This window comes from Salvia hispanica, chromosome 5 (assembly GCF_023119035.1).
Source record: "Salvia hispanica cultivar TCC Black 2014 chromosome 5, UniMelb_Shisp_WGS_1.0, whole genome shotgun sequence".
Classification (NCBI taxonomy): domain Eukaryota; kingdom Viridiplantae; phylum Streptophyta; class Magnoliopsida; order Lamiales; family Lamiaceae; genus Salvia; species Salvia hispanica.
In genome coordinates this window covers 16812811-16937283 of record NC_062969.1, presented here as the reverse complement: position 1 = coordinate 16937283, position 124473 = coordinate 16812811, and the positions used below count along the sequence as shown (strand labels likewise).

Below are 124473 nucleotides of genomic sequence, written 5' to 3'. Positions count from 1 at the left end.
CACTATATGCATAATATACTTCATTATATACCACAATGTACATCATTGCACGCTCAATATACTTCAATGATATGGAAAACAATTCACTATAATCAATATTTACTTCACTATAAAGCATATTTACTTTCCTATAGAGCATATTCAAATGTTTACCAAAATTTTTTTAAGGATCGTGTTTGTAACTATAAAGTAGTTTTACATCACTCTACATTAGAGTTACTACAATGTATAGTATTTCAACTTCACGGTAAGTATATATTCACTATAAATGAACCAAAACATGTAATAAGTGAACTAAAGACTTGTAAGCAGTGAAACAAACACATATATTGCTATGTTTATGATCCATGCTTATATTGCTCTGTTTTCATTTTAGAGAAGTAAAACATACTTAGAGTGAAGTATTTCATGGTTAGAGTGAAGTGTTTGTGATGCATGCTTATAGCGCTCTGTTTTTTCATTTTAGTGAAGTACAACGTGCTTAGAGTGAAGTATTTCATGATTAGAGTGAAGTGTTTGTGATGCATGCTTATAGTGCACTGTTTTTTCATCTCAGTGAAGTAAACACGTGCTTAGAGTAAAGTGTTTGTGATCCATGCTTATAGAGCACTGTTTTTTCATTTCAGTGAAGTAAAACGTGCATAGAGTGAAGTATTTCATGGTTAGAGTGAAGTTTTTGTGATGCATGCTTATAGTGCACTATTTTATAATTTCAGTGAAGTAAAATGTGTTTAGAGTAAAGTGTTACATGCTTAGAGTATACTTCACTCTAAGCATGCAAAATATACTTCACTACATGCACAATATACGTCACTGTACTCTCAATATACTTCACTGATATGGAAAACAGTACACTATAATCGATATTTACTTCACTATAAAGCATATCAATTATAATGTTGGGCTTGTAAGCAGTAAAATGAACACATATAAAGTGATGTATGTATATTGTGCTTATAGTGAAGTATATTATGCATGCTTTATAATGTATAATGAGTATATAGTGATATATGTTGTGCATATAGTGAAGTAAATTCTGCATGTCTTATAGTCTAATATTTTTTCATTTCTGTGAAGTATATATTGAGCATATAGTGATGCATATAATATTTATAGTGAAATGTTATATTGAATTAAATATGATGTTTGATATTTTAGTGAAGTACAGTGAACTATTTCTATCTTAAAGTGAACCATCTTCGATCATCTGATAATTCAATTCATGAGATGGTGAATTCAACTCTTGTGATGAAATATTGAATTAGTAGATCCTGAAATCGACAATTGACGATGGAGAAATTATCTTTTGAGATGATATACATATATAGTAGGTTGCGAAATCCACAAGTGCAATGAAGATTAATGAGCGTAAGCGTAAACGATGAAGATTGCAACAAATCAGCATGAGTCTTGCTACGTCTTGTTGACGCGATGGAATTTCTCGAGGAAGAGAGGAGTTCTACTGTTGTTACGACGCTGCTCCAGATCGACGGCGTCGGAGACCTCTTAGTGGCTGGCGGTGATGGATGAGAGGGATATGAAGTCGCAGGAGGCGGAAGAGGAGCAGGAGGAGGCGAAGGCACGGGCATGGAGGTCTGCCGGTGCTGCGAGCGGTGGCGGAGCGGAGAAGGGTGTCGCCAAGTTTGATTTTGCGTGAGCAATTCTGGGTGAGATTGAATGATTCCACCATAAAATTTGGTTTCCAATAATGCTCTTATTCTTTTTGTTAATTAAATATGAAAGGTTTGTTGCCTTTATTTTTAGCCTTTGGATTGGCATATTGTATGGTTGAGATTTATTCTCTAGTTATACACTTAAAATTAGTTAGACCTTGATCACTCCTCTATATATATATATTTATGTGCTTTATTTATTTGCCTAATGTTGAAAACAAACAACGATGACAATCTATCGTAAGTCGAATGTAATCACACAAAAAGTAATAAGCAAATATATATATATATATATATATATATATACAATTAGCTAATATTATTATTTCTAGTCGTACGTCTTAGCGGGTCGTTACAATTGTACCCCAATATATGGAAGTAGCCTAGTAGTAAGAGCATCATCTTTCCAAGCATTGACCTCGGATTGAATCCTCCAAAGTGAATTTTTTTGGCTATATTTCATTTCTGTCTATTTATACTTATATTTCTAATAATGTTTGATTAAATGTAATTATTTATTATTGTTTTCTTCTTTACTTCATACAGTACATAATAAAGCATATATGGTTGAATATAATATTTATTATTTATGATTTCTATTATGCTCATATTTTAGATTATATAGAAAATGTTATGCGTTTTATTTTTAGTTTAATTATTTTCAATTTTCTATAAACTAAAATAAATTCTTTATTGTATAAATATCTAAGAATTCCATTTAATAGTGAAATTTTTTAACACTAAAAATATATATTTTTTATTTAATGAAATGACTTAATAGAAAATTTGAGATAATAAAAGAAAAAATTCAATTGGATTATATATTTTCAAGTCAATATAATTATTTATCGCACCCCCAATATAAAATTTCTGGATCCGCCGCTGATGTTAGCGGACCACTGAAAACTCTCTGTCTCTCGGCATGAATCTTGGTGACTGCTGGCAGACTCTCGTCGGACCGTTAGGCGTGAGTCATCGGTTATGTGCATTTCGAAGCGGGCCGATGGGCGTCTTTGTCGACAGTTTTCTGGCTCAACGGTCATTGACTTTTGGTCAACAGATTGTTGGCCTGCTCCAGTGGGTCGGTTTCTAAATTTGACATTTTCCACCTTACTTTAAAATCATGTTTGTTTGACAGGAAAGTACAGTTTTTAAATTTGATTTCAAAGAATATGATTTCTAGGAATATGATAATTGGAATCATGATTTTTAGTAGTTATGATTTCTAGAATATGATTACCGGAAATATGAATACTAAGATTATGATTCTTGTGTTTGGAACATGAAACTGCAATTCCAACTAAAAGAATAATCATCTAATCTCCATACCTATCTCACATATCATAATAACTACTTCCAGCAACATAATACTGGATCTTCACATAAAAAAAATGTTCTTAGTTTTTTCTTTATAATTTTACAGCTTTTAGGTGGCACACTTACCACTTTTACAACTTCATAAAAATTCATATGAAAATATCCATTGATCTTCACAAAATGACACGAGATTTTAGCAGATGTTTTTTAGTGTGTTAGGTAGAAAGAGAAAATAGTATATTTATATTAATTAGAGGTAGCTTTTTCCAAAAAAAAGAAATGTGATATCTTTTATAGGACAAAATAAAAAGGAAAGTGTGACATCTATTATGGGACGCAAGAATAACATTGAGTCACCAACTAAGCATTGCACTCCTAGTTTCTCAAGTTTCGTAAAGGATAAATTCATATGAATTTTATGAGAAATCCTAGCCTGTTAGAGTTTAGTAAGCATCTTTCGAATGCTTGTATGTGTAATAACTCTTTTATCCATTTTTACCATTTAATAAGAAAGAATATTTTGTTATAATGTGTTTTTTGCATTTATGAGATGTTTTAGTTTAACATTTAAATACATAAGAAGCAAAATGAGTCTAAGTCTTCTGCATAGTAGACGAGTTGTGAGCGGCGTTCACAGTAGGTAACTTGTCGGTTCTTTCAGAAGGAAAATTGTTTCACAACCTAGATAGACTTTGACCACCTGTCGCGAAAGGTTGCGACGTCAGTCCCGAAATTTCCTTACCTAAGGAAATGAACGATGTCGGTGTGGTATAACACTGAAAGGATCAAACAGTGATATAAGTCTTTCTTGGCTATTTACTAAAAGACGGGGTCTCAGTGATTGTCATTTCTTAATCATTGTTGACATAACATTAAACATACGATATTAATTGAAACTACTTTAACTTATCAAATGGTGAGGGTATTTCGTTGCCCAAGAACCCTGATAGATTGGGTAATGATCATTAATGTCTAAGTGGTTCTAGTATTGTTATTGCAATGAATCGTGTGCAGGGAGAGACCAATATGATAATATCCTCAAGAGGTGTTTAGAAAAAAAGTTTTATTATTCAGAAAACTGACCAGTTGGAATTTATTCCATGAATAATAAATAATATTTCTAAACTAGACCACTCTTGGAAAAAGAAATTAATTAATAAAAGTGAGATAATAGACTTGATATTAATTAATGAATATTTAGGTCTGAAACACGAGAAATGATTTAATTAAAGAGGAAGTCCCGGAATACTCGTAATTTCGGTTTAGATATCTATAGTGGATGATAATAATATTTAAGTCTGGCTTGAATTAAATTAGTTTTAATTTAATTAGTGAAAGCCTGAACTATGGTCCAATCCAATCCTCTACAGATCCTCAGTCTGGCCCAAAATAATTAACTTAATAAAAAAGGGAGAAGAAGAGAAGACGGACGTAATTTTAATCAGAATTTTCAATCTCTGCATTTTGATAGAGAGAGAGAAAAATATCGACATATTCAAAATTAGGGTTCCATTTTTCTGTCTTCAATTCTTCTCCAGCTTTTGAGGATTTGACAAGCTACACAAAGGTCAATTCCGAGTTATATGGAACAGATCAGAAGATCCGTGATAGAGATCGATTGAAGAAGGAGTTCAAATTCAATTACTTGAATTCATACGATAAATCTTATTAATTTAATTGCATATATTCAAATTGATTTATGATTATATACTTGTTTGAACATGATCCCAAGTTTACAATATGAAAAACATGTTTAGATGCAAATCAATCAATCAAACTAAATAGATTTTTGTTTATTACGTTGCGAAAACCAACATAGCCTTCATCACTGTCATCCATATACCAGGCATGAATAACCTCCTTCGCCAAAAAATCTTGCTTGGAGAGCCCATTCTCTTTCTAGGAAAATTAATCGATTTCACTCTAGATCTAGGACAATTGTGACAATAACGGAGATGAAGATTGGATCTTTGGGAGAAATGTAAACTGAAAATTCAATAGTATACCTCGCCCCTCACAACCTTATTGTAGATAAAAAAATTTAAGATGAAAATAATTTGAAAGAGAAATGAGAATGACTTAGTAAAAATATTAATTTCTTTATTTTCTTAAAATTAAACCAAACACAAAAATTTAATAATTGGGAATCGTATTACTTTCTTGATTTCCTCCAAACACAGAAATTTAACAATTGATAATCAGATTACTTTCTCATAGCAAAATTTGTGTCAAACATTGGGGGCGTAGGTCTTTTTCTATCATTTCTAAAAAAACAAGTTAAATTATCAAAATATATAAAATAAGAAATTTAAGAACATGATTCACACGCATCACATTCAAAACAAGTCAAATTTAGGCTTAAAAACATACAAATCTCATGTTTAGCCAACATCTTTTAAAATAAGAGACAAATAAGACAATTTGAGAATGAAAAAAATGTCCAGGGTCTAGAAAGTAGATAAATTAAAAGTTAAAGGGGTTTATTCCAAGAGATAGTGTAAAGTCATCAAGTGACACTTGACGGGGTTCACACTACGTTACTTTGCTTCGTTTAAAATAGTATGTGGTCATCGATAATTGAAGTGCTTAACATGTTTGTGAAGATGATTCTAATCCGGTTAATAGAGGTGTATCAAAAACAACGATTATGAGGATTGAGGGTTATAATTTTGTTTTTATTTTACACTTGATAATAGAGTTGCTTGGGTCAACATTCTACAACCTAGGGATCAAAATATTGTTAAGCTATATCTTTGATTGATACAACCAAATGAGCTTTGTGAGATTTGAGAAAGAATAGGTGGAATCAATTCTCGGGACAAGTTGAAGAGTTTTGTTTGGCTAATGCTGTTGATGTCATCAATATGAATGATACCATCAAGTCTTGTGTGAGCATGGAGCGGGACGAACGTGTTATTAATTATTGTTATTACAAAGTGGAGATTTATAAATCACTAAAAATAATTAATTATCCATAGTAATTGTAATTAATGCAAACATAGACTATTTAGGGCATGCTTGGTATGATGAAATGGAATGGAGGTTGGAATGGAATGTCAATTTCCTTGGATTTCCTTTGTATTTTCATCCATTCACTCATTCATTACATCACACCAAGCAAATGAATAGAATGAAAGTAGGAATCACATTCCATTCCACCATTCTATTCCATCGTACCAAGAAGCCCCTTAATACTTTTTCACCACTCACGACTAAATGAAAATTAAATCAATCTAGTGTTTGGAATTCCCACCCTTCCAATGCCACATTTTCTATGAAAGTTACGGTAACAATAGATACCTTTATTCAATTCTTAATTAAGATGGAAAACCCAAAAAAAAAACTTTTCATTTTATGTATTAAAAATAAAAATTATTTACATGATTTAAAAATAATCACAATGGCATTTATGTAATTTCCCCCAAAACACCCATTTTTATATGTATAGATTTGTATTATGACATTTTTGTTATTTTTCCAAAATTCCCTTTTTATATGTATAACTTTTTGTTTATTCTTTCAAAAATATGCCAGACTATAAATTAGAAATAATAAAAATGTGTCCACATAGACTTATAAAAAGCTTATAGATTCCATATGTTTCCATATTTATGTCCCTACAAAAAAAAACAAAAAAGCAAATGCATCAGACCCGCGTATATCTTCAAACTTTATTTTCCATGTCGATAACAATTATATCCAACATGTGACATATCTGGCGTTTATTACTGCAAATTTGGCACCAATTAGAAAAAAGAAAAATAAAATAAAAGGTGGTGCATGTTATTTGCAAGTTAATTATTGACTCGCGTGGTCGACGCGTTTTGACTTGAAATTAAATTTCTTCTCACATGCAAAGTTCTTAGTGTATGAAATCTCTTTGCTGTATATTTAATAATCGATGACATACTTTGCTGTATATATAATGCTCCCATAATACTGTACGAAATTTTAAGAGATTTTATTTTGTGTTTTAAATGAAAAAGGAAAAATAATATATTTTAAATTAATGTGAGAGAGAACAATTTTTTTAGAAAAGAAAATATGACATTTTATCTAAAACAATCTAAAAGGAAAGTGTGATATCTATTTTAGAATAGAATGATCGGAAATTGCAAAACAATCAAGGTATAAGTATAATTATGAAAATAGGAATATGATCAAATGTAAATCTTAAATATTGTACAAACTCCAAACTATGATCTGGACCGTTAAAAAATGTTAACAGATGACAAAATAGTAGCAAAAGAAAATGTCAACACAGTGTCAACGGTTGATGCTGTGTTGATATTGTGTTGACATTTTCTGATGCTACTATTCTGTCATCTGTTAATATTTTTTAATGATCCAGATCATAATTTGGAGTTCGTATAATATATGATTTGACATTATATCATTGTCCTATTAAATAATTCAATTTTGTGACACGTTAATGGCAGGAGTGATTAAATACAAGTGCAAGTGGCCTTTAACAATTACTCTTGTTTTCCTATTGTTGGCAGCCGACGCTCAACTACGACTAATAAAACATGCAAGGAACATTATTTTATTCAATTAATGATACTATTAATTTGTGTTTCCAGATACTATCATGCACATTTTCATAATATTTTTTAATCTTTTATGTCTTACCTAAAATTAAGAAATAAATAAGTGCGTCCGAAAAAAAAAATGAAATATGAAGATGTAGCAGGCAGTTATGTGACTTATGTCCTCTAAGATCACTTTTCTTTATGCACTCAACCTTGACAAATATTTTTCAGAATTTTCCAACTCAAATAGTTAAATCTGCGTGTGCTTATAAGAAAGAAAAAAGAAAGAAGAAATGGCATCTTTATTTTGGAGGTTTAATTTAAAAAAAAAATTGATATCTTGATTTTTAAATTCAGTATGCTTTGCACCACAATGTGACCAGCCAAATAATGAAATTTTTGTAACTAATTAGAAAAATTAATAGTGATAGATAGTGCTCAAATTACACGTATGAGAAAATTGAGATATATAGTATCAGATTTGATAACTACCCTACATAATTAAATTAAAACGTGCAATTGAATAAGAATAGTGTTTCATTATGTATAAACACATTAGAACTTCTTGGTGTTCTAGTCTTTTGACATGTTTTTTTAGCTTGACGTTTTATGGCTTGAATGTTTGATATTTTCAAAAAAAAAAACATTAGAACGAATATAAATATATCGATATATTTATGTCATTGTACTGATATTTGTAAATTGTATTGTTATTTGAGTAATTTAGAAGGATAAATAACTAACTATTGTTTTAAAGGGTTATTTGCCCGTAAATACATGGACTTTTAACATTTTCTGCTATTTTCCCCTCATTTTTATTTTTTAATCTAAATACATAAACTTTTAGTTTTGCTTTTTTTTTTCAAAAAAATAATTTTTCTAAAATTTTGCTAAAATTTTATGTTAGGGAAAAATAAAAAAAAATTCAAAATTCATTTATATACATTTAAAAATATAAGTTTGGCAAAAAATCAGAAAATATTAAAAGTTCATGTATTTACATACAAATAAACTTTTTTAAACTATGATAACTACTAAAATTATTTTCAAAAATATGGTGACTAATTCTACACGAGATCCCTTAAAATATGAATATTTGGGTAGCAGATTTTTCAATACACGTGCAAACAAGAAATGTGTTACTTAGGCTGAGACAATGGAATATGACATAAGTAATAAACTTTGTATTTAAACTTTAGTTTGTATTTTCTAATATTCAATTTTTTTTTTTAGTTTTGCAGGGTTGTCTTGGCGAAAATATGTAAATTGAACATGAGCGATACATACGAAATCATAACTGAGCGTGCACAATATATGTTTAAATGCACCAATTCATAAAGATTATGATAATTGTACATGCTTTTAAAATTTCATACATAGAACGTTAATAGAATGAGTAGCAAAATTGATGACTCACTACACCTAAAATTAAATCAGAGCTATAAAATTTAAAAAGTTAAGACAAATTGAGATGAAACAACTTATAAATATACTATTCAAATAAGATACTCCCTCCGTCCCACATAATTTTATCCAGTATTTCATTTTAGTCTGTCCCACATAATTTTACCCATATATAGGTAAATGCCACACACTTGATAACGTAAATTAATTAAACGAGGAAATGTGAAGAAGTCAACTAAAGATAAAGGCTAAGTCAATATTCAATATATCAACTTTTTTCAAGTCAAAACGTAATAGCATTGGATCTTCCACTGTCCATCATTTAAAAAGTCTTTTGAATTCGGAATGAATTTTAAAAAATGTATTTAAAATAAAGAGAGAAAGTTAATTTATAAAATTATTGTATAAATCGTAAATAATAAAATGATAAAATAAAAAAAAAACTAGTTGAAAAAAATAAGATCCAAACTTGGAATCGTTACATTATTATATTCACAGTCATCATCTGCTGCCATTTCTTGTTGGAATCAACTTCTCCTGTGTAACAAACCTTTTCCCCCAAAATCGAGAAATTTTCATAGCTGAATGTGTGTTCACACCTGAAACTCTCTCTTTAATTCGGTAAATTGTGTTTGTTTTCACCACTGTGAAGATTTAAGTGATGATTTTAATGGCAATTGGTTTCTGATGGACTTTGATTGCAGTTGCGCTATTGCAGACTAGTGTATCCAGCTACAAGTGTTGGAATCCAACTTTTATCGGAGTTCTGCAGCAGATAGATTTCGATGGATTCCGTTGATTCATCGCCAAATTTTACCAAGGCCAGAAGCAGATTTGATCCAAACAAAGAAAATTCTCCGGTTAGTTTTAATTTAATTGAGGCAAATTCTAAGTTTGGATTTGTTTTAGATAGCAAATTCTATGTGCTGGAATGTTTTTCTAAGTTAGGAAATATGTGTGATGAGCAGGGAGGAAGTGAATCTGATGAAATCATGTCTGTTAGTTCTTCCAATTGTGGATCTTCAGTTACCCAATCTCATTCTCAAAAACTTTCCAATAATGGAATCAAGAACAGAGCCACCACCAGCAACAAAACCCCCAAAAATTATGCAACTGTTAGATCATTTAGGAGAAGGCCAAAGCCAAGACTCATCCAGTCACCTCTGCCGTTGTCTGATGATGATGAGGCGTCGCCTCATTATCTCAAGGCGACGACCTCTTCGCAGGGAAAGAAATCGCGCTCGTCTGAATCTACCCTCGATGGAAGTGATAGCAAGAACACTTCACATTCCTCATTCCTTTCAAGGAAATCCAGCTTTAGAAATGTGAGGGTTTTGATCAAGAGGGCTAGTTTCAAGCCCAAGAGGTCTTTGTTGAGAGATGTCGGTGTTGAAAGAGCTACGTATTCTTCCACTCTCAAGGATTCCAAGTTTCCTTCCCCCGCGGAGCTTCAACTTGATCACTGTAGGGAAGAAGAATCTGAAAAGAGTTCGGCACTGAAGGTTTGTCGGTACCATCATTGCTCATTGCATGGAGGTTGCCACACAAGTGGTGAACCGGCCCCTCCGTTGAAGCGTTTCTTGTACAAAAGGAAGCAGTCGTTGAGGAAGAAGAGGAGCATGATGCCTAAGGCTGAGACCACGCGTGGAGTGAAGCTCCCTAGTGATAGAAAGAAGAATCTCCACAAAAGAGTAATAGCTCGTGAAGTAGAACCTTTGGATCGAGAGAGATTCAGTGAGGACATAGCTGTTTCTGGTGTTGTAAATAGAAACAATCCTAATGAGGAAACTGAGCTATTTGGGAATGGATATAGCGATGTTCAAGAGGCGTATCTGGTTGAACTTGCCTTTGGTGAGATGTCGTTCCCTGAGAGAAGCTACCAGGATAGTCTGGAAATAGCAAGGAAGTATTCTTCCGAGGGGCAAGGTCTTGGAGGGGCATCTTTGAGGTGCTCGTGTCACAACAGAGAGGATTTCATGGCCACTCCTAAAAGGCTCGAGGCTACTGCAACGAGCATTGATTGGAAAAACGACAAAGACGCATCTGCTGAAGTTCTAGACACCTCCATTGATAATGTTGCAGTAAGCGGCAAAGATGGTCCAGACACTCCAGTCGTATCCGATGAAAAAACCAAGAAGAGAAATGCGTTCTTATCAGCTTCTTCAGGTAGCAATTCTTCCGAGGAAGATGCAGAGTTTACTACTGAATCTTCACCAGCTAAAGAAAACCAGATAGCTGATGATGCTGCACATGTTGGAGATTCTGAGATGACTGCCCCTACTCACAACAAGGGTGGGCTTCACTTCAGCAAACCGAGGCATATGAGCATGTGGAATCTGATACACCAACATATGTCGTCAAATGTCTCTGTTGAATCCACAGATAAGGACAGTGTAGGGGCAGCAGCTAGTGACTCGGAGGCTCAAGAGGTTGAAATCCGGAAGATGTTTGCTGTCAAGCTTGTACGAGAAGCAATTGAGAAGATCCTCCTTCCGGAGGTTCAAGACCAAGTATCTGATGATCAGTCGGTGACGAGTGAAACCACTCCACGACCGGAGCTCGAGGAGAAAGATAAAAGTAGAGCATTTATCCAAGAAAATGATATGGAATCTGCTAAGGGAAATGAGTCATCTGATCTGAAAGAGGAGACCGCTGTGGCTGGTGATGTGGAAGTTAGAAAATCTGAGAAGAAAGCTCCAAAGCATTGGAGCAATCTCAAGAAGTGGATACTGCTTCAGAAATTCATCAGAGAGCTGGAGAAAGTGAGGAGATTCAACCCCAAGAAGCCGCAGCATCTGCCATTGAATCCGGATCCTGAGACAGAGAAGGTCAGCCTCCGACCTCAGACGGTGGAGGAGAGGAAGAGCGCGGAGGAGTGGATGCTTGACCACGCACTTCGCCAGGCAGTGAGCCAGCTTGCCCCAACTCAGAAGAAAAAAGTGGCATTGCTTGTAAAAGCATTTGAGACTGTGGTTCCGCCTCAAGAAGATGACTCTCAGGCTCAATGTCGTATCCCAAGGCTCAAAAGCGTCTCAATATTCGACTCTGCAATTAACGGTCTAAGAAGAGCCGGTCTCTCTGGCGGTGATCTCTTGTCAAGTGATGAGAATGAGAAGCTCGAAGATCTTGTCCACGAAGAAAATGACGAGAATATTTTAAAATCACAGAGCTTGAACCTCGGTGGCGATGATGGTGATAGAATGCCAGTGCAGGTGATGTCAGACGAAACAAAGACAAAGACAGACGCCATGCAAGGCCCTCAACAGGATGCAATATCTGATAGGATAAAGCATATCAAAATGTGGCATATGATATATCAGCATGTGGTATCAGACATTGCTGAAAAAGTTGGAGGCCATCTTCTCGATGGAGGCGAGGACGAACAAGAAGAGGACCACGCTACATCAAGCAATCTGAGAGGAGGCCTAACCAAATCTGATGCTCTCAAACTCGTGAAACAAGCAGTTGATGAGATCCTTGTCCCAGAGGCACAAGACGAGGCCTCTGACACTCGATCAGTCTCGAGTGACTCTGTTGAAGCTGAGGTTGGTGGGGATGAGGAATTGAGAGTAGAATCAAAGGCCGAGGTACCGATATCAAGAAACTGGAGCAAGCTGAAGAAGCTCCTACTCTTGAAGAGATCCATCAAAGCACTGAGAGGTTTCAAACCATGGGCTCATCAGGCGCTGCCTCAGACAGGTGAGCCCGAGCCAGAGAAGGTGGACTTGAGGCAGCAGATGATGGACGAGAGGAAGAAGGCGGAGCAGTGGATGCTGGACTACGCGGTTCAGCATATTGTAACGACACTGACTCCGGCTCGTAAGAGACGGGTGGCTATGCTTGTCGAAGCGTTTGAAGCAGTTGTTCCGTTGCCAGAGGCATGAATGTGAAGGTGAATGAATGAATGGTTGTTTGCTTGTGGAATGAAGGTGAATGAATGAATGAATAAAATTTTGAGTTGGTTACTTATCGGTATTATATGTTGTGAGTCACCCCATAATTTTGCTTAGAGATTGGAGTTGTAGAGGTGTTTCCTTGTTTTCATTCTTTGTGGTGTTGATTATATTGTAAGTAAATCTTTGTGCTTGTATTTGTATATGTATCAGGTTTGATATATGCTGAATCTTTGGTTTGATGTAAATTCTCATACTAGTTTGGATTTTTTTTCCTAAATTACTTTTTTCTACTTTGTTGTAGAAATTACTTTTATTTTTGGATTATTGTAAAGTGAATGCTTTAGTTTATAAGGGTCTATAAAGATTAAAATAATACTTCCTCCATCTATAAAAAAATATAGCCTTATTAGTGTACGTCATGAGTTTTAATAACCTCATTGGCTACATCGAACATCGCCAGGGGATGTCTTTTTAAGAAGGTTCGAGCTTTTGAGGTTACCGTTTATCAAGAAGAAATTCCGTGGACATAAACAACTACTTTACATTTGTTAGTGCAAATTTAGTCAATTAGAGGATAAAAAAACAATTTGTTAGTGCAAATTTAGTCAATTAGAAGAGAAAAAAACAATTTGTTAGTGCAAAATTAGTCAACTAGAGGAGAAAAAAACAAAGGTAGTAAAAAATTGCTTAAAATATGTGTTGTGTTTATCATGGTTGTTTAATGACACGTCATATATACTGTGACAATAAAGATGCAATTTCTATATTAGTAATTTTCAATTCAACATGATCAAAATAAACATGCGGAGGTGGATATGCATTTCAAACATACCAAGGTGAGCTGCATAAGTTTTGCGGAAATGTCGAGCATGGGCCCGTGTTCAACTTTAGGGGGCTATGGATGGAAATAAAAGAAAATCTGGAATATGAGGTCTATTTACCATTTATTATAAAAAGGAAGTGTGATAATTATTGTAGGATGAATCAAAATAGAAAAGAAGGATAATTATTGTGGGATGGAGGGAGCGTTAGGACATTATAAGTATTAGTAGAATGCATTGATCTAATATGATTTTTTCACAATATTTTATGAATGACTTACCTAACATGTTCCACCTTTATAATTAGATCTATATTTTGAGTCTATATCAAAAACCAATATTATCATAATTATTGATATAAAATTATCTATATTTGTAGCTGAATGAACATATTTATTACACAAATAATAAAGAAAAAGAAAGGACGGACACATGATTACTTTATTTTTAAAATGCAACGTAGTTAACTAAAGAGTAAAGAGAATCAATACTTTTTTTCATGACATATTTTATTTAACAATCACCGCTTTTGTCAATTTGACAATGGCATCAAATTCTTTATTCATCAATTTGGCAAAGTCTGGTATATTCTATACTGTTTCATAGGCTTATTCATTATTTCACTAGCATAATTTGTGGACTAGATTCACCAAGCGATATAGTCCTTTAGTTCGGTTTTATAGAGTATGATATAAGTTTTCAGTCAATTAATATATGCTCCATTGGAATCTTAGCTAATCAATACCACCATAATTTTACTCATAGACTCATAGTATATTAGTATTACTTTCTTTAGTCTAAAATCCACATTGCATTTCATAATAATATGATCAATAGTATTACTTTCTTTAGTCTAAAATCCACATTGCATTTCATAATAATATGATCAAACGCAAACTCTAAATATTATACAAACTCCAAACTATAATTTGGATCGTTAGAAAGTATCAACAGATGATAAAATAATAATAATAGAAAATGTCAATACAATGTTAACTGTTGATTTCGTGTTAAAATTGTGTTGATATTATATTGACATTGTGTCATGGGCGGATCCAGCCTATTAAGAGGTCGGGCAAATGCCCCTCCTCAATTCTTCTTTGCCTTTATACATTTGTTATAAATTTTCCAATATACATAATAAATTACACTAAATGCCCCTGCTCAAATATATAAAAATTTCCTATACATAATTTTGCCCCTGCTACAATAAAATTCTGGATACGCCCATGCATTATGCTGACATCAAAATCTTGAAATTTTACACTATGTTACATTGTATTGACGTTGTGTTAAAAAGTTTGGAGTTTGTACAATATATGAGTTTGCATTTTGTCACTACCTGCATTTCACATCATTTCACATTCTAGTTTTTAGATGGTTTCCACACATTATTATGTGTATTTTTTATACAAATTGCCCAAACATATGAATTTTAGTTATATACAAACTGACCAAACAATTATAAATTTTAGTTAAATTCTAGCCCATTTCTCAATCTTGAAAATCAAACCTTAAAAATTATACTAAAATTTAACATTTCTCTTAGTTTTCCCATATTTTAGTTAAACTTTATCCAAAAATTCAACGAGGAAATAGTGAAATTTATCAATTTATCCATCACACTTAAGCAAATAACTCAACCTCATTAATTTGAACACGTGTGACAAATCAACATAGTACAAATAGCAAATAGGAATATTTATTATGAGAAATTTGATTAAAATGTTAAAATTTATAGTTTTTGAAGCTGATTTTCAAATTTGCAGTACTTATCAGAATTTGACCATAATTCTTATTTTTTAACAAATTGAACTTGGATTAGAAAATAAACCATGATTTTCAAATTTGCAGTACTTATCAGAATTTGACCATAATTCTTATTATTTGAACAAATTACTACATTTTTCAATCAATGATTTAGGCGTTGAACTTGGATTAGAAAATAAACCATCATCTTGAAATAGAAGATTCCCTATAATTGCGCATACAAAAGGTTCAATTTTTAAATACTCAATAAATTCCAATTTTCAACTTTAATTTTTTTTATCAAATTATTGATAACTAAAAATTAAAATAGCCGTCCATGCTTGAACTGCAGCCTTCATGCTTTAATTAAGATTTATGACTAATAATGCATAGTATTTCAAGTCACATATTGGACTTTTCTTTTTCTTTCTTTGATTAAGAACCATTGTTAATTGCCATGAAAAACTCTATGACAGATACCAGTGCCTGAACTAGTTGCATTTTTGTGGTGATTACGTATTGTATTAGGCACTATGGCCTAAAACATTATATTCAAAATTACGACAAAACATCCAATTAACTAAAAGGAAAATCTCTAAAATAAGAGACTAATTAAGAAATTATTTGTAGACTTGATACATAAAGTATATGATGTTCTAACTTCTAACAGCGCTAAAATCAAGTCGTGTGAAGTGTCATCATCATGATATCACAGTTCATGCTCGAATCAATTGCTCAACTCAATTATTACACTGAAATTGATTGATTTATTTCTTGTGAACTAAAAGTTGCATGAACCATGAAATACAATTATTGGTTTTTTTTTCACCGATGTCAGCTATATATCTCCCAGGGAGAAGGGGCGTCCTCAAAAACATTATTTTTTAAAAAAATTCTTTAATAATTTTTAGAAATTTATCTAAGTTCAATGTAAAATATTGTGCGAAAGCCCTTACAAATTTTCTAAATCACCAAAAAATATAGAAATATAGTTTAAAATAAAATTTAGAAATCACAACCTCTATCCATCTTTTTACTGCATCCGTCCCTATATATTTTATGGTCACATTATTATTTTCCTCAATTCCTGCTACATACCACAACTCCCACAATTCTATACCTCCCCAACACATTCCTTTGAACATACCTCTCACGTTAATTTGCACTATTATAAAACAATCAAAATTACATATCCTAAAAATTTAACGTCTTAAAAATATAAACTGACTACTTCCTCGACCTTATGCACACGTGGAGTGCGACATGATCGATCATGTCGGTGTGCATCTTCTCACGGGCCATCTTCGACATTGACGACGTATCCTCATTCATTAGTTTGCCCAACTGTTTTGACCTGCATAACGATTCATCCGAACTGTACGTCTGTACCTCTTCGGCCCATCCCTAGTCTCTGGCTTCTAGGCCTTGTCACTCTCCCGACTTGGGCTTGCTTTAATCTCATTAACCTCATAGTCATTAGTATTCACTACCCCCGATTGGAAATGATTATTATTAGAAATGAGCCACTCACCCCTTAAAAGGCCTCATAAGGGGGGGAGGGTTATCCACACTTATATAGAGAAGCTAGGATCATCACCAAGGCGATGTGGGATAAGGATTTGGAGAATTTAACACGCCCCCTCACGTGTGGGCCGAAAATGACATCGGACTTCCATCACATGGGTAGGCAAGAGAAGAGATAAAGAGATAAACCATCATCGACTTGGGCCCTGCTCTGATACCATATTAGAAATGAGCCACTCACCCCTTAAAAGGCCTCATAAGGGGGAGGGTTATCCACACTTATATAGAGAAGCTAGGATCATCACCAAGCCGATCTGGGACAAGGATTTGACAATTATCGTTACCCGGTCAATGGATAAGGGGATACGACATTTGTGTTGACTTCCCTGTCCACTGGATTATAAGGTTTCAGTCCCTGTAATGAACAAAATTGTCCATCTTTTCTAGCTAGAAGTAGAAACTATAGTTCAGATCTCTCTCTCTCTTCGGAATGAAAAGAAAGTCAACTTTGAATAAATTGAAAGTGAAATGTGGTTGTATTTATAGAATTTCAAATTCAGAATAAAAAATAAATAGACCCCACGCACCCCTAGCGGCTTGGTGCGGCGCATGGAACCGGTAGTCAGTAGCTCCCGCCCCGCCCCCAACCTTGGGCTACACCCCGCCACTTCCCCTCAATGGATGCTGCCACCCACCAAGCCGCAGAGGACCACATTCGTTGCGGATGCTCTAAGTCTACACTCATATGTTACAAGTTAATATATGGCCCATTTTTTCCTGCAAATACATTCCATTCTAAAGATAAAAAAACAACTGCAATATTTTATAGCAATAAACTATTGGATGTAGTTTAATTAGCGTGAAAAATATGAATGTGATAAATATTTGCGAGTAATAATACAATGATCGGACTCATCTTAAAAAAAACACATTCTAACCTGTTAATTAATTGAGACAGACAAGCAAAATGTAAAATTAAAATCTAACCACGTGAAAATTGCATCGCATATGAGGTTAGGTTTATTTAGCATGCTAATAATCAGTCTACACGAAGATTAATAATTACAATAAGAAAAGTCAAATTTAACATGGTAGAATAGTCCAAGCACATAATAATATTAAAACTTAATGAGAAGAGAGATTAAATCATGGACTCTGGAGAGTTGAGCTTGGTTCTATTATTGTAAATCTGCCCCTTCGGAACAACTGTACTGCCCTTGCGGGACCATTGAGTTTGGTTCTATAAAAACATGAAAGGCTGTACCACTTATTCAAGTTCAACAAACAAAAAAATAGGCCTTCTCTCTTATCATTTTCTCTCTCCAACTATCTGATGGCTGGTCTACAATACAACTTCTTCCCAACAGATTTGTTGTACCCTCTCAAGCCACCAGCGGCGGCCGCCACTGCCACCGACGGCCCCATCCAGCAGGTTTCTATGGTGAAGACATGGAATTCCGAGAAATCGGAGGATTTGAAGAATAAGAGTAAAGGCAAGATTGTGAAAGTAGTTTCTTCTTCATTAGTTGCCTTTTCTCCAATCACTCATAAGCAAACGTAAATTTTTACGACTGCTTTTGTTATAGTCATTAATTAGATTGTTGGATGTTATAGACTTGATATATATATGTCGATCTTTCGACATAGTAGTTTGTAACATTAGTAGAGAGGCCTAAGGAATTTGCAAAGGCTTCTCAAGCGAGTTAATTAAATGATGAATTTACTATTGTGCAATTTCAGATGTTATGGATCAGCCATGGTCTTGATTAATTAGTATTTTGATTAAACGAAAACAGAAGTTTAGTTCTCACCCGATTTGAAGAAAAGTTAATCAAATTCAATTTATATGTAGTGTAACAATAAAATACCAATTCAAACGACGGAAGTTATTTTCTTTAATTAGAGAGAACGAACTTGTTTTGCATTCTCTGTTTCTGTGAAGTATGGGAATTGGAATATAATTATCAACACATATAAATATAATTAATTAAACTAAAGTAATTAGCACGAGTTTGATACTATTCGAGATTCCTAACAGTCGTATGCTGACGGTTTGTTGGATAATTTAGGGTTAGGTAAATTAGGATACTCTTAATTAAATGCAATTAATTGGTCTGACTCATAGTACTTAATTTCTTCTCATCATGTTAATAGGCCTATTTAAATTGCAAACTAATTGAGCTTAATTTTTATTTGGTTATAAAAATCAAAGTGAACCATTACACAAAGCAGCGTTGATTAGTGTACAAATCAGAATGAATCAGTGTACACATGAATTTGATATCAGTAAATAGGAGTGCACTATTGTCGATAAGTGAAATCGTGTCAAAATCAAAACAAATCTCAGCCCTTGAATCCTTAGATTGGATGGTTGTGATAATAATATCCGAGCTACATTATTACACTAAAAGCGTTACATTATTAGCCGAGCTATATTATTAGAATACATAATCTACATTATTAGACTAAAACGCGTTACTACATTATTAGCCGAGCTACATTATTAGACTACACTATCTACATTATTAGATGACACGATGCATTAATCTAACGGTTATATACATTACAAGATCTAATGACTGTGATTTGCTTTGATTTTTGACATTATTTCAGTTATGAATAACACTCACCTCAGTACATATATGGATCGTTATACACATTAACGCTTACAAATCAGCATGAATCAATTTACAAATTAGCGTGGAATAATGCATTGATTCTAGCTAAAATGCAAAAGTGAATCTTAGCTATTTGCAAGATTTTGAATTTGTGTAGCCCAGATTTTAAACGCTGTTACGTTGATATTAGGGTGTAGATTGAGGGTAATAGAGGTGTCCACGATTCCGGAATCGGAGGTTATGGTTCGGAACTGCCGGTTCTGGTTTGGAAATTGCTGAACTGGAACTGAACCGCGAGGGTGTTTTGCAGTTTTGGTTCCGGTTTCGGTTTCAAACCGGCGGTTACGATTTCGGTTTTATCCGTTGGTTCAATAAGCCTTGGGCATGTCTAACGACCCTACATCCCTGTATACTTACTTTGTCTCATTAAAAAGAGTGAACTACAAAAATAGTCTCTGGATTATGTGTTTATCTCGCCAATGAACCCTGGACTTTAAAAATATCCCCAAACAACCTTGGACTAAGCGTTTATCTCGAAAATGGTTCTTTTTCACTGTTTCGTGATGAAAATACCCTTTTGGGTGGTTTTGGAGGGTTTGGGCAATTTGGTCTTTTTACATTTTAAATCTGATATTATTTCGGTGATGTACTAAATCAAATATTATTTCAAAATTATCATTCTTCTTCCCTTTTTCCATCCTTCACTTTGTTTCTTTATTTCAATATTAGATTTAATTTTATAAAATTAAATTTTAAATTTTGATTTTTAAATATCAATAAATTTTTTTAATTATTAAAATTACTATTAAATAACAAATTAATAGTTTTAATCAATATTTGATTGTGTCTAATATTTAATCAATGAGGTACGACAGACGCCTTGGTTTTAATCAATATTTAATAGTTTTAATTATAAATAGATCATATAACACGAAATAATAAGAGGTCTTATTAACTCATTTCACTATCATATAATTTAAAACTAATTATATAAAACAAAACTCATATTCCATTGACTTTCTATCATCCATTTTTCTTAACATTTCTAAAAAAATCTATGTTATAAAAAATGAGACCTCTATTCGCGGACGATTGGAAAGAGTAGCAAGTCAATGGATTGAAGAAAATTGTAAATCAAGTCAAAAAAGGAAAACACCTTAAAAAGTGAAGAAGAGGGTGCGCATAAGTCATAACCCTATAACGAAGGGTAGAACCGTCATGTTTCGATAATGCGGCGCCAACTATAAAATTCGCCGACGACAGATAATCTCTCTCTCATGAATCCGTGTAACAATGCCAACCCCAAGTAAGTTTTACTGTATAGCTATACCATATCTAACTAAGTATCTTCATTTCTGTAACTTGCCTTTTTTACTTGCTAGTATCGATTTATCTCAGTTTTTACACTGCTTTTTCAGCTTTCAAGTAAGATGAATTTGATTTTCAGATGTTATTTTCGAATAGAGCTTTGAATCTGGCAAACTTATGTTGAATTAGATAGCTGAATGCTACTGCCTTGTGTTGAATTTGAAGTAGCACTTACACTGTCATTTATTGGATGCAATCGCAATCTTCCTGGCTTTATTTCAATGACATTTAATTAGAATCACCGATAGTTTTATTGATTTATTTGTTTCAAATGATTAAGAGAATTGTTTTCTTAGTAATCTGAGTTATAGGTGAAAATTGTCATTTTCTTTAACTCATAATATCAATATCGTTATTGTTTGAATTTGAATGATGCTGCTTTCGAATGATTCATTGACAAGTCCTTTTTTTTCTCATTAAATTCGAATTAATGCTTCTTCATCTTAGGATTTGGTTGATCTATGCTCAACTATAAGAATACTTTTCTGAGGCCGGGGTTGATTGACAATTCAAGCTTCCGTAAAAAAGAGCTCATCGTTCCCTCTAGACTGGCATGGGCAACTTCGTGCTTCCCTGCTTGCCTGGCTGTGGTTGATATAGTAGGAAGCAAAAAGTTCCATTCTCAACAAATAAGTCTCAAGGGTATACTTATGTGCTTACTTGCTCTAAACTGTTGTGCATAGAATTAGATATCTTGTTCATACTTTGCTGAGGACTTTAGTATTCCAACATTCCAGGTTTTGGAGTGAGGGAGGTCTCATCACTGGCTCAGGAACAGATGGAGACGAACACGGTCGTCGTAGAAAATGCAGACCACTTACATCCTACATATGAAACAACTATGGAGGCTCTTTCCTCTCTCATTACTACCAAACGACGAGGGGATGTGCAAACAATCAGTAATAAGTATAGCAAATTAGAGAGGATGGAAATGTATGTTAAGGTAACACTTTTAACAGGAAATTATAATTTTGTTTATTTTTTCAAATTTGGTTATTGTAATAATGTGAAACTTACAAAAGCATCTTTTGGTGGATTGATTTGTATGATAGCCTTATGCATGATGATTATTGTTGATTTTAGAAGTTGCCAAAACTAAAGTTACAATATGCTCTTTTTTTTCCTGCAGATTTTGGGTTTGGAAGAACCTATAGGCCGACTTAAAATCATCCATGTTGCTGGGACTAAAGGGAAGGTACTAATGTAGTAATATGATAATTTTATTTTCATTATACATGTAAGTTGTTTCTGTGTTATGACTTATGAGCAAAAGAAATATATATTTGAATAAAATAATGAACTCGGTTTTGAGTTTTTTTTTTTGCAAGTTTCTCATCCTCTTGTCTCTTTTGTTTCTACTCGCCTTTCATACTCAGGGTTCGACATGTTCATTTTGTGAGGCAATTCTAAGAGAGAGTGGATTCAGAACTGGATTGTTTACCTCACCACACTTAATTGATGTGAGAGAAAGATTTCGTCTGGATGGGTTAGCATTTTTTAATGCTTATACATAATTTATATTTTCCTTTTTTAAGTAAAGGTTGTTTTAGAACATGCCAGCAATTTTGGTAAAAAAGTTTAGAACATGCCAGCAACTTGGGTAAAAAAGTTTAGAACATGCCAGCAACTTGGGTAAAAAAGGAGGGCAGGGGTGGGGATACAGAGAAAGGGTTTCAAATTCTCCATAAGCCCTTCAACTCTTTTGACATTGGAATTGAAATGATGGATGATATGTCATATTTCTTGTAATAGCTGGATCTAGAAATCACTACTACTTTTTTGTAAACTCATTCTCTACTCTCTGGCTCATAGGCAGGATATATCTGAAGAAAAGTTTCTCCACTACTTTTGGGAATGCTGGAACCAACTGAAGGTATTCTTTCTCGAATTCATTGATTTTGATCTCTTTGCTAGAGCTCCCTAGCTGTATATTCTGAAAAGATGCAGATTCATGTGTTGTCATGATTGTCTAATTCTCCCCTGCCAAGCCACTGTCGTTCAGCAGGGAGCTATAGACTTCACCTTATAGGTGTTAGGGTGGATATAGAATTCATTGATTTTTATCTTTTTGTTTGTTGGCATATATAAATTTCAAATTTTGGACTGACCAGATGATGGAAATTTTTGTAAACAGCAGAATATCACAGATGACTTGCCTATGCCTCCACTTTTCCAGTTTCTTACTGTATTGGCCTTCAAAATTTTTGCTTGTGAAAAGGTACCAAATCAGTATCCAATTTACACTTTCTTCTCCCTCCCTCTCTCCTTTGTGAACATGCTCAAAGATGAGACACACACACACACACACACGGCTACTCTATAGCTATAGTTTTAAAACTGAAGATTTTTATAGTATTCAATGTATTCGAGCATATATATGCGTACTTTTTATCTTTAAATTAATTATTAAATATGTGCATGTTCTTGTAGGTAGATGTTGCTATCATTGAAGTTGGCCTTGGGGGTACCAGGGACTCAACAAATGTGGTAATTGTTCTATTTTAATTGGTTTTTATACTGTAATAGTCAATGTGGTCATTGCTCTATTTTAAATGGTTTTTATACTGTCATAGTCAACCTTGTAAAACTTAACTGTACACTCTTGTGTATATATATATAGTAAATTAGTTTTGTGTTTAGTTACTTTGTTTAGTTGATATCCTTTGGTAATAAATTTTGCAGATCAAGAATCCTGTTGTCTGTGGTGTAAGTCCACTGGGCATGGATCATATGGAAACGCTCGGTTCGGCCTTATACATTTCATGTTCATTGTCCATCTGTTTGTTCACACATAGCTATCAACTTATGTGTGTTAACAATGACTTGCAGGAGATACGCTGGAGCAAATTGCTTCTCACAAAGCTGGAATCTTAAAGGTACAAATTCTTCCATTCTGAAAACCAAAATGATTGAGGTTTCTACTTTGTGAGAGATTATCTAAGTACTTCCAATTTTCAAGTTTTTTCTGAAACGGGTTGATGGATTCTCTGCTCCTTAAGCCTCACGTGCCTGCATTCACGGTAGCACAACCATCTGAAGCAATGGGTGTTCTTCAACAAAAGGCGAGGGATTTGATGGTATTTTAAACCTTTTCTCAATCTTGATTTATATGTTTATGGTATTCCCTAATCTTTTTATATGACATGTCATGTATTTCTTGCTATAATTCCCTTGAGATTTATTTCCTTTTCCACTGTGCCAGTTGTAGCAAATAGATAATGATGCATATCTGTAAAATTTCTTCTTGGGAAAAATCACACGAGCAATTTTCCAGCACTTAGCTTTGTGCATTTGTGCTTAAATATTTTAATCCATCACTTCAGGAAATGTATTGTATGAACAGATCTTTTCTAAGGCTATCTGGCTTGCTACAGGTCCCATTGGAAGTCGTTGCTCCTCTTGATCGTAGTAATTTAAAAGGGACAGAACTAAGCTTGTCTGGCGATCACCAATTCACGAATGCTGGTCTTGCCAGTGCACTTTGCAAAAGCTGGCTCCAGAGTACAGGGAATTGGGAGAAAATACTCCAGCATGTCAGTGATAATCTATCACAGTTCAATTAGGACTAATTATCTTTGCAGACCCATTTGATTAAACTAGTAACAATTTTTTACCTTGATCAGCCTGGCGAGGAAGACAACATACCCGATGCATTTCTTAGGGGTCTTCAAACAGCGCGTCTCTCTGGAAGGGCTGAGATTGTTCGTGACTCTGCAGTATCATCTTGTGCAACGGCTAGCGAGGCTGAAAATACTTCAGGGGATCTCGTTTTTTACTTGGACGGTGCTCACAGTCCCGAAAGCATAGAGGCTTGTGCTAGGTGGTTTTCAAGTGCTGTCAAAGAGAAAACATCAAAAGAAGTTTGGGGCAATGGTAATGTTAATGGAAAAACATCCAAAAAGGTCAGATTTTCTGGCTCTGTTCATGAGGATCTTCCCCTTCTATTAATATCATGGAGTTTCTCATTTGCAGTATTTCGAATTGCAGATTCTTCTGTTCAACTGTATGGATGTCAGAGATCCCCAAAGCCTTCTCCCAATACTTGTTGATACCTGTGCATCGTCGGGTACAATCTGATCTTCCATTTGATCAGTATATCTATGTGACTATATGTATGTATATATGAACCTTTTGAAATAAGAGTAACCATGACTTGTATTCAGGCACACATTTTGCGAAAGCCATTTTCGTTCCTGGCATCTCGTCTTACACGAAGGTGACTTCTGCCTCCTCCGTTCCTTCAGGGCTACCTCCCAAGGATTTATCTTGGCAGTGCAACCTTCAAAGAGTTTGGGAAAACATCATTCATGGAAAAGGTAATTATCATCTCTACTTTCTGAATTATTGGACTTTTCATTAAATTCTGTTCCTTCCCCTAAGCAGATGCTGTTAACAAGAATCTTGAGGCGAGAATCCCAGATAGTGTTCCACCTCGCAGGTTCCTTGACAATGATGCAGCCGGTTGCAGCGCAGTGGTCTCTTCCCTGCCAATGACAATCAATTGGCTAAGGGACTGCGTGAAGAAAAACCCGTCACTCAGAATTCAGGTAATCATTCTTAGACAGAACTGAAAAATAAAACTACAGCATGAACCACTGTGCTGCAATAGTTGGTTTTTTGCTTAGTTGCTTTGACTGCTGCTTTTTAATTATGGGAAATTATCAGGTTCTTGTCACGGGGTCGTTGCACCTGGTTGGGGATGTGTTGAAGCTACTTCGGAGATGATTTAGGAAGAAACTCTTGAGCTAAATTAAGAGTCGTGTGACACTCTTCTACTCCAACCCCGGTACCACACATGCGAAGCTTGTATGCAGGTACATGAGATGTGATATGATCTTCAACAAGTTCGTTAGATCTTAAAATTATGGGTAATTTTTTACACGACATATTTTGTTTCTTCATTTATGTGATGATCTTTATTCTTATAACAAGTGTCTTGTTATACAATCTGCATTAAATTGGTTCTTAGTACTTAAATTTGAAGTTTCCATTTTATTTCTATAAATAATTTTTTTTAAAAAATTTACATTAGTTATGATGTCATTCTACACATTGCAGTGTGATGAAATAACAGCCGAGACATGCAAAACTTCTCTGCTATGTGTAATGAATGTATATCAGTTCCAAAACAATGCCCCCAATAGTGAAAGCAAAAACAGAGAGAACAGAATTAGAGCTTATATGGTATCCTTTGGCGTTGGGGTTGCTTATTTGTTGTGTTGCTTACACTACTTAATAATTTTCTTGCTCACCATGGACCACTTCTATGGGTAACAATTAACATGCACTCGGGCGTAGACGGATTCTCGACTGTGATTAGGGATGTCAATCTAGCCCGAAACCCACGGGTCGACCCGAATTACCCGATAAAATCATAGGGTTAGGGCCGAAAAATCGCAATCCATATTCAGAAGCGGGCTACACGGGCTAACCCGTTCTATAAGGGAAATTGGTCTCTAAAATCATGAACTTTGCCTAAAATTTGGTATTTCCCATGAACTTTGAAATTGGTATATAATATCACGAACTTTGCATTTTGTTTGGTATTTCCCAAACTCACTCAAATAAGATATTTTCATCAAAATCTTATTTAATATAGGCAACCTTGATATGTTTTATAATATTTGAAACCACTTTTTAAGTTCATAACATGTAGCATAAAAAGTCACGTTGAAAACTACGTTGATTTAATTGTGTCAAGTATGATAAAAAAGCCTCGTAAGTTAGTCAAATATAGCAATAAACATGCCGTGGGAAATACCAAACAAAATGCAAAGTTCGTGATATTATATACCAATTTCAAAGTTCATGGGAAATACCAAATTTTAAGCAAAGTTCATGGTTTTAGAGACCAATTTCCCTATTTATAATGTAGAGTTCCAATATTATAGTTCCTAGGTATATTTATATCTAGAGTCCTATAAATACCTATGTACTATGTATCAACAATAACAATTCAAATCAATCATAATGTAGTATTTAAGAGTTCTTTAGTTTTATTTTCCGCATTTACGGGCCTTATTTGTAACCAAGTTTCTTTTCCCATGACGAGAGTAGACAATAAATTAGTAGGTAGTGATATTGTGATAGGGTTGTGATCAATTGCGAACTACTTCCTCTGTTCACGAATAGGAATTCCATTTTCTCATTTTTGTCCGTCAACGAATAGCAGTCCCGGTTCATTATTTCTATAAATGGTAAAAGGTCTACATTCCACCAAATCATTCCACTCACATATCATTTAAAAGTAATATATGCAAGTGACCATATTTCACTAACTTTTTTCCACTTAGTTTTCATAACATTTTTTAAAACCCGTGCCAGAAAGAAACGAGACTCTATTTGCGGAACGAGAGAGTAATTAGCAATCTCAAACTAAGACTTATTCTTAGCCATTAGAATTGGACATCTAGTGCTTGAAATAATGCCAAGTAGATTATATTTTAAATTTTAAAAATTATTGAATAAAATTAAAGGGTATTAATATTAATTCTTATATATGTTAATTAAAACTAACCACTTTCTCTCTCTTAAAATTATTTTAACACTTTAAATTTACATACTCTCTCGTTTTAAATTATTTTTTCATAAAAATATCAATGAATCGATCTTTACTTCCCTTTACTAATTAATTATATTGTGGGTTAAGGTTTTGAAAGCCCTGAGTTCCTCCATTTGCGCACACAACTACGGGAGATAAATTAGACAACAAACAACAAACGTAGAGCTTTCAGTATTTTATATCAATAAATGCATCAAAAAGTTTCAATACAATGCATGTACAATATCAATAAAATTGTGTTGAAGTTTTCGTGTACGTATCTCGAAACATCTATATCATTGTGTTGATATTTTTAAAACACCATGTTATTAGAAAAACCACAAAAATTATCATATTACTCCCTTCGTCCCACTTTAGGAGTCCCGTTTTACCATTTTTGAATGTCCCACTTTAGGAGTCCCGATTGAAATATTTCATAAATGGTAATATGTCCCACATTCCACTAACCTTTTTCCACTCACATTTTATTATAAAACTAATATATAAAAGTAGGATCCACATTCCACTATTTTTTTTCACCAAATTTTCCTTTACATTTCTTAAAACCCGTGTTGAACTCAAATGGAACTTCTAAAGTGGAACAGATGGAGTATAACAGATTGACGATTTTATCTTTTATTGACATTTTATCTTCTAATTATTCAAATATGTGGGTTTTAATCTCATCTACTAATTATTGACGATTTTACCCTCTTATTTACATTTTATCTACTAAACCCATAATTGATCTTTTTCAATATTTTATATTGAAAATCAGTTTATAAATATGTATTAGTTTAAATTAAATTACATGTTAATCATTCCATAACAATTTAAAAAAAATATTAAAAGTTTAAATTAAATAAAAAAAACTTTAAAAAAGTACTCCCTTCGTCGCTAATAATTTGTCACCTTTAGACCAGGCACGGGTTTTAATAAATATTATATCCCCCCATCCCAAGTTAATTGATTCATATTCCTTTTTTGTTTGTCCTAAGATAGTTGAATCATTTCTTTTATTGGTAAAAACTTTATTCCCTCTCTTACTTTACTATCTCTTCATTTCTATTACTTTCCTCTCTCCACTATAATCTTTATTAAATCAATTTCTTAAATCTCGTGCCCAAGAGAAATGCCTCAACTACCTTGAGACGGAGGGAGTAGAAAGTGAGTTGAAAAAGTTAGAGGAATGCGGTCTTACTTTTATATACTCATTTGTTTTAGAATAAAATGTGAGTGTAAATGAATTAGTGGAACGTGGGTCTACTACCAAAGATAGTAAAAGTGGAAGGTAACAAATTTTTGGGGAAAAAAAAAATTACATAAGCGATAATTTTTCAGGGACGAAAAAAATTGCATAAGTGCCCCCCCCCCCGTCCCATAATATGAAAAAATAATCAGTGATTCATCCATACTAAAGTGGCAAAATGAGGTAGTGTGACTAACTAATGAATCGTTGACAAATAGAAATATAAAGGGGTCCACCTCCACTAGACATGCACACTTGTAAAGTTATTTTTAGAAGATATTCATAGACTATTTTAACTAAAAACTAGTACTTAATCTTTAAATATGGAAAATCAATATTTTTTTTTACCTCTTATTACTATATACATACTTTTAAATAAAAATTTCATTTCAGTATTAAGCTACTGACTACATGTATAATCAAGAAGATGGAAAAATGAAATTATTGTCATGCTTTCATTTGTGCTCAATTTTCAATTATATATGTACTTATCCCCATAAATTTTATAAATAATAGTATATCAAATTATTTTATTATACGATTTTTTGTGTAGAGTTTTCAATTATATATATAATTATCGCCATAAAATTTTAAACAATACTAACAAAGTGTATGGTTAAAATTTTCATTGCGGCAAAACAAAGATGAGTATTATTATTATTATTATTTTAAGGCCATCTCCAACTATTTACGCCAAACTCAAACCCGTTTTTGAGTATACGTCACACCAAAAAGTAGTTTTACTCCAACCATTTACACCATCATTAAGTTTACACCATTTTTGAGTATTTATCTAACAAAATTTTGGAGTAAACACCATATTTGGTGTTATTCCATTGAAAACTCCAATAATGGGTTTGGGTTTGGTGTACAGTTGGAGAAATTATCTACACCAAAAATGAGTTTTGGTGTACGATTGGAGATGGTCTAAGTATGCAATATATAGTATACAGCAGGGGACTAACATTTTAATGCTATAATATTTTTTTTCTTATGTACTTATGCATATCAATTTATATATAATTGAAAAATCGTACAAAAATAAAAAAGTGTAGCGCCATTATATTAGTGTACTAATGCATGTAAACTCTTATATAAACTTAACTTAATATGAAAATAAGCATTATATTATGCCTAGTATGGACATATATTATATATAAGAGGCAAAAAATATAGTGGTAATATCTATTTAATGATCATGCAATTTCCATAAAATTAGTTTAATGAATATCTCCTAAAAATAACTGCATTAAATTTTATGTCTAGTTGGATGTGATTCTCTATTTGTTAAATATTTATTGGTTGGACACACCACATATTAATCCACTTTGGTATAGATGGATCATTAAATATTTTCTCAACATAATACACGCTTCCTTTTTTAGTTTGTTCCACAAAAGATGTCACATTTCTATTTTTGGAAAAAGTTTTTTCTTACATGAATATAAAAATTATATTTTTTCTCTCCATTTAACACACAAAACAAACCTCCTAAAATTCTGTATCATTTCACACATATGACATCTTTTATGGAAGAAAGAATAGTTATTATAAAAGTTATTTACAAGACAACTAATAGTATTAAACAAGATATGTAAAATATTGAAAGTGATAAAGAAATAGTACAAGAAACGGCAAGTAAATCTAAATTCCTTAGAGCATTACTGCGTCACCATGTTTACAGTATTGCTCAAGGTGTGTGAGCAGTCACCAACAAGTGTTACTCCATCGGTCTCAATATGTTGAGTTGTATTTTTACCTTTTCGACTTTCTTATTATCGTTGACTCATTTCATTTTATACTAAAAAAAACACATTTAATCTTTTTTATTTTACTCTCTTTTCAATTGACATTTATTTTATTATCTCTAGTATTTTATTCTCTTTTTTATTTATCGAATACTCTCTCCGTCCCAAGATAAGTGACCTACTTCTTTTGGGCACGGGATTTAAAGAATGGTATTTAAATAAGTTAAAGTGGAGAGAGTAAAGTATGAGAGAGGGAAAAGTAGAGGAGAGAGAGAGAGAATAAAGTAGTTGGAGAATAAAGTAAAAGAGATGACTTTTTGCTAAAAATGGAAATAGGTTACTTATAGTGGGACACCCCAAAAAGGAATACAAGTCACTTATCTTGGGACGGAGTGGAAAGATTATTCTTTCTCATACTCCCTCCGTTCCGGATTAGGAGTCACTTATTGTTATGACTCGGATTTTAAGAAAGAATTGCAAAGTGTGTAATAAATGAAGTGAGATGGTGGAAGGTGGGTCCCTTTTGACTTTTTGGATTTAAAAGATGTTTATTGGTTTATTTTAATGTAGATAATAGCATTTTGATGTAATTTTGATGGATAATGGGATAAAATTATATGATCAAATATGAAAAATTCTAAATGTGACTCTTAAACTAGGATGACTTTTATGGCAAAAAATGACTCTTAATCTGGGACGGAGGGAGAAGGAGTAATACTTTATTTTCACTCCACCCAACTAACCAAACACTCTTTTCTGAATCTTGAAAAGAAGCGAACTTAACTACGTACCGTGCGAAGAAGGGAGTAATATTTGATTTCTGTTTAATAAATTTTGGTTGCGGCCTCAGTATGTTTACAAAATAAAAGATGAAACATTATAATGTAATAAAAAAGTTTATATAGAGTTAAAATGAGTGATTTAGTTATACAAGATTGTCCTACATAGATAAATAAAAAAAGAGGAAAATTGAAAAGCAGAAGAAGGCCGTGGAAGGGCGGAAGGCGCGTCCAGAGTTTTTGGGCATAAAGTTGACTTGTTGGCCTTTGACAACCTCGACGGGGAAGACGCAGGCGTCTGTTGAGGGATCGTTGACAACGACGTGGCCCAAGCCCTCGAAATCACACGACTTCTCATCCTGGAATTGGAACTGGAAATACATGTTGAAGGCATAGGTAATGTTCTGTTCGAAGGTGAGGGAGCTGCACGAGGCCCCGGGGTAGGTGCTGGTGCAATCGCTGCCGATGCACGCCCGCTCGAGCTGGGCCCTGACCTTGCCTATGTCACGACGCTCCCCATTGAAGGCACACCACCGGTTGGGCATGTGCATAATGCCCCGGACGGTGGTGGGGTACATGTCCCGACCCTGCCCGGAGAGATCGATCTTATACTTGGGCTGCCCATTGGAGCGGTAGATGCCCCAGTGCCGCGCGAACGGGTAGGATAACAACATTTTGTGCTCGTCGGTGAGACTGTGCACATTAACGTTGATTGGGTGGCCGGGGCGCTTTGGAGTGCCCTTGTCGCTACTCACCCAAGGCAGGAGGTGCTTGTAAAAGTACTCTGCGCTGGAGAAGTTGGCTCCAGTGTACCTGTTGGCAATTGAAACTAAATATATTAATATATATAGTGGAGCACTAGCATGTATCCTTAGTTAGAGTCACAACATACATCCAATCTTGTGTTGCCACGTGGCACGTAACATGCAACATTATAAACACAAATGTGCAATATACATTTATGTAATCTGCAGATTGCATTTTAGTTATAGGCAGATTGCATTTGATATTGTTGAGTTTTGCATTATAAACATAAATTGTCTCCAAAAATGCAAAATAAACTATATATAAGGTCTCTCCTTCTATCAACAATTGGTTTTAGGAAGGCATTACCCGTCGGTGGGCCACCCTAGCATGCTGTAGTCTACACGGATGTCGGAGAAGTTGAGCTTTTCAAGGGCCCACACGTAGGAGTCGTATTGCCACTCCACGATGTTGGTGTAGACAGCGCCGTTGGTGTCCTTGATGACTTGGGTGGAAGCGTTGCCCGGGAAGGCGAAGCTGGGGTCGAAGTTATTCAAAGCGGCGTTGATGATTGGGATGCTCTCGACTTGAAATGGAGCATTGTTTTCCCTGAGGAATTGCAGATGTTGGATCATGTGTGGCTTGATGATGTCGTAGAAGTCGCTTTCAGATGGCTTTGTGACGTTGGAGACCAATTCCATATCAATGTGCGGGAAGTTCACCTTTATGTGGCCGAACCCACGCTCATTCAGAACGTCTTGCAGCAGACGTTGTGACTCCAATGCCTTGATCAATGGCCCCAAACCGCCCTTCATCCCATTCAAAAACACATACCCGAAAAGAAAGATGGACCTGCATCAACATCAACATCAACACCAACACCAACATCATCATTAAATTTATTTATAGCTGCCTAATACCAACCAACCTACTTTATGTTGCAACGATTGAAATAGAATTCCTTTGCCTTGATCCACGCCGTTGCCGATTCCCTACTTTTTATTGCTGAAGGATTGTTTATGGTTATGGTCAAATTAATGCCACTTCCTTCGAATGCAGCCACAATATCTGTTTGAGCGGAATATAATCTTGCTCGTCCAATTCCATTTTGCAACAACAAATCCACAACTTGTGATGGGACCAATCTTTGGGCACTCTCCCTTCCCCAATTGATGCCTATCGATGCTTCTGCCCCACACAAGAACATCACCATCACCATCACCAATGCAATCTTCATCATCTTGTTGTTGGCCCCAATCAAGCACCTGGATTTCTTTCTTGTTGGGATGGGAATTGGACGAACATGTTAGGCTTGATTGCGTTTCCCCACTCTAAATTCTAGGGAATGCAATCTCAAACTATTAAATATTCTAAAATTCATCTAACTCATTGTGCACCCTTATTGTGCGGTGCACAGATACCACTATGATAGGCACTAAATCAAGAAATAGTACGATAATAAATGACAATCACAACAATACACATTCATCTATCATTATTTGTGCTCCAAAAAAATCTTTGTTATTATTATGTTACTAGCTACTACACCACGTCCCCAAAAATTTATCACATTTAATTTTCTGCACTCATTTTAAAAAAATGATAATAAAAAAATGATAATGAATAGTTAAAATGGAAAGGGAGGGTAAAGCAAGAGAGTAGATAAGGTACATAAGAGTCTCCTCTATATTATTTTCTCTCTTACTTTACACTCTCTCCACTTTAACTATTTATTATCATTTTTTCAAAACGAGTGTAGAAAATGAAATGTGACAAATTTTCAAGGTCGGAGAGATTATTTATTATTATCACTATAATAATTCAGGTCAAAGTTATTTTAACCTATTCAAATCTGACCCAAATCCATTCCATGATGCAAATTCATGACCCAAGACATAGTCTCTCTATGGAGGACCGATCATAATTTTCATTTCCTCTTTTGTGTTAATATGACTTCAAAAATAATGAGACTATACTTTCATTTCTCCCTATGCTTTAAGTAAAAAACTCTAGGTAGAAAATTCAATGAACTTACAATTTTAGCGCTTCTCATATATTAGTCACCGCTATTCAAGATGTCAGGATTATTAGACTTGTTTGCTTTTTACACATTTAAATGTTTGAGAAACATCTTATAAATGTATAAGTAAACACAATGCGATAATATTACTCCTTCTTGTCTTTGGTAAAAGTTACACATTTAAATGTTTGAGAAACATCTTAGAAATGTATAAGTAAACACAATGCGATAATATTACTCCTTCTCGTCTTGGGTAAAAGTGGACTGTAGAGTTCATTGTAATTAAGCAATTCTAACCGTGCAACAAGCTCGAAACATGTTTTTTAGTAATAAATTCTTTTGTTGTGTGTACAAGACGTCGATCAATCAAAAAGGTCATGGCCAAAAGAAAGAAAAAAAAAGGTGATGGAATAATGTTCGAATTTTAAATTTGTGTTTGTAATGTCTCAAATTTCGGGGAATATGATTTTGGTTGTAAAGATTAAAGATGTGATACTGTTGTTGGTGATGTTATAGGAAAAAAGAATTTGTACTCGAACTTGGTAGCTTCTAGCTTATTGTCCAAATCTATTCCACCTTGTATTTAGCAACATTACAACCCAGAATTTAATTTCTTGTTATGTGATAAATTGCAGTTGATGTTAGTAGAGAAATATCATTTGAAATCCATGAGCTCACTAGATTGCTGTTACTTTGGTTTGATGCAATGGGAGTTGACGTGATAAGTTGAGTCATGTGGAAGTCTTGATTTTTGCATGAATTCTGTGTGAATCGAATATGTTATCATTTCCCCTTGAATTCATACAATTTAGAGTGTATTTCTGGTGCATAGGTCAAGAGTTAAAGATGAAAACGGAGTTCGGAGAGTCGGAAGAGAAGAATAAGTACGCAACCAGAAGTTTGTTCCGAGAGTGTTAAGAGGCTAGCTAGTAGCCTATGCGCCAAAGTGGCACCCAGTCTAGTGAGATTTTTAAGGGGAGAATGTTCACATCCACTTAGTACTTCATTTGATAATTAATTCCCATTACATCTTGTAAACATCTATACCGCCGTATGATTAATTGCTAACTTTTTTAAGTTACTAACTCTGCTAACTCATCAATCCAGTGCATTAAAAATGTCAACATATAATTTTGTTGACATTTCAATATATTTTGTTGATATTATGGGTTGATATTTTAATGTCATCATGTTTACATTTTAAATACACTGCATTGATGAGTTAACAACTTAAAAAGTTAGCAATATAACGCACCTCCATCTATACAATATATAAAATTGAAGTTTTGGTAAAATTAATATTATAAATATTTTAATAAAGTTTGTAATGAAAAATGTTTATTTTTATTTTTATAATAAATGAGAGAAATGGAAGTGAAAAGGTTTAAATTGAATATCCACTTCACATATTTATTGAGGGAATTGAAAAGATTTCGAAAGAGGAGAAGTAAATGATAACTTCATATTTTAATGATCGAGGGAATTGCAATTTATTTTTCAATGGTAATGCGGGTTGCCGGGTACGTGTACTATTCGAAAACGTAGATTATGTAAAGTGAAAATTGCTCTTCTGATATTTATTAAGTATTATAAAATTATTTGTTAGACAAGTAAATATTGAATTACAAGATATATAAGATATTGAAAGTGGTAAAGAAATACACGAGACAAGAGGTGAATCTCAATACCCTAAAATGCAACTTAGAAATTACTAATAAGATATATGGTGTTGCAACATGTAAAAGCAACATGGTACCACTAACCCTAACCATCTACCTACAGCAGAAAAGCTGAAAAATAACAAGGACTAAATGCATAAAGTATATTTATGGTCGCAGGTTAAATTTGGACATTTTCTTCTTTACCAAGCTAAACTTAGTAAGATCGAACAACTTCCATGGCTTAATCTCAAAGCTCAAAAACATAAAAATACAGGATCTAAATCGGAAATACAACGGAACCAGATTCACCTAGATTTAAACAAACTGACCAACATGAAAGGGTTTACTAAACAGAACTGCTAGGAATCATGCAACTACACCGAGGAAAACATGTTGACATGTAAGAAAATAGTATATCTACTTGGATACAAACAGGGGCGGACGCAGAAATAAATAACGATAAGGGCTATGATTACTAAATTTTGAGTGTTTTAAATTATTTATAAGAGCTTTTACACAATAATTTGCCTTAAACTTGGATAAATTATAAGAATTTATGAAAGAAAAAAACTCAAAATACAATTTTATTAAGGGCTTTAGCCCTACCCATTTTATACATGGGTCCGCCCCTGAATACAAATCAAACCAAACAACTAAATAACTAGAATTAGATCTACTTGAATACAAACCAAACCAAACAACTAAATAAGTAGAATTAGAAAAAGATTGTAAAGCTAGGCGTAAGCGAAACAAACAACTAGATCTAAGCTAAGATTAACGCAATATAAACCCAACAAAGCTTCATAACTCAAATCGAACAAGATTCACGATTGCAAAGACAAGAAAACACGGAATAAGATCAACTTCAAGTCTTAGCTACGAGAACTGGAAAGCTAAACTAAAACGAGAAAATTAAACTAGAAATGGAAAACAAAAACTAATAAACGAAGGAGTTCTTCTTCTAAGCAATGGAACTGATGTTTGGCTGGCTATGTTGGTTGGAACGGAAATGGCATGGCTGGATTTTTCCTTCGGTTGGTCACTGAAGGTTGTGAACTGGAGTGAAGATAGTAAAATGGTGGGGTGCCAGCTCTCTTTTCTTCATGATGATTCTTCTATTTGTAGGGCGGTATGACACAATTGTTTGTTTCTGGATTACAAGAGATAAAAGTCGGGCGCAATACAACCCAAAAGAAGGAATACAAATGGAAAACTGAAACGAAATTACAACTTGAAAAATCGAAATAAATAAACCGTGAAATGTTAGCCAAGTCGAGGAGTCCTCTTTCCGCAAGACGAGATACGCCCCTGTAGTGCTCTTCGGTTTGGCGTTTCGTCCCCTAAGATAAAACGACTACGTCTCTGATGAAGACGCACCTCTATCAACAGAGCTCCGGCGAACTGGATGGAGGAGATGGCAGAGTAAGCGAGACGTGTTTGAAATTAAATCTCCCGATCCAGAGAATCTACTAGACACCGGGTCTAGGAACTCAAAGAATCCTTGGGTAGCTTGTCGTTGGGCACACAATCACTTCCTTCGCCCTTCAAAACCCTCAACCCGCTATAGCTAAAAAGATTAGTACAGGGAAGCAGGGATCGAATCCACAGAGACGGATGTGTAAGAAAACATGTTCAAAGACCTGGAAGCTATTTTTGGCTGCTGCCACGCAATTTTTGGGGTTGAGCTTTAATTCCTAGACTGGGTAAATGAAATATTCTACTCTAACAGCTAGATCTAGGCAGGGACATGCATAATGACTAAAAGTATTCTGCAAAACTCACAGTTTCTAGGGTAAATTCCGGTTAGGGTTTGAAGAAATTTGGGGAAAAATTTTGAGAGAGAGAATTGTGAGAGAAGAGAGTGAAAAGATCGATTAGTTTCTGATTTGAAAAGAAGACCCTTGGCTTTTCACAGTGGCAGGGGAACGGTTGCGTGATGATGTAAGCAACCGTACGTCCCCTCGAAAAGCGGAATTCGAAATTCTAAAAGCAATCGTCTTCCCTCCAAATTACGAAGACTCTTCCTCCCCCTAGCAACTCACAATTCCTAAAACAAATGAAATGAAACACCAAATTCTCGGGTCGGAGATCATGAGTGACGAAACAATTTCCCCAGAGAGTTTGGTGCTTCGAAAAATATTTTTGGAAGATTAATTTTTTTTTTAATTTGTTTGGATTTTCTTATATTAGAAAGCAACTAAACTATTTACATAGCAAATGAGTATCCTCAAGATTTCCTAGGTCAGTGTACAAATAAACTTTCGTTCCCCATTTTACCTGACCTAGGAATTCATTGAGAATATCCACTTGCCTGACCAATTAAGAAATAATAACAGATGCATGTGGTGGCATCTCTTCCACGACATGCAGATCTGCATTATCTCTATATACCTTCGCCCTGTGTCCATTGACTAGGAAAGGAACTGAATTTGGGGCGCTTCCTCGAATCTCTACTGCTCCATTTGCTCGAAGGCCAACGATCGTGTATGACCCTATCCACTTGGATTTCAACTTCCCAGGCATTAGCTTCAGCCGAGATTGAAAAAGAAGTACTTTCCGCCCTACTTGAAGTTCCTTGATCCGGAGACTCTTATCGTGCCAGAACTTTGTTCTTTCTTTATACCACATGGCTGAGTCAAATGCCTCCAGCCTTAGCTCCTCCAATTCTTGTAGCTGCAGCTTCCGTTCTTCTTCACAGGCCGACGCCTTCATATTCATCTCTTTATTGGCCCAGTAAGCTTTATGTTCCACTTCCACGGGCAAATAACACATTTTCCCGAACACCAATCTATAAGGTGACATCCCGATCGGTGTTTTGTAAGCAGTCCTGTACACCCAGGGAGCATCTTCGAGGCGCTTACTCCAATCTTTCCTCGTGGTGTTCACCGTTTTTTCCAAAATACTTTTGATTTCCCTGTTCGAGACCTCAGCTTGACCATTTGACTGGGGGTGATATGGTGTAGACAGCCGATGATGTACCCCATATTTCCTCATAAAGGCCTCTATTGTACGGTTGCAGAAATGCGTTCCCTGGTCTGAGATGATGGCTCTTGGTACCCCATACCTATTGAAAATATTGGTCTTCAGAAATTTAGCTACTTCCTTTGACTCATAGGTGGGTGTAGCCTTTGCTTCTAACCATTTGGATACATAATCAACTGCAACCAAGATGTACGTGTTCCCATGAGAAGATGGGAAGGGGCCCATAAAGTCCATGCCCCAAACATCGAAAATTTCACAAAATATTATTGGGTTCTGCGACATTTCATCTCTCCTAGAAATCCCTCCGGTCAGTTGGCATCTCTCACATACTTGACAAAATTCGAAAGCATCCTTGTTCAGGGTTGGCCAATAGAATCCACTATCCAAAACTTTTCTAGCAGTTTTCCTGGGTCCGAAATGACCTCCACACGCTAGGGCATGACAATGGTTGAGCACATCCCTTTGTTCCCATTCCGGTATGCATCGTCGAATCACTTGGTTTGAGCACATCTTCCAGAAGTAGGGATCATCCCAAAAGTAGTATTTGGCTTCACTCTTCAGCTTCATTCTCTGGGCCCGGGAAATTTCTTGGGATCTTGGCATTTCTCCTGTGACTAAGTAATTAGCCAGGTCAGTGAACCATGGCTCTGCATTTAAAGGATGCTTCCCTCTATCTGATGTTCCTGGACCTGTTACTGCCAACACTGTTTCCCAGTTAATAGGTCTAGCAGACTTCCATATATAATAAAGATGTTCCTCGGGGAAGGGATCAGGTATAGCTTCGTTCGTATCCCCTTAGAATATTCGGCTTAAATGATTTGCCACTTTGTTCTCCGTCCCCTTTTTATCCTTTAATTCCCAGTCAAATTTTTGCAATAATAGCACCCACCTAATCAACCTTGGTTTAGACTCTCGCTTGGCCAGGAGATACTTGATGGCTGCGTGATCAGTGTAAACTATCACCTTCGACCCTAACAAGTATGGTCGAAACTTCTCGAACGAGTATACCACTGCTAACATCTCCTTTTCTGTGGTATCATAGTTCTTCTGAGCCTGGTTGAGGGTCTTCGAGGCATAGAAAATGACATAGCTTTTCCCATCGATCTTTTGGCCTAGGACCGCTCTTACCGCAAAATCACTTGCATCGCACATCACCTCAAAAGGGTAGTTCCAATCTGGTGCTCTGATTATTGGGGCAGAGACAAGTCTATCCTTCAACAATTGGAAAGCCTTCTTGCAGCCTTCATCAAAATCAAACTCCACATCATTGTGCAAGAGATGCGTAAGTGGCTGGGCAATCTTTGCGAAGTCCTTGATGAATCTTCTATAAAATCCTGCATGACCCAGGAAGCCTCTGACCTCCTTCTGATTCGTGGGATAGGGCAGTTTCGAGATTACATCCACCTTGGCTTTATCCACTTGAATCCCTCTTTCAGAAACCACATGACCTAGGACTATTCCTTCTGGCACCATGAAATGGCATTTCTCAAAGTTTAGGACTAAATTCTTCTCCTGACACCTTCTCAATACCAGATCCAAATTGGCCAAGCACGCATCAAAGGAATTCCCATACACCGTGAAATCATCCATGAAGATTTCAATACACACCTCCAACAAATCTGAGAAGATGCTCATCATACAATGCTGGAATGTGCCCGGTGCATTGCATAATCCAAACGGCATTCTTCTATACGCATAAGTGCCAAACGGACAGGTAAAGGTTGTCTTCTCCTGGTCTTCAGGATCCACATATATCTGAAAGTATCCACTGTATCCGTTTAGGAAGCAAAAGTATTGCTTTACAGCCAATCTCTCCAACATTTGATCAATGAAGGGTAAAGGAAAATGGTCCTTCTTGGTGGCTTCATTAAGCTTCCGGTAATCAATGCACATCCTCCATCCAGTCACCAATCGAGTAGGTACCAACTCATTCTTATTGTTTTCTACCACTTGTATTCCTGACTTCTTTGGCACCATGTGAACTGGGCTGACCCATTCGCTGTCTGGAATGGAGTAAATAATACCCAAGGACAACAACTTCAGAACTTCCTTCAAAACTTCTTCCCTCATGTTTGGATTCAGCTTACGCTGCGGGTCTCTCCTAGCCTTTGCCCCTTCTTCCAGTCGGATGTGATGCATACAAAGGTCGGGGCTGATTCCCACCAGGTCGGAGAGAGTCCATCCTATGGCTTTCTTGTTTCTCCGGATTACTTCCAGTAGATCGCTCCCCTGCTCTGCCGTCAAGTGGCTGTTGATTATTACTGGGAATGTTTCATCTTTCCCAAGGTAGGCATACTTTAAGGTCTCGGGCAGCTTCTTCAACTCCTTCTTTGGTGTAATGGCTTCCTGTGGCAGTGGATTTTTCTCCAGGCCTCTGGTTGTCATTTCACCCAAGTCAGTTCCCTCGTATGGGCTTCTTACTTTAACAGATCCTGTGGATTTGAATGACAATGGTTGGTGGCAGAATGTCATGATCGCTTCATTGATATGTTCGTCTGTCATGTTCCGAGTTAATAGGGTTTCACACCATCCTGCTACCTCTTTGTCAACAGATTGACTCAGCTCCGAAATGTTGAACTGTTCATGCATTAATTCAGTCTCAAGGTACTCCTGGACCGAGGGGTTAATAACATCAACAGCATGCAAATTTTCCACATCCAATGATTTCTTCATGGCTTCATCAATGCTAAAGGTGTATTTCTCCCCATGGTAGTCTAGGCATATAGTACCGTCAAACACATCAATAATAGTCTTAGCGGTGCGTAGGAATGGTCTTCCTAAAAGCACTCCGCTAGACTCAGCAGATTCGTTATCACTCATTTTTATTACATGGAAATCAGCTGGGTACAGGAAATCATGCACTTTTACTATCACATTCTCCAGCACACCTTCGGGTGAAATGCATGTTCTATCAGCCAACTGAATTACCACTTTTGTGTCAACCAAGCTTACTCTCAGCTTCTTATATATTGAAAGTGGTAACACATTTATTGATGCTCCTAGATCACACATGGCATGCTCAATTTTTATATCACCTAAAGAGATGGGTAAAGTGAGCATACTTGAGTCTGTGCATTTGGAAGACATCCTCCTCTTCTGTATTACTGCCGACACATTTTCTCCAATAACAATCTTCCCATCAGGTTTGGTTTTTCCAGCAATGAACTCCTTGATTAACTTGCTAAAGGTTGGCAACTTCAGAGCTTGTAAGAACGGCAGATTGATCTCCAATTTGCCAAAAATTTCCATGAAGTCTTCTGTGTCATCCTTCTTCTTCTTAGCTTCCCTTCGGTGAGGAAATGGCTTTGTGCGCTTCAAGGTTCCTACTGATCCCCCAGTTGAGGATTCTCCAGTCTCCTTACTTTTCTCTTCATTTTCCAATTCAGGCTCTGGGTCTAGGAAAAATGGATCGGCCATACGAGGTAGTGGTTTCTCCAGATCACCCTTTTGAAGGCCATCTTCTACCCTGGTGTTCCTTATCTCAATCTTCCCTTGATCGGTGGTCAGTTTCCCGTCTCCCTGGCTTGTCATAGGAGGTGTACTCTCATCCTCTCTCATTACTAGACCCTCATAGCCCCGTCCTGATCTTAGAGTGATCTGACTGATATTTGCCCAGTAAGGTGGTTTCACTGAAGCTGGTATCCTTCCCTCGTGTCCCCTCATCTCATTCAACGAAGTGGCCAATTGCGACATTTGCTTGGCTAACATATCCATAGCAGACTTATGCTCTTGTTGTGCATGTTGAATTTTGTGTACCAAATCATTGTTTGCCTGCATATAGTTCTGCATGTGTTGTTGAGAGCTGACTAGGTCATGTACCATATCATCCAGATTCCTCGGAGGTTTATAGTTCGATTGATTTGAACTTGACCCCTGATTGTGGCTCGGTCCACTCCCCTGATTTGAGCGATAATTCCCTTGACCTCCTTGATTGTTGCCGAACTGGCTCCCTGACCCTTGATTTCCCTGGTGTATATCCTGGAAATTCTTATTGTTTCCAATGGCGTTCCTCTGGTATGGTGGCACATAAGAACTCCATTGATTACTCTGGTTCTGTTGTTCTAATTGGACTGATCCCCTTGATTGCGATAACCCCAGTTGTTTGGCCCTTCCTGATTTTTCCCTGACCAGTTCGAATTATGCTGTGGTCCGTCCTGACTGCGGTTAGGCCAATTCTGCTGGACCTCTGCTGGACCTGGGTACTGGACCTGGAGCTGTTGGTTTCCATCTGCCCACCTGAAATAGGGGTTGTCTCTCCATGGTGCCTCCTTAATCTTCCACTGATTCCAGCTTGTATTCTGATTATTTTGATTCCAATTCCCCACTGAATTCACCTAGGCTTGGAACTCTCCATCGGGCGGTGGACCATAATAGAGTTGGAGTTGATTTTCCTCTGGACCTGGCGATTTCTCTTTCTCCTGCGAGGTAGGGGAATTCTTTTTCTCAATTGCACTCAGAAGTGCCTTTTCCAACCGATCTATCCTATCTCCGACTCCTTCTCCTTCTTGTTCCTTAATTGCATTAGCTGAACCTCTCCTCATGATACGTGGGTGGTCGTATGCCTTCTTTGCATCAATCGTAGTCCTGCTTGCATTCCTGAATCTCCTTCTTTAGGGCATCGTAGTCACTGTGGATGTTGATTCCTTGACCTGCCACCTGACTTGAGTGTCCCTCGACCCAGATGGGCTACTCTAGTTTCCAAATCGTGAGCCCTTGCTCATAAACTGTCAGAAAAAAAAAACAAATAAAAGAAATTAAAACTATGTACACCAAATCTTTAAACACGTAAACAAACTACGCCATCCATCCCCGGCAACGGCGCCATTTGAAGAGTGGTCGAAGAGTAAGCAAGATGTGTTTGAAATTAAATCTCTCGATCCAGAGAATCCACTAGACACCGGGTCTAGGAACTCAAAGAATCCTTGGGTAGCTTGTCGTTGGGCATACAATCACTTCCTTCGCCCTTCAAAACCCTCAATCCGCTATAGCTAAAAAGATTAGTACAGGGAAGCAGTGATCGAATCCACAGAGACGGATGTGTAAGAAAACATATTCAAAGACCCGGAAGCTATTTTTGGCTGCTGCCACGCAATTTTTGGGGTTGAGCTTTAATTCCTAGACTGGGTAAATGAAATATTCTACTCTAACAGCTAGATCTAGGCAGGGACATGCATAATGACTAAAAGTATTTGAAAAGATTACTTGACTGGGCAAACGACTTCCTGAGCTAGTCTAGACAAAATTAAATCGATTGACTCAAAGAACGACTAAAACTAACACAGATCCACGACTACTAGACGAGGCAAGCAAGTAAATAGAATTCAAAACATCATGACCATGCAAATGGATTTCTCTACACACCTGGCTTATAAAACCTTGTTAGACCCAGGAAATCACAAAATTTATCCCTATAACCAATGCATGAAATTAGCCTTATCACAGAGCTTCGACAAAAAGACAATGCAGAGAAAGGAATACGGAGCTGAGAGGATGAATCTAGACGCGTCTCGGGCTCGAGCTCGGCACGGGCTCGGGGCGGGACGGGCGGCGGCGGCGCGCGTGTGGGCTCTAAGCCCATCTTAGTCCACTACATTTATTACATGTAATAATCCTTCTTATTAAATACTTGTTTAATAAGGTTGTAACCTTCAATGTGGGATAATTAACTCGCTTAATTAATCCCTTAGCTTCTCTCATAGCTCTATTAATAGTTTGCAATTTTGCACAACTTTAATCCATTATTTCTCACTCACCCGAAATCGGATTGAGAAAATGAATATACCATGGTCATCTACTCCGAACGTAGATCGAAGCTATATCATTTAATTTCACAAAATTAAATGTCTCGTTGAAATTATAATTGGTCAAAGTCCATTAACTGGGCATAGATTCCAACAACAAATCCCTAGGGTTGTTCCTTCTTTGACTTGACAATTCTGCTGTTAGGATATGCATCATCCCTTCATTTATTCTGCCTCCGATTGGCTTTGCATTATGCTCACGTTGCAGCGAACTCGATTATGTTCTACTTGATCAGTTCGGGGGATTTTAGCTGCATTTTTGCTCCAGATTGCTTCTTTTTCATCCACTCGGTCAAGTTGCACCCAGTAACTGATTTAGTGGTAATCCTACACATTTAAGCTCAAAATTTGTGCATTCTCTCTCCCAAAAATAGGTAAAATAGTCAAAAGCCAATGCATAAAATGAGTCTTATCAGTTCTGAATGTACCTAATGGTCTGCACTACTCTCGAATGTTAGAGTTGGAATTCTAAAAAATCATGTTTCAAGCCGAATGGTTTCTTGTAACGATAAAGTTCAAACTGACTTTTACATGTTATGAAAAGAAGAAATTTTATCATTTGATGTTTTCTAATCATTTAATATATCACTTAGCAATCTTTAAAAGTAAACGAGTGTAAGTCTTCTACATTTTAAAATGGATGGTGGAATAAGTCATTATAGTAGGTGATTCACTCAGTACCTTGTAGAAGTAAAACAATATTTTACAATCTACAGTTGATTTGGCTATCTGTTGGTAAAGGTTGCAGCGTCAGTGTAAAAGTTTCCTTGCCTTAGGAAACTAACAACACTAGTGTAGTACTCTCTCTGTCTCAAGATAAGCGAGACGTTTCTTTTTCGCACTCATTTTTGGGAAAATAATATAAAATAGTTAAAGTAGAGAAAAGTGAAGTAAGAAAGAGAATAATGTATAGAATAGTCTTCTTTACATTATTCTCTCTCATACTTTAATTTTTCTCCATTCTAATTATTTTAGATTATTTTTTCAAAGCAAGTGTGAAAAAGAAGCGTCTCGCTTATCTTGGGACGGAGGGGTGTAACATTGAATAGATCTAACAGTGAAATAAGTATTTATTGCTATTCACTTAAAGGCAAAGTGTACAATCATTGCAGCCAGGTCCGAGAAGCAAGTGAATCCGAGTTCGTTGAAGACACTTTGAAAGCTAACGACATGATCAATGACAAGGAAGAAGCTCGAGAGCCTATTCGAACTCAGCTGGAAGCTTCTTGTCGAGGGAGAGATAAGAACAAGATTCGGGGAAGGAGTCCTAGGGGCCACCCGGTCCGGGTGGCTCAATCCCATGGCCGCTCGATACGGTTCAATTTGTTGTTGCGGGTAGGGCCGAGTCCTGACAGTTCGAGTAGACCGGGTGGCTTCACTCCATACCCATTATGAAACTTTGTCTGTTTTTTTTAAAAGGAGGTAGAAATATTTAGTGAGTTAAGTAGAGTTGAAATGAAAAACTCCCCTCAACCCATAAAAATATCACATTTCCATTTATAGAAAGTTCTCACAAACACATTACTCATACACATTAATTTATTTACAACTTATAACACAAGGGTCCACCATTAAACGCTAATAAAAAAGTGGGTCTCACTATCCACTAACACTAATTTAACTACCATTCTTTTTATCTCTCTTACTTTACTAACTACTCTCTCCATCCGCGAATAGGAGTCCTGTTTTGCCATTTTAGTCCGTTCGCTAATAGGAGTCCTGGTCCACTTTTACCATAAATGGTACTCCCTCCGTCCCAAGGTAGATGTCACACTTGAGAGATGGCACGGGATTTTAGGAAACGTTATTTTGTGTGTTAAGTGGTGAGAGAAAATATAGTTTTATAATTGATGTGAGAGGGAACTTTTTCTAAAAGAAGAAATGTGACATCTTTTGTGGGACAAACTAAAAAGGAAAGTGTGACATCTACCTTGGGACGGAGGGAGTAATAGGATCTTAATTTCCACTAACTCATTCTACTCACATTTCATTTAAAACTAATATATACAAGTGTGACTTCTATTTCACTAACTCTTTTCCACCCACTTTTCTTAACATTTCTTAAAGCTCGTGCCGCTAAGAAATGAGACTCATAATGGCAGAAGGAGGGAGTATATGCATTAATTCTCATGTTATCCTAAATGTTCTTATTCTTTTGGGACAGAGGGAGTATGAGAGATCAAAGTAGATAAGTTATATGAAAATAAAATACGAGAGAATAAAGTTGGGTATGTAAAGTAAGAAAAGTTATGTGCGTTGAATTTTGCCAAAAATGAAAACGACTCAATTATTAATGAACGATCCAAAAATGAATACAACTCAACATAAAAAAAAAAAAAAAAAAAAAAGAGAGTAATATCAGATGACATAGTTGCTCTTAACAGTGACCCTTTGGTTATCACATCATTTTTCACATTAACATGGGAGTTTGAATTTTAACTTCATGGGAAATTTTAGAAAACTGAAATTTTATAATTTATCCTTCATTTGAAAGATGACGAAACAGAATTGTCTCCAATATCATTCGTTTAGAGACAGTTATCCCTTTTATAAAAATAGCGATATATGTTAAAAATTTGTACAAAGTTGGAACAAAAACTATAATAATCTAAAAATAAAAAGTTAACAGAGACAAAGGTAAATATTAAGTACTACCTAACAGTAAAAAATGTATGTCAAAATTTACTGGTTTTTTAAAATAAATTAGTGTGTCGAATGGAGTAGTATGTAATGTAGTAATAAAATTCCCATGTTCTTCGGATTATGCGAGTATATGCCTCATCTTTTTTTTATGCTCATAATGCCCAAATCACAACTTTTTTTTTTGTTGGAGTAACTTCTTTTATAATTTGTTATAAAAATGGAAATTAACATATGAAGTTATCGACACACAATACAACAACTACTACCTCAATTTATTAATTAGGTTGAGAATGTTCAACTATTAAACAACTTTACAGTACTATCGTCGATGAACGAAATTATGATGTTTCGGTTACATATATTACACAAGCTTTTACAAAAATCATATAATTGCTACGTCTTATGATCACATGTGATTAAAAGTTATAGTAATAGACAACTGAATTAGGTTAATTTCAAAACTGATATCTATATTAAATTTGTTTGTAAACTTTAAAATATACTACGTATTGGAATAGGGAGTAATAAAGTTTATGCTTACTCCCTATGTTCCTTGTTAATAGAGACATTTCTTTTCGGCACGGAGTTTAAGAATCGTGTGTTAAATGAATTTCATTGAGGCGTTTATTCGACTTATCAAACGAATGTCACATTCGCTTTGGTGTCAATAATTTCATCTCACGACTTGTCAGACGTTTCATTAATCCTCATTGTGACATCATTCATCCACAGCATCAGAACTACATAAAATATTGTGTCAAATTAAAATTGATCAATTTATAACCGGACGAAAGGAGTATTATTTTAAAACAAATTAAAGCTTAATAACTTTGGTAATGCAAGTTTCATAATAAGTATTTATAAAATCAACATAAAGTGGAGTATGTTATTTTCATCATTATAAGTAGATTAGATAATTTTGAAAAGGGTAAAATGGTCATTCGACGAAACAAAGTAGTAACAGACAAGTGATTACAGTTGATAGGGAAAAAAAACAAACAAAAAGAGAAGCGTAAAAACCAAAACATTCCTCAAAATCATCTCCGAAATCACAAAACAATTCTCAAAAATTGGCAGTAAAGGCAATGCGGAGGCATATGATTTTCTCCTATCTCTGGCTGATCATCGCTGCTGCGGCGACGCGGGAGGGAAATCTCCGGATGCGGGAGGGCGCACCGTTTAAGATAGTGCTGTTCGCGGACCTTCACTTCGGCGAGGACGCGTGGACGGAGTGGGGCCCCATCCAGGACTTGAATTCTGTGGGGGTTATGTCTGCTGTACTAGATAATGAACACCCAGGTTTACTCTTTAATATAGTGTTTTCAAGGGTCACAATTAGATTAATTAAAAAACTAGTTTCGCTGACTATCTTAAATTACTAATGCTTAACTATGTCAATAAATCTATGTTATACTCCTCTTGTTCCGTAGTGAATGCGTTTCTTTCAACACGAGATTTAAGAAAAATAGTCATAACTAAAGGAATGATAAAATCAAAATGAAAAAGGCAGAGAGATGAAAAGAGAATAAATTAAGAGAAAGTAAAATAAGTGAAAAGAAATATGTTGACTTTCATTAAAACTCTACCACTATGGAACGTATCAAAATGGCAAAATGAATCCACTACTATGGAAAGGAGGTAGTAGTAGTTAGTAGATGTCAACGCAAAAATAATGTTAACTAAATTTTGTTGACATCTTGAGTAGATATATTTAGCAGCTAGCAATTAACAAATAGTTACAATTGATCATAACCCTACATTCCAATTCATATATATGGCTATGTTATTGTTATTCATAAAATCAATTCTTGATTTTATTGGTAAATATGGTGGCTGAAATTGGATGCTATGTTAAAAAAAGGTCCAAAGTTTAGAATTTCGCAATCTTTTTTAGTATAGCCGCAATGTCAATCTTTTCTAGTATTGTGTGACAGATATTAGTTACATTGGAATTTTTTGTAGTCTGTTTCCGTCAAGTTTTTCAGTTTATTACAATGATTCATTTCTTGTAATGAAAATTGATGGTGTGTGCAATTTTATGGTATGACAGATTTTGTGGTCTATCTTGGAGATGTGATCACAGCCAACAATATAATGGTTGCAAACGCGAGCTTGTATTGGGATCAAGCTCTCTCAGCAACGAGGACGAGGGGGATCCCGTGGTCTACTATCTTTGGCAACCACGACGATGCCCCCTTTCAGTGGCCCTTGGACTGGTTTTCACAAGCCGGGATTCCTCAACTCTTGTGTGCTCGTCTGACTTCTATGTTTGATGCAATGCTGATTGTTTTAGTAATTGTGACATCCAAATAAATCATTTAGTGTTTCAAGAAATGGTTTAATTGATCATCTTTTTATTTCAGGTGGTACGGAATGTAGTTTCAGAGGCACGACGCGTCTGGAGTTGATGAGGAATGAGATCGAGCGAAACTCACTGTCCTTCTCCAACGACGGGCCAAGGAATCTATGGCCTAGCGTCTCAAACTATGTCCTCAAGCTCTATTCCACTAGTAATGCTCAGGACCCGGTGGCCTTTATGTACTTCTTCGACTCAGGGGGTGGCTCGTATCCAGAGATCATATCCCACGCGCAAGTCAAGTGGATTCAGGAGATGTCTCAGGAGATCAACCCTCACTCTAGGTAGCTTAACATACTTATTTTCTTATCCTAGAACGCGCTCTGGTTCTGAAGTTTCGTGCAGGGTTCCTGAGATCATATTCTGGCACATCCCGAGCAAGGCGTACGAGAAGGTAGCGATAGGCGTGCAGTGTGTGGGCTCGATGTTCTGGGAGAGTGTTGCTGCTCAAGAAGGGGAGATGGGGATGATGAAGGCTCTTGAGAAGAGGGACTCTGTCAAGGTAGGAAGGAAGGCGCGGGCTTGTTGGTTCGAGTAGTGAGTAATGTTGGTTGATGTTTTGGCAGGCAGTGTTTGTAGGGCACAACCATGGGCTGGACTGGTGCTGCCCTCATAAGAAGATGTGGCTGTGCTTCGCTCGACACACGGGCTACGGGGGGTATGGGAACTGGGCGAGAGGCGCGAGGGTTGTCGAGATAGAGCAGCAGCCATTCTCTCTCAAGTCATGGATCAGGATGGAGGATGGGAGCACCCACAGTGAGGTCATCCTCAGCTCCTGATGCAAATAAGGCAGCCATTCTCTCTCAACTCACCATGCAAATAAGGCCACCAGTATTAAATTAAACTTCTCTCTCTCTCGATTATAGTAGTAAAATATCAGCCAGTATATGATGGTTAGTCAAATAAACCTAAATATATAAGCACAATTAAAATATAGCCAAAGCATAAAAAGAAGAGATCAATTAAATATAAAAATAATTTTATCTCACCCGTAGACGGTAAACGGAAGATTTAGTTAAACATTAATGGAAGAAAACATAATACAACTAAACTAACTAAAGCCTTTGATCAAAGGAATCACGATTTGAAGCTCCATCTACACTCTGGGTCTCTCTATCTCACATATGAGTGTATGTTAAGGAATTATGTGATAATCGTTCTCCAAAATATGAGTAGGATTTGAAAATTCTGAAAATAAGCCAAACTTTGACTTTTCCTCACCTTTCACCTGGCCCGGGTAGGTCTATGGATGACCCTACCCTGCCCCGGTATAGGTTGTGGAGGGGGATAGCATTTTCACCCTGCCCGGGAGGTAGGTTTTGGCTTGAGCTCGGCCCGTGTAGGCTCTCTGGATAGCGAGCAATTTTCGTAAAACGGGCCTAACTGTTTATACACTACTCCGATTGAAGCGTACAAGATACCCATGCGAAGCTATTTCGAAGAAAAATAGATTGATATCCTTTACGTGCTAAATAGAAGTGAGAATTGTATCCCTTTTTCCCTTTAAAACTCAAAAAACTTATCAAAACAACCAATTGTTGTATAATTAAAAAATGCAAAATTCAAATTATGAAACTCAAAGTAAATCTACTAAGCAAAAACAACAAATTAACAAGTTTATCACGAATGCATCTGTCCTCCATCTCATTGCCAAACACATCAGCCTAAAACGCCCCAACTGCCCATGCATCTACCCTCTGTCTTATTCCTAGACTGATGTGGAGCGAAAGGCAGGAAGAAAATAAATTTGAATAAGAATCGGAATGGATATAAATTGACTTGAAACAATGAAACAAAATCCTCCAAAGAGGCCAAAGCATCCTCTCACAAAGGCCTACGATTTACACAGATAATAATTGATCTTTTCTATGCATTCCTCAAAACCTCCTTAGTATATATGAGTTTACAATATAAAAATTCAACCAAACCATCTTATTCTAATCAATTCTTATTTATTTATATCAAATCTAATTTATTCAAATCCCTCCAAATCCTACTTACTTTAAAATAGGGCATAATCATTTTTCATAGTCAACTCTTATGGCTATTTTGTTCCAAATTATTTGCTGCTGAATTTATTCCATGCATGTATCTACTGAAGTTATTCCAAATCATTTTTCATAGTCAACCGTTTAGCCAACCTCAAGGTTTAGACTCCTATTTCAGCAGCAACAGTGCATGTGGTGATTTCTCAACCAAAATAATTCGGGTTAAACTTTTTTAGAATTTTGCATTTTAAATTTAAGCGTAATCAATAATTCAATTTTTCGGAACAAGCATCATGAAGTTAAAATGATTCAAACTACGTATGTAATTAAATTGGATATTTGATCAATGCAGTAGCTCTAAACCAAAATGAAATTCAGGTTCAATGAATATTCCAATGTAAGTGCGCCATCTAACTCAATTTAATTTTATCTTTTTCAACAAAAAAACAAATACAGTATTACTACAAGATATAGAACGGCATCCTCAGTTAATCCAGAATTTGCAACAACAAAAACCAACTCATCATTCAAAAACAAGATGTGCGCACAATATCTATCGTGCCGTCTGCGGAGGAGCATTTTCCAGAAGCTGGTGAACTATTTTATAGGTACGGTTCGAAAGAGCTGTAGTGTGGTTAATGAGCTGCTCATACCTGAGGAGCAGAAAAGATGACTCAATACATATACAGAGACAAAGCTATACAGGAAACGCAGAAGTGTACTGAACTTACACACTCGTATCATTGGGTTCCATTATAATGGTTCCCAACTTTGAATCAATCCTAGCTTCAAGCTTTGAGGTCCTTATTAGATTAACTATCCATCTTTCAGCCTCCTCGTAATTCAAATTCAGCTTCTCAGCGAGCACTCTGTCAGTACCACCAAAAAGAGATGAGTGGTGCTGGTACTTGAGAATATCAATTCTCAGTTTAGCAAATATTCCAATATATATAAGAATAAACTTACTACATATGCCTAGAATTTTTATTGATGGTGGCTATTACTCTATTAGAAGCGATGTCAAGCAAATACACATGATTTTAATACTATCTCAGTAGTGACTGACCCAAAGATGCGGAATATGAGCATTCATAAGTATTAACTGAGTTACATCAAGATGGAAAGTTAAAAAGTGAAGTTAGTGTGGCTATTCATTTGAAGAACAGGAAGAAAAAATAGTAATAGTTAGAGAACAATTTCAGGTACATACCCCATATCGATGCGCTGATGAATGCGGCAGTAGGTCTCAAAGATGAAGAGGCGAGCATTTTCAAGAAATTCATCTCTCAGAGGTACAGTTGTGAAATTTCCCTCTTCGATTCTTTTTCCAAGAAATGGGTCGTTCAATATAGCCTGCACAATCATACAGTTTTAAAAATTACTAATATATATTCAAAGGATCACACCATAGACATGAATGAGGAGCTTTTGGAGTTGAGAAAATTTACTTCTTCACACTCTTTCATTTTCTTCTGAGCTCCATCAAAGTCATAGTTGACGTAGATGCAAGCCAGAAACTCTATAATGGGATCATCATGAGAGTACTGCTCTTGCTGGATAACCTTTATGAATTCCTTAAACTGTGGCCTTCTCCTTTTGTTCACAATGAAGGCAGTAGCCAGGTACCGTAAAAGGTGGGGTGCATTTGTTTGAATGGCATTCAGATACCTACAAGTAAGTAGGTAGTTGATTACAATTTAGTGTTCCCCTTCTTCAACTTCATTGGGAAAGATGAAAGTTTTTCGAAAACAGAAATGAAGTATCATCAAATGGCAGACTGCACACAGAAACATCTAAAAGAACAAAAAGTTAAGAAACATACTTGTCTTGATTAAACAAGTCAATAATCTGAGTTCTTCCATTATCATGGTTGAAGAAGATGAATAGACTCCAGTGCATTAACCATATTCTATTTTGGACTTGATTCAGGGGGGAAGAGAAATTCTGCAAAGACATACTGATTAGATTTTTAAAAACACAAATAAACAACCATAAAGTCACAATATGTGCACCAAACAACCTTGGAGTCAATGATTTCCTTCAAATGGTTAAGCTCCTCCAGTGCAATATCCCAATTTTGCATCAGGACCTCTGCTGCCAACTTTCCCCATAATGCACTCAAACTTTTGTCATTGTTGGTACACAAGGCTCTGTACTGATACAGATAATCCGCAGCACCAGAGTAGTTACCACATTCAAATTGAAATTTGGCATAATCGTACAATGCATCAATCTGCTCAGGGCCAATCTGGGATACAACCAAAAAACATAGATTTATCAATAAATGTAACAGGCAATGAAGAAGTCTCCACAAGCCTATCAAATACAACTTGCAAGTAAACCGCATCTACAAGTATGAAAAATCACATATCACTCTTCTGAAAAGAGAGATGATCATGAAGTTTCTAAAATGAAGGAGACTCAACCTGATAGCGCTCGTTAAGCATCTGTAAATTGTACTGTTTGTCAGCCCTTAATTCCTGCACTGCTTGAGGATTCTGCAGAAATCCAATCAAAGGAGCAGCCCCGTCTTCCAACGCCTTCAGCCTACCGACCACCTCGGCTCTCCTATCGATCATGTCTAAAGTAAACCAACAGCAAGAAATACAAAGATTTTAACACAAGTGGAAGAATGAGCGCACATAAACATATCAACATTCACACGATCAACACTAGCAAATCTAAATCCACACATAACACAACACTGGATTTCACCAATGGAAATGAGCAATTGGAAAACCTGGAAAGCCAAAACCCTAAAATAACTGGAATTACATCCCTAACATACGACAATTTGGTACCGAAATGATCAAATCGAAATCCTTCATTGCACCAACCAATCAAATGCACACCACAGACGTATTCCCAACAACACCTTAGAATCCAAATTTTCAGGAAAAACAGAAGAAAAAAAAAATACACACCCTGGGGAACATCTTCCGAGCGGTAGAGAGATTTGTGAATATCCATGGCGTAATCTACCATATTAGTGTGGTTGAGAAGCTCAATCTTCGCCTTTAAGATATCTTCCTCAGGATACAATCCTCTCTCTTGCAAGAACTCGAGCAGCGGGAAAACCAGATGCCTATCCAGATTGGGCGCTATCCGCGGCGTCAGGTCGAACTTCGACGCCATTGTTTCCGATTAACTGACTGTGAGAGGCGCTGGGATGCCGGAATTCTTTCTGGTTTAGGAACTAGGTTTTTAAGAATTAAAATAATTAATTAATTGGATTTGTATTTTTCGTAACGAAGTGAATTGGGCTTCGGTCTGGGCCTGGGTTCTTGATCATTGCGTTTTCGTATTGATGTAATCTAATTAATCTTACTCATTTATTTTGTAATGCATAAAGTAAGTTTTCTTCTTTCTTTTTTTCCTTTTTTTATGATTGACGATAAATTATTTTATTCATGATAATTCAGATTTTTGACATTTATATGAATGAATGAATCATATGATTTAATACGTACATTCTTTTTTTCATGTTTTACATGGACGTCCTATATTTAATTTTTATGAGCAAAATCTGTTACGATAAAGCGTATGTATTCTTAGAAAAAGTGATTTACTAAATCCCCTATCGTTATGCTATTTAGTTTAAAATGCTGAAGGTAAGTCTTGATTTACGATAATCCATAAGGTAAATTATCTTTTTTTTTCCTTGATTTATCGTGACATATGTGCATCATAACAACAATTTGCAATCCCCTATTGTTATGATATTGTAGTATTTTATTTCATTCGCAACAATATTGCATCATAACAAATTGTAATGCATTACGTATAGTCGTTTGGCATGCAAGATATTTTCGTTTCTCTCTAACTCTAAATTATACTCTCTTCATTCTACGTTAATTGAGACATTTTTTTCGGCAAGAAATTTAAGAATAGTGTGTTAAGTAGATAGTGAATAAAGTAAGAAATGAAAAATGAATGAAGTAAGAGGAAGGATTACTTTTTGCTAAAAGTAGAAATGATTCAATTATATTGAACTTTTCAATATAAAATAATGACTATGTTAACATATAATGGGAGGAGTAATTTTTTGCTAGTAATCATATAAACACATGGTTAGTATCAATTCTTCATAAGTTTCGGTAGATATGAGGAGTATTATTTTCTTAATAAATAGTATTATTATAGCATTATCTTATTTCGCTCACCACAATATTTGCATTACAACAGACTATATTTTGCACTACACATATGTTCGGTTTGCATTTATTTTTTTTTTTGCTAATTTATGAAAGCTAAAGCATAAATGAAATGTTGGAATGTACTTGGCAAGTTCAATATCGGAGATGTTATCGCTCAACTTGAAGGGAGAAATTTCGTTATAAGGGGTTAATTATGCTGATCTTTCGAAATTAGGGATTAATTTCGCTGACCTTTCAGAATATGAGATCGAGGCGTGCGTATTTTTCAGAACAAAGGATTTTTTATTTTTTTATCCTTTTTCTATTTTTTTTTTCCTATTATTTATTTCCCATCATTTATAAGTGGACTAAACTACCCTCTTTATATTTTCATCTAAATTTTAATAAATCAACATAATCACCTTTCATATTTTTTCCGTGTATTCTAATAAATCAAACAGAATCACGTTTCAGTTGAGAGACGCCTAACTCTCATCTCTTTACTCTAGAAAACCAGACTTGCCTCCACCTATTTCTTCTATCGTGCCTCCACTCTCCATCCTTTGCTGCTTCTTTTCCTTACTCCAGACCCGTCTCCACCCTCCTCGACGGGCGCCTCCGCCGTTCGCCGCCTCCATCTCCACCCTTCACTTCCCGCCGTCTCTTCAATCCAAAATAATTGTGATTCTGTAAGAAACCTATAAATACATGTATTCATATTTTCTGTGTTCGATGCATATGCAATATACGTATATGAATATTTATTGTGTTTGTCCACATATACAGTGTACATATATCATTTTTTTGTTCAATATATATTCCATATACACATATAAACTGCCTCAAAAAGTGAAGAATACATGTGTATATACATACGTTAAAATAGTGTTATAGCTAATAAGTTTAAATTTATTTGCATTTTAAAATCACTTACTTGCTTACGCAATTGAAAAATTTAACATACATTTATATGAGATTTTGTGCTAGAGCATAATACATCTATATATAAATGCGTTTGTTTGTGCAAGAGTAGAATACATACATATATACATTTGTTTGTACATATATATTTGTTTGGAATTTTGTATAATTAAAAATTTGGATATATAATTCTTTTATTATTCGGTAGGATGGATCACATGGATGAAATTGATATTATTAACTGGGACAGTATAGAAATTACTCCACTTGAAAAATCACATATCGGTGCTCCTGAGAGCTTGATGGATGAAGAAACAATGTTTGCATTTGTTGGTCTAACCTTAGAGAAACCTAGTGATACAGCAGTAGATGGAATGAATTATGGTCTAATTGTTGATGAGGTAACGGACATACCAGTTGATGACCGTATTCCTAATGAAGAGAATGTATTTTATGATATGGATGACCCTCCGATGGATGTTGGAACCATATACACAAATATGAATGATGTTAGGAAAGCAGTGAAGCAACATGCTATAAAGACTCAGTTTGAACTAGGAACAGAGAAATCCAACCCAAATTTGTTCAGGGGCTTTTGCAAAGTTGAGAGTTGTCCATGATCAATTGTTGCTAGGTGGATGAAAAATGAAAAGCATGTCAAGATATAATATGCTAACTTGTTAATAATATGTACTATTGATGTAACTAATATATTTGATCATTTTAATAATATGTGCATTTTGTAACTAATATTTTGTGTCCCTGGGACATGTTTGTTTGAATAAAGGTGAGCTTTTTCATTCATCCACTGGCAGAGTAAGGACCAAGATGGCATCATATCATTGGGTTGGAGAAAAGGCAATCCCTTTTTTAAAGAAAGATCCAAACATGGGAGCAATAAAGTTGCAAAATGAGTTGCAGGAGAAGTATGTCACCACAATTCATTATTCTACTATATATGCCGGTATGCAAATTGCATGTGAAAATTTGTATGGAACATGGGAGGACAGTTTTGGGAATTTGTTTAACTTTAAGGCAATGGTTGAGCTTAAATGCCACGGAGTGTGGTTGAGATAGGGAAAGAGACCGAAGACGGGGTGTATTTTCAAAGATTTTTTTGTTGCTTCAAACCTAGTATTAATGGCTTCCTAAATGGGTGTAGGCCATATTTAAGTGTAGATGCAACAGCTCTTAATGGTAGATGGAATGGACAACTAGCTTCAGCTACTGCATTAGATAGGCACAACTGGATATTTCCACTTGCTTTTGGGTTGTTTGAAAGTGAGACCAATGAAGAATGGATTTGGTTTATGGAGCAGCTAAAGAGGGCAATTGGAAGTCCACCTCATTTAGCTATTTGCTCAGATGCATGCAAGGGGTTGGAGAATGCTGTGAAGGCGGTGTTTCCATGGGCAGAGCATAGAGAGTGTTTTATCCACTTGATGAAAAAATTTTCTAAGAGGTTTCAAGGTCCAATTTTTGGACACATGTATCCTGCAGCTAGGACATTTTGTCCAATTTATCATGAAAAGCTAATGCACAAGATGTACGAAGCAAATGATAGGGTGCAACCATTCTTAGAGACATATCACAACCTATTTTGGATAAGGAGCAAATTTTCCGAAGACATAAAATGTGACTATATTACAAACAATATTGCAGAAGTATGGAACAACTGGGTAAAGGACCTTAAGGACCTTCCAATAGCCGAGCTAGTTGACAGTCTGAGATCAAAGTTCATGGAGCTCTATGCAAGGAGGAGAGATATAGGTGAAAGATTGGAAGGCCACACCATGCTTCCAATTGTTGTTCACCATCTCAATGTTCTTAGTAGACAATTGGGCAACTTGAAGGTCAAAGTAGGTGGTATGGGTGAGGCAGAGGTAACTGAGATCACAGATAGACACAAGGTACTTAGACATGTTGTGAATCTTGCACAACACACTTGCTCATGCAAGGAGTGACAAGTCTCAGGGAAACCATGCCCACATGCATTAGAGTGATAACTTCACGTAGAAATCCTAAAATAAAAATCCTTACTTTCCAGTGAGTCTCTTTAAGCTAGCATATACATGGGTAATTAGCCCATTTCCCGACAAGCCTCAGTGGCCTAGCATAAGCCTTGGATTCAAGGTGTTACCTCCTTTGAAAAAAAGAGCTCCCGGTAGACAGATGAAACAGTGGGTATCTGGATGCTTGGAAGGCAAAGGAAACAAATATAGAACAAAAGGAATGTGGCAGGTCTAATGTAAGCAATGCAAAGAGTTTGGTTATACTTCATAGGGAGTCATTAGCTAAATGTGTCTTTAATGGAGCAAAGAAAAGGTAATTATTTGGATTGCATCTCCTCTTCATTTTATTATCTCAATCTTATTTTTGTTTTGCTTACTTGAGTTGCAGGAAGAGCCGTGCAAAGGGACGACCTTTAGGTGGGATGCATGCTAGTACATGTCAAAGGCAGGGGGTGGTTGATGAACCGATGAGGTATAAAGAATTAAATATGTATAATTGTTACATTGAGCCAACTTTTTTTTTTATAAATTGACATTAATATCAAATATTTTCAGCCAAGTGAATTGTAGCATGGAGGTGGAGGAAAGCCTAAACCTAGAAGACGTACCAATAAAAAGACGTACGAAGAAGAAACTCACTTCTAGGAAGTTAATTTAGTGATAATGTATTTTGAGGAACTAAGCTTTTGAAGAACATGTTCTTGGATGACCTATGCTTTTGTGGAAGTATTTTGTGGATGATCTATGTTTTTGTGGAAGTATTTTGTGAAACTATGATTTTGTGAATCCATACTTTTGTGGAAGTAGTTGTGGAAGAGGAGTTTTGATGGTTGCTTTAATATATAAACATGTTTTTTTTGGATTTTTAAAAAAGAAATACTCATTAGCAAAGTAAATGATTCAGGATGGTGTACGATTAAATATTGTCTACTTTTTCACATAGCTTATTAGTAAATAGGAGTAATGATGATAAATTATTTAGTGAACAAAATTGTTATTTAGAATAGTTCACGCACAAAGGCAATATGGAAAAGAGAAGATATTCAAATCAATATTTTATTATTTTTATATCATTGTATAAGGAAAATATTAAAAGAGAAGATATATATTCCAAAGATTGACAAATCTCGGAAATGATCGGCTGATTTATTAGAGTTTATGTGAAAATATGAGAAGGGTAGTTTAGTCCACTTATAAATAATAGGAAAAAAGAATAGAAAAAAAAATAAAAAAAAATCAGAAATCCCTTTTTCTAAAAAATACGCACGCTTCGATCTCATATTCTGAAAGGTCAGCGAAATTAACCCCTAATTTCGAAAGGTCAGTGTAATTAACCCCTAATAAGCGAAACAAATGTTAGTATTAGGAAAGAATAATATTCTCAATATGCAAATTATAGCTACAAGAAAATATATTGATATCCTTCACAATTTAGTTAGGGCAAATCCTCTATATTAGAGTATGGTTAACGTTAAGAGTAAATAGGCAAAATAAATAGTATGAAGTATGGTAAAATTCTGGTCTATCCCGCAATTTTTAAAAATGGCCAATTATGTCCCATAGTATATGATTTTGGGAGAATTGTGTATGCTTTTGGCAAGCGAAAAATATCATGCAAACAAAACATTTGACTATTTAATCGACGTCACTTAATACATTTATTCAATTGTGTTTTTAATTTTTACATATGTATGTATGTTGATAAATTAGAAATAGTAACATAATGAAATATTTTGCTATAAGACAATTGAGAAAAATATCAAAATAATGATATAATCATTTTTTAAAGTTATGGAATAGACCAGAATTTGACCAAATTTCATGAATTGTTTGGCCATTTACCGTAAAGTTAATGAATACAAAGAAAATAATACTCCTATTCGTCAACACAATGTATTATGCATTTGCTTCAGTCAGTGATCAACTCCTCCAACCGACTCCAACAAACTTGCAGCTGAGAGTTCAAGTTAGTTTGCCAGCTAATATAACAGTTAGAGAGTTATACACTATAGTCGCATGCATGCATTACTCTGCTATTCTCATTCAGTCATTTGTATATATACAAATGCTGTCTGAACTAATAAAGAACATCCATCAATAATAAAATTATATTTATATTTAATGTAGCTTTCTCATTTTATGTGTCTCTCCGCATCTTTACAAAGTTTTACATCTTCAACAATTAATATGGAGTTATAACATCGATGCTTCTACAAAGTAAACAGAATGTTTGCTGACGTTAATGCCTGGACTTGGTTACTACACAGTCAATTACTACTAATACAGTTCACCAAGTAAGAAAACTACTAGTACTATTTACAGTTGCTTTTTAAAGTTGATGGTTTTGGCCACCTAACACATTGACTTACTATTAATTAATTCCTAACTCCTACCTTGGGTTTTTTCTTGCGACTACATTGGCACAGGTAGTGACAAAATACCAACTCACATGATGATAAATTATTGACTGAAATTTGAAAGCTTCTAATCAAACACTTGAAGCACGTGATTCATAAATTTTCACAAACAGCAGAAAATTACACTGTTTTAAAACTAGATAATAGACATATTACAACGCAAATAACAGCTATGTAACGCTACGGCCGTTTATGAAAGTAAAAAACATCAACACAAAAGATTTAGATTCCAAATTCGACGAAGATAGCAGAAACGACATAAGCTGCATTCTCCTAAGCAATAAGGAAAGGTAAAACAGTTAACATGAAGGATTCGTAGGTGAAAGTTGCTGAACCAGAGAATGAGGTATCCTTCTCCTTGAATTTCTCAGTCAGTCCCTGCACAAAACACATTCAACGTTAGCACCGCTTTACCAAACCGCCTTGGAGCGAATCGAGCCAAACATTTAACACTAAATTGCTCACCTTCACAGTGAGACAGCACCTGGTTTAGAGGGAGGGAGAGAGAAAAGGTAAGAAAATCAGTAAAGTGAAAACAGTAGAATTGTTAATGAAATGAAAGCAAAGGGACCAACATACTCGATGAAATTGTCGTATTCAATGGCCTTGTTCTTGCCACCACTTTTGTCAAACTTGGAGACCAGCAACTCCAGAACCACCGGTGACACTGAGAATCCGAGACTGAGGAGGGCCTCCCTCAGCTCGTTTGTGTCAATCTTGCCGCTTCTGTCCCTGTCGAATCTCTCAAATATTGCCTGCGCGAGTGAAAATTTGACTGGATCAGATGCAAACAGAGACATCTAAATGGTAGTGTAAGAGTAGTGAGATCGGATTAAAGACTGACCCTCCAGCTCTGAAGACTGTAAAAGACTTGAGTGAATTCTTTCGGACCTATTTCAAGAAATAACAACACATTAATACACGAAGCAACTGAAATGATAATGTAGTTCAGCCTTCTCAATCATCCCATCAACGAGAACCCGAAGGGACCACAGAATCTCAACATTTTAACACCTTTACACATCATAGCATCAACAAGCACATGTCTCATCATTTTATCATAACAGAACAGAACATGATACTATAAAATGAAGCATACAGCATAGCATCTTAATCGTGCTTGCAGAGAGAATCAGTTCCCCACAAGTCGTCCATTGGTCTAATTGCTAGTGCACTCAATTATCGAGGTATAAGAAAATGCAGAAAAAATGCACATTGTAGGGCCAAGGAATTATAAGCCTGCAGACAAAATTGCATGATTTCCTTGTAACTGAGCTGATTCAAATTCAACACCTAAAACCTCACAGTGCCCTAATTTTTTATGCATAATAAGTTTCCAGCAAATAACAACAACTGCGTGATTCAAATTCAAATTCCTAATAACAACTGCGTGATTCAAAATTGCATGATTTCCTTGTAAATGAGCTGATTAAAATTCAATACCTAAAATCTCACAGTGCCCTAATTTTTTATGCATAATAAGTTTGCAGCGCAAATAACAACAACTGCGTGATTCGCGACTAGGTTACTCCTTTTCTCCTCCTAATCAAATCCCTAGCTGGCGAGCAAATACGAATAAACGAAGCGAAAACAGTAAATTCCCAATTTGATGAGTGAAAAAAAATCAGACGCAAATACCTATTTTCCTGGTGTTAGTGTTGGTAAAGAGATACATAAGCAGATGCACGGTCCTCAAACTGAAGCTCTGGTTATACGAGGAGAGCGCGCGCTGAAGCTCCTTATCATCGATGAATCCACTCCCGTCCTGATCGGCCATCTGAAAGCAGGAGATCACGCTCGGATCAGTGCCGGGAGGGAAAGCCGAGGGAGTGAGCGCGGCGAAGGGGCTTCCGTACGCTGCCGGCGGGTAGCCGCCGTAGGACTGATTGGGCGCGCCAGGGGGAGCGGAGGGGGCGCCGTAGGGGGAGGCGACGGGGGCGTAGGGGGAGGCTTGGCCGGGAGGCGGAGGAGCACCGTAGGGAGCGGATGGGTAGGATTGCGAGGAGGGAGGCGGTGCGCCGTAGGGGTAGCCGGCGCCGGAGGGATTTTGGTGAGGGTAATTCGACATGATCAGAAATGGATAGAATAGATAAGCTGGAATTGATCGAAATGGGAGTTGAGTGCTTATTTATACCAATTTTGGGTATCAGATCTCTGAGGGGTGGGGACCATTACTCGTTTCAATTTGTAATCATATTTTTTATATTCTATATATCATTATTATTGTCTATAAAATATTTTCCAAATTATTATAATATATTATTGTAATGAAATTTACTAGACTCATTTTGATTTTTTTTCATCTATATACTTAAATTAATTTGTATCAGTTAATTATAACAAATAAAAGTGAAGTATATTTTGCATTGTGTGTTCTTCTATAGTTTCAAACTGATAATAATGATTTACTAGGTTTTGTTAACGTTTCAAAACTAGAGACAGTGAAAAAAGCGTTATCTGGGATTGGTTATCGAGGGTTCAAATGTTGATTGTGATATTCTACGAGTAATGTTCTTTATACGGAAGTTTTTTTAATATTTATGATGTATTAGTACGATCAAATTTAATTAATTTTGTTCTTTATGTTTTATACTTATGAATAATGAAATATGGGATTGATTTTTACCAATAAATTCAATCACACTTGCGCACTATGCACTACCCAAGTATTGTTCTTATTAATTTATAGTGTATAATTTTTTTCCAAAACTTATGATCTTGATACATTGAAATTTAAGTCTAATTCAATTCCAAATCTTTTGTTTGGTAAAATTAAGAAAATGAAATTGAATTGTGTGAGCAGTGTGTGTAGTGTTTATTTTATGTTTAGTGTATATGTGTTGTGTGTGTGTGTGTGTGCAGTGTGATTATGTTGTGTATAGTGTGTGTGTGTGTTGTGAGTAATGTGTAATGTGTGTATGTGTGTGTGCATGTTGTGTGTAGGATGTATTATGGATATATGCAATAAAAATATCTCCAACTTAAATTATTTGGATTCAAATGATCTATTTTAAAATATGGAATTCAAATTATAGAATTAAGATATTTAGAATTGTAATTCAATTCAAAATCCAAATATTGTTATGATACCAAATATTTAATTTGGAATTGAAGGTTCCAATTCCAATTAACACCTCCAATTATTTTGTAATAATAATTTATGTATACTTTTTATTTTATTATATCTTTTATGTTACATAAACTCATATTATGTATATTTATTATGTTAAATTAATTTTAGAAAATTAATTGAACAGTATATTGCATGTTAGTGAATAGCAATCTATACATATATAAAGGGAGAGTTTTGGGAGTATTTATGGAAATAGCATTTTAGTTGATAATTTATAATTTAATTAAAACAGTTTTTTTTAATAAATCTATACTAACATTGCCGGCATTTTTATCATTATGAATTTGGTCTCTTTAATTAACACATTTAATATGATTATACTAAATAATTTTGTGATAATGCATAGTACTACATAGAAAACGTATACGCCATTTGAATGTTACAAAATCATGCAATAAGTGGGAAAGTCAAATAATTTTGTGCTTATTATGATGAATAAATGGGGGGATGAAAAGGTTTTGAAAAAAAATTGATTTAGTTACAAAATCATGCAATGCAATAAGTGGAGAAGTCAAACAGTTTTTTGCTTATTATGAGGAATAAATGGGGGAATGAAAAGGTTTTGAAAAAAAATTGATGTAATGCTGAATAAACGAAGGAGTGAAAATATTTTGGACTATAAATATAGCATACGAGGGAAACATATGAATCGAAGATGGCCAATACAAGATATGGGCCTAATTTATTTTCGTGCTTAAATCAACTGATTTTTTTTCAGGATTACATATTTTCTAAAAAAAGTATGAAAATTAGCAGAGGAAAGGTCCTACGACCTGATTGAGCTGATGTACTATGGTGAGAATATTATTGTCTGTGTGCTGCTAATCCCGTTTGAATCTCATGTTTTGAAGGTGTGTCATGTTTCTGAACGTTGAACAACAATGGTGATGAGTTGATGTGATCCTCCATATATTTCTCCAATTCAAGGCTCTAAACATTCATCTTCTTCCAAATTTTTTTTCAGTTTATGAAAGCGTATTCATCCTACATTATAAAGTTTGATTTGATTGCAAAAGTTCTTTAAAATTATTAGAGTTATGGTTGTATTTTAATTCAATGCAAATTGACTTCATGAATTAAATTAAGTTGAAAACATCAAACAAACATCAAACAAATGATGTTTAAAGAAATGATAATACGTACAATTTTTCACTAATGATGTTTTTCTTATTGGATTTGATTTTGCATAATAATTGCTTGGCTACATGGTAGTAAGTTTTACATATTGAGACTCTTTACATTCAGCAACAATTGATTTTATAGATTAATTTTATAAATATTTCCAGAACTCCTCTTTTATAGTGAAAAATATTCACCATTGTTCCTTTTACAATATGAGTGTTTCAAATTTATTAAATTAATTATTCTTAAGTTCATATTGTAACTAAATTACGTTTCTGAGTTTATAATTTGATTATTGATATTATTCTCATTTAAAAAATGTGAATTCATATTTTGAATTAATTTTTATCAAACATTTAATCTGGTCGTGCATCGCTCGCACGTGGGTGATATAGTGTGTTATAAACTATGAATACTAAATGAGTAATAGACAAACGCGCGCAATGTTATCAATGCAATGTGTCATAAGTTATGCGACTTCAAGATACAGTTACACAATTTGAAAAAAAAAACTGAATTCATGGAATCTGGATAACATTGATGACGTGTCATCGTTGGATGTAAATTTTGAGAAATGAACTACACGTACACTTATTGTTATTATTATATACCAATATAATTTTTTAAAACAACAAATGTGATTGTTATGAAGAAGTAGATGCATAATGATAATATAATGAATCTTTTGAAGTTATGATATTAAGACAAAACCAACGGGGTAAAAACATTTTTTTATCACGATTTCATTGGTCAAACACCATTGATGCCATATATATTTGGATTTACACTCTTAATTTGCAATTAGGAGTTTCAATTTATCATTTCGATCCATCTATAATTTGAAATTTCAATTATTTTTTTATCTTAGCATTTTATAATTTTTAAAACATTGACTGAACTTATTAGAAATGGACCACTCACCCCTTAAAAAGCCTTATAAAGGAGAGAGTTATTCACACCTATATAGGTGAGCTAGGATCGTTACCAAGCCGATGTGAGACAAGATATTAAGAATTTTAACACGCCCCCTCACGTGTGGACCGGAATGACACATCGGACTTTCATCACTTTGGTAGACAAGAGAAGAGATAAAAAGATAAATCCATCATCGGCTTGGGCCCGCTCTGATACCATATTAGAAATAAGTCACTCACGTCTTAAAAGGCCTTATAAGGGGGAGAGTTATCCACACTTATATAGGTGATTTAAGATCGTTACCAAGTTCATGTGGGACAAAATATTAAGAATTTTAACCGAACTTAACCGAAATTTCAAATTGCGGACAGAAGCAATATGCATTTTATGCTGATTTACTGATATGTTTAATCAATTCGTATTAATCGATCATCAAGATAAGGACAAACATATCGAAAAGATTATGATACTACTAGTATAATTTAATTTTTCAATAATTCCATAACTACCAAAACCATATCAACAATAAAGTTGGATGGTTTTTGAGATGGACACACGTTGAGGTTGTTAACATTTTGTGGGAGGCTAGTTGGTAAGTATTATAAACAACAAATTAATGGCGACGCGTACAAATGAACGCGTAGTGATTTAAACGTGCAGCCCCCACGTGGCCCACCTGCATTGTTGTACAAGTCAACGTTTTAATATACATTGACTTCTTTTTATTATACGGTACAGAGTATAGTATTCCCAATTTGGCCACTATATCAGTCTGATTAATATTGACCAAGACTATTATTAATTTTAATATTACTACTCCTATTATTTTCTTTCTGAGAAAAAGATTCTTAAAATGCTGTTTTTAAACTATATCAAACTCATAGACTCATGCTCCATCCATCATATCATAAATTATTCATATTGTTTTACACATCTCAGTCATTTTCTATTTTAGCAAAAATTAATATACTTGGTATTTATTTTCTCTTATTTTATTTTTTTTCTATCCTTTTTTTTTATTATCTCTCCAAATAACTTTATAAATATTAGTACTTTCTTAAATATTATGCCCAAAAGATACTTATTTTACATGGACAGAAGAAGTACTCCATATTAACTTATTTTACATGGACAGAAGAAGTACTCCATTTAATATGGTTTGAAATGCATGTAAATTTATCAAACATCACATTCAAACGCAACTATTGACAAGTCTTTTATCAACTTTTAATCATACAAGAATATCTCTGTGCATGAAGGTAAGTAGAAAACACGGAGGAAAATGCAGATGAAATACAGTAACCAACTCCAACTCTTTTGCCTTCCTTAGTAACATGCTATTCTGGGTTCAATTCAGACGCCATGGTATTACAACTTAGTGCTTATTTGGTTGTGTCTAGATAAGACCAAATATATGAGTTATATGGATTATTTGGTTGTTTGGTAGATAAAATAAGGTCATGTTAGGCCATCACAGCCCATCTCGACTCGCTGAGGTCCGGAACGAATTAGTTCAAAATAATGAATTATTTAACAACCCAAAAAAGCCCATCTTAATTAATTATCTTGTGCTAATTCAACATTCAAGTGCTTGGGCATGGTAGCGCATGCGATCGTTGATGAACGAGGCAATTAATGAAATACTTTGTAGCTAGGAATGATCATAACCTGATTGCATTCGGAGCAGCTTGGATTTTCATCAAACTTTTGTGGCAGGAGCTTTTCGCTCTAAAACTTATCTACTTTTGTGCCTCCCTCCGATGCCAATAATCGCCATATATCGGCCTTGCCAAGAATTCTACGAAGCTCATCTAGCTTCTCCTCTTGAAACTTCAATGTTTGAATATCTTTTACAAATAGAAGCATATCAAATTTCAACAAGAATTACACTTTGCTCAAATCCCACAATTTGGAGTTGTATATAGATGATCTTTCACTACAATCACCAACTACTCCAACAGCAATAAATATGAAGCCAAAACTAATCAAGAAACTTGTCATATTAAGAATTAAACTACTACTAGTTTTCATGTGCAAAGGGAAAATCCCACAAATTTGCCAAGTGTTTCAGCAAAAAAAGTACTATGAAGGATTAAAAACTAATTTCCAACACAAAAATGATGGAGATACTAATCAATCTAACTCAAGAACCTATATATGGTGTTGCCTGATAATCAAGATGACTAGAGGCAAAGCAGAATCTTTACTAGTGAAAAGTTCGTCTAAATCGGAACTAAATTTTATGATCTGATCTAATTCCAATTCTTTAATTTTCAATTCATATCCAACCCTCCTATTCTTTAATTTTCGTTAATCCTAATCAAACAGACAATGCACAATCAGATAAGACCTAATTTCAGAGGTTAATAGTTGGAGCTGTGAATATTCATTTACTAATACAGACAAATTTTCCTACTTAACCGTTTCGAAAAGATTATAAAGTTACTCCTACTAAATTAGACAGACCCACCAAGTCAAAAATTCTAAATTAACGGGACCCATTTTTCAGTTGAAATTAAAAATTTATATTAATAAATTTGTATTTGAATTGATCAATAACCACAATAATACACCAACCAATTTTTATTTAAAAATGATGAAATATCCCATAGGCTCCTCCTATCCGCCGATGCAATGAAAATGATACTACTCCGCATATTTAGATCTCATCGTTTCAATAATATTGATTTTAATTCAAAAATAAAAATAAAAAAGCAATATCAATAAAACAGTAGTTAATGTTTATGTCTAGTAAAGAAATAATTTAATAGACATAGAAACTTCTATTTCTTTTGCTTTAATAAAGTGAGACTCATTTTTCACTACCATACTTTTCTTTCTATCTCTTTTACTTTATCAATTTTGTATTAAAACCAGTGCCATTTCTTTTAAATATTCATATTTTTATAGGACGGATGTAATATTGTTTTTCTCGAGCAACTATTTGAGTTCCTAGTAGTCGACTCAATTCTTTCAAATTGTTCTCATTATTAAGAAAGGGTAACAAAGATAAAATATGAGCATGTTTTATAGCAATAGTAATTAATCGTTGTTGTTTCAAGATCAATCTATTCAGGAGTTGTTGTTTCAAGGGTCAATCTAATCACTCGTCTAGATAACATTTTCCCCTGATCACTAATAAATCGACTAATTAAACTCGCTGCATGTGTTAGGAGTGAAAAATGGCAGTGGAATCAGCTTAAGTTGGTTGCCTCGCAGCTTGCTGAAAGAGAGAAGGGTGTTCGTTGCTGGAGTGGTGAACCGGAAAAATGGAAACTAATGTTCGACCTTCTTTTGTCAAATGATCAATTTATACTACTACTAGTATTTTAAGAAATTTGACTCTCTATGCTATCTACAGATGATGATCTGGAAACCTCAGTTTTCCAAAAATTTTATGGGCTTAACAGTGATCCGGTAAGCTAATGGATTGCCAATTATTAAACGTAGAGTACTTCGTTCCATCGCATAGTACTGTAATGAAACCTTAGTGTAAAGAAACCAAAATGCATGTTTTGCTTTCAGATTAAGCATTGCAGCCAATTAGTAAAACCTATATAGAAAATGCAATTCCTGAGCTATATTGCATGTATTGAAGTCAATCCTGAGCTCAACTATAAATTTTGCAGTAATGGACTTAACATGTATTGAATTACTATCTATCAGTTGCTTCTCCGCATTGTTGTCGTATCCACAGTCGAAGAAAAAACACACACCTTTTTCTGTCTTGTATGAGTCAGGATCAGGGCTTAGATTGTATTTACATATGAAGTCCTGCAAAAGAGATGAATAAGAATGCTAAATGTGTAAAGACAAATTAGATCAAAAATGACAAAAGGAGAGAAATGCACGAGTTACCACAATAACAATCAGTCGAAGCCAAGAAATTTTCGCAGCTCTTCCTTCTTAAGTCTAGAGTAGCCGCGTATCTTTCGACTCTTTGCAATGGCCCTGAGATTGCTAAGTGATAATTTCTCCATAGTCTTGATGCATGAAGCCGGCGGATTATGGGGCACGTTCTTCGCCCCATCTGTGGCTTCCTCAGCCATGCTATTTGAGGCATCACACTTCGTCTTAGCATGTTTCATCAGAGAGATTTGTGAACTCAGAGGCTCTTGTGACAACAAATTTGATGCTGCAGTGCCTTCTGATGGGCCAGCTACATCGTTTTTACTCAGCTGCTGCTCAGTTTCTTTTTTTGAAACTCCATCTTTTTTCGGCACCATCACGTGTACTTCATGTACTACTGGCTGTGGGTTTTGAAGAATTTGTTGCCATTCCTTGCTTTCCTTCTGTTGCACTTGAATTTGACACTCCTCTGATTCCATTCTATCACTGTTCACTTGCTTGGTTCTGTCATTCAATGAGCAGGGGCTGCGTATCTTTCGACTCTTTGCAATGGCCTTGAGATTGCTAAGTGATAATTTCTCAGTAGTCTTGATGCATGAAGATGGCAGATAATGAGGCACGTTCTTCGGCCCATCTGTGGCTTCCTCAGCCGTGCTATTTGAGGCATCACACTTGGTCTTAGCATGTTTCATCAGAGAGATTTTGAGACCTCCTTTCTGGCTTGTGGTTTGTGAACTCAGAGGCTCTTGTGGAAACAAACTTGATGCTGCAGTGCCTTCTGATGGGCCAGCTACATCGTTTTTACTCACATGCTGCTCAGTTTCTTTTTTTGAAACTCTATCTTTTTTTGCCACCATCACGTGTACTTCATGTACTACTGGCTGTGGGTTTTGAACAATTTGTTGCCATTCCTTGCTTGCCTTCTGTTGCACTTGAATTTGACACTCCTCCGATTCCATTCTTGCACTGTTCACTTGCTTGGTTCTGTCATTCAATGAGGGGTTCTTCATTTCTGTTGCAAGATCCTTCACTGCTTCTTGTATTTGTAAAATTTTTGTATTTCTTCCTTTTGTTTTCACTGTTTTCACTGAAGTGCTTCTTGTAGAACGCTCGTATGACACCCTTGCTTTCCCTGCCTTACTCAAAGGTTCAGTTCTGGCTTTCATGTAATCCGCCTAATATCCAAGATTTCTTAATCAGCAGGAATTGGAGCATTCAAGGCCAAGTTTATAACCATTTCAGATCTTGAATCTCTCTTGGGGCATGATTAAGGTGTATCAAATTGGCATTATATTAGCTAGATATAGACAACTGATGTACTATGAAACAATCATATTATATCAAACTGTCACCTTGATTTTATGTCGAATCTTGCCTCGAATGACTTTTGCCTCTGAGCTAGCCTTGTCGTAGTTATTTTTCTTCTCTTCAACTTCCCTTGAAGTAGCTTTCTCTACAGACATGCTTGCACTTAATTCCTTCACCATGGGATCTGGTAGCTGAAAGGCATAGTGAGTCATCAAATGACTGTTATCTAAACTGCACTCGAAGAAGACACAATTTCATTACCTCTAACTGCGTGTGGAGCGAATTTAGCATTCTCCTTCGTTCTAGTGTGCTTGGCTTATTTACAACCTTTACAGCGACCTCGTCGTTTGTACACTTGTCAGCACTTGCATCAAAGTTTCTGATAACTGCATCTTTCTTCTGTGTACACGCAGACCTTTGAGGTGAAACCCTTTTTTTTAAACAATGTTCAATCACGCATGAAAAACAAAAAGATTCATTCAACAGAATGTATGCAACTTGGAATTTTCCCATTTCAACCACGATAATTGCCAAAGAGACTACAGGTACTTCAAACAGACTATTCATTGCTTAAGCATAGTATCAAACTTCGAGCATTTGCATTGAGATTTGGACAGTAAATTATGTGTAAATATACTACAAATATGAAGAATGAAAGAAAACTAGATAACACTGGGATTACTGGGAATTTGGCAAATATATTGCCTAAAAAAACAGAGACAAGTAAAAAAAGAAGTTTAGAAACACTTTTGCCTCAAATGAGATCAGATGTAACTCCCATATCGATATACACGACCAGTATTGGAGTATATAAAGAGAACAAAGTTGATGATTTGAAGTTACTTGTTGGGGAAGGTATATTTTCCTATCTTCAAGCTCTGTAGACTTGCCCTTTCTCTCATAGGTTTTGAGCATGATGGTGGATGCATTTTCTTCTGTTTTCTTGTTATGTTCAGCATCCGGTGGAACAGGCATCTGTGGCATACTGGTTTCTGCCTGTTCATCATTTACATAAAATGAGGCTGCTAAAACAACTGTGGAAAATTCGACTAGTAATGGTGATAAACTTAGATAATGATGGCGCATTTCAATCATGATCAATTCAAATAATATTTGCAACATAGTGATTAAATGCTTATGACTATTACTTGCTCACTCTTTGCTATGTAACTTTCCATCAAAGGCTTCAGAAGATCATGTAATCTTGGTGGAAGTTCCTCAGTTTCTGATTGGAGGTTGTTTCCATTATTGTCCTTCTTCAAGCGTTGTATCAAAATATCAAGATGATCAGTCTTTTCTCTCAAAGCAACAGTGCATTGTTTAGACCACTTCTCATCATCCCAAGCCAGTTGGCACTGAAGCATCAATATATCTTCTTCAAGTTTTACAATATCTTCATCTGCTTTGTCAATCCATATCTTCAGCACTTGCATACAAGATTTCTCATTCAAAGCATCTTCCTCCAGCATATCTTCAGCAACAAAATAGAAGCAAACGAATATACTAGTTCAGAGGGAAGAGTAGTAACCAGAGCTTTTAAACAGTGACTTACCACACCCATGAAAAGGCGAAAAGTCGCTCATCAAATCATCTAGAGTATGGTATCCGGTCTTGGATGCAACTACAGAGAAAATTTTCATCAAATAAATGACAATCATAGCATCCAAAACAAAGCTCACACCAAATCAAAGGCGAAAACAAAGCAGATAACAACTTCAAATCTTCAATAGTTAATTTTAGATCACTATATCCAACAAACAGCTTCGATCTGTAGTGTCACTGAGGATACTTACAGGATGTTACATCGTCTAATAAGTCTGGAAGAGATAAATCCATGGCTGTTAAACCTTGAATCTGAATGAAAACAAACGAGTCACTACTGATCTGTACGATAGATTAGCATATGAATCAGAGATCCAATTGAAGAGTCACGCATTTCACCACCAGAATGCGTAGCAATCATCCTATACATATACTCCACACATAATCACCAGTGCTGAGAAAATGAACAAATTCCTATATCATCAAAATTTCAACGATTCTAAGGAATTTTTCCACACTCATAAACTGAAAAGGGCACACAATCATCACGCGAACAAACTCTAGTGAAAATCGCTCATGCAAGGAGAAAGAGGCAGTAAAATCACGAAATCGAAGGCAGAATGCAAAATTTACACAAGCAACAAAATGCTACTGAAAAATTACTAGCTATTATCTCCATACAATCAAAATGCATCGCAGCAGCAACTTACAGTCGGTGGTGCACATGAAGATGAAGCCTCCAATGGAAGAGAGAGAGAGAGAGGTGATGTTGTCAATGTCACTACTTGCAGTAGCTTTACAACTTTGAACTGCAAATTTGCAGTTTGAAAACAGAAATTTCAGTAAAATTTTCCCCAATTCTTTATTTTACCACTTTACTCCATTCTTCATTTCCAACATTATTACGTCACTATATAGGGCAATACCTCTATTTACAGTTTTTTATTGTCAGTATTTTTATGAGGCTAACTTATTATTCCCTTCTACCATTATTTCAGTCGCATTACCATACCATATTATAGGAATAATTCCATTTATGATACCATAAATAATTTAATTTGTATTTTTCTTTTATCTCTTCTATGAATAAATGGGCACAGGTCTATCCTTTTCAAGAGATAATTATCATTTGGTAATTTTGGTGTGATACGTGATTTGATATGTAATACTTCGTAAATTGTTTAATCTTTCAATTTTTCATAATTGAGACATCCTTTTACTAAGAGCATGTTTAAAAATATCTATAAAAAATAAGAAAAGCCCTTTTAATATTTGATTATATTTTAACATCATTTGCATAATTAATATATTAAGGTGGTGTTGGATTTGCTAGATAAAATAATACCAACATATAATCTAGGATTAAGTCGTGAGATTATTTTAGTTGTTGGGGGTTCGCTATGACTAATTATCTCATGATTATCCATCTAGGATTGAGTTGTGAGATTGAATCTCATGAACCAAACACACTACATATTTCATTTCGGATACAATCTTGCAAATCGAACATCCAATGATAGGATATTATAGATGATTATATTAATCACGAGGGATTGATATAATTCTATATATTTATGTAGATGTATAATATAAAAATGAAACTAATAAAATTGATTTGCCAAGTATAATATTGATGTACCTTATACACTATAAATCAAAACTTGGAGCTAATTGGAAAGCATCTGGACATGTAGAAATATTGATAAGCTAAATACCAACTGCTATTGTTTAATTTTAAATTAGCTAGAAGATAAAATTCACATTAAATATATCATTATACTAGTAATTAGCCAGTAAAGCTTAACGAATTGGTTTAGTGGTGTATGCAGGGATGTCAATTCAATCCGAAACCCGTGGGCCGGCCCGAACAACCCGGTAAAATGAGCGGGTTAGGGTTGTAATTTTATTACCCGAATACAAAACGGGCTAAACGGGTTGGCCCGAATGGGTTGGCAGGTTAAACGTGTTGGCCCGAACGGGTTGCGGGTCGGCCCGATGGGTTGCAACTTTTAATTAAAATTTATTAAGTTTTAAGGGTTTTTTTTATAATATTTTTGAATCCTCAATCTTTCTACCTAATCATTAGTCTTATTCAATTTTCATTCTATAATTTTCCACTCGATCCCACAATATCCGCTTTCAAGTTCCACCACAACTCATTATTCCACTGTCTCATCATCTGCCTCTAGTGTCTTACCACCACCAAAGTCAATCAAGACAAAATTAAGAAATAATTCATCAAAATCTTAATATATTTATCATTTTAATAATGATTCATGTAAGATATGATTTTTAATTTTCACAAAGAATTAGTTACGAACAATAACAAAATAATGACACGAACACAAGTTTTAATTTATGTAGTAGTTGATCGAGATGAAATGCTTCTCTCCATGTATTATTGTAGAATACTATGAAAATATGAAGATTTTATATGATTCTAACTAAAAAGAAAAAAAGTATCTAAAATTTAAAATCATTTTATAGAAGAAAAATTCGATACAAGAAATTATTTTCGAAAGCTTTTGGGCCCGAATAGCCCGATGGATTAGCCCAAAACCCGGCGGTTTAGGGTTAGGGTTGAAATTTTATAACCCGAAAAATCCATAACCCGAATAGCCCGCACCCAAATAGCCCAGCAACCCGAATGGGTTGCCCGAACCCGAACGGGTTAGCCCGATTGACATTCTTAGGTGTATGGTATTTTGGGGCGTCTGAATTTTTTTTTGAAAAAGTATAAAAGCATTTTAAACCAGCAAAATGTAAAGCATAGAAACCATAAAAAATATTTTAAAATAAAATTTATAAATGTGTATCTCTAAAGTATAGTTATAAAATGTAGTTCACACTTAATTATATATTACAATAGGTGATAATTTAAATTTTAAACACATAATTGAATACATGGCTGCTCCACATCTCTTCCCAAAAAAAAAACATGAAAGTGCATGTATCCAATGTAATTATGTAAAGTAATGATTGTGTAGCATACACGTGTATTCACTTTTTAATCATTATATTCAATAATTAAGAAATGAAAATTTTCTCATACGATTTCATTAGTAGATAGCATTAACTCGTTTCAATATTAGATCTTATTCACTATCTACCACACTAGTGTTATTAGTTTACGTTTCGTAAGAAAAATTTTGAACTAACAACATGCAATCTTATTGGTTGGGAAAAAAAAGAAATGAAAAAACATAAAGTAGTCAAACCATGAATAGTTAAATAGGTAAATGATGGAAAATGAGCACTATTTCTTAAATAAGAAATAAGGTAAAAATGATATAGAACCCATAAACTTTAAGAGATGAGTAGTGGATAACCTAACCTTACTTTCAATGTATTCAACATTTCTTCTTTTGTGAATAAAAGTGACAAAGAACAGTAAATAATTCATTTTATTCTTTTTGAACCCTTGTTGTCTTGCTCACATCATAGGCAATATTTCAAAAATCGAATTTAATACAAAATTTGAACCCCACAATGAGGTTGGTCGATCTTTTATGATTTAGCAATAAGCAAAATTATTGAGCTCCCATCATCAATTTCATTGATGATCTTAGGCTACTTTTGCCATTATTTGTTTCAAATTTTTATTGGACTGGTCTCAAAAAGAAAGATACAGTTGTTGGGCCTTTCACGGCCCAGTAAAGGGAAATTGGGCCTTTCTGTATATTAAAATTCCAACCAAAATAAAATTCGATTTTGAATTATCTAGTGTTCATTCAAATTCTTCGAAACGGGAAAGTGAATCCCGCTAGAAACCTCTACCTTTGCAGATCTAAGCTTGTTGGTGCGTGTGTGGATCGCCAAAGCAGGTTTTCATTCCATCAAAGGTGTGTGACTAAATTTCACGCCGTTTTCCAGATTGTAGTTTGATTTTTGCTATCGAAAAATTTGGTTGTGAGGATTTAAATTTTCAATTTTCTTGTGAATTTGTTACATAAGATGCATTTTTATGTTAATTCTGTCATCTTCCAGCTCGCTATTTTGCACAAGTGATGAATTGGACTTGGACTTGCAAAATTGTGTTGATAGGGTTTGATTTTTTTTTTGTTTTTGTTTTTTCTGGTGTGGATTTCAGATGGAAGCACTTTACTCGAAGCTATACGATAAATACACCAAATTGAAGGTCTTTCTGATGTCTGTTCGTTTAATTAAAAAAATATGTATATCTGTACTGAAATTAATGTTCTGATGCAGAAGGAAAAAGAGTACCAGTTTGACGAACTGAATTATGAACAAGAAGTGAAATTCTTGAAGTATGAAGCTGGTATGGGAAAATATATGCATCTCCCCCTTGTTTCGAGCTTATGTGCCAGTTAGCGTTATTTACTCGTATCTTGTTAGTTAGTTCCCAGTGTTTTCTTGCCACTTGCAACAAAGAACTCTTGAACATTGCAATTTGTAGTTTATAAGTAATTAAGTTGGTTGGATTGACTTTTGCTGTAAAAGAATGATGAGTACCAGTTTTAACTGCTGCTGTTATGAGATTATTATTTTGTATACTGCTATTTGCATTAGTGAAGCATGTTTAACCAATTGACTTAAATTCTCGATATATCTGTCAATGCAGCTGCAGATGAAATGATCCAGTACTTGAAAAGTGAGAATGAAAAGCTCCATGAACAAAATATTCACTTCCAAAAGTTGTTAGCGGAAGAGAACCAAAAGAGTGAGCAAAGAATTCCTTCACCTACTTTAGATATCACATTTTTACTAGTATTATCTACTTGCACTTCATAATTGCCCAACATGGAAAAATGAAGGGGAATGTCTTCACAGGAAGTCCACTGGCCATTCTGTGTGGTTATCATTTCGCTTACCATAGTAAGTTTCCTTTTAATTGCTGGCACAAGAAGTGAAAGTTCTCCATTTGGAGCCAAAAACTATGTATACAAGGTTCGTTTTGTTTTGATTTAGTCCGACGTGGTCTAGTATATGCACACAAATTACTGAGGAGTGTATCATGTTTCTTGAACTCTAACCCGACTTCTTTAATGAATTAACCTGCACGACTTTAATGATTGAGGGTTGGATTATCATTTCTGAATTATGCTTCCTGCTTTCCACAGGAATTCTCTAGTTATAGCTCTCCCTTTGCACATAATTTTTAACACTGAGTGTTCAATAGTCTGTAATTTCAAACATTGAGTGTTCAAAGTCCTCTAATATTTCTAACTACTTACTATATTTCCTAATCATTTTTAGATAAGGAACTCAGTGAAGAAATTTCAAGGCTCCAAGACAAAGAATGTTCAAGCTATACTATGCCCAAGGAAAGTGGACATGAAAATTTACACAATACCCCTGGGGAACAATCGCAAGGAACATCTCCTGCAAAATCATCAAAAAAACGTAAATCTATTCATATTAGTGAGCATGCAGCTACTCCATATGTTGATGTTGAAGTCGACGATCCGTCAGGTCAACTTGTTCCTAGGGACAAAAGCAGCGGTGCCCCAAGCATCATCCAGCAGGTACCTAAATTATACCCATTCAGGTTAAAATGTAGTATTCTTCACTTTTGCCTAACATTTGATAATTTATGATTCAGCCTGCCTGCTGTCTAAGAACGACCAACAGTTCAGGTATTTCCTTAAAAGGAATCAAATCACTTCATTTTGCTACAGGCCATGAGCTTAACACTCTGACATGCTACTGGTAGGTGGTGATGCTGCAGATACAAGCTCATTCAACTGCATGTTTCAATATCTTGTTGAGTATGTAGTTGGCTTCAAAGTTTCCCCTGTCACTAAAAGCAACGAAGTGTCCATTTTGGCGCGTCATCAGTCAAGTGGTAATATTATTTTCTTTCTGAAACTTGGTTGAGTCGTTTGGCTTTATGATATGTTCCTTTTCTCCGTATCTGCTTAATGGCCTTTGATGTTTCTTAGTTCACTTTTATTAGTTTTTAATCATTTAATCTGATATCTGTCATGAGTTGTAAATGTGGATTTTTCCATTGATGGTGTTGCTCGAAGAGTGTATGTTGTCTTATCAGGAATGAACTACTGTTGATTTTGTATAATCGTAGTGAATGTAGATATGGATATTGTTTATTGCAGGCTACTCATTCAGCTTGACATGGATAGCAAAGCCAGATGGAGAAGTCGAGCTTCTATACCGCGTTTTATCCCTGGGGACTTTCGAGAGGGTTGCCCCAGAATGGATGAAGGAAACGCTCATGTTCAGCTCCAGCATGTGCAGTCTCTTTTTTCAGAGGGTTTCTCGTGTTATCAATACTTAACACCTTTACCTCTTCTACCTTGCTTCTTGTTCAAATTGCTGCAACTTATATAGATCAACATTAACAATGTATTCATTTCAATGCTTTGGAGGAGTGAATCGCAAAAGAATGCAACTTTAATGAAACATCAACTCCAAAATCTCATTTCTTCATAAATCATACTACTACTTGAAGTTATGTCTAAATTGTTGGGAAAGGACACGTACAATACAACAATACAATCAAGAAAAAATCAATAAAGAATGCGAGAAAATTGTTTAGCAAGTTTGTTATGATATGTCAAGCTAAGAATTTTGATTGTGGTTTTTGAAGATTGCTCAAACTTATACAAAGCCTCTGATGACCATTGTGCTTTGCAACATGACAATCAGGTTGAGGATGAAAAGCAGATTTCATACTAATTCAATAAAATCGTATCATCCGTTTCATGTTAATAGAGTCATTTTTCTATTTTATGAAGTTCTAAGTTAATTGAGTCATTTCTATTTTTACTTTATTCTCTCTCATCTCTCTTACTTTACTCTCTCTTACTTTTTTCATTATTAATTTAACACACTATTTTTAAAACTTCGTGCTGAAAAGATATGGCTCTATTAACAAGGAACGGAGGGAGTATATCTGATTTGAGCAAGAAAGAAAAGCTGCGGCATCTACATGAATTAAGAAATACTAGTAGAGTGAAAAACAAATTAGACATTTAGTAGATATACGAGACACATTTATTTACTAGTACAATTTTTTTTTTGATAATGAATCACACTGATCCAATTTCAATCATATTTCATTTCAACATTAACTAGTTTTGTAGACTCACATTTTTTAAACTTGTATTCTTGAAAATATCACCTAATTCTTTTCCTAATACATTTTCTACCTCACTCCTCACAGATATAAAATATGATGGTGGGGTCCATTACCATGCATGTAAGAGCAAAACCAAATCACACACACGAGTCTCAATCTGAATATAATCAATCCCGCAATTGCATAACACGAAAATCTCTGAAATCAATCACCAGAAAACATCGAATGCGAAATGAGAATCCAAATCAAAATCGAAATAAACAATGTGATCTAAGAAGGACTGCGTGTACATGGCGTCCTCCTCCTCTCCACTTATGGCTTCTCCTTCCCAATCTTCCTCAGCCAGTGGGGTATGTACCTTGATCTCATGAAGATTTTAATTGAATTTCCTATTTGTTTTATGGATGGAAACATCTGCATTTTCATTTGTCCTTATTCATAGTAACACCAATTGATTCTTCCTCACTTCTTCACTTTGTTGCTAATTTTGACTCTTCACACCATATCTCTGGTCTTGTTACTTTCAGTGTTGATGGTTTATTAGTGATAGTATAATGTTAGATGTTTGTTTACCTTATTGCTTCTAATGTAGTACTCCCTCCGTCCCTGAAAATTTGTCACTTATTTCCTTTTTCGTTCGTCCCTAAAAATTTGACATATTTTACTTTTACCATTTTTGGTAGTGGACCCTACATTCCACTAACTCATTCCCACTCACATTTTATTTTAAAACTAATACTCCCTCCGTCCCGTTTTAGCAGTCTCATTGACTTTTCTGCACTCGTTTTGTAAAAATGATAATAAATAGTTAAAGTGGAAAAATAATAAAGTAAAAAGAATAATATAGAGAAGAGTCTTATCTACATTATTCTCTTTTTTACTTTATTATTTCTCCACTTTAACTATTTATTATCATTTTTACAAAACGAGTGCAGAAAAGTCAATGAGACTGCTAATGCGAGACGGAGGGAGTATATAATAGTAGGACTCACATGTCACTAACTCTTTCAATCCACTTTTTATTACATTTCTTTAAACCCTGTGCCAGGTCAAATGGTGACGAATTTTGGGGGACAGAGGGAGTAACTAGTTTATCAAAAAAATTAGGTCTAGATTGCCGTCACTTGTGTGGTACTCCCTCCCTCCGCCTTAATAGAGGCGTTTCATTTTCTACACTTGTTTTGGAAAAAATAATACTGCCTCCGTCCAAAAAAAATAGACAAAGTTATAATGGCACAAGTTTTAATGCATAATTGGTAAAGTAAGAGAAAGAAAGAAATGAGGGTAGAAGTAGTATTAGTAAATTGTGGGTACACATTTAGAATGATGTATAGGGTTAATATTTGTTTAAAACTTTCCTTATTTAGAATGGATCTAATTTTAATTTTGGTGGACACCCCCAAAATGATAAAATTAGTCCATTTTTATTGGGACGAAGGCAGTTATAAATAGTTAAAGTAGAGAAAGAGTAAACTAAGAGAGAATAATGGAGAGAGAGAGGGTCTTCTCGTGCAGAAAATGAAACGCCTCTATTAACATGGAACGGATGGAGTATCTTTTGCTAGAATGATACTCGTTTTGGGAGTCACGGTTGTGTTAATGTGATAGTGGAATGTGATCTGATAATAAAATATGAATGACATGAGTTAGTGGAATGTTTAGCCTACTTACCATTTATAGTAAAAGTAAACTGAGACTCTAATTGCGGATGGACCGAAATGGCAAACCGGGATTTGACCTCTGTTGCACACAACATTCACAAATTCATTATGCAGTTCTCTCTACTTTGTGTAAATTTGCAGAAGTTGGCAACGTGGTTAAGGTACTAGTACTTTTATTTTGGTCCGGTGATCATGGCTGTTCTAGAGTGGTTTGATTTGTGGCTTCTGAAATCGCATTAGTTTGTGGTCTCTTGTAGGGTGAGCCCAGCTTCCATCTGTACGGATTTATTATGTGTAAAGTGCAACCGCCGCTAGAGCCTTCAAGTCAGTGCTTCAGTACCTAATCAAATAAACTTTCTTGACTATTATCAACAGATAGAATGTCAAGGAGAATCAATTATGAGTTCTTAGTTTTAGGTCATCTTCTCTGCTCAACTCGATGAATTTGATGCTTTATATCGCACCGGTTGCTGTTGTAGTTTTGCTCCCTGATGGAGCCAGACGTGTTTGACGTAGTTGTCGCACTTGGGAAGGAACATAAATTCATGTGGATTCTTCTTTTCATCAATTCAACAATGGCTAATGGAGCAAACTTGTGCAATTTCCTGGTGACTAAGCATAAGTGCCTTAACACTCCAGGTACTTCTCCCACGACCAGATTGTGTTGAACGTATTTCGTTTAAGAGCATTTGCTTTTCCATGTTGTGTGTGTACTTGAAAGATAAGCCGAGCAATGTGACAAACTTGGCTTAGTTTAACATATGGAACGCACATCGCTCTGTCTCATATTTTTCCTCATTCCGATCAGGTTTTAGGCAATGCTAAAGGAGCTGTGGCTGTTGTCATCTCAATTCTCATCTTCCAAAATCCAGTCACCTTCATTGGTATTGTTGGTTACACCATGACAGATTGACAGTCATGGGGGTCATTGCCTATGGAGAGTCGAAGAGGAGACGAAAATGAGCCCTCGTCGTGCTATCCTACGTTCAGTAGGAATACAGAGGCTATTGTTGTAACTGCAGCTACAACGACTTAAGAGTTGTCCAGCAAAATCAGCTTTCGATATTTAGAAATAGAGTTGATTTTATTGCAGTGCCACTTTGTATTATGTATTTTGTTGCCCAGAAATGTAAGCTTATTTTCAGTAGAATTTTTTTTGGAATTATAACAAAACACATTAACATCAAATGCAAAGCAGAAACTTGAATAATAAAAGTAATAAATAGTTCGATTTCAACGTTAAGATTCAACAGCAGATCCTAAATACTGGGATTTCGATGTGCTGTTGCTGCCTGCAAGTTCGTTGGCAGTCGGCACCATCCCAATTGAAACCAAAGGCGATGGACGATATCACGCTTCAACACTCTCTTCGATTTAAGCATGACGAGCAAAACTCGGAAAATTTGCACTCATAAAATACCCAAGGTTTCAACTTCACAAATGTATTGTTTGATAATATGTAAAAATCCTTTTTCGTTCTTACCTAATTAAACCATTCAAGTCTGAGCTGGAAAAATATGGTGTTTAAGCGCGTTCTGGGCCGGTTGGGAGCGCATCGTAGCCGTCGTGGTGTGTAGCAGGCGCATCGTTCTTGACAGGAATGCACTTCAAGACTACAGCAATAGGCATGCCCACGGCACCCAGTGCAATGCTGAGTACCCACAGCTGCCAGTTCAATGGTACGGTGCTGGCAAACGTGCCCAGGAACTCGACTATGATGACTTGGAAGACTACTGTGGCCATGATGATTCCTATGAATATCCAGTTTCCAATCAGCCCACGGAAGATGTTCATCTTCTCGATGTCGCGACTGTTAATTTCATTGAACACCTGGATGCATCCAAGAAGATCAAATTCTTAATTCTGCATTGTTTAACAATGTGAGGAAATGGATAAATAATTACCTGACAGAAGACGAAGGTATTGAAGATGAAGGTATTCAGCACTTCCGTTGCATTAGAGCCTGTGAGCCCCAATAATTGCTTCCCAATGAAATTGAGGACAAGCAGAATAGCCAACTGATAGATGCTCTGTCCGAAGATATTTCTCCACATGGTCCTCGTTATGAAGCTTTCGTTTCTTCGTACGGGAGGCCTCTGCATCAGGCCAGCGTGTGGTGGCTCAGTGGCCAGTGCAAGTGCACCTAGAGTGTCCATTATTAGGTTCACCCACAGCAGCTGCACAGCCGTGAGGGGAGCTGATCCTGATGGAACGACAAAAGAAAAGCAGTGTTGTGTTTCGGTTTCATGGAAAGCAAATGCTCGAATTGAAATGTGGATGCAGAATGAGAAATGTTACCTGATGCACAAGCAGATATGAAGTTGATCATGAGAGCAACAATGTTGACGGTCAGCTGGAATTGAACGAATTTCTGAATATTTATGTACACTGAGCGTCCCCATTTCGCAACATTCACAATTGTTGAGAAATTGTCATCTAGCACAATCACATCAGCACTTTCTTTCGCAACCTGGTTAATTTGTTTGATGGGTGATTAGATGTTACATCAATGAGCTTAAGCAATTAAAATGGTTTTGCAATCGTTCAGCATAAAATATCAAGAAAGTTCGCACGCTATTTACCATAAGAAAGATTTGCATGCCTTTTTTAGTGTTCTAGGGTATGAGCTTGAAAACAAATGCCTCAAAAATAGTGATGCATTTTTTAAAGAAAAATTATTGGAAACATGAATGCGTTGGACCGTATTCTGAGATAATATATAGGAAAAGGATTCTTTTAGCAAACATAGTATGATCAGACCTCTGTTCCTGCGATGCCCATAGCAAGTCCAATGTCTGCCTCATGCATAGCTGGAGCATCATTTGTCCCATCGCCAGTAACTGCAACAACCTCACCGAGTTCATTTCTTGATGTCTTCACTAGAAGATGCTTATCTGTTGGTGAGGACCGCGCCATTACCTAACCACAAGATATCGGCACTTTAGATTATGATTTAGAAGATACTGTGTATATATATATATGGAATTAGTGGTAATGCAGAAAGATGGGATACAATTGGAGTATTTGTTATCCACCTTTAGTTTTGGTATTAGTTCCTTCATCTGGTAGATACTCAGAGAGCGAAACTCTGGACCTTCTATAGCAAGATCATCATCTTTAAGAATTCCACACTCTCTAGCAATAGCTTTAGCTGTATTAATATTATCCCCAGTAACCATGCGTACAGCAATGCCAGCATCTAAACAGATTTTAACTGCTTCCCTCACACCAGGGCGAACTGGATCCTTGATTCCCACAATTGCAATCAGCGTATAGCCACTATCGGGGATACTATCCTCCGGAGAACCATCGTCAATATCCTTATAAGCTAAGCAGAGAGTACGTAAAGCTTCATTGGCAAACCCATTGATGATATCCGAGATAGAACTTACTTGCTCTTCTGACAACTCGACAACCTCCCCATCCGCATTAATTACCCTGCTGCACGTTTTTAATATAATCTCTGAAGCACCTTTGCAGAAAGCTCGGGTCTTGGCATCTGGAAGTGACACAAGAACAGACATCTTTTTCTTTTCAGAATTAAAAGGTTCAACCTTCTTTATCCTACAGACTTTGCGTTGCTCCTCAAAATCACCCAGAAGCAATCCATATTCTAGAATCGCCGACTCTGTTGGTGTACCCAGAATTGTCCTCTTTCCATCTTTATCATTGACAACCTCAGATCCTGTATTGTTAAATATTCCTTGCAAGAGGACGGATAATACTTTTTCTGATATATAGCTACATAATGCATCCTTGTGTCCACTGGCATCAACCTCCTTTGATTTTCCAGAAAGCCATATTTTACTGACTACCATATGGTTAGTGGTTAATGTACCTGTTTTATCAGTACAAATGCACGTAGCAGAACCCATCGTTTCACAGGCTGACAAATGTCTCACTAGTGCCTTTTCCTTCATTAATTGCTTCATCGCAAAGGCAAGACTAAGTGTAACTGCAAGGGGCAATCCCTCAGGAACCGCAACAACTATAATGGTGACTGCTGTAGCGAAGTAGTTTAAAAGCAGCAGAGCGTCACTAGAACCCCATTGGGTAATTTCGTTGCGAAGCCCCTTCTCAATCAAAAACCTTACCGTCAAGACTAGGAAAGTCAGAACAGCAAAGCAAAGTCCAATTTTACCAATAATAGTAGCAACACCATTCAGCTTGACCTGCAGAGGGGTCTCATCATCACCACACTCACTTAGAGTTTCCATCAACTTTCCCCATTCTGTTCTCATTCCAACTGTAGTCACCAACATTTTACCAGACCCGTCTTGAACTTTACTTCCTGCAAGAAGAAATGGTCTTTTTTCGTATATGTTTATTGGCACACTTTCACCAGTCAAACTTGACTGATCAATCAACAAGTTAAACCCGGATATGAAAATTCCATCTGCTGGAACCTGATCTCCGATGGACAGAATAACAATATCTCCAACAACCAAATCAAATATGGAGACTTTCTGCCGAACTCCATCCCTAGTGACATTGATAAAAATCTTCTTTTTCTCCTTATCCAACTCTTTGAATTGTAATGATTGCTTATAATCACTAATTGCAGTAACCATGACCACAAGAAGTATGCTAAGGATAATTCCCAAGCCATCATATATACCCTTTGGCCACCCTTCAGTAGCAAGCCCTACTCCAATAGACACCACAGCACAAACTATAAGTATAATAAGTGTCAAGTCATGTAAAGCTTCCCATACAAACACCCAAAAACCTTTAGAAGGTTTCTCAGTGTAGCGATTGACACCATATATATTTTGCCTTAAAGGCACGTCACTTGAGTTCACTCCTTTTTCTAGTGATACATTCAATCTATCAGCAAGTCCATCAGTGCCTTTCAGTTTAGTTAAGGTCTTAATGTCGTAAGAAGCAACAAGAGATCCAAGTTTATCAGGGTTGATTTTAAACCCTGCACGTCTAGCCTCTTCGTGAAGCCCATTTTGGATATCCTTTTCTATTTCTTCTTCCGTTGGTTCAGGGTGAGTTATTTTAATATGTGCACCTACATTGACAAAAAAGACAGAAGTCAGAAGAATAAGAGCAGTATGAAATAAACAAATATTGAGCATTATAACTGACAAACCAAATGAGCAGAAGCATTACCATTAAGAAACCTGAGGGCTGCTGTCAGAGTAATGAAAGAAATACGAATCTTTTCCTGGTATATAGTAATAAAGATTATTAGCAAAATCAGATACAAAATGGGCCATGATTGTAATTATAATAATGCAACATAGGAAACACTTCAAAAGTGGAGTATGATAACCAAAAATCAATCAAGATACAACTACCATGATATTAGAACAGTTACTAGAACCACTTTCAAGACAATCAAGATAATAACAAGAAAAGGAGAAAGAATATCAGAACATAATATTTGTCCATTCAAGGCTGGGTTTGTACATTATAACCATTTGGAAAACACTGATGTATCTACCATTAATCTATACCAAATTAACCTCGAGTACATGTGCTTAGGTTCATATCAACTAAATGTCGGCCCCATACTTAATCCAAGACCAATCAGTTGATCATTAATAAACTTGACCAAATGAAATTTCGTAGACAAAGGGATAGTTGTAATGTAAACATAAAAACGACGTTGTATAATCTACGTACTTTTCAATTTGCCTACAATTGTCTAAGTTTTTGCATATGTAGGTAATATGCAGTTCAAATGAGAAAGACATGCGAGCAGCCGAGCACAATACTTATAACATTTAATTACTCAAATATCAACGTTTGACTTATACTGTTTCCTACATTTTTCCAAAAGGAGCATTACATCAACTCATGTACAATGGCCACATGACCCCTCGGAGATAAAAGGTACTTCTTGTTGGCTGGGTCAATTCTATGTAAAGAACCTGTAGCTAAAATAGTTTCCAATAACCGTCATAATTGAAGAGACAAAATATAACTCCCAAAATATTACTCATTCAAGGCTGCTCCCTCCCTCTCTCTCTCTTTCTCTGTCTCTCTGTTATGTGGTGAATAAGTAAAAGCAACAATGAAAATTAAAAAAAAAAACACAACTGTTCTTCATACAATGGTCTTATTTTATAGTAGAATTTATCATATAATAGTATTGAGTTGTTAACGTTTACTTAGAATGAAAACTAAGTAAAGATACACACAAAAAATATATTACTACTACTCAAATATAAAAAGATGATTAATACAACGAGCGCCCAAAGAGAAAAATAGTGGATGGTTATTAAGATAAAAGAGTGCATATTTTTTAAAGAGTATATGACAGTATGCGTAAAAGTCAAAATCTCTTCTAACTGAAAGTTGAAAAATCAAAAGAAAATTTCACCAACTTTAAATCGGAAATTAGATCTGATACATACACATGTTTCCAAATTCCAGTAACATCCATCACAGAGAGAGCCATACAAACCCTACAATAATACACATCTCTACCAACTGATCCTTTACAAGCAGAAGCAAACAAAGAGATAAGTTCTTCATTTTCGCCTTTTATGAAACACATCCAATAAATTAATAACAATTGCAACAAAATTATCCTTCTCTAACAACCATAGAAACTCTAAACAAATCTCATTTCCTTTATTAAAACTTTAAGAATCAATCGCTTTTGCAGGCAAAAAGCTCCTCTTTCTGCAGATCCTCTGGAATCACAATTCTCATAACTTTTGCGAAAGACCAAGCAAACAAACTAACACTTTTTACGCCTTCCGATCCAATGAGATTCGAAAATAGCCGTGGAAATTAGAAATAAATAAACTAGTTCAAAATCAAAGAAACACCTCAAAAACCGCATTGATTAAAACATCCATCCAGATTCAGAAGAACAGAGCAAGAGAAGGCGATGAATAGACGTACACTGAGTTTTTTGAGCTGCTCTTTGGCTTCGGTTCGCTTCTCGAGATCGGCGGCGTAGCGGAACCTTCTCCGGCGGTTCTTCACGATGGTTCCGACGGCCTGGCGCCACTTCTTGAGCGCGTCGTCTGAGTGATCCTTGTGGTCCAAATCGAACTCCGGTGGTATGAAATTGTCCATGAGAGATTAGATTTCCCTCCGCCGGGTACGGCTCTAGGGTTCCGCCACGGTCAATAGGTATGCATACGCATACAATAGAGGCGGAATAGTGAAGAAGGGAGAGAAGTAAAACAGAGAGAGTGATGAAAAATGTAGATATGGCTTCGCCTCCTTTATTCTTATTGGTAGAGACTAAATCTGTAATATTTTTTTCTGCGTTTTGGGTTTCATCGAAACACAAATTCTATACATATAATTTATCTTCGGATTTTCAATATTAATGTGTATCAGGGATTTACAGGCTATATATAGGGTTTTCAAAATCTGGTCAAAATCGCAAATCAAACATCAATAAATCGTATTGTATGATTTTATAAGATTTCAAAAATATGATTTCATTCTTGGTCCACCAAAAAATAGTCTTGTTTTTTATTTTGGTATATCCATTAAAATTAATCTTGTTTATATAGTATGATTAACTATTTCTTTTTACTTTTTTACTATTTGTTCAAAATTTTCTATTTCTATCTTATTTTTAATAATTATACATTAAAATTTATGATTTTTTTTATTCGTAAATAGGACCATTTTCCAGTGGATATTTTGGAATATTTTAATTAATGATTTTTCAAAAATAAAAGCCAAACAAAGTTTATTATTAACTTACTTTATAAAAATATGAACATTGGGATACTTAAGCATCAATTGTAAAAAGATTTGTCATAGCTTTAGGAATAAAGATCAAGGGTTGAATGTTAAAACTAACTGAATCTATGAAAACATGCATATCTGACCGTCTTTATAATAAAAAGATGATTTGCTAAAGCCATGTTCTGCACTCTTCTTATTACTTCTCAACTCGTACATTTAAAAATAGAGGAAACATTTTTTTAGCCGCAAACTTTGATAATGTATCAATCTTGTTTCGTAACATTTGAAAACATCTTCTGAGGTCCATTAACTTCGATATAACATCGTTTGAACTTTTTTTGGACGAAAATACCCTCAAGCCAATAAAGAGCATTTCAGTTTATTTACCCTCTCTTCTTCATCAAAATATTTGATTTATATCTCTAATTCTTCTTTTCCATTTTTTTCTTCTCTCATTTTTTTTCATTCTCTCTCCATTTTCTACTCCTCTTTTCATTTGAATCAACAATATAAATAGAAATGAATGAATGTGTAACTAATTTAAAACAACCTTCTAAAATGCTGAAATGGGAGATAGTTGACAACCCTCACAACATGGAGTAATACATTTATTTTTTAAAAATAATTAAAACCAATTGGATTAGTTACATCATTTCCCATATGATATCCACCATATAAAAGTGTATCCATCTTTACTAAAACAATTATTCCATCCGTCTTTTATTATGAGTCTTATTTGAATTTGGTACGGATTTTAAGAAATGTAAAAAAAAAGTGGGGGAGAAAAGATAGTGGAAAGTATGATCTACCTACCAATTATGGTAAAAGTGAACCGGATCTCTTAATGACAGACGGTCAAAAATTATAAACTAAGACTTTTAATAGCGGAAGCGGAAGAAGGAAGTATACAACTCCTTTTTCTTTTTTAAGTCTATTATCAACCTTTATTTCATTAACTTTTGCCATGGGATAGTGTATATAAAAAGAAACTATTTGTACATAAAAAGTTAAAAAAGTTATAAACATTTGTTTCTTAAAAGTGCAATGATTTCGGAAAAAAAAGTTATCCCTGTCAACTTTAATTACTTTACTAAAATAGTACTAATATTTATTCCAAATCGTGCCTCCCATCCCCATCAATTTTTCTTTCTTCGTGCTCTGAATGGGTAATGGATTCCCACTATCTCTAAATCTTGCTTTCAAAATCTATAATCTTTCTTATGATTTGAATAACTTTTCGTATGAGAACGAGTCACCAATTTCTCAGTCGTGGCTTGCGGGGTCAAAAAAAGAGATTCAATGATATTTTTGCTTTCAATATTTCAAGGCAAAAAGAAGGAATCCCGTCTCAAATGATAAACAAGAGACGAGATTTAACCTTATTTTGTTTTCAATTTTATAGGTCAAAAGAAAGAACATGAATTTTGGTCCTCTCTTTTTGCTCCTCCCCAATGATATTGCATTTGAGAATATAGTAATTTCCTCTATCCCAGTGCTTTTTTTATTTCATCTCGTCCCAAACTACTTACACTATTTATATTTGAAATTAGAATTATTAATATATTAAAGTTAAATAAGTATTCCATTATTAAGTGATTTCTCATTACAATTAAAATACTAATTTAATTACACTAAAAAATTAAAATTTTAAAAATTATTTATATAGAGAGAGAAAAAAATAATCTCGTTCCAATTCCATCAGTGTTGCCGTGGGGCCATCCAAACATGAATATAATGAATCACTGCAGAAAATGGCAAAATTGGCCTTTTTTAATTAAATTACATAATTGACTTTCTTAAAATGGTTAGCTATTTTCTACACCTTTAGACTTGACTTCTAAGTTCTAACTAAGGAGTAATAGCAACGGGAAGCTGGTAAGGTTTTGCACTGTGAATTGTGATATCATCCCTCGTGTTGTGTCAAGACCGTTGAACAAACACACAAGATGAAAATAAAACAGAAAAAAAAAAAGAAAAAAAAAGCAGAAGCTGAAAGAAAGTTGCAAAATAAAAATCCGAAGATTGTCAGCCACGATGAGCACACATGATACGATTATCGTTCAAGTATTCATAAATGCTCGATAATCTGTAGTTCCATACCAACATCTAAGTATGTATAGAGAGGGATATCATATCATGATGATATCAATATTATACAGTCTACATCTTGGATGAGTCGGGCCGCCTAGCACGCTAGACTCATCAAATATCAATGGATAGAAGACAGTGAGTGATGTGTGGTAATTCTGGTGGCCACAATATGGCCCTAGATTCTAGATGTTGGCCATGACATTGCTATGAGAATTGACTTGGCATGGGGTTTTGACTTGGCTTAGTTAGAGGCATAATTGGTGCAAAATGACTCAAAGTTAGAACCGGTCTAAACGATGTAGTGATGGACCAGAATGGTCAGTAGGGTGGTCCTAAGCTATGGGGGCAATGACTTTTTTAGATCATTAGATTTCAAACAGTCTAGAATGAGTAACACGTAGCTAGATGTATGCACACAAATTTTGGTCAAGCTAAGCGAAAAAATATCCAAGATAGATGCAGATCATGATATATAGCATATTTCTACAAAGGAAGCAACACAGTGATACCAAAGAGCAATATTATTTTCCAAGGAATGGCAAAAAGAGCATATATTCCTTGCCCTGGTCTCTATGACTACCCCAATTTCATTGTCATGAATTTCCATATCTCTAAGTCTACCCCATATAGTGTTGCATTCCTTGACTTTTTACTTTTTCTATGTAAGTCAACAATAATATGGAAAGGTTGACAAGATTTAGTTAATGATACTTATGCACAACAATCGGAACTTATCCTCGACTGATTCTGCCCAAAGCCATTATTTTTGGAATGACCTCTAAGGGGTACTTCCAGCAAGATCAGTGTTTGGTGTGAATTTTGAAAGACAGCTGAAGTTGACAAGTGGAAAATAGAACGGGTCATTTTATAGAAAACTAACAAAACAATGTGCGAGTTAAATGAAATTTTGGAAATAGCTTATATTACTTATGTTCTGTCCATCATCTCCTTTAGCTTTTGTAACCAGCCCATGTATTGACCTTGCTCTTTCTTGTGTAGGTAGAGGAGGAGGTTGTTGGTGAAGTCCTCTTCAATCCCTCTGGCTGCTAGATACTGCTTCAGCTCATGTTGTAAAGCTGGGTCCAGATCACTGCAAAAGGACGTGACCGATAACTTAACCATGGAAAGAAAGAGAAAAAAACTGGGTGGAGAATGGCAGGTAAAGTATTTGAACTATGTTTATTAGCACACACCTCGACCCTCAAAACAAGTAAAATATATTATTAACAGTTATAATCAGATTTTCAAAATGTAGACATGCATTATACTACCTCCATATAAAAGAAGGTCATACTGAGAATACACACTTTCACTTAAGTAACATTCAGATATATCATCTGCTCGAACAGTAACAGAAAAATGGTACAATAATTGTACCGACAGTCTACAATTTTGTGCTGAGTTCATCAGGATATCAAAAGAACAGGAAAACACGCGAGTAGAAATATTTCTACAGATTTTTGGATTTTAAATGAGATAGTACTATTATAATTGTGAAAAATTGAGCCTAATTTTGTGAAGTTAATATTATTAGCTTGTTTTTGGAATCAAGATCTGAATAAATTATAAAACATGAAAAGGAGTCAGTAGAATCCGCAACTGGAGCAAATCTAAGCTGAGAGCGGAACCCTGAAATACTAAGGACTTATTTGGTTTGATTTTCAGAGTTCTGGAGGTGTACACAGTGTCTCAATGTGAGAATGTGTTTAATATTACAGAGATATATTCTTAGTTAACAAATGATAGTTAATGACTCTCAGTTTACCATCATACTCGTTATATTGCATTAGCCAAAAGTGCTGTATATAATTAATATTGATGTTATAGGTTTGAAATAGAAACTATTTCTATTCCGGTTAAGAAAGGGATCAATCAATCAACCACAGTTTTGGCACCTCAGAATGTTAAAATTCCGAAAACGAGGCATGCAAAATAAGCCAAACAATTTGAATGTCATACGATGGCCATAAGAAAGCTATGTTAGCATCCAGTAGTGACATACATTTCAAATTTCATTTATCTCAACATAAACAGGTTACAGCTCAATTTCAATAGGAAGATACCTGAATAACGGCCCTCTATAAACCGATGAACTGAGAGACGACGATTGAATGTAGTGGGCGTTGTGAATGTGAAAATCAGGCTGAGTGCCTCCTCTATTAGACGCTACACAATCAAACTTCAAGATAGAGCTCAAACCAGGCTTTTTCACACATATTTTCAGCAAAGCTTCTGCAGGGAACCTGCTATCTTCATGGAAAGTATCGCGGCCCAACAATGCCGAGATGGCCACTTCCTCCCCGGACGACGAACACTTTTTCCTCAGAATCACATCTTGGGAATTGGGAGAGTCCCACTCCACCACAAAATCACCAAATGAACCCATTTTTTCATTCTGCACAACATAGACCAAGTCAGGCCTCAAAAGGAAACTTGTAGGATGAAAGGAAACTGGAACAACAGCCATTATAAGCTCAAAAAAATCACAGCATATGTAGACACAATAACCTATTATGAACTTAAATTCATATAAACTTTGGCTCTCCATTTGTAGGTTATCATTGTGCTTCGCCTATACATCAATCAGTCATCAACGATGATAAATTTAACACTGGAACTGTTCGCCAAACTTTATGCATCAAACAATAAATATCAATAGGAACCCTAATTTACTCCCCAATCAAATTAAACACGAAATGTAGGGCGAGAAACGAATCGTTAAAGTCAAAAATGCAAAATCGACCTGGAAGCGCATGGAGGAGAGTTCGTGGTTGAGCTCAGATTCCAAAATTCTCAGCAAATCCAAATCTTCAATAGATTTGTAAGCTCTGCGCAAAACATTAGTCACTCTCGCCATAGTTCTTATTTCTGTTTCTCTCTTCTGCTGTGGTTAAAACACAATTTATTGTAAACGAAACGCAGCGCTGCAAATTTTATTTTCTTTTTTTGTATAATAGGCTTATTTATTTGAATACTCATAAATAAAAATACTAAATCAGCTATCTTCATATAAATGATTCATGTCTATGAGTTTGTTTTAAATAGATATGGAGTAGTATGTTTTTGAAAATAGTGTACATTAAACAAAAAACGCAATCGGAGTATATATATAGGTGGATGGGGGTGCGTTATATTGCTAACCCTGCTAACTCATCAATGCAGTATATTAAAAATATCAATACAATGACATTAAAATGTCACCATATAATATCAACCCATTATACTGAAGTTTAACAAAATTATGTGTTGACATTTTAATGTTATCATGTTGACATTTTTAATACACTGCGTTGATGAGTTAGCAAGTTAGCAACTTGAGAAAGTTTGCAATTGATCACACTCCTAGGTGGATGATATGATATATTGTCCCTTCGTTCCACAAAAGATGTCACACTTTCCTTTTCCGTTCATCCCACAAAAGATATCACATTTCCCTTTTTGGAAAAAGTTCTCGCTCACATGAATATAAAAATTATATTTTCTCTCTCTATTTAACACATAAAATAAAATCTCTTAAAATCACGCACCGTCCCACAAGTGTGACATCCTTTGTGGACGGAGGGAGTATAAAATTGGTAAGTATTTTAAGTCAAAAATCTAACTACCTTTTACAATATTTAAATGAAAAAGTTTTATGTTTATGTTTATGTTTTTGTTTTGGTTAGATATTACTCTGTAATACTTTATCCGTCCCACAAAGATATGCACTCTTTACATTTTAGCCTGTCTTATAAGAAGAATATGCACTTTATTTTGAAAATTCTTTTCTCTCTAATGAGATGAGACTTCATTCTCCACTAACAATACTTTAATTACTTTTTCTTTTTATATCTTTCTTACTTTTGGAACCACCCGGAATCGGTAGTTCCGGCACGGTTTTGGTTCGAAATTTTTTGAACCTGAACCGAACCACGAATCTAAAATCGACGCTTTCAGTTAAATTCTCACGGTTCTAGTCCGGAACCGTAAACCTTTGGGATCTCTATTTTGAGGGTCAAAATGACGTAGTTACACTTATTTTATCAATTTTTCATTTTCTTTTTCTTCATCTTCATTTTGCTTTCTTTTTTTTTTCTCTCATCTCCGATCACCCTAATTGTTAGTACTTTTTTAAGGAGAATTAATTGTAGTATTAACTAAGTCCATCTAACATGCAAATCCTCTCTTGATTATTTTACATGCCAAGAAATCATCATATAATGTGTCACTTAAACATGAAACATTATCAACGGCTTAGAATAAAGTAAACATAAACAAACGGATATAAAAATGAAATTATATAAACCAAAAGAGTAATTAACAACTCTATATAATTCTTACCGTTTAGCTACTTATAGACAAATAACAAAAAAATATAGATTAAAGTACAAAACATAAATAAATAAAAATAAAATAAAAACTCAAGGATAAAAGTACCATGTAGTTTTCAGTCTTCTCCCATCTTGCTACAATCTCCAAGAATGGTGGATGGAGGAATTTTATATGAAGAGAGAGATGGAGAAATTAGGGTTGGTAATATTCATGCCTTACAAGGAATAAAAAAGTTTTGGCTTCACAAGGTAATATTTTCTTCAATTTTGAATTTCCACCTAAATTCCCATAAACTTTGACTGTAATGCACGATGTTCGTAGAATAACTATAACTTTCTCCACATAACTCTGATTGAGATTATCAATGTACCCACGTGAAGCTCTTTCGAAGATAAAGAGAATGGTATGCCTGTAGGCACTAATTGGACTTCAAACTTCTGAAAAATGGGCTTGAACTGAAGTTGTTGCATCTCTGCATAAATTCATCGGACCGTTGACTTGGTTTCAGTGTTGGGGTTTGTATACTAAAAGATGCTTCGAGCGTACATGCCTTTGTACAGTCAGCTCATGCATGTATACAAGAAACGCCACATCCACTTGTTTACCTGATTATGAGAATAAATAATATAATATAATGTTGAAATATAATAAACAAGTCTAAGGCTTCTTACTAAGAAGGTTAAGTAGGGAAATTCGATGATCTCCTCATGAGTTTTCCAGTAGGAGACTTGGCCAGATCTAGTAAGAAGAAAAACGTATTCACAACGTAGATAGGTTTTGGCTACCTATTGGTATGGTTGCGGTGTTTGTGATAATTCTCTCTTACCTAGGAAGAGATTAGTAACACCAGTGTGGTAAAACATTGAAAGAATCTAATACGAAATGTATTCTTTATTTCAAAAAGTTTAGTATTTTCTAGTCTATGATATTAATATCAATATTGTTTATTCAGACGCCACTTTGACTTATCAATATGAGAGAGTTTGTATGTAACTCAAACATGATATCTTGGGTGGTAGTAATTGAATAACATGAAGGTATTGGAATATTATTTAACAGAATTCGCATCCGCAGTGTGGTATGATTAAATCCCAAAGGGTGATCCCCAAAGAGGTGTTTGAAAAAGGAATTTATTATTCAGAAATCTGCGCAGTTGGAATTGTATTCCACGAATAATAAATAAAGTTTCAAACTAGACAAACTCTTTGAAAAATTAATTTAATTCAAGTCACATAGCAGACCAAAGAATTAAATTGACAGATCAAGATAATCTTAAACGCGAATATTGTAAAATAAAATGGACCCAAGTTATTTGTAATTTGGTGATTTAGATGGGAGTGCAATATTATTCTTTAGTGGAACAAAATAATATTGCATTGATAATATATTAAATCATGAGTCATTTGATTTAATTAAATATTTATCTATTGGGGGAGCTCAACATCTAGATCATTCCATGGATCCCCATCATAGCCCAACAAGTCCAAGCTTATAAATAGTGTAGAGATGGGAAACCCTAAAATGCATATAATACCACACATCACAAAATCCTAACCCTAGCCGCCTAGAAATCGGCACCTCTCTCTCTCTCCCTCTTGGTCTCGATTCTCGTGCCTAGCACGTGGGAGAATTAGGATTTTGATCTTTGTTCTTGTTCTATCCTAATTCATAGGATTAGATCAAGACAATTTCGTGTTTGTGTTGGTTTTCCCTAGATCTCACATCACTTTTTATTTGATTGTCCGAGATCCGCCCACGCGGATGAATAATCAAGGACAAGGGAATAGTATGAAAGATTCATGGTCGATAAATCAAGGATCTATGGGTGGTGCAACTAGCAACGTCAATCCTATGATGGATCAAGAGGTAACAATCGAATCTACATCAAAGAAGCATGATTATGTGTTTTGATGTGTTATATCTATGGTCTAGTTTATTTTCATGAAATTGGTATCGAATGCATAATCACCTAAATAGATAGGATTTGTTTGTTTGCCGTGTCTTCTGCTGGAGTAGTTCCAACACTCAGCGGGTCGCTAACTTCTTTCTGGACTCTCTGCACTCTTCTCGGTGACTACTGACTATGACTCAATAGACCCTATCTTGGCCTGTTTTCTCCAATCTTCATTTTTAACTTTTTCGTGTCGTCGGCCTAATCCTTTTCTTGTTCAGTGATGAGTAGAGAGTATGTAATTTACATCAAAGAGTTTCATGGATTCTATTGTCTGTTATCACATATGAGATGATATTTTCAATAAGAAATTGTACTTTTAATCGAAAAGATATTTTAATAAACCGCACTCAGAATATCTATACTAGATTTATATTGGTATTACGATAGAAAGTATACACTATAGGTTTGTGTTAAAATGACAACGTGACAACGCTTATACAGCAATATTATAAACGTTACACAGCAATATCCAACACGTTAGACAGCAATTTATAGATTGCTGTCTAACGTGTTGGATATTGTTGTTCAAGAAAAATTGTTGTTTAAAGGCCAGCATATTGCTGCCCGTCTTTTTTGGCGTTTTTTTTTTTTTTTTTTTGCCACGTGTCAGCTTATTATTCGTCCACGTGTACAAATGATTGGCTAGGAATGGTGGTATGGTGTTATTTTAAGGGGTGGTGGCACCCTAACATGCCCTATATAGGTTTGTGTTAAAATGACAACCCCTCTTAAAATGACAACGTGACAACGCTTATACAGCAATATTATAAACGCTACACAGCAATATCCAACACGTTAGACAAAGCAATTCTAACGTGTTGGATATTGCTATTCAAGAAAAATTGTTGTTTAAAGAGTAACACATTGCTGCCCGTCTTTTTTAGGGTTTTTTTTTTTGCCACGTGGCAGCTTATTATTCGTCCACGTGTACAAATGATTGGCTAGAAATGGTGGTATGGTGTTATTTTAAGGGGTGGTGGCACCCTAACATGCCCCATACACTATATCCACTAGCGGATCCAGCTAAGAACAAGGAGTTACAAATGTACTCCCAAATTATGTCTTCTTAATGTTATTTTGAGATTCATTTACAAGAAAGTTAAGTGGCGTAGCAGTCGATGATAATCGTCTCGCAACATATATCCAGGTTTTATCTTAATTAAAGATTTTAGGTAGTTTATGTATGTTCTTTCTTTTTTATGCTCCTTCCGTCCCGTAACAGTATTCACTTTTGGTTGGGCATGTGCTTTCACACACAATTAGTAAGTGAGAGAGAGGGGAGTGATCAATTGCTAACTCATCATTTAATTGCTAACTACAACTAATTTAAGGCCACATAATTTTAAAAAATGTGTGGTCTACAATTTGCCACGTGTAATTTTTGTTTTTATTAATTTAATCGAAAAAGATAAAAAAAAACGCCAAATTAGGGTTTTGGATGAAAATGTCAATGTAGTGTTTCGAAAATATCAACACAATGCTTTGAGAATGTCAACACAAATTTAGGATTGACATTGTATATGCTTTATATTGACATATTATCTTAGCTGCATTGACATTAACCTGTGTACGAAAAAATACGAAAATTCTAGATTTTTTTTTTCAAATTTTGACGTCGGAACATATGCATGTAGTATATCGTTGGAATCCTTATAAAATTATCTTTAATTTGATATATGTTATAAGAATTTAAAGTTTTGGGATTTCTTTTAAAAGTTAATCATAATTAGCTTGACATTAATACCCCTATTGATATTTTTTGGAATTAATCCTATGGTCTTATTGACGTTTTTTGTTGATCGTATTGACATTTCGTGGTTGATGATCTAGGCCTTTAATTTGAACATCTAATGGCTATTATTGAGTTGTAGTTAGCAATTAAGCATTGAGTTAGCAATATAACACTCCCCGTAAGAGAGATATATAAAAAAAATTATTTAAAGTACTCTTAGTGGAGAATGGGTCTCGCCTCATTAGAGAGAATTTTTTTTTAAAATTAGAAAGTGCATACTCTTGTCTTGTGGTATTTTATTTTTATCCCAATTATAATGTTAATATATATGTGTATGAATTTTTTTTTTCTAATTTTTATTTTAGAAATTAGGTAGTTGTATTTTATTTTAGTTTTATTAACATTCTACCACGTTGGTATGAATTCAGAAATATAATTAGTCGTCATGTTTTCTTTATTTTAGATATTAAGTAATAGTATGAATTTTTAGTTTACTTGTGCTATAAAATTAGTGTTATATTTTGTGTTTTAATAGAAGTAATTTTAAAATTGAACATTGTTATAAAATGTTATACTATTTTAAATAATATTTTATTTTTAATATATCATATATTTATTTATTATAAAATCCATATTCCCAATTCAAAAATTGAGTGATACCAATAGCTAGGAAGAGAGACTGATACCAATACTTGTATTTGGGCTTTTGAGGAAATCAGTATGATTCTCTAATTCATATAGTTATAGGCCATATAGAGGCCCACGGGCCGCGGGGCCATTAACATGAAACCAATCGTCCAAATTCTGCATCCTAATAAATTTGAGTGATTTTCTGTTTTGGTAAAAAATAAAATATTTATTTATTTTTATTTTATTTTATTTTATTTTATTTTATTTTACTCTTTCTTAAATCTCTTTATCTTATTTTCATTTTTATTTTATTTTAAATTTTTCCATTTAATCTTTATTTATACTATAATTTTTAATCTTCATATTTACAAGAAATGACTAAATTTAGGTAGGAAGAATGAAATATTTTTTATTGCAATTCACACGCCATCCAGAATCACCCATAGTACTCCTTCCGTCCCATTAAATATGCAACATTTGGGAATCGGCACGGGTTTTTAAGCAGTGTTGTTTTGTGAGTTAGTGAAGAGAGAGTAAAGTAAGAGAGATGAAAAAGTAGAGATATAGATGTTTTCATTTTAGGAAACGTTTCATTTTTAATGGAACAGAGCAAAAAAGAAAACGTTTCATTTCTAATGGGACAGAGGGAGTATCAATTTCCAACGTATAAATTACACTCACAAATCATAGTTGCACATGGATGAAAATTTTAAAAGGGGATTCTCGTAAAGATTACATATTGACGCGAGACAAGCTTATTTTCAGTGGCGAAGCCACGTTCAGGCCGTGGATCAATTTTTCCATTTACTATATATTGTATCCGTATACTAAAGTTTACATGTAAGGTTGATGGCATAGTTGTTAGGCAGTTGTGTCTTCTAAGTAAATGTCCAAAGTTTGAATCTATTATGGCATCACTTTTCCTCTTTTTTTCCTCTACTTTGTATTCATTCACTTTTTTTTCTTCTATGTATTTATGCATCTTTTTTTTTTCTCCTTTTTAGTATAATGTGCAGTATATTTTCTTTTCTTTGCTTTCTATTTTTTGGAATATAATTTCTATTTGTTCTCTTTTGCATCACTAGTTATGTTTATTTTAATTCTTTGTCATTTCGCAATTGCTTTCTTCCATCATTATACTCATAATAAAAAAATTTATAAATATAATTATTATAATTTGTTATAATTTATAATTTTGTTGGTATTTTTTATGGAGACATTTAATCATTATAAAAAATTCGTTTCCATCTATTCTACTTACGTAAATATTGAAAATATCAAATAATCGAGCTTCCGAAGTCATGAACATCGATAAAATCCTATAGGTATTAACATTAATTTGGGCCTCCATCGTAAGACTTCGGCTTTGCCACTGCTTATTTTGTTTACTTATTAGTATCAGTGATATAAAATTTCACATTTATTATACTTTAATCTTTTCATTTCTAATTTTTCAACTCTTACAAAGGTGAATGGCCTAACATAGAGAGATAGAGAGGTTTGGCATGGCTCTAGCGACGCCCACGTGCCGTCCTATGTAGAATTGTTGCACAAACATTTTAAACGTGTTATTGCACTAACTATAGTGTAGTGTGTTGTATGAAATGAGTAATTTCATTTTGAGTGCATTAATACTGGTGCGGTGGTCCCTCATCCACCCATGTTACTACCACTAACGCTACCAAAATCGAATAACATGACATTGCTCTCACTATTATATTTATACTAATAAAATATGTTTGGACGAAATTACAACTGAAAAATGTATGCACTGTACATCTATAATTGAAGTTTTTAGATACTTTACAATGAAAATTAATTTATAAATTTATTTAATTTAAAATAAGTTAAATATTTCTCATTCTATAACAATTTAGGAAAATATTAAAATTTTAAATTGAATAACTATGAATTTAAGATTTTTTTTTGTATAGTTGAATCATGTGAATATTTGTCAATAGTTTTTCATATCATTTCTTTTTACTGTTATAGAAATAACAGCACTAATTCATAATTTAATTCAATTAAATTTAAAATTTATGAATATTATATAGTTGAATAATTTATGTAGTTTTATCTTTATTCCTCTTTCAATATGCAATAAATGGCTTCGGACAACCGGGCTTGGGGCCGCACAATAAAATTTTTAGGACTTATCGTCTATTTCGCAATTATATATAGTAGTAGTAATTTTTATTAAGAAATATTGTTCAAATTATATTAGTTGGTAAGTATATTAGTTTTCTGTCATACTCATAGATATGCCGTCCTATATATGTCTTTGGGGACAACCTAATATTTGCCTAACTGTATCATTTACTCCCAAATTCAGTACCCAATCACATGCTTAAAGTGAGAGACGTGATGAATATAACTGCATAGTGTTTCTTAATTTAAAGTAATATTTTGAGTTTAAGAATAAGATGGCTATTCGCAAACAACTCTTGTGTAATTGATCTAATTATAAGCTTTAAGAATTCATTTTCCGAGAAAATTGACTACTTTTATTTTAATTATTGAGTGAACTAAAAAAATGGTCCCTGAACTATGGGTTTATCTTGTCCATAGTCCCTGGACTTTAAAAATATCGCCAGTAGTCCCTAGACTAAGGGTTTATCTCGAAATTGGTTCTTTTGACTTTTTTTGGTACGAAAATGCCCTTTTCAGGGATTTTGGGTAGTTTGGGCAATTTGGTCTTTTTACACTTTTAACATTTTAAATCTGATATTATTTCAGTCATGTACTAAATCTGATATTATTTTAAAATTATCATTATTCTTCCTTTTTGTCATCCTTCACTTTGTTTCTTTATTTCAATATTAGATTTAATTTTACAAAATGAAATTTTAAATTTTAATTTTTAAATATCAATAAATTTTTTTAATTATAAAAATTATTAAAAAAACAAAAATTAATGGTCATAATCAATATTTGATAGTGTCTAATATTTAATCAATAGGGTATGACGACGACTTAGTTTTAATTAATATTTAATAGCTTTAATCATAAATAGATCATATAACACGATTTATTCTGAAATATATATGCATCTAATGCAAGACTAATATAATTTTCGTTTATTAGTTTGAAAACAATCAAAATTTACTAGAAAATTTCAACAAAAATACTCTTATATAAAATTTTTAGTAGGATCAAATTTTTAGTCAACTTCATAATATTCAATCTCAAGCAATTATAACAACCGAACGAAGGCTAAATAGAATAGCTCTTATTTTTTCATCATGATTAATACTATTATTTTTCTGTACTTCTTCAATTCAGCTGAATATTATATTAATTAACAAAAAATAATAGTTTTAATCAATATTTATATTGTCCATGAATTAATAATTTTAGTTAATTTTTTTATATATTTAAAAATCGAAATTTAAAATTTAATTATAAAATTAAATCTAATATTGAAATAAAAAAACAAAGTGAAGGATGACAAAATGGAAGAAGAATGATAATTTTGAAATAATATCAGATTTAGTACATAACTGAAATAATATCAGATTTAAAATGTTAAAAGTGTAAAAAGACCAAATTGCCCAAACTACCAAAATCCCCAAAAGGGCATTTTCGTACAAAAAAAAAGCCAAAAGGACCAATTTCGAGATAAACCCTTAGTCCAGGGAGTACTGGCGATATTTTTAAAGTCCATGGACTATGGGCGAGATAAACCTATAGTCCAGGGACCATTTTTGTAGTTCACTCTTAATTATTTTATATTTTATAGTATTACTGAACAAACTGAATAATTTTCAATATTAACGCATAAGGATGACGGCTCACGGATTGTACTCCCTCCGTCCTAAGGAAATACTCCTTTCTTGGGCGACACGAGATTATATGCAGCTTTATCTTGTGTGTTAAGTGGAGAGAGTAAAGTAGGAGAGAGAGGATAAAGTATAGATAATTCTTTCTATCTTAATTTATTTCATATAGTATTACACTAATATTTTGCAATAATCACGTATTGTTTATATATCAATTGTTCCAGTTATTATTGTTATATATGTAGGGGTAGCTAAAAAGAAATGGAGTAATAAATTAAAGTACTTTTATTAATGAATGAATGCACAGAAATTAAAATCCCACGAGAACCAAAATGTTAGTATTATTTATACAATACGTGTTATAAACTTATAATACTATCTTCTCGATTATTTTCTGTGTATAATATTGTTGTGGGACTTTAGTCCTCATATATTTGTATAGATACAAAATAATACTACTCATAATAATAATATTAATATCTATAAACAAAATTCGACACTTGTTTGCATGAAATATGTCCCACAACAAATAGCAACATTCTATTGCGGGCATGTCGACAGAAATTGTAATATTATTTAATTGTTAATTTAACAAAAAAGAAGAAGAGAGTACATACAGCTAGAAAATGAAAAGGTTACACTTCTTTTTCTTTTAATTTTGGATAAGGATCGGTTTGTCATTCAAAATTGCTTACTCAACTAGATAATATAGAAATAGAAGTCAATTACTAGTACCTCATCGTTACATATAAGAACACTGCAATTGGATATAGAAGTATATTATATTTGTACATCGTTTTCGTCACATATCAATATATCAAGTTGTCAACATTATCTAATCAACTAGATCAGGTTTGTGTGCAGTTCCGAATCTTTGTTATATTTTATTGCATAATCATGTGTATACACCAAAACTTGCGCCACGTTTCAACATCATGTTTAGTAGTAAATGGTACTTTGCATTAAAAAAAAGTTCGAAATATTAGTCAATCATGTAAGTTTAAAAATCAGTAGCTAGTATTTTAACTTTGACATTTTTATAATTTCTCATGAACTCAGTTTTAAGACTAATCATGTTCGATGTGGCATCTGCAAATATTACATGGACAAAACGTTCAATCACTTAATTGAATATTGTATAATTATTTTGAATCAAACCCGTACTTATATGAAAATCAGTTATACATTTTTCAATAACTTTTTTAAATCATTATAGAATAATAATATAACTTATAATTAAACTAATTTATACAGATTAATTCAATTAATTTATAATCTTAGGAGATATTATATACACTCCATATATATACAATTTATGGACAATTGAGAAAATTATTAAGTTTCAAACTTGTGAAACTTATCAAAATTTCTTAACTTTGCCCTTCAACATATATGACTTGCTAGTAAATAGAGGAATATAATCCATGAATCATTAATATTTAGCTATCTATTTAGGTCCACATAATGCATGGGCGCAATTGCATTCATATTTATAATTTGTAAGTAATTATAATATGATACCTAACAAATACTCCTACATTAATATGATATACTTTTATTTCGTAGAATCTACGATCTATCTACTAATATGTGACACAAAACAGTCCAACTCAAAGCACGCCGAGCCACCTTCCTCCGCCGCGTCCCTGACGGCCCTACCCAGCTCCGCAGCCCTCTTCCTCATGGCCTCCCCTTCCTCCGATGCCATGAGCCTCCTCACCGCATCCTCCACCACGTCCGCCTTCACGACCTCCGCCCGACGGGCCCAGTCTCTCACGACGAGGCCGATCCCGAGGACCCTGGCGATCAACACCGTGTTCCTGGGCTGATCCGAATGCATCGGCCACGCCGCGATCGGCTTCCCCATCGACATACTCTCCATGCAGGAATTCCACCCGCAGTGGCTCATGAATCCCCCTGTGGCCGAGTGCCCCAGGATATCCAGCTGCGGCGCCCAGTCTCTCACTACCAAACCTGTTCCTGTAATTCTTTCTTCAAACCCCTGGGGCAGCTGGGCCCTGCGCCCAGCTGCCGCCCGGAACACATCTCCAGTATCAGCATCGCGCAAAACCCACAGGAATTTTTGCCCGGATCTCTCGAGGCCGGTCGCCAGGTGGTGGATTTGATCGTTCGAGAGCGTGGTGGTGGTGCCGAACGAGACGAGGATGACCGAGTCCCGGGGCTGCCCGTCGAGCCACTGGAGGCATTTGTGGGGGGGCTTTTTTCTCTTGGGGGAGGCGATTGGGTTGAATGGGCCGAGGGCCCACTGCTTTTTGGCCCCACTGATGTGGGGCCGTTGCAGGAGGTCGAGGAAGGGGCCCTCGACCTCCCTGCATGTGTTGTAGATGCGGCCGGAGTTGAGCTTGAGGTACTGATGCTGCTTCACCACGAATTTGAGGAATTCGGGGGTGAAGCAGCCCTCGAGGGCGGGGAGGCCCGAGAGGATCTCGGGGTCGACGGCGAAGGGGCGGCCGCTGGTCTCCCAGAGGAAGAAGAAGATGGTGTAGGCGGAGACGCTGTGGAAAATGTAGGACTCGGCGTTGGGGAAGTTGACGAAGTCCTGGACGACGGAGCCCATGAGGGAGTCGTACACCACGACGACGCGGCGGCGGGAGGCGGAGAGGGAGGCGAGGAGGTCGGCGACGGGGCGGCGGAGGGAGTGGAGGGTGTCGAAGAGGGGCTGGAGGTGGCCGGGGAATTTGATGGCGGCGGAGGGGTCGGGGGGAGGGGCGGTGAAGTGGAGGGATTGGAATTCGTGGAAGAAGATGTTGGAGGCGGAGATGGGGTCCCAGCCCTGGGCGCGGCGCCGGGCCTGCCGGTTGTGGGTGGCGGTGCCCACGTAGTGGACCGACACGCCGCGGGAGGAGATGAGGCGGGAGAGGTGGAGGAGCTGGTTCAGGTGGCCCTGCAGCGGGAATGGAACCATCAGCACCACCACGTCGTCTTGGAACAAATTCGACGCCATTTCTTTTGTTTTTTTTGATAGAAAATGCGAAATTGAGTTGCGTCTCATACTCCATTTATTATGCTTTGGTTGTGTAAATTGCGCGTGCATCCCACGCATACTTCCTCCCATCCGTCCACCATTTAAACACTCATTTGGTTTCGCCACATATTTTAAGAAATAGTTTGACTTTGCACTACACCAAAATAATCCGTTTAGAATGTTTTTTACTACCATTAAGGACGCTAATTTGTGTTTTCAAATATACCATCAGCGCTTCAAAAAGCGTCTTACGTCTCAACTAAAATAAGAAAACGCAAATGGAAGCGTCCTAAAAAAGCAAAAAATTAAGTTAGTTTGTTCTTAATTTAACAACGTTTTCATTAAAGAGTCATTTTGATTGGCACAAGGTTTAAAAGTTACTCACTCTGTCCCACTTTATCAGTCTTAGTTTACCATTTTGGGTGTCCCTTCCAATTGGAATATTCCATAAATAGTAATAGAGTTTATATTCTACTAACCTTTTTTAATCACTTACATTTTATTATAAACCTAACATATAAAAGTAGAACCCACATTTCACTATTTTTTTCAATAATTTTCCTTCACATTTCTTAAAATCCGTGTTGAATTCAAATGAGACTCCTAAAGTGGGACGGAGTGAGTATTTAACTTTGTGAAGGAACGCGTTCGGAGAAAGTGAGTTTAACATGGGATCCATTTTTAGTAGTATTAATATTATAATAGATTGTGTGTATAAAAAGTTAATGAAATATATTTTCCGCATCCTAAAAGTGAAATAAATAAATGATTTTATAAATTATTGAAAGCTCAAAATGGTAAAATTGGACAGAGGGGACTGCCAATTTTAGGTAGATGCGTGCAATAAACACGTTGTGAGAGAATTAAGGTGTTTGAATATAAATCTGGGAGTGATTCACGTGAACTCCATATGGTTTTCCAGCTTATTTTCTTAAATACGAAGTCGTATGAACATAGTGACTACAGAAACAGTGTGTTTCCTTGTTCATTAGGTGTCGTATGAACATAGTGACTATAGACACAGTTTGTTTCCTTGTTCAATGAGTGTTTAGTTTTACATTTGTATGTTGTTGACGATTAGTAGTACTATTAATTTCAAACTTCTTTCGAGGAAAAACACACATGTATAATGTGTTGTTAAGAGGTGATATTCTTGTTACACACCAATAACTTATTTGGTTTCATTATGTGTGAATCTATACATCATCCCACCATTACTTGTTCTGATCATGATTGCAGGAGTATGACTAAATTATCTTAGGATGTCGGAAGAATTTATTTTGACAATTCCTTGTTTTCAATTCAAATTATGTTATGTCAAAAACTACTCCACTACATATTACTATTAACCAATATATATTTATATACAAGGTGCAGCTAAATCTATATTAATGAGAAATTTGATTTAACTGAGAAGTAATAAGTGATCATACTCCATCCATTTATCATTAAATATTCTATTCTATCTATCGTACCGTAGTAGAGAGTAAAATAAAAAAAATAATAATCATTTTTGAAAATAAGTGCTAAACGAAACGCTTTTACTATGGTGGGATGGAGGGAGTATTTTTATCAGTGCGAATTTTAAAAAATTGTTTGACTTTATAAAAGAAAGCGATGGAAAAATAGTTAATGGAATGTAATTCCTATTTTTATATATTAGTTTTATAATAAAATGTGAGTACAATTAGTTATTAGAATGCGTGGTTCATTTGTCAGAGAGAGTAAAGTAAAATGAGACATTATTGACAGAAAGACGAAAAATAGAATATCTAATAGCGGATATAGGAAGTATGATAAAAAAATTAGGCCAAAACTCTTAATAGCAGACAGGGGAAGTATGATTGAAAATTAGCAATAGCAAACAAAGGGAATATTATAGAAAATTAGCTAGGCCCGAACTCTAATAAGGTAATTGATGGTTATTATAATTCCAAAGTTGAATTCATCATTCAATTTATTTTCAAATGCTACCAATTTTATGCCTCTCATTCATCAAACTAAAGATTTATCTTTATGATTGAAAGATTTATCTTACAATGAGTGAAAGATTTATCTTTATGATTAATGTATTTTTTTTTATGAGCTTAATACTTTCCGCGTCTTTTGATGGAAGATGAAACTCATTTTCATTGCTAGTCTTTCAATCAACCCAAATATGTATGTACGCATAATACCAAATCATACTATATTTTTATAAGTGCTCAATAATATGAATATGGAATAATAAATATGGTGAAACTAGTTCTACTCATGAAAGTGACGCGAGCAGAATTAGACCTTACGTTGTATGTTGGGATCACAGCAACTTGATACTCAGCCATGTGATCTTAGCTGTTTTGCAATTATTATTTTTGTTTTTACCTCTTCAAATGAGAAAGATAGAGACTATTAATACATTAAATAATGGATGGTTATACAATAGTATTATGATCAATTTTAATCTTATCATCTCAGAAATAAATATTTGTCGACTTTAATTAGGAAACAAAATTGACTTCTACCTGCCCCCATATATAGCTCATAAATATACTCGTTTGCTTCTAGATATTCTCTACGTTTCAAAGAAGATAATTTATTTTTTAAGCGTTACTAAATTTCAGGCAAGGTAAATAAAAAAATTAATTGATCCTATCTTTTTATCAACTGATAAATTTTTATTTTGTCAATAACTCTTGAATTGATGTTGCAATTGAATTAATTTTAAAATAAATATTTCTTTCATTTTATGATAGTCGAGTCATTTTTTTACACTCGTTTTATATAAATGATAATAAATCATTATAATGGAGATAATGCAATGTAAGAGAGAATATTGTAGAGAATAGTCTATCTATATTATTCTGTCTCTTACTTTACTTTTTTACTACTTTTACTATTTATTATGAGTATCATTTTTGTAAAATGAGTGAAACAAAAATCGCCCCAACTACCTTAAAACAAAAGAAGTAAAAATTAAGAAAATACATAAATAAATTTAACTAACACAAGAAATGTTAATTACATTTTGAAGTTCGTTAAACAAAGATCCAACAAAAGAACCTCTTATATAAAACCGCATTAGTATAAGATCTAATGAAACAAAATGCATTATTACAAAGACCTAATAAAGCAAAAAATTATTTAAAAAAAAAAAAAAAACTAATAGAATAAGATATAATAGTATTTCTAAATGTGTTTTACCTATTTTATTGTGATCATAGAATACGAATGTGACATAGGATCCAAATCGCTTTAAGCCTAACAGTTGGAAAGTATATATTGGTTGTACGTAGATTAATTTTATTCAAGAAGTAGTTGCAGGCTTCAACAACAATAAGGTGAGGTTTTACGCCAAGTTAGAGAAGATTTTCACCTATTATAAAACATAGCTCAATCAGAATTTTATTGGATATTGTGGCTCATAGAGATGGGGAATTGCAATAGTTGGATGTCTAAACCGACTTTCTAAATGGTAAATTAGAAGAGAGGATTCATATGTGATATAGTACTATTTATTAGCATTACACCTATTTGCAAGTATACAAAGTAGGAATAGTATAATTGATAAACATATATTTTGCACGTTTTTAAGACCTAGATTTGACTCGTTTCGATTGTCAATCATGCATATTATGTCCATCATTGCATATGTTTCTAAATTTTAGTATTTTTACTTGTTTGTTGAAAAATTACAGAATCGAACTTAGAATAAGGTACAAAAATTATGTGCAATGTGTGTATTTTGTGTATAGTGTAGGTGTAACGTGTGCAGTGTGTGTATTTTATGTATAGCATGTGTGTAGACTGTGTAGACTATGCAGAATGTGCATTTCATGTATAGTGTGTGTATTTCATGTATAGTGTATGTATTTTGTGCAAAGTAGTGTGTTTGCATAAATTCTTCAAATTCAACAATTATTTTATTTTATCAAACATAGAATTTTAAATTGAATTAAATTTAATTTCTTTCAATTCAATTTTATAGAATTTCAATTCCAATTCTATGTATCAAACAGAGCATATAGGTACTAAACTATAGCGTTTGTATCAAATTGGTTACTAAGCTTTAATTAGTATTAAAATGAGTACTTACTTTGTAGTACTACCTCAGTCTCACATTAAGTGTCACATCTAGTGTGAGCACGCGTTTTAATAAATGTAATGAAAAGTGAATTGAATAAGTTAGTGGATTATAGGTCACATTTATATATATTAGTTTTATAATAAAATGTGAGTAGAATTGGTTGGTGGAATGTATGATCTACTTACCATTTATGGTAAAAATAAAATGTGACTCTTATTGTGGGACGGACTGAAATGACAAAACGTGACACTTATTGTCGGATGAAGGTAGTATTTTTTTATTTTGGAAAGTTCTAATATAATTGAATTACTTTTATTTTTAATAAAAATTAATCATCTCATTTATTTTATTTTTTCCCTATCTCTTATTTTATTTATAATTCATTTAACATATTATTCTTACGCTTTGTGCTGAAATAAATTGTCTCTATTAACAAGAAATGGGGAGAAATAGTAAATGATAGGAGTAAATGATTGATATGTCTGTGTGTGGAGATTGATTGACGACGACCAAGACTTTGGCAATTAGAAAACGAATTTTGCAGAAAATATATGAAAATGTCACTACCTATGTAGTTATTCCCATAATATCCTACTCCCTCCGTCCCATATTTGGAGTCACTTATTGTTATGGCTCGGATTTTAAGAAAGAGTGGAAGTGTGTAATAAATGAAGTGAGATGGTGGAGTGTGTAATAAATGAAGTGAGATGATAGAGTGTGTAATAAATGAAGTGAGTTAGTTGATGGTGGGTCCCTTTTTGACTTTTTGGTTTTTTATTTTTGTTTTGGTTTATTTTAATGTAGATAATGACATCTTAATGTAATTTTGATGAACCATGGCGTAAAATTATATGACCAAATACAGAAAATTCTAAATGTGACTCTTAAACTGGAACGGACTTTTATGACAAAAAGTGACTCTTAAACTGGGACGGAGGGAGTAGTTCGTTTGATGCTTCCAACCGAAATCTTATCCCGAAGGTTTACATATACATGCTCAGTATCTTGAAATCGTTCAATAACTGAAATCCAATTATTTAAGTTGAAGATTGAGCCAAAATTTGAATAGGAGGGAGGTGATGTGGCAGACAACAAATCAATGCGGATGATGGTTGTGACTAATAATGGTGAATAAAAATGGAAAGAGAGGTGATTTGGCAGTCATATACTATGATTTTGTGATCAAGTTGTATGAGTTTGATTGGTTCATCATACATGATATTGAAAGTTCGACAATTATTTGTTTGGGTGGATAAGATCCAGCCGTCATTCCAAGTCACATGCCGACTTCATAAATACGGTGCTTCTTGTAATAGAATTTGTCAATCACTAAATTAGTGATATGGATAAAATGAAATCTAATTTAATTTCGACATTATATAAATGAGTCAAGATACGTTGTTACGAGTCAAACTATTAAGAAAAATGTAATTGAACAACGAGATAATATTAGTCATGGTGTTTAATCACTAGCCAAATGAGTAATTTTTGCGATTGACTAGCCTAAAAAAAATGGTTTAAATAATATTCCTTCCGTACCTAAAGAATATGTACTTTGAGTTCGGTACGGATTTTAATTCAAAATTGGTAAAATAAGAGAGATGGATGGAGAAAAGTAATTAAAGTATTATTAGTGGGTAATGGGTCCCACCTCATTAGAGAGGAGAGTTTCCAAAATTCGAAGGTGTATATTCTTGTGGGACGGACTAAAAAGGAAAGAGTGCATATTCTCATGTTATTCGCAGTTTTCTATTGTTGTTTGTTCCAAATTACTTACACGATTTCTATTTTAAGTAAGATATGGTATTTAATTAATATATTAGAGTTAATTAAGTGTTTTCTTATTAAGCGATTTTTTATTACACTTAAAATACTAAAATACTAATTTAAGTAAACTAAAAATCAATCCAAAATTTATGTTTTAAAGTGAAAATGCGAGTAATATTGGATGGAGGGAGTAATAAATAAGAAAAAGATTAAGAAAAAATGATTAACGTGTTATTAATAGAAAATTAGACCGTTTATTAGTGAAAATATAGTAATATTAGATAAAGACTTATTTTTGCGGATAGAACAAAATAAAATATAAAAAAAAATTATTTTTCATAGTAATATTGTAAGAGGAGTTAAAAAACAATTTAAATATATTAAAATATAAAGTAATATGTTAAACATATTCTTGTAACTCAATTGAGATGCCCATGTCGACATGGGGCGATTATGAGATTTGTCTAAGTTCAATTTATAAGAAAGACGTGTAGTTGGAAGCATTAGATACAGAGTACTTGTTTATTGATGTTGAATAAAGATTGAGTGGTTGCTTTGCATCATCTTTTGTCTACTACTTGAACTTAGCAGCCAAATATACAGTTTTACTCACTTTTACATCTTTTTAGCTGATTAACTTGTTGGATTGTGTTTGGTCAAAAATGACTTTGACTTGACTACTAATAAATGTAACTAAACATTTTAGCAACGAATATAGTAGATTAGTAGATGAACGTGATATATTTATTTTTTGAATTCTGATTCCCAATGCATGAGAAATAACAAATTAAAGCTAGTCACAATAAAATTAAAAGGAGCTATGTGAAAAAAAATCAAGGGATTAAATAACTAAATGTTAATCATCCCCACGTTGCAATGATAAATTTACTGAATTTATATATTTTCAATTTTACTTAAATTATTGTCATCTATTAATATTAATATTTGTAGATAAATATTCTCAATCTCAAGCAGTTAATTTATAATAAAAATAAAATAAAATAAGAATATAATAATACACATGGGCCAAACAAGAGTAATAAAATCCAAATTAATGAATTACAACATATTTGGGTGTAATCTAACAAATAATTAAAAGAGAAAAAATGAAAACAATTTTTGGAGCTAATTTGATAAGGCCCAACTAGTTTTTCCTACGTCAATTTTTTTCAGCCCAATAAGCCTAGAAAACGACTCCAATTGCATAAAATAAATTTAGGCACTTACTCAAGCATTTACAGCAGCCCATCTAACATACAAGAACTCATAACTTGTCATACGTAAAAGAATGCCAAATGCCCGATCAAAGCATCTTCGTAAATGAGTAGCAGTGCCAATAAATATCTCTCCGGTTATCATTAAATGTTTCTTATTTTTTTATTTGGACAGACCCCAATAAATATCTTATTTTATTTTAACTATTTTCGTAAATGTGGTCCACGTTTCCACTTACTTTTTTCACTCGCTTTCCTTCACTCACTTTTTTCGTAAATAAGAATTTTTTCGTAAATAAGACATTTAATGAAGACATAAAAAGGGATTATCTGTGAATCCGACATGAAGGGAGTATAATTGGATGGCGACGGCAACTGAGCGCCGGTGACCAAGTCGTCTAATGATCAAAGTCTCCGCACAAGGATGCCAAGTCGTCCACGATAGGGACACCCGCATAAGTCACAGCGCATGTGCTAAAGTCCAATGAAATTCCCATCCTAAATTTCCTATATAAATAAAAAACCATATAAAGTCATATGAAGAATTGAAGACATACATCAAATTTTTCAACATTTCAATTATTAATCAAAAGGAGGAGAAGTCGAAGACCAAGCTGTATTGCGTTAATAGCTCCAAACATGTAAAGTTGAATCATAAAAGTCTAGTAATATCCAAACATCATCATTTCTTGCTAATACTATATTCTCGCAGTCCTCAAGACAACAACATACATAATTGAAAAAAAGCTGATATATTTTGTTACGTGCCTGCAGCGAGAGCGCAGTTAGTTCCAGAGAGGCAGAGTCGCAAGAAAAAAGCTTATATAAACGACAACCACAAATCCTTATAACACAAGTAAATTGAAGAAAAAGCTCTCCAATGGCAACAAACCAAGAAGAAGTACCTTTAACCGTGTTGATGGTGCCGCTGGCGGCGCAGGGCCACCTCAACCAGCTCCTCCACCTCTCCCGCCTAATGGCCGCCCGCGACATCCCCGTCCACTACGTGGCCGGGGAGGCCCACATCCGCCAAGCTCGGACCCGCCTCCACGGGTGGGACCCATCCTCCATCCACTTCCACCACCTCCCCACCCCACCCTTCACCAACCCACCCCCCAACCCCAACTCCCCCACCAAATTCCCCGCCCACCTCATCCCCTCCCTCGTCTCCTCCATGCACCTCCGCCAGCCCGTCTTCGAGCTGGCGCAGAGGCTCGCACCCACCACCCGAAGGCTGGCCGTCCTGTACGACTCTTCCCTCCCCTACGTCGTACAGGACGTGCCAACCCTCCCCAATGCCGCGGCCTACTGCTTCCACAGCATCGCCGCCTTTTCTGTGTATTCCTTCCACTGGGAATACACTGGAAAAACAACCAAGCTGAAGAACGAAGCCTCCTTTATTGAGCAGGTTCCATCTGTAGACGGATGCTTCCCGCCTGAATTCGTGGAGGTTATGCAATTTCAGCATAACCTCCCGAAGATCAGCTCGGGAGACATCTACAACACGTCGAGGGTGATCGAGGCCGCCTACCTCGATCTCCTCGCCAACGAGAAATCTACCGGGACCGGGAACATCTGGGCCGTCGGCCCGTTCAATCCAGTTTCGGTATCCGAAACCGAAAGCAAGCAGTTTGAAGAGAGAGAGGCATGCTTGAAATGGCTGGATACACAGAGCTTGAATTCAGTGATTCTGGTTTCGTTTGGGAGCACGTGTTCTTTGTCGGATGATCAAATTTCAGAGATTGCTGAGGGATTGGAGAAAAGTGGGCAGAGGTTTATATGGGTGATCAGAGACGCCGACAGAGGTAACATCTTCCAAGGAGATGTGAGGAGAGCTCCGTTGCCGGAAATGTATGAGGAAAGGGTGAGAGAGAGGGGGCTGATTTTGCGGGATTGGGCCCCGCAGTTGGAGATTTTAGGCCACAGGGCGACAGGTGGGTTTATGACGCACTGTGGGTGGAACTCATGTATCGAGAGCATAAGCATGGGCGTGCCAGTGGCGGCGTGGCCCATGCACTCTGACCAGCCCAGGAACGCGGTCCTCATGACCAAGGTTCTTGGGATAGGGGTGGAGGCCGCAGAGTGGGCCCATCGGGACAGGGTCGTCCCAGCGGCTGCAGTGGAGAGCGCGGTGAGACGATTGATGGCTTCTGAGGAAGGAGTGGAGATTAGGAAGAGGGCTGAGGAGTTGGGGGATGCTGTGAGGAAATCTATGCTTCAAGGTGGGGTTTCTGTCAAGGAAATGGACTCATTCATTGCCCACATCACTAAATCAGATTAAATGTCCTTACTCTCTTCCAATAAATATTACTACATATTTTGTTTCTACTACAAAATTTTATGCAGTGTTTTTTTTTTAATTAATAAAGGAAGTATAAAATATAAAAGATGAAAAAGTAGAAATTATATTATTTTTATTTTAAGAAAACGTTCCATTTTTCAATGAGATTTCGCCCAAATTTGACCTAGAAAGAAGGGGAAGAGATATACTCCATTTCCAAAGGAGTAACAACAGGTTTAATCAATTACGACAACGACTATCAATAATTTATGATATCACTTATCAGGAATTCATAATACCATCACAAGATAACAAAAAATTCAGTCTTATCAATGTTAACTTCAGTCAAACAAAAACATGTATTTCCTCTATCTGACTATAATAAAGACTTTTTATTTTGGACACTTATTTTAAAATAATAATAATAATAATAATAATAAATAATTTAAGTGGAAATAGGGTAAAATAAGATAGATAATAATAAAGAGAATAATCTTATTCATATTATTATATCTCTTATTTTACTCTCTCTCCATCATTTTTTAAAAATAAGTGTTTAAAACGAAACAAACTCCTCTACTACAAGAGAACAAAGGGAATACCAAATAGAACGCTGATTTTACTTTTATTTAATTTTTACGTTATTATTTGAAACATTCTACTAATTAATTGCTCACCAATTTCACCGTCAGCTCTCAATTGCCCAGCTGTCATACCAAAACAAAAGTAGTCAAAAACAAGTGCAAGTGTTGAATAATGGATAAGATAGTGGAAAGGAACGAAAATAAAGGAGTTTGCAACGAGACGAGGATAATGCATCGATGCCAACTTTTGAAGTCTATCACAAGGGCATGAAGAAAGAAAAAAAATTGAAATCAATTTTGATGTGTTGCGAAAACCTACTAATAACTTTTGTTTGAGAAGTTATCATCAACTGTCAATAAATGGTGCAACCTCCGTATCCTAAAATTTGTCCCACTTTGATTCGGCACCAATTTTAAGAAATGTAATGGAAAGTGAGTTGAAAAAATTAGTGGATTGTGGGTCCTACATTCATATATTAGTTTTATAATAAAATGTGAGTAGGAATGAGTTAGTGGAATATGAGGTCCACTGCCAAAAATGGTAAAAGTGAAATGGGACAAATTTTGAGGGACGGACGGAAATGGAAAAATGGGACAAATTTTAATGGACGGAGGTAGTAATAGTGAAACAAAATTTATCGTTTTATTTACTAATATTAATATCATGTTTGGTATGACGATGGAATGGAATGACATTTCTATTTTTATTCTATTTTTGGTTTGATGCATTTAGCCATGGAATGGTCACCACCATTCTCCTTTTCTTCTTATTTTAGATTTTTAAGAAAACATATACTAACATATTACTCTAATATATTTCAAACTCAATATCATCTAAATCTTATAATTTTTAAAATTATAGTAAAAATTTTAATTATTGAATTTTTTCAAACACTACACTCACACACTCACATACTATATACACACTGATTCACATAATACATAGAGTACGTCATAGACACTCATACTCAGACATACAATAACACACGCTACATGTAGTGTGTATTGAGTTGCAAAACAATCATACTAATGCTCTCTCCGTCCATCGTTAGGAGTCCCGTTTTTTGACGGTACGAGTTTTAAGAAAAGCTTTAAAAAGTGGGTGGGAAAGAGTTAGTGAAATATGAGTCTCACTTGTATATATTAGTTTTAAATAACATGTGAATAGAATGAGTTGGTGAAATGTGGAACCATATTACCATTTATGTTAAAAGTGAATCGGGACTCCTATTCGCTGACGGACTAAAATGAAAAAAATGAGACTCATATTCATGGACGGAGTAAGCAATATCTTTTACTTTTAATATCTTTATAACCCCCAATTTAAAATTCTGATAGTCATAAAACAATTAATAAATGAAATCCATAAATGTGGCTGTTCGTAACTTCGTATAGAGCCATGTACAAAAAGAAGAAGACATTTAAATATTCAATGATCTGCTATCCAAAATCATCAAAAGTTCACCACTAATCTCATTTTAAAATCAAATGCCTACCCCAAGAGTGCTTCCCAATTCTAATGTATGTCCAAGTAGCGCAAAATTAAATAGACTATGAGATGAAAGCAAAATATTCCATCCGTCCCCGCATAGATTTTAAGAAATATAGTAAAAAATAAGTGAAACAGTTAATGAAATGTGAGTCATACTTTTATATTTCCGTTTTATAATAAAATGTAAATTAAATGAGTAAATGAAATATGAAATATATGGTCCATTACCAAAAGTAGTAAAACTTATAAGTGTCAATTAATTTAGAACGGATGAAAGTTGAAATTGATGTCAATGAACGAGGGATGGACGGAGTAAATGATTATTAGGCCGTAATATGCCAAAAATGCATGCTCAATTATAAGCCAATAAATGAATTAGACGATACTACTAGTACTTAAGAAAAACATGAGTTAAATGGCATTAAAAACAAAAATATAAAATGTAAGGGTATGTTTGGAGGCCCATAACTTCAATGGGCCTTAGATTTAGGGCTCTATGTTTTAATTGAATAATTCAAAGATTCAAACTCGCTGCAATTGGTATGAAAATTAAACCATAAATAGAATAAATTTTCAGTCAACTAACATCAACTTTCACGTATAATCACTACACTGCATTGCACCTATCAAATAAGAGGGAGGAATGGAGTCAAATACAATGGATTAATGGAAAGAAAAAAGTAAGAGGAGATGGTGCTGAATTTTCACGTTAATGAATTGTTGGTATAAAATTAAATCACTTTAATTGAATATTAATTAGAATACTCTATTAGCATGGAGTTGTCATTTACTACACTTCTTATTTGGTCCAACTAAACCTATTTAATAAGTACTACTTGATTTTAACGAATGCGTTAAATTCACGTATTTCTTAAAATTATAGAGTTGGATTATTTACCTTAGATAGCTAGCTTATTACCTTTTATTCACGTTGCAAATTCATATTTGAATGGCATTTTTTTAAATTAAATGAAAAATCTAGGTTTCAGAAACAAAAGAAAACGTCATTCTCCCATTTGTAGTTCTTATTTTCTTCTCTTATTCTTCATTGAAAAATATACAACTTCACTAATTATAAAATGTTTAATAGTATATTTATCAAATCGAAGATTATGACAAGATCTTTCATTTGACAGTATGAAATAAAGAACAAATAGATAGTAATAGTAACATAACAAAGTTCATACTACTATACTTATTAATCCTAATTGAGATTGAAAAGAGTGGTTTAATTGAACACTGTTTTAAAATAAGAATTTATAAAATACCCCAATTAATATGTTGTGGGATTTTAACAATAATTTTTATTTTAAGATAGTTTCCGATTGAACCACTCTCTTTAGGTTGATTCTCAAATAGATTTTAAAATTACTTTTAAAATTTCATCTACCATATTGGTTAACTGGACTGAACTTTTATTTGATTTTTCTTTTTTTCTCTCGTTTTCTTTTTCTCCCCTGCAAATTAGAGTTTCTTCGGTCGTCTCAATTCAACATTCTTATTATCCAATTATATCATTGAGTATAATTATAGAAAATAAATTTTAGAATATATTAAATTCATCTTCAAAATTTCTATATCCAATAAAGTTCGATATTATGTCAATAATTAGGGATGTACAACTCCCAAAGCCAAAAGTATGACAATGAAAAACATCACACTAAGTTTTAACTTATTTTCCCTACGAATAAAATATCTTGAACTACATATAATAATTTTGACAAAATGTGGCGAAGATAAATTCCTCCTAATATTGAATTAAAAAAACCTCCTCTGCAATATTTTTATTAATATTTTCCAAACTTTGTGTAGTTTCCCCCCCTCTTTGCCTTAAGAGCATCTCCAGCAACACCCTTCCGATCCCGTCGGACGTCGGAGAGGCTTCCGGGAAGGACGCCCGGGACGTCCGCCATTAGGGCGCAGAGGGACGGACGAGGACGTCCCGTGAGGAGGCGGGAGGGGCGCGGTCTTCGGTGGAAGGGCGCTAGGACATCCGCCATTGTGGCGACTCGCGGACGTCCCAATTTAATTTAATTTTTTTTAAAAAAAAAACTTCTATATATACGGCTCGTTGTCGAAATTTTAATTTCGTAACGTAAATTGAATATTTGTGAATTTTTTTTATTGTAGGAAGTCTACGCGGGAAGGGCGATGGGAAGTCCGAATTGTGCAGTGGGAAGTCCTTGTGACGTGGTAGAAGAGTGAGAAGTCCTTATGACGTGGCAGAAGATATTTCTGGGTAGGGCGTAGCATTGGAGATGCTTAAGGCTATTTTAATCAATCTATCCCTATTTATTTAATGTCTGTCTTATCTTCCTTTCCTTTCTCTATTTTCTATCTCTATCATTTATTTAATTCATAATTTCATCTAGGCGGAAAGAGCCTATTAATTAGACAGAGACATTAATTTGCTCTCAAATAAATTGTTTCTTTCTTATCTTCCTTTCTTTTCTCTGTTTTTTCTCCCATTCATTATTTAATTTATAATTTCTTCTACACGGTTTAGGGTTATTACTTTTCAAAACAAAACATTTCCTCGATATAAAATTTCTTGTGCATTTACCAAAAATATATCGTTAGTATCTGATAGGGGAGTGATCAATTGCTAACTAATTAGCAATCCCAAATTAAGACTAAATCTTAGCCATTAGATTAGAAGATCTAGTGATTGAAATAATGCTACATGAATTATATTTTTAATTAAGAAAATTAAAAAATAAAATTAGAGGGTATTAATGTCATTTTCTTCTCATTAAAATCATCTTAAAACGTTAAATTTACGTAACTCTCTCGATTTAAATTATTTTTCCGCAAAAAATATATCAAAGTAAAGATAATTTTATAAGGATTCCAACGAGATCTCAATTGCATATGTTTCGACGACGTTCGGATGATGAAATTTGATATTTTTTATTTTAGTTTTCGTAAATGTTGATAACCAGATTTTTATCAACAAATACATCAAAAAATCTCAATAAAACCATGTAAAAATCTCAATAAATATGTGTTGGTATTTTTTTGTACTAGTGTTGATATTCTCATGTCATATTGTTGATATTTGTAATACACTATGTTGATATAAAAAAAATTCACGAAAATTATCATATGATAACATAATGACGATATTACTCTTTTGTTGATATTTTGTCTATTATTTATTGAGATTCGTAAGATTTAATTTCATCCACTCATTTTAAAATTTAAAGGTGAAGATTTATCTTGATTTTGGATTAGGGTGCTGTAAGCATTAGAATATCATCCGCCTTTAATATTGTCAAATACGACGAACTTCCGTGGTCTCTTGCATTATTTGAAACTTCATTCGCATCGAGAACTATGTCTTATCAGGAGTAGTATTTTTATATTCGTACAATTAATTAATTTATTATGTGTGTATCAATATTTTCATATTCGTTGATACCTATTCCTACTCCAATTTATTTAGCATTAGTTTTTTTTCAAGTCAATAAATTGTCATTAAAATTGAATTTGTAGATCTCTCATTTTTTTTGAAGTACTAACAATTACTATTAACAATGAGAAGGAAAAAATAAGACGAAAGAATAATTTGAAAAATGGAGGAAGAAATAAGAATAAAAAAGTTGAATATAGTGGATATAGTTATTAGTAGATAAAAACTTTTAAGTTAAAAAATTGAAGAAAATAGCATAAAATGTAATAAAATAGTGCAAAAGTTATTCCAGTGATATTATGTTAATGTTCGATGATTAATGGTGCTAATAAAACTCATTAGGGACCGCAGAGGTGAAAGTAGCAATATGCATGACCTAAATTTTCAATTCACTCTATATAATAAATAGGGCAAATGACAGAAAAAGCACAATATGCCCCATGAAAAAAAAAACAGCACCCTACTAGTCTCAATTTATTGATGTAGTCCATATATATGTCAAAATTAATACGCGGATGACCAAGTATGTGTCAAACAATATCGTTTAAGTAGTTGAACATTTTAGTCTACTTAATATTTTCTGACTGCCATATTATACATGATTTCCTCCCAAATTTTAATGTTATTAGGCAATTACAAAAATGTCAAAAAGTTTTATCGTATATAATTAGCTATATTTAATTAAAGTTGGAAGATTGATATATAACTGAACAAACTTGATAATTTGTTCAACAAATTACTCTATAAAATATAAAATAAACAAAAAAATAAGAGATGAAATTTATAAATAAGAAAAAATGAATGAATATAAATAAAAGATTACGGGTATGTAGCAATAATGTATAAAAATACTACTGCATACTACTGAATTTTATGGTTTACCCCATTAGAAAAAAATGAGTTTATAATTTAAAAATATGTGGAGAATCTGGATTTCTGACATGGTCACTTGCACCTTTAGCAACGGTCTAATTTTTAAGGCTGAATGGTTCCCACAATTTTCTTCTCAAAGACTGGTCACTATCTCATGCACCATCTTCATCGTATATCATTCCTTTATCTAAAACAAAAATTTAATACTACTACTAATCATGAATGAATTTAATTATAAAGATCTTTACTGCTTATTTAAAAATATCCCTTCAATTGATTGCAAATAAAATAAATATCCCTTCAACTGATTGCAACTAAAATAAAATTAGTCTTCGATTTTATTAGTTATAATTTAGAATCCATGGTAATAGTATTGGGTTCAGTCTTTAGGTCTATCGGGAAAATGTCAAAGTTTGATTAAAATAGTGTTGATTTCGTGGTACTTCACGCGTATTTTTGTGATTACCGATAGTGTATAATCAACTTTTTTATAAATAAATAAATACTGTTTTTCAAAAATAGAATTTTTTTTGAGTCTGTTAGATACTCTTTATTATAATAAATACATCTCACAATCCATTAATACTAATTTCACTATTTTTTCTCTTTCTTTCTCTTATTTTATTTAATACTAGTATTTATTTTCTTCATCTCTTTTACTTACTAATTTTGCATGAAAACTCGTGGCGTTTTCAAAGTTCCTATTTTTATAAAAAAGAGGAGTATAAATATAAAGGTTGTGCCACGAAGGATTCAAATCCGAGATCTTTGGCTTCAGACATTACCTCTCTATCACTTGGCAACTCACACGCACATAATCAATTCTTCAATAATTGGTTCATTTTATTTTTATAATATTTAATAATAGACTCTACATTCTATAAAGTCACTTTATTTATATTTTATTATAAAATTAATATATAAATAATAGTCCTTCCGTCCCATGAGAATATGAACTTTTAGTTGAGAATGAATTTTAATACACAATTTGTAAAGTAATAAAGAAGTAGAAAGAAAAAGTAATTAAAGTATTGTTAGTGAAGAATGAGACTCACCTCATTAGATAATTTTTTTTTTTCCAAATTTAGAAAGTGTTCTTATGGAACAGACTAAAGAGGAAAGAGTGCACATTTATGTGGGACGGAGGGAGTACTACTTTTGTAAGTTTAGGTTTGGTACTAGTAGGTAATTTCATTGTTGTTACGGACAACAATGGTAGGTAATTTCAAGTTTAGTGATAGGGAGTTTCGAATAAAAAAATATTCCTTTCGTCCGCGAATAGAAGTCCCATTTTTCATTTTAGTCCGTATATGAATAGGAGTCCAATATTTGATAATAGGGTCCTACATTTCACTAACATTCCACTCACATTTCATTTAAAATTAATAAGTACTATATACAAGTATGATTCATATTCCACAAATTTTTTTTGCTACCGACTGTTCTTAAATTTCAGTTAAAACTTAACGATCATACGTGTTTTGACCAAATTACTGATTTAATTATGAATTTATTAGCCAAATTAACTTAGTTAATTTAATATTAAAATTTATAAAAAAAATTACATATAATAAAAATTAAATTAAATTAATATTTATACAAATTATATTCCATTAAAATTTATAAAATATCTTACCTATAATAATAATAATAATAATAATAATTAAATTTGTGAATATTTTACTTTTAATTCAATTTGAATTTGATTATAGGTAAAATAATAGTATTTTATTAATTTTAATATTTTTTGTTATATGTAAAAAAACATTTGTATGAATTTTAATATTTTTTTATTGTAGATATTTTAAAATTTTTAATTCTATTAAATTAAGTATGTTGAATTTGCTAATTAGATTCATAATAAATTACTAATTTGATAAAAAAAACACCGTTAAATTTAATGAAAATGTTAAATTTATATCAAAATATATTGTATGTGACAAAAAGGTATAGTACCACACTTATGGGATGTAATCAATTGCTAACTAATTACCAATCCCAAATTGAGACCAATTTTCAACCATTAGATTAGAAGATCTTGTGGTTAATATGATGCCAAGTGTAATATATTTTAAATTTAAATAATTATTAATTAAATTAAAAGGGTATTAATGTCAAATCCTAATTATAACTAACTACT

General features: G+C 34.5%; 13 protein-coding genes across 21 annotated transcripts; 6 read left to right on the top strand and 7 right to left on the bottom strand.

The window, feature by feature from the left end:
- The first annotated feature begins 9378 nt into the window (after positions 1-9378).
- Positions 9379-13099, top strand: LOC125188940 (calmodulin binding protein PICBP-like). Of its 3 annotated transcripts, none has more exons than XM_048086046.1 (3): positions 9379-9513; positions 9631-9786; positions 9895-13099. In XM_048086046.1, exons 2-3 carry the CDS (start codon positions 9712-9714, stop codon positions 12808-12810), a joined length of 2991 nt encoding a protein of 996 aa, XP_047942003.1. In that variant the 5' UTR covers positions 9379-9513; positions 9631-9711; the 3' UTR covers positions 12811-13099. The 3 variants fall into 3 exon arrangements, with proteins under 3 accessions (XP_047942003.1, XP_047942002.1, XP_047942001.1); XM_048086045.1 differs by having other exon boundaries at positions 9379-9547; positions 9645-9786; XM_048086044.1 differs by having other exon boundaries at positions 9379-9547.
- Positions 13100-20735: 7636 nt separating this feature from the next.
- LOC125190188 (folylpolyglutamate synthase) lies at positions 20736-26112 on the top strand. 5 transcript variants are annotated; one of them, XR_007170865.1, is made up of 18 exons: positions 20736-20840; positions 21350-21544; positions 21640-21845; positions 22032-22097; positions 22279-22388; positions 22715-22775; positions 23037-23120; positions 23333-23389; positions 23585-23645; positions 23732-23778; positions 23902-23979; positions 24277-24435; positions 24526-24804; positions 24890-24968; positions 25066-25218; positions 25286-25449; positions 25568-25716; positions 25961-26112. XR_007170865.1 is itself a non-coding variant. In XM_048087410.1 (17 exons), exons 2-17 carry the CDS (start codon positions 21364-21366, stop codon positions 25625-25627), a joined length of 1842 nt encoding a protein of 613 aa, XP_047943367.1. In that variant the 5' UTR covers positions 20736-20840; positions 21350-21363; the 3' UTR covers positions 25628-25879. The 5 variants fall into 5 exon arrangements, 4 of the variants coding, with proteins under 4 accessions (XP_047943367.1, XP_047943365.1, XP_047943366.1 ...); XM_048087410.1 differs by lacking the exon at positions 25961-26112 and having other exon boundaries at positions 23040-23120; positions 25568-25879; XM_048087408.1 differs by lacking the exon at positions 25961-26112 and having other exon boundaries at positions 25568-25879.
- Positions 26113-31352: 5240 nt separating this feature from the next.
- On the bottom strand, positions 31353-33282 carry LOC125191152 (glucan endo-1,3-beta-glucosidase 8-like). The gene is made up of 3 exons (XM_048088637.1): positions 32896-33282; positions 32333-32815; positions 31353-32032 (listed from the first exon to the last, which is right to left on the bottom strand). Exons 1-3 carry the CDS (start codon positions 33201-33203, stop codon positions 31381-31383), a joined length of 1443 nt encoding a protein of 480 aa, XP_047944594.1. The 5' UTR covers positions 33204-33282; the 3' UTR covers positions 31353-31380.
- Positions 33283-48088: 14806 nt separating this feature from the next.
- Positions 48089-50278, top strand: LOC125190682 (probable inactive purple acid phosphatase 16). 2 transcript variants are annotated; one of them, XM_048088037.1, is made up of 5 exons: positions 48089-48369; positions 49121-49318; positions 49434-49710; positions 49772-49928; positions 49993-50278. In XM_048088037.1, exons 1-5 carry the CDS (start codon positions 48156-48158, stop codon positions 50203-50205), a joined length of 1059 nt encoding a protein of 352 aa, XP_047943994.1. In that variant the 5' UTR covers positions 48089-48155; the 3' UTR covers positions 50206-50278. The 2 variants fall into 2 exon arrangements, with proteins under 2 accessions (XP_047943994.1, XP_047943992.1); XM_048088035.1 differs by having other exon boundaries at positions 49121-49324.
- Positions 50279-51825: 1547 nt separating this feature from the next.
- On the bottom strand, positions 51826-54614 carry LOC125186361 (eukaryotic translation initiation factor 3 subunit E-like). Its single transcript, XM_048082711.1, has 8 exons — positions 54339-54614; positions 53841-53995; positions 53435-53662; positions 53237-53358; positions 52863-53082; positions 52625-52767; positions 52146-52283; positions 51826-52067 (listed from the first exon to the last, which is right to left on the bottom strand). Exons 1-8 carry the CDS (start codon positions 54547-54549, stop codon positions 51968-51970), a joined length of 1317 nt encoding a protein of 438 aa, XP_047938668.1. The 5' UTR covers positions 54550-54614; the 3' UTR covers positions 51826-51967.
- A 2685-nt stretch (positions 54615-57299) lies between these two features.
- Positions 57300-58435, top strand: LOC125189528. Its single transcript, XM_048086800.1, has 2 exons — positions 57300-57538; positions 57634-58435. Exons 1-2 carry the CDS (start codon positions 57300-57302, stop codon positions 58433-58435), a joined length of 1041 nt encoding a protein of 346 aa, XP_047942757.1.
- Positions 58436-60968: 2533 nt separating this feature from the next.
- LOC125190571 (calcium-binding protein CBP-like) lies at positions 60969-63000 on the bottom strand. The gene is made up of 5 exons (XM_048087900.1): positions 62539-63000; positions 61745-61791; positions 61480-61655; positions 61366-61384; positions 60969-61278 (listed from the first exon to the last, which is right to left on the bottom strand). The coding sequence occupies exons 1-5, from the start codon at positions 62966-62968 to the stop codon at positions 61174-61176; spliced, it is 777 nt and encodes a 258-aa protein (XP_047943857.1). The 5' UTR covers positions 62969-63000; the 3' UTR covers positions 60969-61173.
- Positions 63001-69662: 6662 nt separating this feature from the next.
- On the bottom strand, positions 69663-73584 carry LOC125187348. Its single transcript, XM_048083918.1, has 9 exons — positions 73480-73584; positions 73021-73081; positions 72780-72848; positions 72376-72698; positions 72071-72223; positions 71489-71626; positions 71272-71418; positions 69929-71094; positions 69663-69844 (listed from the first exon to the last, which is right to left on the bottom strand). The coding sequence occupies exons 2-8, from the start codon at positions 73061-73063 to the stop codon at positions 69940-69942; spliced, it is 2028 nt and encodes a 675-aa protein (XP_047939875.1). The 5' UTR covers positions 73064-73081; positions 73480-73584; the 3' UTR covers positions 69663-69844; positions 69929-69939.
- A 2909-nt stretch (positions 73585-76493) lies between these two features.
- LOC125187511 lies at positions 76494-79164 on the top strand. 2 transcript variants are annotated; one of them, XM_048084111.1, is made up of 9 exons: positions 76494-76611; positions 76860-76907; positions 76979-77048; positions 77352-77450; positions 77561-77605; positions 77987-78255; positions 78333-78366; positions 78444-78575; positions 78844-79164. In XM_048084111.1, the coding sequence occupies exons 2-9, from the start codon at positions 76860-76862 to the stop codon at positions 79023-79025; spliced, it is 879 nt and encodes a 292-aa protein (XP_047940068.1). In that variant the 5' UTR covers positions 76494-76611; the 3' UTR covers positions 79026-79164. The 2 variants fall into 2 exon arrangements, with proteins under 2 accessions (XP_047940068.1, XP_047940069.1); XM_048084112.1 differs by lacking the exon at positions 77561-77605.
- A 3503-nt stretch (positions 79165-82667) lies between these two features.
- Positions 82668-88765, bottom strand: LOC125187349 (calcium-transporting ATPase 4, plasma membrane-type-like). The gene is made up of 7 exons (XM_048083919.1): positions 88355-88765; positions 86609-86663; positions 84526-86507; positions 84251-84409; positions 83789-83960; positions 83395-83693; positions 82668-83320 (listed from the first exon to the last, which is right to left on the bottom strand). The coding sequence occupies exons 1-7, from the start codon at positions 88529-88531 to the stop codon at positions 83015-83017; spliced, it is 3150 nt and encodes a 1049-aa protein (XP_047939876.1). The 5' UTR covers positions 88532-88765; the 3' UTR covers positions 82668-83014.
- A 2919-nt stretch (positions 88766-91684) lies between these two features.
- Positions 91685-94167, bottom strand: LOC125187206 (mitochondrial acidic protein mam33). Its single transcript, XM_048083752.1, has 4 exons — positions 93996-94167; positions 93316-93647; positions 92180-92342; positions 91685-92082 (listed from the first exon to the last, which is right to left on the bottom strand). Exons 1-3 carry the CDS (start codon positions 94107-94109, stop codon positions 92180-92182), a joined length of 609 nt encoding a protein of 202 aa, XP_047939709.1. The 5' UTR covers positions 94110-94167; the 3' UTR covers positions 91685-92082.
- Positions 94168-105066: 10899 nt separating this feature from the next.
- LOC125189125 (zeatin O-glucosyltransferase-like) lies at positions 105067-106705 on the bottom strand. Its single transcript, XM_048086347.1, has one exon. It carries the CDS (start codon positions 106669-106671, stop codon positions 105235-105237), a length of 1437 nt encoding a protein of 478 aa, XP_047942304.1. The 5' UTR covers positions 106672-106705; the 3' UTR covers positions 105067-105234.
- Positions 106706-114255: 7550 nt separating this feature from the next.
- On the top strand, positions 114256-116019 carry LOC125191202 (zeatin O-glucosyltransferase-like). The gene has a single exon (XM_048088711.1). It carries the CDS (start codon positions 114572-114574, stop codon positions 115970-115972), a length of 1401 nt encoding a protein of 466 aa, XP_047944668.1. The 5' UTR covers positions 114256-114571; the 3' UTR covers positions 115973-116019.
- Positions 116020-124473: the final 8454 nt, after the last annotated feature.

Bases quoted from the DNA above. Each gene is read 5' to 3' on its own strand.
- LOC125187348 (XM_048083918.1), bottom strand. From the start codon at position 73,063: ATGGATTTATCTCTTCCAGACTTATTAGACGATGTAACATCCT. The intron at 72,224-72,375 runs GTAATAGTCATA...AATGATGAACAG, and splicing joins ACATAGCAAAGAGTGAGCAA to GCAGAAACCAGTATGCCACA. The intron at 71,095-71,271 runs GTGACAGTTTGA...CTTGGATATTAG, and splicing joins AGATTCGACATAAAATCAAG to GCGGATTACATGAAAGCCAG.
- LOC125187349 (XM_048083919.1), bottom strand. From the start codon at position 88,531: ATGGACAATTTCATACCACCGGAGTTCGATTTGGACCACAAGGATCAC. The intron at 83,694-83,788 runs GTAACATTTCTC...TCGTTCCATCAG, and splicing joins CATATCTGCTTGTGCATCAG to GATCAGCTCCCCTCACGGCT. The intron at 83,321-83,394 runs GTAATTATTTAT...GGATGCATCCAG, and splicing joins ATACCTTCGTCTTCTGTCAG to GTGTTCAATGAAATTAACAG.
- LOC125188940 (XM_048086046.1), top strand. From the start codon at position 9,712: ATGGATTCCGTTGATTCATCGCCAAATTTTACCAAGGCCAGAAGCAGA. The intron at 9,787-9,894 runs GTTAGTTTTAAT...TGTGATGAGCAG, and splicing joins CAAACAAAGAAAATTCTCCG to GGAGGAAGTGAATCTGATGA.
- LOC125190682 (XM_048088035.1), top strand. From the start codon at position 48,156: ATGCGGAGGCATATGATTTTCTCCTATCTCTGGCTGATCATCGCTGCT. The intron at 49,325-49,433 runs GTCTGACTTCTA...TTTTTATTTCAG, and splicing joins TCCTCAACTCTTGTGTGCTC to GTGGTACGGAATGTAGTTTC. The intron at 49,929-49,992 runs GTAGGAAGGAAG...ATGTTTTGGCAG, and splicing joins AGAAGAGGGACTCTGTCAAG to GCAGTGTTTGTAGGGCACAA.
- LOC125186361 (XM_048082711.1), bottom strand. From the start codon at position 54,549: ATGGCGTCGAAGTTCGACCTGACGCCGCGGATAGCGCCCAATCTGGAT. The intron at 52,768-52,862 runs GTAAATTTTCTC...ATGATTGTGCAG, and splicing joins AAATGAAAGAGTGTGAAGAA to GCTATATTGAACGACCCATT. The intron at 52,284-52,624 runs GTATGTACCTGA...TGGTACTGACAG, and splicing joins CATCAGCGCATCGATATGGG to AGTGCTCGCTGAGAAGCTGA.
- LOC125190188 (XM_048087408.1), top strand. From the start codon at position 21,364: ATGCTCAACTATAAGAATACTTTTCTGAGGCCGGGGTTGATTGACAAT. The intron at 22,098-22,278 runs GTACTAATGTAG...TTTCATACTCAG, and splicing joins TTGCTGGGACTAAAGGGAAG to GGTTCGACATGTTCATTTTG. The intron at 24,436-24,525 runs GTCAGTGATAAT...TACCTTGATCAG, and splicing joins GGGAGAAAATACTCCAGCAT to CCTGGCGAGGAAGACAACAT.
- LOC125190571 (XM_048087900.1), bottom strand. From the start codon at position 62,968: ATGTCGAATTACCCTCACCAAAATCCCTCCGGCGCCGGCTACCCCTAC. The intron at 61,792-62,538 runs GTATTTGCGTCT...TTCTTGAAATAG, and splicing joins CACTAACACCAGGAAAATAG to GTCCGAAAGAATTCACTCAA. The intron at 61,656-61,744 runs GTCAGTCTTTAA...TCACTCGCGCAG, and splicing joins ACAGTCTTCAGAGCTGGAGG to GCAATATTTGAGAGATTCGA.
- LOC125189125 (XM_048086347.1), bottom strand. From the start codon at position 106,671: ATGAGACGCAACTCAATTTCGCATTTTCTATCAAAAAAAACAAAAGAA.
- LOC125191202 (XM_048088711.1), top strand. From the start codon at position 114,572: ATGGCAACAAACCAAGAAGAAGTACCTTTAACCGTGTTGATGGTGCCG.
- LOC125191152 (XM_048088637.1), bottom strand. From the start codon at position 33,203: ATGATGAAGATTGCATTGGTGATGGTGATGGTGATGTTCTTGTGTGGG. The intron at 32,816-32,895 runs GTAGGTTGGTTG...ATGTTGATGCAG, and splicing joins TTCAATCGTTGCAACATAAA to GTCCATCTTTCTTTTCGGGT. The intron at 32,033-32,332 runs GTAATGCCTTCC...AATTGCCAACAG, and splicing joins CTAGGGTGGCCCACCGACGG to GTACACTGGAGCCAACTTCT.
- LOC125189528 (XM_048086800.1), top strand. From the start codon at position 57,300: ATGGCATCATATCATTGGGTTGGAGAAAAGGCAATCCCTTTTTTAAAG. The intron at 57,539-57,633 runs GTTGAGATAGGG...AAATGGGTGTAG, and splicing joins CTTAAATGCCACGGAGTGTG to GCCATATTTAAGTGTAGATG.
- LOC125187511 (XM_048084111.1), top strand. From the start codon at position 76,860: ATGGAAGCACTTTACTCGAAGCTATACGATAAATACACCAAATTGAAG. The intron at 78,256-78,332 runs GTACCTAAATTA...TTTATGATTCAG, and splicing joins CCCCAAGCATCATCCAGCAG to CCTGCCTGCTGTCTAAGAAC. The intron at 78,576-78,843 runs GTAATATTATTT...TGTTTATTGCAG, and splicing joins GGCGCGTCATCAGTCAAGTG to GCTACTCATTCAGCTTGACA.
- LOC125187206 (XM_048083752.1), bottom strand. From the start codon at position 94,109: ATGGCGAGAGTGACTAATGTTTTGCGCAGAGCTTACAAATCTATTGAA. The intron at 93,648-93,995 runs GTCGATTTTGCA...TATGTTGTGCAG, and splicing joins TCTCCTCCATGCGCTTCCAG to AATGAAAAAATGGGTTCATT. The intron at 92,343-93,315 runs GTATCTTCCTAT...GTCCTTTTGCAG, and splicing joins TATAGAGGGCCGTTATTCAG to TGATCTGGACCCAGCTTTAC.